Consider the following 113,346-nt stretch of genomic DNA (forward strand, 5'->3'; position numbering starts at 1 on the left):
TAAAATTCATGGTTATAAAACCAGCCATTGGTGTGAAGACTGGTTTAAGACTTAAAAAATTGATAAAATATTATATTACAAAATTAAGTAGTTCCTAGTGAGGTTTTTGTTCCATAATATGAAGAGGTCACAGTAGGTATTACTGGCACATATGGGCTATCTGGGAACTCTCCAGTTATTAGAAATCTAAATATGGCACAAATATATGCATTGTTTCCAGTGCTACTCCCTTCCTAGCTACTTTCTCAAAACCAACTCACTGGGGTTTGCTATAAACAGCTCATGTCTATGATGCAAAGTATTAATTGCTCCCTTTATAAAAAATCAATTTCTTAATAAGACTGGATAAAAAATGAAGTGATGTAGAAAACAAAGCATCATCAAATGTTTGTTTGAAATTAAAAAGATGTTTCCTATCTAGTCATTTCAAAAGCACTTTATAACTGTTTTCTTCAATTTATGTTCAAGTGATTTTACAGCAAAAAGCATACGTAACTTTTATTTTCATTAAACTTATCTACTAATAATCATCTTAAACAAAGAGGGACTGATGTTCTAACCACTATGCCGTACATCAGAAACTAATACAAAATAATACTGAATATAAATTGTACTTTTAAAAATTAAAAAAATAAAGGGGGGGCTGAGAAAGATAATGAAATATAAATAAAAGGCTTTAAAAGCAGATGTAATGAAGATGAAAGCTTGTACATCTATGTCTTATTTGTATTTGCTGACTCCTGTTGCTTAGTGGGAGAAGCCAGGCCTGCCACCCAGTGGCAACGTCTTTTAAAATGATTTTAAAATAATTTTAAGATTTAAAGAAAAAAAATTTTAATGAAACAAATTAAAAACACACACACACAAAAACAACTCAGCCCTAGCCAGTGTGGCTCAGTGGATAGAGTAACGGGTTTGATTCCAGTCAAGGGCACATGCCTGGGTTGCGGGCTTGATCCCTCGTAGGGGTTGTGTAGAAGACAGCTGGTTAATGTTTCTCTCTCTCCCTCTCCCTTCCTCTCTGAAATCAATAAAGATTATATATATATATATGTGTGTGTGTGTGTGTGTGTGTGTGTGTGTGTGTGTGTGTGTGTATATATATATCATACATTAGATGACTTCAATTTTAGCATCAGTAATTCTGATGTATTAAGTGTCCGCTTATAACATATTAACAATGGAAACTGGAGATACCTGACGTGACAAGTGTCTTAATTTGCTTAGGCTGCACTGGGAAATTTTTCAAAATATATGACTTCTGTTTACAAGTTTTATGATTTTAGTAAGAACTTTCAATTAAAATACTGAAGGTTGCTTTGCTTAAATTTCAATCTACAGAATAATGGAGGGACAAGCTGTGACCACAATATACAAATGGTTTTCTTCTGTGACCTATAGAATTAAATTTAATACTCTACAGTAGCCTCTCATCCATACACCCAAACTTCTGCTTGGTAAACAATAACATAATAGAAGCACTTGCAAAAATAAGATTTAAAAAATACTTTTCTCTAACTATGAGTTCATCCCAGATATAAATCAATTTTAGTGTCACAGTCAACAACTCAAGCTGAAAGGCAGAAATGGAAATAGTAGAAATATCATGCCTGATAATTATTGATGTTAAGGGATGGGGGTAGGAGGGAGACCAAGTATCTCATTGCCTCTTACTTCCCCCAAATTTGGCCATAGCTTTTTTTACACTGGCACAGATATATTCTAACACAAGATGCTTTGGGAAAAAATAACACTAGAGCCTCCATTTACAGTTTGAAAAACGGCTTTGTTCTCTTGAATAACCAGATGAGAAAGAAGCACCTAAAAAGTCTTAGAAATTTAGAGATTTTTGTTTCCAACAATTGTAAATTAAAATTGTACAAAATATGTTTTCTAACCTATGTCCCATTTACAGTGAAGACAATAAATGAATTTTTAAAAATAAAGGCAGACAAAACATACTTGATTGATATTTACAATGGCTTATGACAAATACAATACCTAAAAATAATTTCTAATTTCCCATTTATTATTGCTATTTAGTCACAGAAATGATTAACACTCTCCAAGAAATTTATTTTAGCATATGTCATATATTGATATAATTTTATATGAAGAGAAACCATTGAGAAAGTGACTAATATGGCGCCCTTACAAGGAAATAAAGGAGACAGTAAGGAAATTCTTCCATAGAAAGACTTTTGATTTGCATCATTTTTTCAAAATATAAAACCTTAATATTAGAAACGAAGAGAAAAACAGCAAAGGAAACAATAAAACAGAAGACCAAGGAAAAAGAATCGCTTATGCAGATGCTTTGCATACGTAGTATATATGTATGGGCTGAGTTATAATAAAAATACGTATGTATTATAGTCAATTCTCATATAGAGTTAGAAATAGCAATATCCAATCAAGTATGATTGGACTGACAGTTTCTCAGTCTTCAATTACATGACGAATTAGAGCTGTGCAGCAATTGTTTCTGGTCAGGAGTATCATGATAAATGCTTGATAAGATACAATTTTTCTCCTTGTTCACTTGTAAAAATTGGTGCCTTTTTGTAATGTTCTACAAGTTCTTCCATGGTGCTGAATTTACGCTGCCCAATGCAGTAGACAGTCTCTTTCAGTTGGACTTTAAAATGCTTGTTTTTCCCTTGTGCTTTTAGTGATACTGAGAAATCATTTGGCTAAAAGAGAAAAAACATGTAGGGTAAACATTTTGAAAGACATCTGTTAGCGTTCTTATATTAAACTAATAAAAATTAAAATGTGAACACTTACTAGGTGCTAGGCACTATGCTAAATTATTTATGCCTCAAAACAAACCCATTTTACTGATGAGAAAACTGAGGCTGAGAGAAGCTAAATAATCCCAAGATTATCCATCTAGTTAACAATAGTCAGGATTCAAACCCAAGCAGTAAGACTCCAAAGTCTCAACATGTTCTACCTAACACCACAAGCAAATCCTTTAAATATCTGAAGCACATCTAGAGCTATCTTCTCTCCAGTCAGACTACTAGAGAAACACATGAGAAAATCCAAGACATCTACATCTACCCCTTTTCAATTAGTAACTAATAGTAGCTGTCTTACAGAGTAGCTGATACAATATTCTGAATTCTCAAAGAAGAAGGAATAATGTAAACTTATGAGAGGTCATAAACTCAAATGCCTACAAGGGGGGAAAAAAGTAAGTAGTGACAGGGTGGATAGACAGAGGGAACTCCAGTGCTACCCTTCCCTATCAAGCACCTGCTCTTCCGGTTATGCACCGGCCCCAGTCTAAGGGAGATGGCCACTTAGCTGTGATTGTTGCCTTGTAGGAATATGGTCTTAATGATGACAGGCCTTCCAATTTTAAAAGGGAAGTCTGCTATCTGAATTTTTATAATTAATCTCCCAATATTTAAATGCTGACAATATATTCAAATATTTTTTAAAAAAACATTGTGCAGGTCAAACAAAATATGCCTAAGACCTCTACTTCAAAAACTCTACTGCTAAAAACAATGGTATATTTTGGTTAATATCTATGCTCAATTAGCCACAAGAAAATACACAGTATTCTGCAATTAAGCTACTTCCTTAACTTCCTTAATTAGACTTTTTAATTTAACCTAACACTCTTTAGAATAGTCTGTATTAACCCCAGAATCCTCTTTTTATCCAATTACTGCCAAAGCTTCAAACAGTGGGCTACTTGGAAACATCCCATACTTTACCACTCACTCCAAGGTCACTCCTTCCTAACCCACCCACTGCTTGTCCTGGAAAGCATGGCCAGCTTAGGCATCCAAACACTCTTTCCTATCGTCAATCACCTGCTCTTCCTGGGGGGTTGGTTATGCATGTTATAGGCCCCATTTCCTGAACTTTAGACTTTGGCAGTTCAATCATTATCTTTCCTCCCTCTATCTCTCCCTTCCTCTTGTGCATGTGCATACAAACACACAAACACACACACACACACACACACACAACTTGCCACCAGATAGCTTTTCTTCTGCCTTTCTTTCAACCTTTTGTACAATCACACATTCACTTTTGCACAACTACATACAAACAAAGCCAATACTAATCATGATTTGAAAAGTGGAAACACAGTGGTATCCTTTATCAAAGAAAAATAAAGGCCATTTTTAAGGGAAATGAGTATCACCAAATTTTAATATCCTAGACAATACCCAAGAGTCCACATAACTATTTTTTATGGTTTTATAGTTCTACTAGTATTACAATAAAATTTAACTTTTATCACAAGTGCATTTTAAATACCATAACCACTTTTAAAAAGTTTTTGAGGTACATAATAAAAGAAAAAACTTAAATATCAAATTTTTAAATTTAGGAATTCCCTTTATTACATGGACAACAGTGCATACAATATGCAATTTAAGAAATGTTTTCAAAAGAATTGTTTTCCCAGTTTAGTCTACTGCATCGTTCTACTCTCAATGAAGAAGCCAATGTTAAATTTTCTCCCTTTTTCAGTTTAATGCAACAGAAAATATTTCAGGAATGTAAAACCAACAGTACTAGACTAGGCCAAATAATCCAGTAGAGTATCACTACTAGGGCTATATTTTATTCAAAATAAAGTTGGAAAAAACGTTGACTTAAGCTTCAGAACATTTATAGGGAAGCCAATTATCCTCTCCAATTTTCTTTTTTTTAATACCCAGTGCTCTATTTCCATTTACCTTTGAAAACCAACTTACCGAAGACTCACTATCACGAATGAGGAAATCACCTTCATGCCCTCTTTCATTTAATGCCATTTCTGCTTGATGCCTGGTGACTTTCCCATAATACCAAGGATTGCCAGCAAACTTTCCAGTGAGTGAAGGCCTAATGTAATCACACTGTGGAGGCGATGGTTCCAAACCTGAGGTTAAAGGATTATTCTGCATAATGGTAACGTAGTTTTTAGGCACCAGACCAACCATTCCATTGATCTTCCTGCATTTCCACCACTCAGGGTCATTTTCAGGTTTTTCAAGAACATCCATTACATCTCCTTTCTCAAAATTAAGTTCTTCATCATTGGATGAGCTGAATGGGTAAAGAGCCTGTACCACATGCAACACTTGCCCAGTATTTAGGTTATTGACGACTGCTGCTAATTTCTCTGACAGAGAACCCACATGGTCACCCAAAGGACTGTCACCTTCCTCAGTTACATAGTTTGAAGGGAACCATCCAACTTGTCCATTGTAGCTACCTCGCCACCACCCATCACTGCACTTCTCCATGACGATCACCTTCGTCCCTTTTATCAATGATAATTCATCTTCTCTCTCTGCCATGTAGTTAAATTTCACATATGCAGGCATGTTGAGGTCATAGAGACGCTCCCCTGGGTCAACAAAGCTATCATCAGCAGGAGCTGCAGAATCTGGTACACTGGGTTTTCTTTTCACTTTTCCAATGCCTGTTTAAATTAGGAAAAAAAGGTAATGAGAATACGAAACAATGATAACCTAAAAAAACAATTTGCTCATTATTTTAAGAAATCTTTGACTAGTTTTGTAAGCCTTTAAACTTAAATAAATTCCTCTTTCTTTCTTTCCACCCACCCTCTCCTCCCTTCCTTCCATCCCCATGACTTATAACTAGAAATTTGTACTTTTTGACCACCTCCTTTACCAATTCTCTTTTCATAACCACTTAACTGTAGTTATATGACAATTTACCTTTTCATCTTTTTTCTTGTCAAAGACCCTAAAATAACTGCACAATTATAAAATTGTCCTAAATTAATGCATTTTCTCTGAAATGTAAATACAGATTATTTCTCTCATACCTACAATCTAAGTACATACGTAAAGGATCCACCAAACCCATCTTATTTTTAAAACCTAGATTTTTATAATTGAAATAAACAATAACTTAACTTACAACTTGATGTATACAATATAAAATAGTTATATCTGGGTAATACTCTCATTTGCTTTCTTAGTTCCAAGACCCAAGTTGCTCTTATTTGTTTCCTATGTTTATTTTAAAATAATATATTACTTGTTTGCCTCCTCTCAATCCATTCACATGTAAGCTTCACAAGGGCAGGGATTTTATTTACTTTGTTCATGGATATAATCCCAAGGATCTCACAAAAGGTGATTAATATAAACTTGTTGAAAGATATGAGAAAATCATCAAATGGTGCCATCATCACAAATGTATGCTACATCACCTCTGATCAGGCATTTTCACCACTGCTCATTTCTTATCACATGATTTTGTATTCTATTTTTAGCAAGAAAACGAAGGCATTCCTAGGTAAAATTTTTCAAATACATTCTCACTCTCTCAAAACTTTCTCATTACTCTTACTCCTTTTCTTCATCCAAGTTTCTAATTACTGATCCTTCTGGGTTCTTGCCATCTTTACTGCCTCTTTTATGACTCTTGACCATCCTTGTTTCCTTTCTACTCTATTGTCTAAAACCGTACTCAGATCACTTCTATTCTTAAATAATTTAACTTCAACTCTGCTACTCCCTTTAAACCATGCCATTATTTAAAAAGTTGTCTTCCCTTTTCCCTTCAATTTTTTCACCATTCACTCCTTATAATATTAAATTTTTTCTTCTAAACCTTGTTATAAAATTGCATTCTATTTGTTTAATAGTCTGTCTCCTTAATAAGAGAATGAGCTTCCCTAGGGAAGAAAACGATTTTATTACCTTCTATCTCCAGTGCTTAGCAGTACAGTACCTACACTAGTGGTAGAAACAAAGTGAATTTTTGTGGATGCATCCAAAGTGAATGATTCCTTAGTTGAAAGTGTTTCCTAAGATGTCATGCTTGGACTTCCCCTCTAACTTCAAGGAAATCATACATTTTCATTTTCTGTAACTTCTGTATAGAAGGTTCCAAGATCTCTTTGCAGCTCTAAGCTTTTTCTGGAATTCAAGCACTACAATTCCAATTGTCACTAGATATCTACAGATTGTACCACAGCACCTCAAATACAAACACCCATGTCCAAATAAAATATCCATAAATGAACTCCCTTCCTCCCAATTTTGTTACTTCTGATTAATGGTACCATCATCCTTTAAAATCCTCACATTAGAATTCCTATGGAGTAGAAAACTCTAGGCCTCCATCCATCCACCAAAAAGTAATTAATGAGACAAATACTGTCAGAATAAACTTTTGCAGAATTCTGGAATATAGTAAAAAACTTACAAAAACTAGGGCCATACTTAAGAAAGAAGCTGCTGCTTTGCAGCATAGAGAAAGCGGTGGCATTTTAAGTTGCTTGCCAACAATCACTTATATCCCCAATCAGTAGTGGCTGTGAGAACAGTAATCTGCACTCCTAATGCCAGAAGAAGCACCAAAGATCTTATTCTCAAAGAACTGTGGTTGTGGGTTTCACTCTACCTCAGCCACCTGAAGGACCAGGACTTGCCTTGGTTTCACCTGACCTAGAGCACTCATTAAGAATTCATTGCTATATCCGAGCTCATGAAAACTTTACCTTATGTTTTCTTCTGAAAGTTTTAAAGTTTTAACTATTACACTTGTGTCATTGATCCAAGCAGATTAGTGCTTGCTAGAGGCTGAAGGAAAGGGGTAACAGGGAGTGACTGCTTAACAGGGGTGGGTTTCCTTTTGGGATGATAAAAATGGTTTGCAATTAGATAGATGTGATGATTACACATCATTGTTCATGTACTAAACAGCACTGAATTGTACACCTTAAAAAGGTTAATTTTATGTTACATAAGTTTTACCTCATAAGTTTTTTTCTTAAAATATCCCCACATCAGAATCTAAAAAACAAAATAAACAAACAAGCAAAACAGAAATAGACTAATAGATACAGAGAACATTTTTTTTCTTCTTGATACTCCTCTCTCGGGGATATTTTTTCCACTGATTTTTTTAAAAAGAGAGTGGCCCCTTAAATCAATTCCCTGAATAGATATTTCCACCTTAATGATGAAGTTTACCTTGTTGGCTAGTTTCTTACCCAAATCTTATTAAAACTTCTACCTTTCAAAAATCTATTCAAGGACCATTTCAAATTAACAACTTTATTATTTTATTCATCTTTCCACTCCATGTTTCTCAACATCCTTTTTTCCCCACCTTCACTCTCCGTAGTATGTACCCTTTCCTTTTTTAATAACTCTAGCACCTTATATTTCTGGAGTCCTTGTGTGATAGCGTTTCCTGTGTCTGTCTTTTAGGCCTTTTTTTTTTTTTTAGCATAAGCTTCCGGAGAAGAGCATTCTGTCTCACTGATCTTTTTCTATCCCTATACTTTAGAACTGTGTTATAGCAAATGTTCAATAAATGTTTGTTACGTTGATTAAAATTGAATACTGATAAAAAGAAAATACAAAATTTTAAACCTGAAAATAAAGGCAAGTTACAAAGTGATTTTTTAAAAATTAAATGTATTGGGGTGACTTTTAATAAGATACAGGTTTCAAGCATACATTTATATAATACATGATCTGTATATTGTATTGTGTGCACATTTAAAAACGTCTCAATAAGATAACCTTTAAGACTAATTATAGAGTGTCAAAAAGAAAAAAAAAAAAAAAGAAAAAAGAATTTTTGGACAGACCCAAAAATGAAAGTCCCTAGGGGGAAAACACAAAAAAATAACCTATTTTAATCTTAGAGGCCAGAAATATTTTAGGGAAAGAACGTAAGTTTAGAATATTCATTTTTCTATGCAATACAAAGCCTTCTGTGGTCTCTCTTTTGACCATGTCTTTAACCTCATACCTGTTTAACTAATGCTATAGCCATACAAGCTCCTCAGTTACCAAAATACACATTCTATTTCAAGGATATGAGCCTTTGCACATGATGTTTTCCTGCCCTACAACATTCACCACCCTCAGTCTTCAAGACTAAGTCATGTATCTTCTCACTAAAGATTTCCCTATTTCTCCCCAAAACAGTTAATGTATTTCCTCTATGCCACTACTATTCTTTGTAAATATTTTTACTCTAATCCCCAATACTCTGTATACCAATATTTGCTTCCTTGAGATCAAACACCATGTTTTTAATCACCTATCTATTCCCAGTGCCTGATATTAAGTTCCATTACCATTTATCATGTGAATGACAGACAAATGTATGCATAATCAATAACTTACACTTTTTTACCCTGCTTCTAAATTCTTTGGGAAGGGCCTGTTTACTGCCCTTTGTTTCTATTGCTAAAAAAAGTCTTCCCAATCTTTCAGCAATGAGAGTAGATGTGAAACTACTTTATAAAATTATACAAATATAAAGCATTAATACCTCTTAATTTCTAAATTATGTTATAATCAGCAACAATTAGACTCACGCAGGTATTTTTTTCTTTTGTTAATCCTCACCTGAGGATATTTCTTCCACTGATTTTCAGAGAGAGTGGAAGGGATGGAGAAGGGGGGGAGAGAGAGAAAGAAATATGGATGTGAGAGGGACACATCAATTGGTTGCCTCCCAACTGCCCACTTGTAACACAGGTACATATCCTTGAGTTGGAATCAAACCATCAACCCTTTAGTGCAAGGGGGGTAGGGAGAGTAGGAGGGTGGGGAGTGCTTTAACTGCTGAGCCACACTGGCCAGGGCCCCCCTCAGGTATGTTTTTCCTAAATTCTTCCCAACTTCACAGTTAGTACAACTCCTAATCTCAATTGGTCCCTTTTGCATTAAACCTTTCTAATCCATTGCTTGACTCTAACCTTCTCTAATCTTTAGTCGATATGGGTGCAAAAAGAGACCCTAAGTATAAATTTCGTCCTGCTATTTACTAGTTAATTTGATCTTGGTCGAGTTATTTAATCTTCTTCAAACTCCTGTTGCCTTGCTTGTGAAATGATGGTGCGGTATTAAGTACCTACCTCATAACATTTTTGTAAAGAATTTTTAAAAGTTTATATGTTAAGCACTCAGCACAGTGCATAACACATAGCAAGCAATGGTAGTTACTACTTTTCAACCCCCTCATACTGGTATTTACTTTTTCAAAAATACTTAAACCTTTATTATAGCATTATATAGCTGGCCCTGGCCAGGACTGGGAGGGAAATGCTCAGGTCTAAACCCCGAGGATCTGCGTAACTCTGAGGCATTCATTTTTATTGTTAGCTTTGTTTTGGAAAAAAAAAAAAAAAGTGTTAGTATACCTTCCAATCCTTCCCTCACTTCTAACCACTGGTCTAACTTCTCTCTTCCTACAACACTGTTTCTTAACCAAAACAATATATTGTTAAGTCCTCAAAAGTTTTTAAGAACCTTGGTTAAGTATTGTGAACATTGCATCTTCACATTATAATGGTCCTCTTCCTAAGGTCATTCTTTGTACCCACAACTATTCTTTATGTAACCTGGCTTTCAAATCTTTAATATACTGGATGCAAGGATTTGGAAGCATCTGAATTTCTCAATACCACTGGTTAAAGTATTGTTGTAGTAATATATAGAAATGTTTAAAAATACTTTAAAAATGTCTAAAATGTTAAAAAGGCTTTAAAATGTTTAACTTTTCTTAAAACTTAAAATGTGATATTAAGGACACAGTCCCCACTGCCCTGTAGTGTGTGTACCCCATAGATAAGGATTTGAACTTCAGTTACTGACTCAGAATGACTTGCTAAAATAACCATTTGTGTGAATAATGTACTCTCCCTAGATAACCACATGTAGCCCCTCACCCTGTTTGAGATTAACATGTGTGCATTGATGTAATTCATTGATAGCCACCTGAACTGCTGCAGGTACGAAACAGGCTTTAAAAATGGGTCCTGGCCGGCCAACAATGCTCGCCTGTCGAGACAGCCACAAAGGCACGTCCTTTTGTCAGTCCTGCAAGCAACGCTGCTCCTTGCTCCTCTCTCTACCAGACCACAGAAGAACGGCTAACAGGGGTGGGCAAACTTTTTGACTCGAGGGCCACAATGGGTTCTTAAACTGGACCGGGGGGCTGGAACAAAAGCATGGATGGAGTGTTTGTGTGAACTAATATAAATTCAAAGTAAAGGAGAGGAGGGGAGAGCAAGAGAACCCTCCGCTCTTTCGGCTCCGTGGGCCGGATAGAACAGCTGAACGGCCGGATCCGGCCCGCGGGCCGTAGTTTGCCCACGGCTGGGCTAATACCTCCCAATCAAGACGTGACCGAGCTCTCAGGAGGAATGCCAGCCCCCTGCATCTGGACCAAACCAACCCAGCTGCCGAACCCCAGAGGATAGCACCACCGGGATCCCATCAAGCCTGTACCCGCAGCATCAGGAGCTTTTGTAAATAATAAAATACTATATGATTTGCAACTGCATATGTTTCATGTGGTGTAATTCCCCCGACAGTTAGTTAAATCATTTTGCGTACGCTTAAAATTGAAATTAAAGCTTCTGGTCTTTTCGGTCCTAAGCCTGCCCTTGGTCCTGCTTGCGTAGAGCAGCCTCTTCACTAGCAACTACTTGAATGTCCCAACACCTGCACGGTTAAAGTGAGTGAGTGAGTGAGTGAGTGAGTGAGTGTGTGTGTGTGTGTGTGTGTGTGTATATATATATATATATATATATATATATATAAGGAACGCCTTAAACAACCCAGATCCTTTCCTGGGATCTACTTGGGACAAGTATGCCTATCCAAAGTATATAAACTAAGCCATGCTTTATTTGGCCAACATACACAGAAAGAAGCTATAGCATCCCTTCACCAGAGCACCTCATAAATTTGAATCAATGCCATTATGAACTGTGTTGAGACCTTTTTTTAAAAAAAATATATTTTATTGATCTTTTACAGAGAGGAAGGGAGAGGGACAGAGAGCCAGAAACATTGATGAGAGAGAAACATCAATCAGTTGCCTCCTGCACACCCCCCACCGGGGATGTGCCTGCAACCAAGATACATGCCCTTGACCGGAATCAAACCTGGGACCCTTCAGTCTGCAGGCCGACGCTCTATCCACTGAGCCAAACCGGCCAGGGCTGTGTTGAGATCTTTTAGCATCTACATTATCACAGCAGCTCTTACTAAGTCTTTTATACTCATGCAAACTGCTGCCAGGCCAGATTCTCAACATTTTCAATTTCTTTTAAAAACTTAAATTTACGTTAATGTCTGTTCCTACTTATTTATTTCTGTTGCAGTTTTTAGCTTTCAAATATATTTCTGTACAGAATGTATTTGTCATTCTTCCAGCATTAGGTCTTTACATTAAGCATGTTATTTTCCCTCCATCTAAATCACTGAGTAAATAAATCTTCAATAGAATGAGGCCAAAGAAAGTATTCTTCTTTCTTTAGGGAACTATAATTCTGTTACGTTCATACTTCAAAACCAGTTTCTCCCTCCTGGATATCCCCCAGGTTTTTATGGCACATCTAAGATTGGTCAGCTGTTTACCAGGACTATAAGACTTCTAGAGTTCAAAGGGACTTTCCAGGGTCAGTCTTGCACAATTCTCTCATTTACAAATAAGGATAGGAAGTTTAGTTATATACCCTTGGCCACATGACTAATAACTCGTTTATCTGGAAGCAGAACTAAGGAATTCTAAATACAAAAATATAGTGTTCTTTCTATTACAGATTTTTATTTATTGTTTTTGTATTTTCTGTTCATTTTTATCTACATAAAATAGAGAAATTAGTGTTATTATTCTGTTTGATCTAAAATATTGTGCACTTTTTGTTTTCAAGGGTATTTTCGCTGCCATACAAGAAGCACACATACTATTTCCTCAAATTTTTAAGTCCATTCAGGGAATAGGTGGGTGAATAGCCTATATTTACTCTGATAAGCTGGAAAACAAAATAAATGTAAATTCTGACTTGCTGCTAGTGAGGAAAGGGGTATTTTGGTTACAAATTTCAAATCCTGACCCTGAACCTACAAATACATTTAGGATTAACTATCAACTTTCTAAGACTCAAGAGAGAGAATGATGATTTTATCATTGTATTGACAGTATATACCGAATCATTATATAAATGATACAATATATTCATTTTATACTATTTCTGTTTGATTTATAGTCAACATCAATTATGAACAGACTTAAGATACAAAATGCACTATATAATTAATAAATAACCACCACCATCTACCTCCCTACCAGAATGTAAATTCTGTGAGAGTATTAGTTTTATATTCTATGATTTTTGCCTTGCTTGAATAAAAATATGCAGATAAACAAATAAATGAGTAAGTTAAAGAATAAACTGTAAAAGGAACACTGACCAAAAAGCAGACCTAAAAATTTTTATAACTCCCCCAAAAACAAACAAAAGAGATATATCTCTTGGCCACTAATATTAACTAAATAATAAAAGGACTCTTAATATTACAATTACAACATTCTTTTCAACAAAGTGCTTGCTCCTTTTCCATTTTGCCCCTTACCTTGAAATTTCGACAGGTGACACTTTTCCTTACACTCCCTATATATGAGACTTCTACAACAATTCTCTGTTCATTTTTCTAGAAATATCAAGTAAATGTTCAGAGACCAAATCAACTTCATTGTCATAAGATTATAAAAAGGCCACCACTAGATAGATTAGGCTCTTGTGAGTATTAGTATTACTTTATGATCAGAACTCAAAAACAAGCCAAATAATTTACTATTTTCCTCACTGTTTATATTTTCTTTGCAAGCAGCTGCTCTCAGAACTCATTTCAAACTATAAAATTTCACATTTACTGAAACAGTAATTTCTAGCAATCCTACATGGATTAAAACAAAACATTTCATTTACTGGTGCTTTTATTAAATGTTCTCGTCTACACTGTTCCTCTAAAATCTAAGTATAAAAAGTACTAAAACAATACTGTGTTAATTCAAATGTTGAAAATCATGTTGACAATAAAGGAATTTGCTTACCTAATCCTTTTTCCTCATGTTTTTAATATCTTTACAATTTATTTAATTCACTTCAAATGTCTATGCTAAGTTCAAAGTTACTGAATTAGAACTGCATCAAACTCAAATTATTTATTTATATCTTTTTGCTATCTGTTAAACAGTGATACAATATTTTAAAACTACATTACTTATAAAGTCAAAACTAATATTATTTGATATCACCAATCATTTAGCGTATGTTTAATAAACCACATAAGCACCAGCCTATATAACCCCCTCCCATAGGTTCTCTCCATACAGTTTTCCTTTAAATTACAAAAGTGAAAAATCTAATTTGAAAACTACAAGAAAACTATGAATTTAATAAACAGATTAACTTACTGAAAAAATCTTTGAATGCGTTTAACCAATCCATTTAGAATAAAAATTCCGTGTTTCCTTTTGTCAGTTACAGCTCAGGATAATTCTGAGTGAGCTTCCTGGTCTGTTCTGTAACACTAAAACTTCCCACACCCAATCCACGTGACTTGGCCCACACCCAGGCAATAGAAAGTTTTTCTGAGGCTCCTCTCTTTCCAAACATTTCCCCCCCTGAATTATAACAGAACCTGTAAAGCAAGTATATCATGATGGCCACAAATGTGACCTTATTATTCAGAGTTATTTTAGAAGAAGCTTTAAGTTATATATATTTTCAACAGCTGAAAATATATTCACGTATTCATTTTTTTCCTGTGTTTTCTTAACTTTCAAACAATGTCTCTCCATCAGCACAATCATTGTGAAACAAATTAATTATATGGGACATTTAAGTTACCAAAAAGGAGTTCAGAAATTCTGTGGAGAGAAGGCTGTATGATACAAATGCTGAATTTACATCACTATACAAGGCTAACTACAGATCACTAACTTAAAATGAATAATTAAAAAATGTATCTAATTGGGCTTTAAAGTTTATATGCAGTAATATCTAAAATTTGGAAACTTATCCTCTTTGCTCTATGGTATTAGTTTTTCACTACCTTTTGTTAATTACCATCACATTTGCTCTAGTCGCAGGATACCAGCATTCTTTTAAAAAATATCTATTTAGATGTGGTTCTAGTCCTTTTCGTGCCTTCATCACTATAAGGCACACTTTCTTCACAGAAGTTACCTTAATTATCCCCAATATCTCTATAAATGTCCAGTATTCACAAAATAATAAACATTCCTGGTTCTAACTCTGGTCTCTTCTAGCTACTCAAGGAAAATCTCTTTCTGGTTTCTCTTTCAATAAAAAACTAACAATGGTCTTACACACAAAACCTTAAAATCTCAAAAAAGGTAACCTCACCATGGCAGTTCAATGTCATGGTGAAAATTCAGATTAATAACTTCATTTATTAAATTACACTTAGAATACTGGATTTTTAGTTTAGAAACCAATATTCTAATACTTTATATCTTACTTTGAATTGTAAAATAAATTTTTGCTACTTTATAATGGTTAAAAACAAAAAAATATTTGTCTTCTATTGCTGATTAATTTAGTCTAGAATAACAATATTAAATAAGAAATAAAAAATAATACAAAGTAGTTAATCAATAATATTTTATATGTCAGTCATGCATGCCACATTACTCCCAAACTGTCTTCACAAGGAGAAATTTTACTTTCTCTTCTAGATATATACAAAGAACCCTTAAGTAATAGAATGTTTGCATGCTTGCCTGAATACAAAAAATGAAATTCTGTCCCTCCCAATTCCTTCCTGTCAGCCAAGGAGACTTTAATTTTTTTTAAAAAAAAAAAAAAGAGGCCACTCCTCATCTGGGCATATTTCCTTCCTAACAGCTCAGCCAAGGCAAGTGTGAAGCAGGTTCCACTATCTCTGGCCCTAATGAGGGCCAGTAAAAACAAACAAACTTTACAGCTAGAGGAAGAAAGAATGGGGAAAAAAAGAGAAACAAAATAAAAAAGATCAGCCTTATAGAAGCTAACCTACAGTAATGAATCTAATTGACTTTTATACAGTAATGATTCACAATTTAAAATTCTTTTATCAACTATAAGAATAAAATAATGGTTTGTTTTTAAAAGTGAAGTTCAAAGTGTAAACCATTAGATGTTTAAAATATAGCAATGTGCCATGCAAAATAAATTACCTTAATTTCAAGGCGGCAATTCTGCATCTTACTCATTTATCCCTGTCTCATTTAGATGCAGAATTTGCCTAACTTCATCAGGTACTCAGAGTTCAAAAAGCACCTGCTATATCAGTCAGTTCTGCTCCTTAGCACCACCCTGGCTTGATTTTTTAATTCCGGCCAGACCCACCAGAGCTAGATTCATAGAAACTTCCCACAAACACTTATAACGTCCACTAGTCTCCTGATGTGAACACCTACTATGAGCCAAACTTACCTTGTTTAGCTGAAATTCCAGTCCAGGACTTTTCTAGTCAGATCTCCCCACTGCTGCCAAAATTATGTACAAAGAACCAAGCTCTAACATCTACTTAAAAGAAAGTGTTGTTGCTGTTTTAATACAAAAATAACTTACCTAATGTATCCTTTAAGTTTTTTACAATAGATGCTTTCCGAGCACTGTTTTTCCTTTCCACATAGTTAGAAGGCACAAAACCTGTTTTATTCATAGAATTTCGAACTCGCCACCAAGACTTAGAATCATCTAGAAGCCATAATCTCTCATTCTTCTTGATGTCCAGCTCTTGTTCTTGTTGGGCCACATAATCAAATTTGGCTACTACAACCACTTCTTCTGCCATCTTTCAGCAGCTTCAGCACTGTAACCACATAGAAAATATTTTTAAGGTGTAAATAATAGTAGTCTACATACTTTTCAAAAGAGATACACCTAAAAAACCTAAGAGCACTAAAAGGTTAAAAGTAAAAATATGAAAAAAAAAAAATACACCAAGCAAATACAAATCAAAACACAACTGGTGTAGCTATATTAATAACACACTAAAAGACTTTGAGGCAAAACCATTACTAATGATAAAGAAGTTTACTATACAGTGGTAAAAAGTCTGTAATATCTATGCTTATGTACTGATTAACAAAGCTCCAAAATAGATTATTAGAACCACAAAAAAAAAAATAGACATCTATGGTCACAGAGGACAATTTTTAACAACATATTTATCTCAGTAATAAATCAAGGAGACAAAAAAATTAGTGAAGCTAGAACAGAACTGACATCATAAACATGTAGTCTGAACTAATCCTATCTAATAAAAGAGTAATATGCAAATTAACCATCACTCCACTATACCACAAGCCACACCCACCAGCCAATCAGGAGCAAATATGCAAATAAACCCAACCAAGATGACTACGGCCACAGAGAGCAGGAGGGAGGCTTGGGTTTCCCCGGCAATGGAGGAAGCCAAGCTTTCTGCCTGCCCTTGCCGGCCTAGGCCTCCACTCAAGGCTACAAAGTTTCAATGATAGAAGATACATAAATCCAAACAGAAATGGCGGCAGCCACCAAGCTGGAAAGAGCAGGAGGCTAGGGTTGCCCCCGGCGATGGAGGAAGCCAAGCTTTCCACACACCCTGGCCGGCCCAGGCCTCGCTTAAGGCTACAAAGTTTCAATTACACAAGATACATAAATCCCAACAGAAATGGCTGCCACCACGAGCAAGCAGAAGGCTTGGCTCCGCTCCAGGCTACAAAGTTTCAATTGTAGAAGATAAATAAATCCCAGATACCAGGGCCTCCACTTGGGTCACCAGGGGGCGTGGCCAGCCTGCAAACCACCACAGGCCCCTCGCCCAGGCCACCCCACGCCCCAAGGGAACCCCCACCCTGATCTGGGACACACTTCAGGGCAAACCAGCTGGCCCCCACCCATGCACCAGGCCTCTATCCTATCTAATAAAAGAGTAATATGCAGATTGACTGTCACTCCAACACACAAGATGGCTGCCCCCATGTGGTCAGAGATCCTGCCCCCATGTGGACACAAGATGGCCACCACAAGATGGCCAGCAAGGGAGGGCAGTTGGGAGGGACCAGGCCTGCAAGGGAGGGCAGTTATGGGTGATCAGGCCAGCAGAAAAGGGCAGTTGGGAGGGACCAGGCCTGCAAGGGAGGGCAGTTGGGGGCGATCAAGCCTGCAGGGGAGGGCAGTTAGGGGTGACCAAGCCGGCAGGGGAGGGAAGTTGGGGGCAACCAGGCCTGCAGGGAAAGACAGTTGGGAGGGACCCAGGCCTGCAGGGAAGAGCAGTTGGGGGGGGGACCAGGCCTGCAGGGGATGGAAGTTAGGGGAAAACAGGCTGGCAGGGCAGCAGTTAGGCATCAATCAGGCTGGCAGGGGAGTGGTTAGGGGGTGATCAGGCTGGCAGGCAGAAGCGGTTAGGGGCAATCAGGAAGGCAGGCAGGCGAACAGTTGGGAGCCAGCAGTCCTGGATTGTGAGAGGGATATCTGACTGCCCGTTTAGGCCCGATCTCAGTGGGATCGGGCCTAAACGGGCAGTCGGACATCCCTTGAGGGGTCCCAGATTGGAGAGGGTGCAGGCTTGGCTGAGGGACACCCCTCCCCCCCCCCCGTGCACGAATTTCATGCACCGGGCCTCTGGTCTATAATAATAAAAGCATAATATGCATATTGACTGACAGCCGAACAGTGAGACAACCTTCCGGACAAAGCAGGGGCTGCGAGGGCCAAGGCAGCGAGGGGCTGCGAAGGCCTACTCTTCCACGAATTTCATGCATTGGGCCTCTAGTCCTATATAATAAAAGCGTAATATGCAAATCGACCGAACAGCCGAACAGCGGGATGACCTTCCGAACGAAGCTGGGGCTGCGAGGGCCGAGGCAGTGAGGGGCTGCGAAGGCCTACTCTTGCATGAGTTTCGTGCATTGGGCCTCTAGTTCTATATATCCTATATAATAAAAGTGTGATATGCAAATCGACCAAACAGCAGAACAACCGGTTGCTATGGCGCACTGACCACCAGGGGGCAGACACTCAACACAGGAGCTGCCCCATGGTGGTCAGTGTGCTCCCACATGGGGAGCGCCGCTCAACCAGAAGCCCAGCTGACGGCTGACGAGGACAGCGGCAATGGCGGAAGCCTCTCCCGCCTCCGCTGCAGGAGAGTGGTAAGGAGCGAGGGGTCCAGGACTTCAAGAACCCCACACTGCGAGAGGATGTCTGCCTGCCAATCCTGGAGGTATCGGGCCTAAGCTGGCAGGCAGACATCCCCTGAGGAATCCTGGACTTCGAGAGGGCACAGGCCAGGATGAGGACCCTTCCTCCCCCGCCAGTGCACAAATCTCATGTACCGGGCCTCTAGCAAACATATAAAAATACTAGAGGCCCGGTGCACGAATTTGTGCACGGGTGGGGTCCCTCAGCCCCTTCTCCAGACCTTGAACCGTAGCTGCAGATGGATGCGGCGTTCACAAGTATACATAATGTGTGTACATATTTAGTTGTGGGGGAGCATGAAAATTAGAATTTCCAATTTATCTTTATTCACAAAGAAACAATAGAAAGGTAAAACCAAAAAATGGTTATCCTGTGGGGAGAAAAGAGAGAGAACCTCAGTATGGAAGCAGACCTCTCTGGGTGTACTTTTAGAAGCACCTAAATGTTTTATGTAATTATAAAGTAAAATTAAATTTACAAAAAGGAAAAATAAGGTGATCTCCAAAATAAAAGAAACAAATGAACCTAGCTGTATATTCAGTTGATGTCATAACCACACAGAAACACATATTCTGCCTTTGAGACAAGCATTCTTCCTAGAACAAAGTAGATTTCATGACAAGGAAAATTACTAGATTCCTCAAGACGGCACAACAATCCTAAATGTATATGTACTTAACAACAGAGTTCTAAAATACATGAAGCAAAAAGTACTAGAACTGAAGTAAACAAATCCACAAATATTCTTGAAAAGTGAAACACTAATCTCGGTAATCCACAGAAGCAGATACAAAAGCAGCATAGATATACAAAATCTAAACAACACCATCAACTGAATGAATCTAATTGACTTTTATACAATGCTATATCCACCAGCAACACAGACATCTTTTCAAGTGTACATGGTATTAGTCACCAATACAGATCATATTCTGAATCATAAAAACAAACTTTAATAAATGTAAAAGGGTTGATATTACACAGCATGTGATCTCTGATCATGATGAAATTAAAGTCAGTAACAGAAAGATAACTGGAATATCTCTAAGTATTTGGAAGTTGAAAACATTTCTAAATAATATGTGTCAGTCTTCTAAGGGAAAACTAGAATATTTTGAACAACATGAAAATAGAAATACAACATATAAAAATTGGTTGAAATAAATTTCCTTCCAAGCAGCTAATGGAGTGCTTAGAAGGAAATTTATAGCATTAAAGTGCTAATAAAAATGCTAGGGAAAAAGGTCCCAAATCAATAATGTAAGCTTTCACACCTTTTGAAACTAAAAAAGAAGAGCACATTAAACCCAAAGGAAACAGAGGAAGGATATAAAGATTAAGACCAGAAATCAGGAGACAGAAAGAGAATACTTGAAAAATCACTGAAACTGAAAGGGTTGAGAACATGTCTCCCCGAGATGTACCACTTTGGCATGTTAATTATTTTGATCTGAAGGTAAATCAAGACCTGCAAGCTCATGAGAACTTTCACCTATCTCTTAAAGAATTTAAATTTGGAGCCTTTCCCACAATGAGAATCATTACCAGAAATAATTTTTTATGACCTATCTATAGGGCAGGGCAAACTTTTAATTACTGAACATCTGTTCTTCTTATGGTCCGGTGAAACCCCAACATATCTTCCCTCATCCTTAGCCCAGAATGCCATATATACCTCATTTTAACTTTCTGTATTGGAACCCCTCATGTATGTGCAGTCTCTGAAATGTAAGTGAGTTTCCTATACAGATAAATGTTGATTATTTCTCATTACTCTGTCTCATGGTGACTTAATTATTAGACTAGTGGAAAAACCTAGAAGGGTAGAGTAAAAATTTCTTCCTCCCCCACAAAACCAAAAGATGTTCCTTGAAAAGATTAAGGAAATTGATAAATCTCTAGCAAATATGATAAAGACAAAATTACCGATGTTTGAAATGAGAGAATATCATCAAAGACCCAAAGATATTAAAAACAGAAGAGAATACTATTGCTGGTCTGAATGTCTGTGTCCCTCCAAATTCATGTTGAAATCCTAACCCCCATAAGGATGGAGCTCTCATGAATGAGATCAGTGCTCTTACAAAAGAGATCCCAGTTGCTCTAGCTGGTTTGGCTCAGTGGATAGAGCGTCGGCCTGCGGACTGAAGGGTCCCAGGTTCGATTCCAGTCAAGGGCATGTACCTTGGTTGCGGGCACATCCCCAGTAGGGGGTGTGCAGGAGGCAGCTGATCAATGTTTCTCTCTCATCGATGTTTCTAACTTTCTATCCCTCTCCCTTCCTGTCTGTAATAATCAATAAAATATATTTAAAAAAAAAAAAAAAGAGATCCCAGAGCCCAGGCTGGGTGTCTCGGCTGGTTGGAGGGCCGTCCAGTACACCAAGAAGGTTTCAGGTTCGATTCCCAGTCAGGGGCATACAGGAGGAAACCGACTGATGTTTCTCTCTTTCTCTACCTTCCTCTCTCTATAAAATCAACAAACATTTCTTTGGGTGAGGACAAGAGAGAGAGAGAGAGAGAGACAGACAGAGAGAGAGACAGACAGAGAGAGTTTTCTAGCCCCTTCCACTATGTGAAGATACAACATAAAGGAGGGACCTCACCAGACCATAGTGGCAACCTGATCTCAGACTTCCAGTTTCCAGACCTGTGAGCAATCCATTTTTGCTGTTTTATAAGCCACCCAGTCTTGTTATTTTGTTATAGTAGGCCATACATACTTAGACAGATAACTGATACCAAGAAGTGGGGGTACCACTATAACAAATACTTAAAACTGTGGAAGCAGCATTTGAACTATATAATGATGGGCAGAGGCCAGAAGAGTCTGGATGTACAAACTAGAAAAAGTCTACACTGCCGTATAGGAGAGCAAAATTTGCCACCCCAAAATATTTCTGGCATAAGGATTATTTTAAGCTTGTTAATTTTTAAGAAACAGTAGTCAAAAAGAAAAAAAAAAAAGGCTCTGAAACCAGGTAGAAATTATCCTTTAAGGGAAATCTCCATTTGTAAGGGTGTCTTTCCTAGGTGTGCCAGAAAGAAAAGGCTATCTAAAACTCTAGAAACTGGTATTAATGGATAAGGCATGTACTTATATCTGCCTAACAATCTTACTCTTATTTACAGTGTTTTTCCTGGTAATCTCCCATAACTGATATTCCATCCCTAACATCTTTTGTCTTTAGCTGAAGATGGTATCTAAGATGATGGCTTCCAACATTTTGACGAGTTATTCAATTTTCTTGAGTCTCTCCAATGTATACAGGTATACATGTTATTAAACTTTAATTTTCTCCTGCTAATATGTCCCATGTCAATTTGATTATTAGAACGGCCAGAAAAACCTAGAAGGGTAGAGGAAAACTTTTCCTCTCTGAGAATGAATGGACTGTCAACATAAGAATGTCAAGCCCTAGTTAGTTTTGGCTCAGTGGGTAAAGTGTCAGCCTGAGGACTGAAGAGTCCCAAGTTCAAGTCTGGTTAAGGGCACATGCCTGGATTGCAAGCCCAATCCACAGTAGGGGGGATGCAGGAGGCAGCTGATCAATAATTCTCTCTCATCATTGATGTTTCTAACTCTCCCTCTCCCTTCCTCTCTGAAATCAATAAAATTAAAAAAAAAAAAAAAAAAAGGTTGTCAAAACCCACTCTAGCCTGTTTGCTCAGTGCTTAGAGCATCGGCCTGAGGACTGAAGGATCAACAGTTCAATTCCAGTCAAGGGCATGTACCTCGGTTGCAGGCTCGACCCCCATCCAGGCTGGGGTTGAGTGCGTGTGGGAAGCAACAAGTCAATGTGTCTCTCTCGCATTGATGTCTCTCCCCCTCCCTTCCATTCTCTTCCCCCCACCCCCACCAAAAAAAAAAAAAATCAATGGAAAAAATAATCCTCTGATGAGGATTAAAACAACAAAAAAGAATGTCAAAACCCGTGGAGCAGAAACCAAGATGGTGGCATAGGTAAACACCTAAACTGCTGCCTCGCACAACAATTTCAAAACTACAACTAAAAGACAAAACAGACATCATCTAGAACCACAGGAAGGCTGGCTGAGTGGAAATTCTACAACTAGAAGGAAAGAGAAAAGCACACTGAGACTCAGAGGAACTGCAGAAGGCAGAGGTACAGAGAAAGCGTGCACACGGAGAGGATTGGCAACTGAGTACGCAGCTGGCTTTCTCAAGCGGGAGGGAGACAAAAGCTCCCGAATGCTCTGAACTCCAGTTCCGGGTGAGACTCTGGGGACCCAGACTCATTCGGGGAGAAAGTGGACTGTCTGGCAGTGGGCGGAACTCGAGGACAGCTTTCTCTCAGAGGTGCTTGCAGTGATTACCTCGGGACACTGAGACACAGGGGCCTCTTAGGGCAGGGCAGATGGGAAGCCAATGCTGTCTGCTCCGCCCTGAGACTCCGCCCCATCCAAGCTGAGCACAGAGGCTTTTGCAAGTCTTATCTCATAAGGGTGTCTCCAGCACAGAAGTTCTCCCAGTGTAGACACAGCTGATCCTCACAGCCCATTGGCCTGGAGGTCAATTCCTCCCAGTGATACCAACAACAATCAAGGCTTAACTACAACAAGACTGTGCACACAGCCCACAAAGGGGTGCACCAAGAGTGTCCACCTCAGGTAACTGGGGAGGCTGAGCCACTGGGCCCTATAGGACACCTAGCACACAAAGCCACTCTACCAACTCAGGGAAGTAGCCAAAATGCGGAGACAAAGAAACAGGTCACAAATGAAAGAAATGGAGGAAAGCAAATGACTGGATATAGAGTTCAAAACCACAGTTATAAGGTTTTTCAAGAATTTCCTAAAAAAGGCCAATAATTTTAGCGAGGCTCTCAAGGATATGAAAAGGACCAACTAGAAATTAAGCATACACTGACTGAAATAAAAAATAATATACAGAGATCCAACAGCAGACAAGAGGATCCCAATAATCAAGTCAAAGATCTGAAATACAAAGAAGCAAAAAACACCCAACTGGAAAAGCAAAAAGAAAAAAAGAATCCAAAAATATGAAGATAGTGTAAGGAGCCTCTGGGACAACTTCAAGCGTACCAACATCAGAATTATGGGGGTGCCAGAAGAAGAGAGAGAGCAAGATACTGAAAACCTATTTGAAGAAATAATGATTGAAAACTTCCCCCACCTGGTGAAAGAAATAGACTTACAAGTCCAGGAAGCGCACGGAACCCCAAACAAAAGGAATCCAAAGAGGACCACACCAAGACACATCATAATTAAAATGCCAAGAGCAAAAGACAAAGAGAGAATATTAAAAGCAGCAAGAGAAAAACAGTTAGTTACCTACAAGGGAGCACCCATACGACTGTCAGCTGACTTCTCAACAGAAACTATGCAGGCCAGACAGGAGTGGCAAGAAATATTCAAAGTGATGAATAGCAAGAACCTACAACCAAGATTACTCTTCCCAGCAAAGCTATCATTCAGAATTGAAGGGCAGATAAAGAGCTTCACAGATAAGAAAAAGCTAAAGGAATTCATCACCACCAAACCAGTATTGTATGAAATGCTCAAAGCTATTCTTTAAGAGGAAGAAGAAGAAAAAGGTAAAGATAAAAATTATGAACAACAAATACATATCTATCAACAAGTGAATCCAAAAATCAAGTGAATAAAAAATCTGATGAACAGAATAAACTGATGAATAGAATCAGGGGCATAGAAAGGGAGTGGACTGACAATTCTCGGGGGGAAAGGGTGTGGGGGGTGCGGGAAGAGACTGGACAAAAATCGTACACCTATGGATGAGGACAGTGGGGGGGGGGTAAGGGCAGAGGGTGGGGTGGGAACCAGGTGGAGGGGAGCTATGGGGGAAAAAAGAGGAACAATTGTAATAATCTGAACAATAAAGATTTATTAAATTTTAAAAAAAAACGTGGAGAATTTTTACAAAAATTTAAGCCCATTAGAGGATCGCCTGGATGCAATATTGCAACAGAATGAGCAAAATGCTTCCTCAAAGGACAGTGCAGTTTCTTTTATGAATTTGGAATTAAGGAGGGAACAAGGAAGATTAAATAAAGGTGGGAGAAAGCAAGGTTGAGATTGGATTACAGGATAGTTAGCAAGGTTATGTGCTCTCTTGAGGATGGTTATCCCTTGAAGGGGTCAGAAAAAGAGGATTACTCTGACATTTTAAAGGTGTGCTAATTTAGATGCACAAGAAAAATGGACAGGGTTGCTTAAGGCAAAAATAAATCTTTTACTCAAGAAGTCATATGCCTGAGGTGGATTATCCACCATGACCCCCACCAGTTGGAAATTTATGATCCTTACCTGAGGTTACTTTCTTCATCCACAGGTCTGTTAAGGGCAATTTCTCCTGAGGGCTCAGAAGAAGAGGAGAGCTGTACAAAAAAGCCTCAATCTTCCTACAAAATACCTGAGTGGTCATGAACAGAATGTTGGTTGAAATATGAATGGTAAAAGCCATTCTGATAGTCTCAGAAATGAAAAACAGTTTATCAGAAACTGTAAGAAAAGGTCATCCTTTTATAAAAGGACAAAGAGCCTCAGCCGGTTTGGCTCAGTGGATAGAGCATTGGCCTGTGGACCAAAGTGTCCTGGGTTCGATTTCGGTCAAGGGCACATAACTTGGTTGCAGGCTCCTCCTCGGTGGGGGCTCAGGCCCTGGTTGGGGTGTGTGGGGGAGGCAACTAATCAATGTGTTTCTTTCACATCAATGTTTCTCTCTATCTTTCCCTCTCTTTCCCACTCGCCCTTAAAAAAAAAGCAATGGAAAAATATTCTCAGGAGAGGATTAACAAAAAATATAAATAAATAAATAAATAAATAAATAAATAAATAAATGACAAAGAGCTTGGCTAAATTGTGTTCATGTCTGAGGATTTTGTGGAAGGTAAAACTGTGAGGATGAAATTGGCTATTTGGCTGCAGCTATTACTAAGCAAAGTGTTGAAAGTGCAACTTTGCTTCTCTTGGATGCTTAGAGTAAAATTTGAGAAGAGAAACAACTTAAAGATGAATTGTTAATCAAAAGGGAAGCAGAAATTTAATTTAAATTTAAAAGTTGGAAAATTCTCAGACTATCCATATTGCAAAAAATGAGAAAATGTTATAAGCTCTAAGGGTACGGCCAAGGGATGGGACCCTTTGATTAGTTTGGGTATGAACACCAGACTCAATCAGCCATCATAATCATGGAGAAATTAAAAATTACATGCTAGTCTGAAACAAATGCTAATTAAGATGAAGGCCTTTATTTTAAACGATAGGTCAAATAAAATGCCACCCTATACTATTCACTTTTGGAAGTATCACTTTGGAAACGTCCACAATATGAAAAAGCACAAAATAATGGCAAAGGCAATCTGAACTAGCAGAAATCAGGAAGGAATAAAGGGAGATTGTTGGCCAGTCTTCCTAGATTTTACAAGATAAGACCACAGATATTCTTCAAGACAAGGAAAGAAGAACCACAAAGGCTGCCTCCTCCATTTCAAAAGGGGCCATTGCCTGGGTTTCAACCCAAAGATGTGGGGCCAGGCCAGGAGAGCCACTGGCATGTGATTGTAGCACAGCAAGAGCTGCCTTGAGCTGCACTCAGAAAAGCCATAGGGGAAAAACAGTTAAGTATTTAATATTTTTAAATAGAGAACATATTTGAACAGATATTTCACACACAAAAAAAGATATTTGAATGGCATATAAGCACATGAAAAGATTCTCAAATTCATTAGTCATTATAGGAATGAAAATTAAAACCACCAAGTGATATCACTACAAAGCTATTAAATGGCTTACGAAGAGAAGGGAGGTGGAGAAGAATAAAAGGGGGAAAGAAAGAGGGGAGAGGAAAGATAGAGACAGAGATAGAGATAAGAAAACAAAAAAGACGAAAAGGGCCACATGCTGACCTGACAAGCTCAGGGGAGGCCTGCATGGCAGTCTTGCAAACTCAAGAGATCTAAAGTAACCACAAAGGATGGTCTGAAATTAAACTTTTTTTAAAAAAATATTTTTATTGATTTATTACAGAGAGGAAGGGAGAGGGATAGAGAGTTAGAAACATCGATGAGAGAGAAACATCGATCAGCTGCATCCTGCATACCTCCTACTGGGGATGTGCCCGCAATCAAGGTACATGCCTTGACCGGAATCGAACCTGGGACCTTTCAGTCCGCAGGCCGACGCTCTATCCACTGAGCCAAACTGGTTTCAGCTGAAATTAAACTTTTAACAGAAAGAGGTTATGGTGAGCAGTTACATCCTAGGCCGGTATCTTCACTGACAAGGTCAACCTTTCCCTTAACTGAGCCATTCTGTCTTTTTGCATCTATGACATCATACCCTTGAAATGTCTGGGTAACTTGTAACTTCCCTTTTTCTGGAGCCCCTGGGGCACAACCAAATGTGGTGGGCGCCAGGACAGATACCACAAATTATCATGTTAATTGTTCCTGCACCCACCTAAGTGTGTCCATCATTTTACTTTTTATCCAATCCCAGGGGTTTTGTCCCGCCCTCCCCCCTGCTTTGCTTTATCCCACCTCCTTAATCTATCACCAATGAATTTCATGTAACCCACCTACATCCCTCCTTTGATTACAATGTATAAATACAAATGTAACCCGCCACTCTCTTGAGCATTATCTCAATTCGTTGAGGTTCTGATTCCCGGCATGTCGACAGTTTGGCTCAAATAAACTCACAAAATTTCTTTACAGGTTTCAATGGTTTTTTATGTTAACAGGAGGTGGAGAAGAATGAAAGGGGGAAAGAAAGAGGGGAGAGGAAAGACAGAGATAGAGATAAGGAAGGAAACAAACAAAAAAAAGTACCAAGTTGCCAATGAGGATGCTAATCAACTGGAAATAATGCATTGCTTGTGGGAATGCAAAAGTAGTACAGCCATTATGGGTAACAGTTTGACAGCTTCTTCAAGTTCAACATACACTTACCATATGACACAGCAATCTCACTGAGCTAGACTCAAAAGGCTAAGTATGACATTCTAGAAAAGGCAAAACTACAAGGATTAGTGGTTTTCATAGGTTAATGGTGGGGGTAAGAGTCTGACTATAAAGCATGAGAACATTTTATTTTCTTGAGAGGGGGGTGAAGAAACTAAACTGTTCTGCATTCAGGTTGTGGTAGTTATTAACTTAGATGCACAAGATGTGTTAACTAAGATACACAAGAACAATGGGCAGGGTTGCTTAAGGCAAAACCAAATTTTTACTAAAGAAGTCATTTGCCTCTTTATGTGTCTAATCTCCTTCACACTCAAAAACGTGTGAATCTTACTATATTTAAACTAAATCTATAGCAGAAAACATTCACTGCACTGTCTTATACTTTAAACGGACCTGTTTTGACTCATGTATGATTTTATATCATCATGCAATATACGTTCACTAAGTTTTGCAGATCTTCCAAATGTTGACATCTTATAAAATATCATTGCATTTCATGCAGTCTCTGGAAACTTGAGTGAAAATGAAAATTAACATCCCAGTATATGAAAATAGTTTTGGCCTTATAGACTTCCTAAAAAGGTCTACTTTAGGAACCCTGCTAATCTAAATATGGGAATAGCATCAGGACAAACATCTAAAAACATGTTCTTCCCTAACCTACTTTTACAAATTAATTAGGTATATCTACAGATTAATGGCACTAAGTTTGTCAAATCATTTTACCAATCATATTGTGTATAACATGTAAACTATGCGAAAGGGCACTGTTTGTTATGTGTGATAAACATCACCATTTTTGGCAAGCCAGTTGTTATATTCTGAGGAAAAAGGAACCAGCTAGTGATAGAAAAAATTCTAAAGGGAAACCTCTCAGGCAAGTACAAACACAATTTTAGAGTCTGATGTACTTTGACATATATCTTGACAATTTCCTGTTTCTGATAAAAATCAGCAGAGTGACAAAACCCAAGTGACTAACTCCGGAAGTTTGGTTGGGCTATAGATCTCTCAGTAAACAATTAAGAGGGAAAAATCCCCAAATAACTAACTTCAATATTCTATAAGTAACGCAAAAAGACAAGGCAATACATAAGATGATTTTATTCTATCCAATGTATTATACCTTACTATTTTGTCAAGTTATTTTAATTGTTAAACACTTTTATTAATGAAACAACACAGACAAGAATCCCATCATGGGGAAATTAAAAATTACATGCTAGTCTGAAACAAGGGCTACTTAAAATAAAGGCCTTTATTTTAAACGATGGGTCAAATAAAATGCCACCCTATATTACTCACTTTTGGAAATATCACTTTGGAAACATCCCCAATATGAAAAAGCATAAAATAATGACAAAGGCAAAAGTTATTAAATAGTTATTACTGATGAAGAACACACTGAGCTAAGGCCTGAGAATAACTATAGGCACATCAAGCAAAAATCCTGCTCTCAAAAAATATCAACTATAATTCTATTTCAACAACTTATTTCATGCCTTAGGTGTTACTCCCTATATGATTACTTGGTCAGGCATCACAAAATTTTACTTATTACCCTCTCTGAATTAAAACGTCACATAGTGCTAAGAGGTCTACAACAAAAGTAACAGTAAGTCTAGTACCCATCTGACTCCATATAGTTATTACAGTGTTATTGATTATATTCCCTTATATATAATTTTAAAATTGTGATAAAATACCTATTATATGCTGAATTCCACCCCCACACCCACCCCCAAAATTCAGATGCTGAAGTCCCATCCTCTAGTACCTCAGACTGTAACTACATTTGGAGTTAAGTTCTTTAAAGAAATAATTAAGATAAAATAGGTGGACCCTAATAAAGTATAACTAGTGTCATTATAAGAAGAGCTAATTTGGCTAAGCCAGAGTGGCTCAGTTGGTTGAACATAGCCCTATGCACCAAAAGGCTGCCACAGTTCAATTCCCTGTCAGGTTACATAGCTAGATTGTGGGTTCGATCCCAGTTGGGACTTGTATGGAAGGCAACCTATAAGTCTCTCAGTCTCTCCCCCCGCCCTGCCCCTTCCTCTAAGCATGTCCTCAGGTGAGGTTTAAAAATCATCTATATATGCTAAGTGTCCGACTGTCCAACTGGTTGCTATGACGCGCACTGACCACCAGGGGGCAGACACTCAAAGTAGGAGCTGCCATGACGTGCACTGGTCATTTACAGAGAAAGGGCACCGTGGACCTGGCACCCACAAAGCAACACTCGGCTTCCCCCAAGGGGGACACAGGCACCACCACCACCCTGGAGTGACAACCTACCAAATCGCAGCCAACGCTGCCAAGACCCCATGGCGCAAAATGTGGCCAACAGCCCAGCCCATTCAGTACAGCCCAGCCCAGAAACGGTTGCTGTGGGCGCCAGGTAATGACGTCACATAGCAAACGCCAGGCTTCATCTCCCTAGTGACTAGCCTCCTTGGACTTTCTTCAGCCCAGGAACCTGACTTGCTTTATAGCCAGGTGCAAACATTTTACACTTCAACCAAATGTCTGTGAAGCGTTTTCCTGTGCCTCAAGTCATTTGATCCTCATAGAAGTCCTGGAGTAGGTAGATAGAAGACTCAGTGGAATCCTACTTTCTTTATATTAGCCGGAAAACAAGGATTTAGAAAGCTTAGAAACGTGACCCAACTGAGAAGAAGTAAGAAACGGTGAAACTTTGAAAATTACTTCAGGTTTTCTCACTGCGCAGAATATAATCAAACACTGCTACAGTTGAATATTTTACCCTTTGTTTTCCCTGCATGATCTACAATAATAATCTGCTTCGTGTTGATATTTACTGCTGTGTCGCTGACAATTACCTGAAAGAGAAGTTGGGATGCTTCACTGGGCTGGAAAATGTTTAGCTAAATCAGAAAGCAGGTCTAATTAAGCAAGTTTCTTCTATATATATAAAAGGCTAAGTTGACTCGCACATGCGCAATGCATGTAAAGCTCTCACTGGTGCCAATCGCATGCGTGTGTTTCGATCTGTCATTGTCGATAGTGAATTTGGTTGACACTTGTATTATAGAGAAAGGGCGAATAGTGCCGGAAGCCAGTTCCAGCATGTCATAATTGCAAGAGTTTCATCAAAAGGTTGATGGAACTTGGGGACTCAACAAGAGCTGAGTCACATATGTTATTACCTGTTGGGAATGGCTGAGGGCATTTCCCCCAAACCTGAATAGGATGATTGTTTGCTGCCAGACAGCTCAGGGCATCTTAATCTACATGTTATTGCCTCCTGTTGGCCAAACACCTGAACAGCCATAGGCTATTCCCCAATCTGGCAATGCTTCTGTACGAAACCCTACCCTTTGAAGTGTGTATCTCTACCTTGCCTTAGGACAATTTGTGTTAATAAAAAGCAAGGGGTCCTGAGACAAGAACTTGGTTTTCTTCAGCCAGGCTCCTCTGACCCCCAATGCCTTTCAAAATTATCTTTTATCTTTGGACTCTTACTTAATCTACGCACAGCCTTCTTCAGGTTCCAGAACCTTTCTAGATGCTGGATCAAGACCCACCGGTGATAAATGACACCCCAACGTTCATCAGAATAGTGATACTAAATTATTTCTTCTAATTAATTTCCTTTCAATGTGCATGAATCCATGCACCGGGACACTAGTAATAAAATAATAAGAGCCAATTTTGACACAGACATGCTCCATTTGAAAACTATATGAAGACAACCATCTACAAGTCAAGGAGAGGCCTCCAAAGAAACAACTGTGATAATAACTTGATCTCTCACAGACTCTAGACTCCAGAATTTGGAGACAATAAATTTCTGTTATTTAAACCACCCAGTCTGTGATACTTTGCTATGGCAGCCTTAGCTAACTAATCCACATAAAAGGCATCATCTAAACCATTTTTAAGTGTACAGTTAAGTGGCATCAAATATATTTACAATGTTGATCAACAAGTATAGCCATCTATTGCCAGAGCAATTTTCATCTTGCAAAACTGAAACTCTATATCCAATAAAAAATTACACCTTCATATACAGCCAAACTGGTACTGTTAGCTAGATATTAATGAAGGAAAGGAAGCAAAAGAGAGTCAGAAATTGGTGAGCATATTAAGCTGGGAAACAGAGGCCTGTTGGCTTCACCAGGAAGCTATAGCTCAGGGAACCACCAGTCCATTCCCAGCAGACCACTGGGGGAAGGGATAGAATAAAAGGATAGATAAACACATATGCAGTAAAGTCAAAATGGTGCAGGGGGCATAGTTGACCCTGAAGACCTGTCAGTCTTACTGGGATCATTCATCAGTGGGGGGACCGTATCAGAAGCCCATGAACGTTTGAGAAGCTGACTGGCTATTTTGAATAAGCTCCTGGTTAAAACCCCGAGAGAACAAAGCTCTCTCTCTCTCTCTTGCTTGGGACTGTAACTGCACTCGCCCTCTGAGGTCTCTTCTTCCTGGGAGCATGCGACCCTGTGGGTCTAGTGGCCACCTGGAGCCTGAGAAAGGCCATGCAGGCCCCAAATGAAGCAGAACTCTGGACATTGGCCTTTGCCTTTGCCCTGATAAAGACTCAGTTGGACTTTTTCCATGGTGGGATGAAGGAAATGGGACATTGGAAAGCCAGAACTCTTTTGATATTGCATCACAAATAAACCACCTTGCCACATAACAATCAAATCGCTGATTTTTACCAAGCTTTTACTTAGAAACATGTTTACCAGGTTTTTTTGAGGTCCTACTATATGCCAGGCACAGTATGAGCTATCCAACTCATAAAGCTAAAGCTGTCATGGAAGAGCTTCCAGGCTAGTGGGGAAAGTTCTGTTTCTTTGCTAATATTTTACTAGAGGCCCAGTGCACGAAATTGGTGCATGGGGGGGGGGGTGTACCTCAGCCCAGCCAGCACCCTCTCCAATCTGGGACCCCTCCCCTATGTCAGTCGGACATCCCTCTCACAATCCGGGACTGCTGGCTCCTAACTGCTTGCCAGCCTGATTGCCCCTAACTGCTTCTGCCTGCTAACCTGATCACCCTCTAACCGCTCCCCTGCCTGGCCTGATTAACACCTAAATGCTCCCCTGCTGGTCTGATCGCCATCAACTGCCCTCCCCTGCTGGACTGATCTCCCCGCAACTGCCCTCCCCGGCAGGCCTGATCTCACCCCCAACTGCCCTCCTCTGCCGGCCAATTTGGTTCTGATTGGTCGGTTTCTATGCCAATCAGCGTCTATGGGCCTATCAATGGGGTCTGATCAGAAAGGTGGGGGTGATCAGCAGCCCCAGTAGAGGCCTGGAGAGAAATGGAGGTGCAGCTGCTGGCCAGGCCTGGAGAGAAAGAGGTAAGTGCTGGTCAACAGCTGCCACAGAGGCTACGGATAAGACCCTGCTTCTCTCTTCAGGCCTCTCTCCGGGCCTGATTCCCAGCCCCCTCAGCAGTCAGTGCTGGGTCACCGCACCTGCAGCTGTAGTAGTCAGTGCTGGGTCACCACAGCAACCTAGCACTGACTGCAGGACTGACTTCTGGTTGGTCGAGCCTTTGGTCACTGTGGATGTGACATACCCAGGGTTTTTATATATTAGGATCTTTAATGCTAACTTACTCTGCTCCCATTAACATCACAAACTATGCTAACTGCATCTATAAACTGAGTTAAATGTGCTGCTACTGTTTATATATTTAACTACCTCTGACTGGACTAATAAAACCACCTGTCTTTTCACTTTATAAAGTCTTACTTAGTCTTCAGCCCTAACTGGTTTGGCTCTGTGGATAGAGCATCAGCATGTGGACCGAAGGGTCCCAGGTTCAATTCCAGTCAAGGGCACATGCCCAGATTGCAGGCTGGATTCCCAGTAGGGGGTGTGCAGGTGGCAGTCATTGATTCTCTCCCATCACTGATATTTCTCTCTCTCTCTCCCACTCCCTTCCTCTCTCTGAAATCAATAAAAACATATTTTGTAAAAAAAAAAAAAAAAAAAAAAAAAGGAAAAAAGGAGAATGGGAGTCAGCCAGGCCTGAGTTATTATTCTTAGACTAGAGGCCTGGTGCACGAAATTCGTGCACGGGGGTGTGTGTCCCTCAGCCAAGCCTGCACCCTCTCCAATCTGGGACCCCTTGAGGGATGTCCAACTGCCCGTTTAGGCCCGATCCTGGTGGGATCAGACCTAAACGGGCAGTCAGACATCCCTCTCACAATCCAGGACTGCTGGCTCCCAACTGCTCGCCTGCCTGCCTTCCTGATTGCCCCTAACTGCTTCTGCCTGCCAGCCTGATCACCCGTAACCACTCCCCTGCCAGCCTGATTGATGCCTAACTGCTCCCCTGCCAGCCTGTTTGCCCCTAACTGCCTTCCCCTGCAGACCTGGTCACCCCTAACTGCCCTCCCCTGCAGGCTTGAGTCCCCCCCAACTGCCCTTCCCTGCAGACCCAGTCACCCCCAACTTCCCTCCTCTGCCGGCCGGGTCACCCCTAACTGCCCTCCCCTGCAGGCTTCATCGCCCACAACTGCACTCCCTTGCAGGCCTGGTCCCTCCCAACTGCCCTCCCCTGCTGGCCTGATCACCCCCAACTGCCCTCCCTTTCAGGCCTGGTCCCTCCCAACTGCCCTCCCTTGCTGGCCATCTTGTGGTGGCCATCTTGTGTCCACATGGGGGCAGGACCTTTGACCACATTTGGGCAGCCACCTTGTGTGTGGGAGTGATGGTCAATCTGCATATTACTCTTTTATTAGATAGGACAGAGGCCTGGTGCATGGGTGGGGGCCAGCTGGTTTCCCTGAAGCGTGTCCCAGATCAGGGTGGGGGTTCCCTTGGGGCGTGGGGTGGCCTGGGCGAGGGGCCTGTGGTGGTTTGCGGGCCGGCCACGCCCCCTGGTGACCCAAGCAGAGGCCCTGGTATCTGGGGTTTATTTATCTTCTACAATTGAAACTTCGTAGCCTGGAGCAGAGCCAAGCCTTCTGCTTGCTCGTGGTGGCAGCCATTTTTTGGGAGATTTATGTATCTTCTATAATTGGAAGTTTGTAGCCTTAATCTAGGCCTGGGCCGGCCAGGGTGTGCGGGAAGCTTGGCTTCCTCCATCACCGGGGGCAACCCTAGCCTCCTGCTCTTTCCAGCTCCATGGCTGCCGCCATTTCTGTTTGGGTTTATGTATCTTCTATCATTGAAACTTTGTAGCCTTGAGTGGAGGCCTAGGCCGGCAAGGGCAGGCGGAAAGCTTGGCTTCCTCCATTGCCGGGGAAACCCAAGCCTCCCTCCTGCTCTCTGTGGCCGTAGCCATCTTGGTTGGGTTTATTTGCATATTCACTCCTGATTGGCTGGTGGGCGTGGCTTGTGGGTGTAGTGGAGTGATGGTTAATTTGCATATTGCTCTTTTATTAGATAGGATAAAGTGAAGCTATGTTCCACAGGTTCTTGCAAACTTTGATTACTACACACAGAGGGCTAGGTTGTAAAGACTAATTCTCTTCTATCATCACCGTACCTAGCTTCCTCCAGTTATCCCTAATCTGGAGGGCTGAGAGGTGCCTCTTAGTACTATTTGATGTTTTAAGCCATGTTCATATATTACTTGCAAGAGTTTGCACCTAGGAGTGAATGCCTCCTTCAATTTTGTAACCTAAGCAACTTGTTGTCTCACCCTAGTCCAAGTCATGCTTTAAATGTCCCTATAAATAAAATATGCTTATGATACATTCAATTTACTTTCTTAACTTCATAATTCTGTACTAGACACTGTTCTGCCATTAGCTATGACTCTGGGAATGTCCTATCAACCTCCCGGAAACTCCATGTTCTTATCTGTAAAGCAAGGGAACTGAATCAGATACGATCAAAAAGTCTCTTTTGAGTGCCAAAACTATGATCTAAGTTCCTTCTTAAATTTTCTGGACTAAACAAAACCAGATTTGTATTGTGTTTTCTAAGTATTTTCATTACAAGAGGTGGCAGAAAGTAGGTTTACAGATATAATACAAATAAATAGTCTTCTTTATATATAAAAGGCTAATATGCAAAGTGTACCCTAGGGAGTTTGACTGGGAGACCAGGAGTTCTATCACTTGCTATAACGTGCGCTGATCACCAGGGAGCGGCACGGAACGAAGAAAGGCCCCAGCCAGGAGCCAGCAGCCAGGGAAGGGAGGCCCCAGCCGGCAGCTGGAAGGCCCCAATCAGCCTTGTCAGCCAGCCCTAGGGACCCTATTCATGCACAAATTTTGTGCACTGGGCCTCTAGTTAATAAATAACAATATAAGAATAAACTTGTATTTTGTGTACTCACAACTATAAGCCTACTTTTGCCAACCCTTGTATATTACCACTATTCCAATCATTTTTAAAATATATATTTTTATTGATTTCAGAGAGGAAGAGAGATAGAAACATTAATGATGAGAGAGAGTCAATGATAGGCTGCCTGCTGCACGCCTCCTACTAGGAATTGAGCCTACAATCCAGGCATGTGCCCTGACTGGAAATCAAACCATGACCGCCTGGTTCATAGGTCGAAGTTCAACCATTGAGCCACACCCACTGGGCAATCCTTATTCTTTTACATTCTACATAGTGTCCCGGTGTATGGATTCATGCACATTGAAATTAATTAGGAGAAATATTTCAATATCACTATTCGCCCTTTCTCTATAAGAGAAATGTCAACCAAATTCACTATCAACAATGACAGATCGAAACACATGCATGAGATTGGTGCCAGCGAGAGCTCTATATGTATTGCGCATGTGTGAGTCAACTTAGCCTTTTATGTATATAGAAGAAACTTGCTTAATTAGACCTGCTTTCTGATTTAGCTAAACTTTTTTCCAGCCCAGTGAAGCATCCCAACTTCTCTTTCAGGTAATTGTCAGCGACACAGCAGTAAATATCAACACGAAGCAGATTATTATTGTAGATCATGCAGGGAAAACAAAGGGTAAAATATTCAACTGTAGCAGTGTTTGATTATATTCTGCGCAGTGAGAAAACCTGAAGTCATTTTCAAGTTTCACCGTTTCTTACTTCTTTTCAGTTGGGTCACGTTTCTAAGCTTTCTAAATCCTTGTTTTCCGGCTAATATAAAGAAAATAGGATTCCACCGAGTCTCCTATCTACCTATTCCAGGACTTCTGTGAGGGTCAAATGAGATGAGGCACAGGAAAACGCTTCACAGACATTTGGGTAAAGTGTAAAATGTTTGCACCTGGCTATAAAGCAAGTCAGGTTCCTGGGCTGAAGAAAGTCCAAGGAGGCTAGTCACCAGGGAGATGAAGCCTGGCGTTTGCTATGTGACGTCATTACCTGGCGCCCACAGCAACCGTTTCTGGGCTGGGCTGGGCTGTGGGCTGCATTTTGCGCCATGGGGTCTTGGCAGTATTGGCTGTGATTTGGTGGGGTGTCACTCCAGGGTGGTGGCAGGGCCTGTGTCCCAATTAGGGGAAGCTGAGTGTTGGTTTGTTGGTGTCAGGTCCATGGTGCTGTTTATTTTTAAATGACCAGTGCGCGTCATGGCAGCTCCTGCATTGCGCGTCTGCCCCCTGGTGGTCAGTGCGTGCCATAGCTATTGGTGGGTCAGACAGACGGACACTTAGCTTTTTATATACATAGATTTCTATGTCTCTCAAAATTGTCACTCAAGTTGTACATATTCTCAAAAGAATACACACATCTCAGGAAACAATGGAACTATCATTTTCCCATTCTGTACAGTATAAGTAAGGTTAAGATTATGGCATCACTTTTAGCAACCATATTCTCCTGACACACCAAACTGTGGTCACCTGAAATCCCAGACATACTTAACACTAGAGGCCCGATGCATGAAATTCATGCAAGAGTCGGCCTTCCTTCCCCAGGCTGCCGGCACCAGCTTCCCTCTGGCTCCCGGGACCCAGGTTTCCCTCGCAGCCTTGGCTTCGTCTGGAAGGTCGTCTCAACAGACTTCTAGTCTAATTAGCATATTACACTTTTATTATTATAAATTATTTTAATCGTAACATTTGAATATTTTTCACATTAATTGCTGTCCTTAATTCTTTTTTTTTTTTATCCTTACCCGAGGATATTTTTTTCCATTGATTTTTTTAGAGTGTAAGAGAAAGGGAAAGACAGAGAGAAATACCAATGTGAGAGAAACACATCAATTTGTTTGCCTCCTGCACGAGCCCCAACCAGGGACAGGACCGGGAAAGAGCCTGCAAATGAGGTACATGCCCTTGACTGGAATCGAACCCGGAATCATTCGGTCCGCCGGCTGCCGCTCTAGCCACTGAGTCAAACCAGCTAGGACTGCCCTTAATTCTAATGCTTCTTCTCATGCCCTCCATGTGCTTATATAATTTTTATTCAAAAACAGTTTTAGGACATAACCACTTAACCCTATTAAAGTTTATTGTGCTTCCCATTATCCTTTTGGCATATGCATACAATAAGACCTATTGGAGTTATAGGAAACCAGTACACTAGTACTTAAAAACTCCTAAGTATAAAAATGTGTTCTAAATTGTAAAGCATTGTGCTTGTCTACTCCATAAGCACCTCACACACTTAACTAACTTTCCCTGCAGTTTCTGGCTCTGTGTTTTCTAATTCAGTAAATAGTACCACTATCAATCCAGTTATCTGAATTAATGAAACCTACTCAGTCAACCCCCACATCTCAAGTCATTTAGATGAAGCATAAGAAATTTCTGAGAAAATCTACCTCTTGCTGTTGGCCTCTCCTCTGATTCTAGATGTATTCATTTCCTACTGCTGTGTAACAAATTGCTACAAATTTAGTGGCTTAAAACACAAATTTAACTGTAATTGGAAAATAAATTAATTTTTAAAACCACAAATTTATTATCTTAAAGTACTAGCAATAAGAAGGTTGAAACAGGATTTACAGAGCTAAAATCAAAGTCTGTATTCCCTCAGGAGGCTCTAGGGGTAAACCCATTCTATGCTATTCCTTAGCTCCCAGCCATATCATCACAACCTCAGCTTCCATTGCCACTTCTCTTTCTTACACTCCTGCCTCCCTCTTATGAGATTCCTTGTGATTACACTGGGCCCAGGGATAGATAATCCAGGAAAATCCACAGAGTTTTTTGCCATACAAGGTTAACATATTCACAAGTTTATAAGACTAGACTGGAGACATCTTTGGGAGACCATCATTCTATCTGCCATGATAATCTTAAACTTAAGCTAATGGTTCCAGGTAGATTTGACTAAATTTCCCCATACTACTCACTGTGATTCTTTTGCTTTCTGCTCTGGGACTTCCTGAGGCAATGAAAGGAGATAGCACTGGGAACACAATTGGCAGGCTCTTATGTGCAGCTGAAAGAGGGGGAGGGAAGGAGAAAGAATTTATACCACACTGGGGAAACTGTCAACTGATGGGAGAACAAGAGCAGATGAGTAGAAAATGTGAGACTATCTAGAATTCTAGATCCTCAGAAGTTCCCACTGGAATTGAGCCCTAGTTGCAACAGCAGTGAGTAACTCAGTAACAGTCTTATATTGGCTTTTCTTCTTTTATTCACTCTGGTCCCTCACTCTTGTTCCCTAAAATCATCCACAAATAAATTACCTGCACACAACTCTGTCCTTGCTTTTAGATTGTACTTTAGGGGAGAGGATGAGGAGGATAACTGGTTAAGACAATCAGGTGAAGAGTTTTCACACAGAAAAAGGAAACACGATGACTTAACAAAATGAAAGCTATATACATAGTAGGGTATCTAGTCTTGATGCTATAACGTGCACCGCGCCTCTAGTAGATAATAATGGGAGTCAAGCTGTTCATTTTACAGTTGATAAAACTTAGAGAAGAGATTTGACCTGAAGTTATACATATAGCATCAAGACTAGATACCCTACTATGTATATAGCCCTCAGCCCAGCCTGCACCCTCTCCAATCTGGGACCCCTCAGCTTCCCACCCAGGACTGCTGGAACCCAACTGCTCGCCTGCCTGCCTGCCTTCCTGATTGCCCCTAACCGCTTCTGCCTGCCAGCCTGATCACCCCCTAACCACTCCCCTGCCAGCCTGATTGCCCCTAACTGCCCTCCCCTGCAGGCCTGGTCACCCCTAAGTGCCCTCCCCTGCAGGCCTGGTCCCTCCCAACTGCCCTCCCCTGCTGGCCATCTTGTGGTGGCCATCTTGTGTCCACATGGGGGCAGGATCTTTGACCACATGGGGGCAGCCATCTTGTGTGTTGGAGTGATGGTCAATCTGTATATTACTCTTTTTTTTAAAATATATTTTATTGATTTTTTTACAGAAAGGAAGGGAGAGGGATAGAGTTAGAAACATGGATGGGAGAGAAATATCGATCAGCTGCCTCCTGCACACCTCCTACTGGGGAAGTGCCTGCAACCCAGGCACATGCCCTTGACTAGAATCGAACCCGGGACCCTTCAATCCGCCGGCCGACGCTCTATCCACTGAGCCAAACCGGTCAGGGCTATTACTCTTTTATTAGATAGGATAGAGGGCTGGTGCATGGGTGGGGGCCAGCTGGTTTGCCCTGAAGGGTGTCCCAGATCAGGGTGGGGGTTCCCTTGGGGCATGAGGCGGCCTGGGTGAGGGGCCTGTGGTGGTTTGCAGGCTGGCCACGCCCCCTGGTGACCCAAGCGGAGGCCCTGGTATCTGGGGTTTATTTATCTTCTACAATTGAAACTTTGTATCCTGGAGCGGAGCCAAGCCTTCTGCTTGCTCGTGGTGGCAGCCATTTTTTGGGAGATTTATGTATCTTCTATAATTGAAAGTTTGTAGCCTTAATCTAGGCCTGGGCCGGCCAGGGTGTGCGAGAAGCTTGGCTTCCTCCATCACCGGGGGCAACCCTAGCCTCCTGCTCTTTTCAGCTCCATGGCTGCCGCCATTTCTGTTTGGGTTTATGTATCTTCTATCATTGAAACTTTGTAGCCTTGAGTGGAGGCCTAGGCCGGCAAGGGCAGGCGGAAAGCTTGGCTTCCTCCATTGCCGGGGAAACCCAAGCCTCCCTCCTGCTCTCTGTGGCCGTAGCCATCTTGGTTGGATTTGCATATTCGCTCCTGATTGGCTGGTGGGCGTGGCTTGTGGGTGTAGTGGAGTGATGGTTAATTTGCATATTGCTCTTTTATTAGATAGGATAGTTCCTTTCAGCTGTAAACCTTTATGACATATAAACATCATTATGGATTGATGAAAAGGGACAGCAGAAAGGCAGAGTAGTCAGATTATCACCAGCCAAGGAAATTGTTGAAATAAGCCAGTAAGAAAGTGATAAGATCTGGATTTGAAAAGCCATGGAAAAATTAAAATCTTCATACACTGCTGGAGGGAATGTAAAATGGTATAGCCACTTTGGAAAACAGTTCAGCAGTTCTTTCAAAGGTCAAACATAGTTACCATATAACCCAGGAATTCCATTCCTAGTAATATATATACCAAGAGAAATTAAAACATATCTACATATATAAAAGGCTTATATGCAAAATGTCCCCTCAGGAGTTCGGCCTGGAGTTCGATCGCTCGGTATGACATGCACTGACCACCAGGGGGCAGTGCGGAACAAAGGAAGGCCCCAGCCGGCAGCTGGAAGGCCCTGATCGGCCCTGATCACCGGCCAGGCCTAGGGACCCTACCTGTACAGAAATTTCATGCACCAGGCCTCTAGTACAGGCAGTCCTCGGGTTACATCAGTACCTCGTTTCGTAATTACGTCACCATCTCCCATTTATTTATATTAAAAAAAAAGTTCTGTCATTTCGATGTTATGTACATATGTGCTTTATGTTTTTTATTATTTATTTACCACAAGTAAAGGTCAGGAATTGTTATCTTTCTTTTACATTTTTTTTACCGTTTCACTTCATTACTGCAGTGTATGTGCTCCATGAGAGTGACGTAGGTGCTTATGTAGGTGGGTTCCGACTTATGGCGAAAATCGCGTTACGTCGCACCATAGAAATGGATCTCCGACGTAACTCAAGGACCTACTGTATTCACATAAAAACATAAAATGAAGTTGAACCTGTACACTACACTATATGTCCCCCCCCCAAAACAAAAAACCCTAAAATGAATCGAAGACCTAAAATAAGAGCCAAAACTATAAAACTCTTAGAAGAAAACAAGGCAAAAGCTTCCTGGCATTTCTTAAATCTGACACCAAAAGCACAGAGCATCAAAAGAAAAAACAGATAAACTGGACTTCATCAAAATTAAGCTCTTGTACACCAAAGAACACAATCAGGAAATGTGAGATAATAGTTGCATTATATCTAATAAAGAACTGATATCCAGAATATATAAAGAACCTTACAACAAAACAACAAAAAACAAACAACCCAATTAAACAATGTGCAAAAGATCTGAATAGACATTTCTCCAAATAAGATATACAAATGGCCAAGAAGCACAAGATGCTCAACATCACTGTTGTTAGAAAAAAGCAACTCAAACTATAGATACCACCTCACACTCAATTAGGATAGCTATTATTAAAAAACCCCAATAAACAGAAAATAACAAGTACTGAAGAAGACGTAGAGCAAGCAGAACCCTTGTGCAGTGCTGGTAAATGTAAAGTGGTGCAGCCAGCCACCTTGGAAAACAGGTAGTTCCTCAAAAATTTAAAAATAGAATTACGTACCACATGACTTAGCAATTCTACTTCTAGGTCCACACTCAAAAGAAATTAAAGCAGAATTTTGAGTGGACATTTGTACACCCAAATTCATAGTAGCAATATTCACAAAAGAAAAAAAATTAGAAGCTACCAAAGTATCCATCAAAAAATACATGGGTAGCTCGGTTGGTGTGGCTCAGTGGTTGAGCATCAAGCTACGAACCAGGAAGTCACAATTCGATTCCCAGTCAGGGCACATGCCGGGAATAAGGGCTCAATCCCCATTTGGAGGGGGGAGGGGTGTGTGCAGGAGGCAGCCAATCAATGATTCTCTCTCCTTGATGTTTCCCTCTCCCTTCCTCTCTGAAATCAGTTTAAAAAGATATTAACTGGGTTCGACCTGCTTTAAAATTAACCACTGCTGACTTAAGCCCTTTATTTCATATACTAAGGGGAGATTCATCTCCGTCATCCACACGCTGCTTGACAGAGGAAGCCAAGACAGCCGTACATAAAGTTGAGGATGCCTTAAGTTCAGCACAACTTACTAGAATTGATTACTCCCTTCCCTTACAGGTTTTAATTTTCCCTACGACACATACACCCACTGGGGTCATTCTACTGATCGCCTCCTTGCTGTAATGCAAGAGGCTACGCCATTTTCTCTTTCCCAGTCCTCCCATGCTTTGCATCATCAAAATGCTGCTGCCTTACGCAAACAATTCCGTCTTTCTTGGGAGCAGGCTCGTCAAATTGTTAAGCAGTGCTCTCAGTGTGTAATTCATTGCCCTGTACAATCGTTGGGGTCAATCCTAGGGGTCTTAAACCTAATCAAATCTGGCAAATGGATGTCACCCACATAACGGAATTTGGTAAGCACAGATGGGTACATGTTAATGTAGATACCTGCTCCCGCATTATCTTTGCGACTCCCCAAACGGGAGAGAGTGCCAAGCATGTAATTAATCATTGCCTAGCTGCCTTTGCAGTACTAGGTCCTCCCTTAGAGCTAAAGACAGACAATGGACCCGAATACGCTAGTTCTGCTTTTCAACATTTTTGTCAGCAATATCAAATTTGTCATAAAACTAGTATCCTTTACAACCCTCAAGGTCAAGCAATAGTGGAAAGAGCAAATCGTACTCTTAAAATGCAATTACTGAAACAGAAAGGGGGAGATGGATGTTATGTGTCACCTCAAAACAAACTCAGTCATGTTCTCTATACTTTAAATTTTTTGAATTGCGACGCAGAGGGTTGTACAGCGGCCGAAAGGCATCGAGCCTCCTGTACAATAGCCTCTGCGGGGTTAGCCCAGTGGCACAAACCAGACAAGAGTTTTACCAGATCTAATAATGATGTGGGGAAGAGGTTGTGTTTGTATCATTCCAGAAGGAGCAGCACAGCCAATTTGGGTGCCAGAGCGTTACGTGCGTCACCACAATGGACCCAGAGAAACTCCTTGTCCCATCATTCAAAAGACTGAGAGTTGCCCCGATGACAGCAAAGCAGAAAAGGAAGATGACGAAGGCCACGCAAGAGACCAAGGTGGCAACATGGGGTCAGCTGAAGAAGTTAACAAATGAGGCCCAGCAGATGGTAGAAAAGCAGGAAGTAGAAGCTACTCCCTCAATCATGTTTCTGGGTATGCTAGCATTGGTTAGCTGCCAGTATTCTGCAAACTCTTGCACAGCCAAGTCCAAGGACTCTGAGTAAATCAGCAAAAAAAACTTTCATTTAGTAGAAAAATGTTACTGTAGTTTGATTTCTCTATTATTGTAGTGTTGCCTTGGCATTGTTTTATTAATAGCCATGTCTGGGTTTTGCATTGGCATTGTTTTGCTATTGGGTTTTGCATTGGCATTGTTTTGTTAATGTTTAATAGTCAGTGCTTTGTCCTTAATGTTTAAGTTTTACTTCCATTATTAGTAACTTAAAAATAAAAGAAGGGTGAGATGTAGTGAGCAGTTATGGGTTAAGCCTTGGACTGACCTGCTGGCAAAGCCACAAACAAGTCCCAGCTTAGAGGGCACAGCCCTCTTAGCATAATTAAGCTTGATCAAGTGACTGCTCCCTAGATCTTTCCTGGGTCGCTAATGGGCTGTGGGAGGTGCAGCAAATACTGCCAAAACAAGTGAAACTTATAAGAACACTGTAAATTACCTTGCAGTCTGGATCTGTTCTGTGGTCTCAGCCAGGCACAGAAGATCCACCTAGACCCAGCTTATTCTCTTTGTCTTTTCTTCATCCTTCGCTGGCCCTCCCTCAGGATCGCCAAACCCTTGGCAGTGCTGGCACGGCACAGGTAAATAAAATGTGAAATATACAATCAATGGAATATTACCAGCCTTAAAAAGGAAATTCTTTTTTTGTTGTTAATCAAACACCCGAGGATATTTTTCCAGTGATTTTTAGAGAGTGGATGGGAGGAGGGGAGACAGAGAAAGAGTCACATTGACTGGCTGTCTCCTGCATTCGTCCCTGCAACTGAGGTACATGCCCTTGACTGGAATTGCATCTGAGACCCTTCAGTCCACTGGCCGGTGCTCTATCCACAGAACCAAACTGGCTAGGGCAGGAAATTCTGACAGATGTCACAAAAAAGATAAACCATATAATAAGCTAAGTGAAATAAGTCAATCACAAAAGGACAAATACTGTATGATTCCACATATATAAGGATCCTACCAGAGTAGTCAAATACATAGAGACTGAAAGTAGAATGGTGGTTGCCAGGGGCTAGGGGGATGGGAGAATGGGAAGTTAGTGTTTAATGAATACATTTAAGGAAAATGAAAATATTCTAGAAATAGATGGTGATGGTTGTTCAATAATGTGAATGTACTTAAAGCCATAGAACAATTCACTTAAAATGGTAAATTTTATGTTATATGTATCTTACCACAATAAAAAACTTGTACATGAGTGTTCAATGCAGTATTACTCATAATAGTCAAAAGGGAGAAACAATCCAAATGTCATCAACTGATGAATAATTGGTATATCCATATAATGGAATATTATTCAGCAATAAAAAGGGATGAGTACTGATACACGCTATAATATGAACCTTAAAAAAATTATGTCAAAGGAAAGAAGCCAGGCACAAAGGACCACATATTGTATGATTCCATTTATATGAAATGTTCAGAATGAGCAAATCTATAGTGACAAAAAAGCAGATTAATGGTTGACTAGGGTAGGGAATAGGGAATATTAAAGGGTGATGACTAACAGCAGTGGAATTTCTTTTTGGGGTGATGTAAATGTTCTAAATTGTGGTAATGGTTGCAACACTGTGAAAATACTAAAAGCCACTAAATTATATACTTTAAATGGCAAACGGACATAAACTTAGGTAACTCTTTTCACCAATTATCTCAACAACAGTTCCCCCTTCTTCCTTCATTTCCAAACACTTCTTTCCTAACCACCTGCCTTTTTACCTTTACTCAGGCTGTTATTAATAATGAGAAAAACAACAATAATTTACTTTTTTCCATTATAATACATGTTAGAATTTTTTAAATGACTTATGCCAGCTATGGGACAGCATCAAACTCTGTCCTGCTAACCCACCAAAGTTTCTTGAACAAAGTGAACAACCTTTAAAAGGTGAGAATGAGAAGGAATACAAGAAAGCTCTTGCTTTCTCTTGTGCGATAGCTGTCTTACTTATCTGGAAACAGAATCCTGTGGCATCTACAGAGAAGAAGTGGAACTTCTCCACATTATCTATAACCAAGTTCCACTACCAAAAAAGTCAGATGCTCTAATAATTTGGTATTAGTACAACTTGGCATACAAAACTATACATTTTAAATATACTCTTGTTTCATTTTAATGTTAAATAACAATTTACTCTCAAATTATTTTAAAGGACAATGTCTTTCAAAGGAGCACCTGCATCATAAATGCTTCCGGAATAAGATACAGTAAAAGGATGTGGTTAAGAAGCATAAACAGATGAATTGCCATTGTATTGTTATAATTCTGTATACTTTCAGACCAGAAAATTCCTACTAAAAACATTTCAAAGTAAATTCATAAACGTTCTATGTAGGCTTTCAGTACAATTATAACTTACTAGTGGCCCCGTGCATGAAATTCGTGCTTGGTGGGGAGGGGATTTCTTCAGCCCAGCCCACATCCTCTCCAATCGGGGACATTCCTCTTGCAATCTGGGACCGCTGGCTCCTAACCTGCCTGCCTGCCTCATCACCCCTAACTGCCTCTGCCTGCCTGCCTGATCGCCCCTAACTGCCTCTGCCTCGGCCCCCACCACCATGGCTTTGTCCGAGAGGAAATCGGATATCCGGAAGATGGCTGGTCAACCCAGTCTAATTAGCATATTACCCTTTTATTAGTATAGATTATATAGGATAAGATTGCTTAAATGGGGGGGGGGGGCTTTTTCAGCAGGAGGAGATGCTCTTGGCAGACAAAAATACATAATCCCTACATCTGGACTGATAGCCAGCCATATGCACTATACTGCCAAACCGGTCATTAAAAAATTGAACTGCTTTCTTACACCATACACCAAACAGCTGTTGCCCTTAAAACCCCTCCTTAGCCCCCACCTTAGGTTCTGCCTTTGCAGTTCACCCATATTAGGTTCTGATTGGTCGGTTTCTATGCCAGTCAGCGTCAGAAGCTCCGCCTCCTAGGCAGCCATTGGCTCCTCACAGTTCACCCAGATTTGGTTCTGATTGGTCAGTTTCTATGCCAGTCAGCGTCTCCGGGCCTATCTCCGGGCCTGATCAGAGAGGCAGGGCTGATCAACAGCCACCCCAGGCTGCTGGCGAGCGGCTGAACTGCTGATCTCTCAGAGAGAGAGGCTGCGGATCAGACCCTGCTTCTCTCTCTCTCCAGGCCTCACCAGCAGCTGCAGTAGCCGCTCATCAGCCCTGCCCCTCTTTCTCTCTCCCTGAGAAGTCAGCGGCTCAGCCCGCTCGCCAGTCCCCGCCTACTGGAGTCTGCTGCACATGCAGCCTGGCATTTGGTCGAGTCTTCGATCGTTTTGGACGTTATGGACCCTGGGTTTTTATATATTAGGATTGTAACATTAAAAAAGACTATCTCTAAAGAACAGTTGCTACAACAAGCTCAGAAGTCATTTCTCCCTCTACAAACTCTGTATTGCCTAACTTAATTTCTCCTTGATGCCTAACTACATTATCTCATTGTATTTCACTTCAGAAATGATTACTGGACACTTAGTACAGAGAGCAAGTATGCCAAGTACTTTTAGTACAATATGTTAATAATCCCCACAGCAACCTTATGAACAGGTATTAATATTACCATTTTATAACCTTCACAGAAGGTAACATTTCAGAACCTCCAATGTATATCACAAGGAATAGCTACAGTGGAAGCAGCCAAACTAATCTCCCTCTATTCTAAACTCTGATGGTTTCCTTAGCCCTATAGTAAATTGGTTCTCCTCCTCCCTTACCACCTACTCCTGGTTTCCATTTCTGGCTCCTCTTTTTTCTCCCCTTCAGCCATCTACTCTTCTCAATATATACCCTCTCTCTAAATAAATCATTCATTTTTATGGTTTCATCTTATCACATTTGGCCACTTGACTATCAAATCTGTAAGTCCAATTGTGTTCTCTAATAGAAGCTACCATTTCTCAACATTTCTACTTGAAAATCTTGCTATCACCTCAAACTCAACATGTATTATTCCCAATTCGTCATTATCTCCAAAACGCCAATTCTTCCATCCTCTTTACTAACTTCTGTTAATTACCAACCACTATCATCCCACTTATCCTGTCACCTCCAATAAGTCACACAGCAATTTGTGTAGATTTTGCCTTTGAAATGTATATGGTTCATCTTTTTCTGTTCCACTGACACTGCCACCACTAAACCCCAAGCCCTCAGCAATTCACCTAATTTATTTTTTTTAATATATTTTATTGATTTTTTACAGAGAGGAAGGGAGAGGGATAGAGAGTTAGAAACATCAATGAGTGAGAAACATCGATCAGCTGCCTCCTGCACACCCCCCACTGGGGATGTGCCCACAACCAAGGTACATGCCCTCGACCGGAATCGAACCTGGGACCCTTCAGTCCACAGGCCAACGCTCTATCCACTGAGCCAAACCGGTTTCGGCTCACCTAATTTATAAGAGCTCTTGGTTATAATTCATCCCAGTCTATCCACTTTAGTCTTTTCTGTATAATAGTTATTCATCCATACAATATATTCACTGAAAGATTAGTGTGTGCTAAATAAGCATTGGCTAGTTACTGCAGGGATAGAACAGTGAGAAGGATATCTCTTTCCAGCAGAGGATACAGGTAATGCAAAGAAAAGTTTTCTCAAATAAATAATTATAAACTGTGATAAATGCTGTGATAGATGTAAACACAGTGCTACAATAGATTTTAGTTAGAGATGGATTTTATGCTGACACTTTAAGAAGAAAAGGAGGCAGTCATGTAAATATTTAGAGTGCTCCAAGCAAAGGAAACTATAAAACACACAGTCAGTTCTAGGAGGGGGAAAGCTTGGCATGTTACGGGATATGACCGAGCCTCATGTGCCTTGAGAATAATAAGGTGGAAAGTGGTACAAGGTACGGTTGGAACAAACAGAGGCCAATTTTATTCTATGCACATAATTAAAGGATTTTTTTTAAAGCAGGGGAGTTCTAATTCAATATACACTGTGACAGAGACTATTCATTAATATCTGTGTTCTCCTCTCCTTCATTAGCACACTGTTTTACTACATTCCCAGGCACTCCTGTAATTAGGTGGGATCATGTGACTCATTCTGATCAATAGGATGTGGGTAAAAGTGATATGTGCTACTGTAGGGAGCAGCTATAGGGTTAAGCCTTGGACTGACCTGCTGGCAAAGCCACAAACAAGTCCCAGTTTAGAGGGCACAGCCCTCTTAGCATAATTAAGCTTGACGTTATGACACTCCCTAGATCATTCCTGGGTAGCTAATGGGCTGTGGGAGGTGCAGCAAGTACTGCCAAAACAAGTGAAACTCACAAGAACGTTGTAACTATGTTGACCACTACCTTGTTTACCTCTGACTAAGGCTCAGCTTGCCATCTGGATCTCTCTCTGTGGCCTCAGCCAGGCACAGGAGATCCACCTAGACCCAGCATATTCTCCAGTGCTGTCTTTTCTTCAATCCTTCACCACCCCCCCTCACTTTCACCGAACCCCCAGCTCGGCACATGCTACGTCCAGCCAGGGTCCTAAAATCTTCCTCTGTATTCTCTTCCTTTCTCAAGACAACCTCAAAAGATACATGGTGATGATAGTGATGACTTAAAAGGATAAAGGAACCCGTGTCCCTGAGTTACCGCATGGAGTAGAGGTGTTCCCCTACTCCTACTCCATCACACATATAAACTAGATTATGATGTTAAGAAAGTAATATAAACTTCGATTGTTTTAAGCCACTACGATTTGTTGCTTATTAGAGTTGTTAGCAATACTAACACAGAAATCTAAAAACGTTTCTCTGACTGCTCTATGAAGAATGAGTTAAAAGAGAAAAAAATAGTAAAATAAAAGACCACTTAAGACTCAACAACAAAAATTTAAAGCATAGGACTTATACAAGTGACAAGCATATGAAGGATGCTCAATATCACAATTTACTAGGAAAAAGCAAATCAAAACCACAAAGAGGTATCACTTCACCCCATTACAACAGCTTCTATTGTTACTGTTGTAATTAGCTAGTTTTTAGTATTAATAATAGGAAGAAAGCAAAAGGGAAGGGCAAACATTATAAGCATGGTCATCTGGGCAGCTTCACCAGGAAGTTGCAACTTAACACTCCCCAGGGAACTACTGGTCCATTCCCTACAAATCATTGGGAATAAGGGAGATGGACCCATGTGCAGTGAAGATGGGGTGAGTAGGAATGTGCTTGCCTGTCAGTCTAACCTGGGGAAAAGATCACTGGTTAGAGGGGATGGAGCCACTGCCAAGTATGCAAAATCCTGAAGGATTCATTGGATAAGCTCCCAGTTAAATCCCTAAAACAAAAAGCTCTCTGTCTCTTGTCCTCTTGCTTTGCTCCTGTTGCCTTGCACTCACTTGTTCTGCAACCCGCAGCGCTTGCCCATCATGTGGCTGTAGAAGCTGCATGGCCTATATGGTCATGGGGACCCCATAAGCAATGGACTGTAGCTGGGAATACAAGCTAAGCTAACCAGATGATGGAATGGACTGTGCCTCAACATGGAATGGAAACTCTGGCCAATGGCTATGATTCTAGCTATGAAGACAAAATGGAATTTTTTTCCATGGGAAGACGCAAGGAGACAGGACCTTGGAGGGAAACTCCCTTAATGTTACATCACCAAAAAAGTTTTCCACAATACCTCATCGTCCCATGGGGACCTCCAGAAATTCTTATTCCTGCGGCACCCCAAGAAGCCCACTTCCACCAGTAATAGGTGGGGACATGGGAGCAGTTAGGCATCAATCAAGCTGGCAGTGAAGTGGTTAGGGGGTGATCAGGGTGGCAGGAAGAAGCAATTAGGGGTCATTATACCACTACTACATGGTCATTATACCACTCAAGTCTAAGCTGCCATATCAAGTGGCAATATCAAGGAAACAGCTTGATATGTGGCATATTGCATTTTCAAAGATGGTTGAGATAGAAATCTCCCATCCTATTAGTTTTTCTTACTATGTGATTTTAACCACACCTCCAAATGGGAGGATAGCCACTGAATCTGGGTATGCTTATTACTATGCAGAATTAAAGCTACTCAACTTCTAAGGCTGTCATAAATGGTATTACAGCTTCTGCCAAACACCCTAGAGATGCTTGTTTATGGAACTATGATGAAGCCCAAGCAGCCTATATAGAGATCCACATGGAGAGGATTCAAGGCCCCTAACCCACAGCCAGCCAAGCAGGTCCCAGCCAACTGTTAACACCAACTTGTCAACAATCTAAATAAGCTATTTTAAAAATAAATCTTTCCAGCCAGCCTAAATGATACCACATGGAACTTAGAAACAAGCCATCTCCACCCAAACCTGTCCACATGCAAATCACAGAAACTTTGGGGGAAGGGGGAGGGTAAGGGAGGTTATTGTTTAAACCACTCAGTTTTGGAGTGATTTTTATACAGCAGTAGATAATGGATACAATATGACTCTGGAGTTCAGGGCAGAGATCTTCCCTAGAGACATAAATTTGTGAACCAGCCACATGAAAATACTATTTAAAATCATAGGACGGAATGAGATCATCTAAGGAAGAGTGATGATACTCTAAAACTTCAATATAAAAAGCTAAACAAGGACATCACTAATTCAACTTTAAACTCTTTGCCAACTGCCTAAATTATTGTCTAATACAGACATCAGGTATTCTATTAATTTTATTTTCAAAAAACTACCATCACCTTCTCACATGCTTAAATCTGGACTTACTGTTCTTTTATTGATAACTAGAGGCCCAGCCGAAACCGGTTTGGCTCAGTGGATAGAGCGTCAGCCTGCGGACTGAAAGGTCCCAGGTTCGATTCCGGTCAAGGGCACATCCCCAGTGGGAAGTGTGCAGGAGGCAGCTGATCGATGTTTCTCTCATTGGTGTTTCTAACTCTCTATCCCTCTCCCTTCCTCTCTGTAAAAAATCAATAAAATATATTAAAAAAAAAAAAAAAAAAGATAACTAGAGGCCCAGTGCACAACATTCATGCACTGGGGAGGGGAGGGGGGGCGTGGGGAGGTCTCTCAGCCCGGCCCAGGCAGGGAGCCCTCGGGGGATGTCCAACTTAGGCCTGCTCCCTGCGGGGATGGGGAGCAGGCCTAAGCTGGCAGTTGGCTCCCTGCGGGGAGGGGGAGCGGACCTAAGCCGGCAGTGGGGCATCCTTAGCACTGCCATAGAGGCAGGAGAGGCTCCCGCCGCCGCCACTGCGCTCACCAGCCATGAGCCCAGCTTCTGGCTGAGCGTCGCTACCCCTGTGGGAGCGCACTGACCACCAGGGGGCAGCTCCTGCATTGAGCATCTGCCCCCTGGCCGTCAGTACATGTCATAGCGATGGGTCATTTCACCGTTCAGTCTATTTGCATATTACCCTTTTATTATATAGGATCAGTTAGCATTCAGAGAATCCTCTTTACTATCACCTTAAGTATCCCATTTGTCTCTCTAGAATTTGATTTCCTGTATCATCGTCCTTTCATTAAGGTTTACTCCTTTTTGGTGGGTGGAGCAAATTAGACAATAGCTTTCTGAGAAAAGTGAGCAAGATAAATTTTTGGTTGTATGTCTTAAAATGTCTACACTATATTTATGCTCAATAATTTTGGTTGGATAAAGAATTCTAGCTTGGATATCATTTTGCCTCAGATTTTGAGGCAAAATCATTTTGCTCACAGTCTTCTAGCTTGTGAGGTTGCACTTGAGAATGCTGAATCTCTGAAATGTGACTCATTTGACCCTAAGAAAGTTTATAGGATCTGCTTTGTCCCAGATACTACAAAATTTCACAATGACACACCTCAGTGTCTGTGTATACGGATTTTTAAGCTAATAGGCTTCAAACCTACTCTATTCTATCGTGCTTTGTAATATGGGAGGGGGGCGGGAACCCTGCAAATCACACTTCTTTGCTAGCGTGATCAGATAGCCTGTAAGGGGCACCAGAAAGACACTAGAAGAATAAAGGAAGGAACGAAGAGATACCCCTTCAGATCAGCATCAACCAACAACCAATGAACTTCACTCTGGCAATAGCAGTGGACCCTATAGCAGCATTGATTCTAAGTTAGCAATTTTTTGCTTTTGTGTTTTACCTACCATTCCCAGACCAGTCTCATCAAGTCTCCTAAGATACCTACACTTCCTGAGCAGGCAGCTAGCTACTTCTCAGAAATCTGAGTTTCAACTCCTCAGGGCCACTCTTCAAGTTTCTAAATTCTAATAAACCCAATCTCTTTGTTCTTCCAGCCCTAGGGGCTAGTAATTATAGTAAATCCTCACTTAATCTAGTTGACTAGTTCTGTGATTATAAGTGAAACAATTTTATCATAGGCTAATTTACATAACAAGAGTTACATTCCTAAGGCATTTCATTGAATAAGGAAACATTGTTGAACAAAATGTCTTTATTCCACAACTTTAAGGATCTGCTATACTTACTCAAGTTACTGTCTCTGTGATATCTAAGTGTTTGCTTATTTCCTTTTCAGCTCCCTAATTATCTAGTGTATTGGTTTCTGAGGGCTGCTGTAACAAACACACAATGGGTTGGCTTAAAACAGAAATCCATACCACCTTTGTGGACACCAGAAGTCTGAAATCAAGGTATGGGTGGGCCATCCTCTCTCTGAAGGCACTAACTAGCCAGTTAACTGCCACGTGTCCAAACCAGAAACCATCCCCAAACCATCCCCACACGCCATGATATTTTGAATTTAATTGCGTCTACAGACGCTTATGGTGTACAAAGGGTTAAGGAAGGATCTGTTCTAGGCTCTTCTTCCAGTTTCAGATAGCCTCAGGCATTCCTTGGTTTGTAGGTGGCCATCTTCTCTCTGCGTGCATCTATGCCCAAATTTCCCAAGTTTTAAAATGCCAATCATATTGGATTAGAACACATTCTAATGATCTCACTGTAACGTGATTATCTCTATAAAGATTCTATTTCCAAATAAAATCATATTCCAAAGTATTAGGGTTTAGGGCTTCAATATATCTTTGGGGGGAAGGGGCACAATTCAACCTATATCATCTGGCTAAACAATTCTTTATATTAAATTCTGTTATAAGTGGCTGGTCTCCATTTTCCTGACTAGACCTGATTGAAAGTGTGTATCTATTTTCAACCACTGTCCTGAGCACCCAAAGGGTTCTCAATCTGCAAAATGATGTTTCTCAATTGTGAATTTTAAAAATATTTCACTGATATTTCTACTTTGTTCTTTTCTGTTCTCTCTCACGGGCACTTGTTATTTGAAAGTTGATCTCCTAAACTGACCTTTTAATTTTATCTTTTTCACCTATCTTCCATCTTTTCCTGTACTTTATGAGATTGTCTCTACTTCTATTGAATCTTTTCTTCTTATTCTCTAATTTTCAGGGGTTTTTTTTGTTTGTCTGTCCTGATTGGTCCAAATCCTTTTTTCTATTTGTTTTGGTCTCATATTAAAAGCTTTTCTCATATTTAAAAGTAGGCTTTAAAAGCTAATAATGAATAACATAGTTTTTCTTCTTGGGCTAGTATAATAGTAAGAGAGGCATCCTCTAAGTTCTGAATTGATTACCAGATTCTGGGAGCCAAATAGGAGAGGAGGCTTTAATAAGGATCCTAACACTAAGCATATTTCATTTAATCTAAGTGTTTTCAGTAGGACACCTGCCTTTCAATTATGGTATGTCTAGTGCCCAACCCTCTCTATTTGTCACCTACAAAGGATAACTTTTCAGTCTTCTGACAGGGCAGTCATTTAGCTATACAAATTGACAGAGACCTAGGTTGACGCTTTTTTTAACAGCTTACTGAGATATAACTCACATGCTATACAACTCACCCACTTAAAGTGTACATTTTCAATGGTTTTTAGTATATTGAGTTGTGCAACCATCACCAATTTTAGAACATTTAATCAGACCAAAAAAACCCTAGTACCCTTGATCAGGTATTTCCCTCGAATCTTCTCCTGCTCCAGCCCTAGGCAACCACTAATTTATTCTGTCTCTATAGATAATACATTTTCTGGATATTTCATACAAAGATAATCATACAACATGTGATCTTTTTGTGACTGGCTATTTCACTTACTATAATGTTTTCAAGGTTCATTCACGTTATAACATGTATCACCACTTCATTCCTTTTTATTGCCAAATAATATTCCATTGTGTGGATATGCAATTTATTTACCCACTAGAAGCCTGATGCATGAAATTCATGCCAGAGTAGGCCCTCACTGCCCGGCTTCATCCAGATGGTCATCTAGATGGTCGCTTCTGCTGTTCAGTCAATTTGCATATTATGCTTTATTATTATAGATGATTCAATTGGTAGACATTTGGGTTGTTTATTCTTTTTAGCTATTATGACTGACTGAGCTGGTTCATTTTTTGTCTTGTTAATCCTCACCTAAGGATATTTTTTCCCCACTGATTTTTAGAGAGCCCTGGTGGGTGTGGTTAGAATAGAAGGGAGGAATGGAAGGAGAAAGGGAGGGAGGGAGAGGGGAGAAAGAGAAAAACATGGATGTGAGAGAGAGAGACAGACATGGACTGGTTGCCTGGGGGGGGGGGGGCGGTAAGGGGGAGAGGGAGGCATGATTGACCCACACTAGCCAGGGCAGAGCTGCTTCTTAAACAGTTTCAAGCAATCATATTTTAGCACCATTCTCAGCCCTTCTTTGACAAAAATGCCTGGTACTACCTACCTATTCCTGAGCCTGAGGATTCTTTTCTATTAGGATTGAACACTTTTTTAAGTCTACTAAGAAGTTTCTATTAGTCTGTTTGCTTTCCAGCTTGCAAATTTTATTTCTTCTTGAATACTTTTTACCTGTGTAGTTCAAATCTTTAAAAAATATATCTTTTACTGTATCACCTTGGTGAGCTTTGTAGGGGAGTTAAAGCAAATGCGTCTTTCACTTATCCACTTTTACCCGAAAGTCCTCTTAATTATTTTTAGCCTTTATTCTTTCTACTATATGCATTTCGAGGCTATAAACTTTCCTTTAAGCATGGCTTACCTCTCGCTCTTTTTTTGTTGTTGTTAATCCTCACCCGAAGACATTTTTCTGATTGATTTTTAGACAGAGTGGAAGGGAGAGAGAAGACACAGAGAGGAACAGTGATGTGAGAAAGACACATCGATTGGTTACTTTCTGCACGCAACCGAGCCTGCAACCAAGGTACATGACTTTGAACAGAACTGAACCCAGGACCCTTTAGTCTGTAGGCTGGTGCTCTATCCCCTGAGCTAAACTGATTAATGCAGTATCTCGTTAAGTTATCTATAATAACAAAAGTGTAATATGCTAATTAGACCGGGTGGCTGAACAACGAAACGACCGTTAGACGACCTTCCAGACGAAGCTGGGGCTGCGAGGGCCTAGCACCTTGCACTCATTTCGTGCATTGGGCCTCCAGTATGTCATATTTTCATCACTCAGTTCAAAACAGTCTAATGTTATTTCTTCTTTACTCTCTGGGTTACCTAGGAATATATTGTTTAGTTTCCAAAACAGCTGACAATTTTTTAGTTATTTTTTGTAATCAACTTCTGGCTTAATTCCAATTTTATTTCAAAGCATACACTCTTAATTTTCATATTTTTTATGGTCCAGCATATGTCAATTTGGGTAAAATTTCCATAGGCAATTGAAAAAAAAAATCTATATTCTGCAGGTGCTGGGTGAAATGTTCTATGTATGTCATTTAGACTCATTTGTTAATTATGTTAAAAATCTTTTTTTTACTTACTGTTCTACTAAATCAGAGAGTTATGCTAAAATATACCATATTATACTTAGGAATTTGTCTAATGCTATTCTGTCAGTTTTTGCCTACTAGGTTACCAAAAATTAGAATAATGACATAGAGCTAAGGAACACTATTTGTTGGTAAGATGATTGTTTGTTCATATGTTTTTTATGAATAGCAGTTTGGCAACAGAAACATTTTAAACATCTGTATCTTTGGACCCAGTTAGTTCACATCTAGAAATTAATTCTAAAGCTTTTAATGTGCACCAAACACTGCTTAGTAGTTAAATGGATTAACAAATTCTCATTTAAACCTTAGAGTAATCTTTTGATTAGGTATCATCCCCATTTTACAGATTAGAAAAATGAGGCTTACAGTGGCCTAAGCCCAAACAGTTATGAAGCGTATATCAGAATTTAAGCTGACTCCAGAATATTTAAATATATATATACTGACATGGGAGAACATTTATTTATAAGGCCAAGTCAGAAAACAATAGATAGCATGTGATCCTATTTTTTTTAAAGTGAGTATGAATTTGTATATTCATAGAAACAAATCTGGAATATACATATTAAAAAATAACAGTGACAAGATACCATTTAGAAGAAAGAAAGAATTATATAAGAAAACTATAATAAGACTGCTCATACAATTAAGACTAAACATATTTGAGTTTGTCTGCAGTAAGGACTTTTTAAAGAAAAGATATTTCCTATAACAACATAATTCCTGTTTCTCCCACTCTGACATCTGACATGTGGCTCACATTAATACTCCCTCATTTCAGATAGGAAAATACAACCACAGATCCACACATATCTGTATAATAAAAACCCAGTGGTTGTGACACTGTAACAACAAAAGACTGGTCACCAGGAGGCTGCGTGCACGGCGAGGCATGCTTGGGTGGGCGGGGCCACGCAATTTCGCACACTGGGCTTCTAGTACACGTACACACACACACACACACACACACACACACACACACACACACACTAGAGGCCTGGTGCACAAATTCATGCACGGGTGGGGTCCCTAGGCCTGGCCGGCGATCAGGGCCAATCAGAGCCAGGCCAATCGGGAACTGCTGGCCAGGGGAGGGACAGGCTGTATCCACCGCCACCCACCCCTGGTTCCCTGTCCCACGGGTGGGGTCGGGAGAGGAGGTGACGTCACCAGCTGGGTGTATGCCGCTGGCCAGCCGCAGGAGGTTGGCTGTGGGAGCGCACTGACCACCAGGGGGCAGCTCCTGCATTGAGCGTCTGCCCCCTGGTGGTCAGTGCACCTCATAGTGACTAGTCATTCCACCATTGGGTCAATTTGCATATTAGTCTTTTATTATGTAGGATTATTATATAGGATATGTATTGTCCCTGCCTGGAACAGCTTCTTGCCCAGAGAAGATTTATTCTGCCATTATAGTTTTTCAACTACAGAGAAGGCTGATGAAAATGACTCATTTAAAATATGGGCTGTTCTCAATATTATAACTGCCCCTTTTCCCTATGTACATGCACCTATGTTTTGCACTTAGATGACAAGACAAAAAACAATGCATACATACATATATTATGTGTTCTGTGACTCATTTCATCAACATTTTGCTATTCTACTCTTTGATATTTTACATTTTTAAATATCTCACAGCTCTGATAATAGAGTATATCCTACCAATTCTTAGTCATAACTTCCATGACATGCACTAAACTAATTAAAACAAAAAGCTCCAGGAAGTTCCAAGATTGTAAAGCTTGAGTGCAAGTAAAAATAGTAGTAGGCTAGAAACAACTTTATTGAAGGAAATGAGAAACTTTATAACAAGGACAGGATGGGCAAATTTTTTCTGTGAAGAGCCACATAATAAATATTTCAGGCTTTTTGGGACACACACAGTTCTGTCATATATTCCTTTTTTAAATACATAAATCATTCTTAACTAAGGGCAGTACAAACAGCATTTTTGAGGAGTTGCAGGTTAAAACAGTGGAATTAATACAGAAAAGTTTTTTTAAAAAGAAATTTACATGGGGCAAACAGGAAAGCAAACAATAAGCAACAAAATATCGGAAGCAAAAAGGTAGATGAACAATGACAACTACTCAGTGAATTCTGGAAAAGTGAAGCTAACCCTAACTCCTAAAGAGGAGTTGAAAAATCCAATTTATACCTTGGAATCCTCAAAAGATTCAGGAACTGGTAGTACCTCATACTATTTAAATTGAGGCAAGAGTTAAATAAGGAAGACTGGGTAAAAGTTGAGAAGCAGTTAAATCCTTAGAAGTTTCCTCCCCAAATCTACCTGATGGTTGGCTACCCCACTCTGAATGAGGAGTAACCAGATGTAATTAAAGGTCTGCATACCCTACTGAACGTGGGGGAGTGAGAAATCCAGTCTCCCCACCCCCCCCACACACACACACAACCCTGTTGGACAAACTTTTAGCCCTCAAGCAGACTGAGCTTTCCACTCATGAACCTGACGCAAGAGGAAACACCTCTCATATATGGCAGTTTTCTCAAAAAATTGGCTCACTCAAACCACCATGTAATAAATCCAGTATTTAAGTCACCATCAATTCAGGTTTACTATCACAAGATAATAGCCAAAGGTTAATGACTTCAGAAATAAGCCTCCAACATAAAAGTTAGAGGCCAATATAGAAGAAATAGAGTCTGCAAAAAAGAAAAATAATTTTAAAGAAATAATAATTTGTAGCCTCAAAAATTAGAAAAGTACAACAATAAAACAAGCACAGGATGCTCTCTTTACAAAAAAATTTGAGAGAACAAAAAGAGCTCTTGGGAAATCAAAATCTTTTTTCCCCCAAGAGTTTATTGATTTTTAGAGAGGAAGGGAGAGGGGGAGAGAAACTTCGATGTGAGAATGTAACATCTATCCATTGGCTGCCTCCTGCATGCCCCCTACCAGGGATCGAGCCTGCAACCCGGCTGGGCATGTGCTCAGACCGCGATTCAACTAGCATCCTTTCAGTGCACAGGACAACGCCCAACCACCTGAGCCAAACGGGCCAGGACAGGAAATTAGTATCTTGACAGCAAAAATGAAATTTTCAACAGAAGGCTTAGAAAATAACATTAAAGAAGCCTTTCACATAAAATAGAGCAAAAAAGATTAAGAGATGGAAAAACAGCAGAAAAAAAGACTAGAGGACTAGCCTAAGAGATTCAAACAAATAAGAGAAGTTTCAGAGAGAAACAGAAGGAAAAAGAGGAAACCACTGTAATGGACTAAATTGTGTCACCCCAAAAACTCATGTTGAAACTCTAGATAAGGACTATAACAGACAACTGAGGGTAAATGAGGTCATAAGGGTGGAGCCGTAAATAATCCAAAAAGACCGATGCCCCTAAAGAAGGAGAGAGCAAAGGTTTTGTGAAAAAGGAGGCTGTCTATAAATCAGGAAGAAATCTCATCAGAAACCAACCCTGACGCCACCTTGATCTTGGACTTCCAGTCTCAAGAATCGTGAGAAAATAAATTTCTGTTATTTGTACCACCCAGACTGTGGTATTTTGTGATGGCAGCCCCAGAAAACTAATATAACCATCAATGAAACAATTAAAGATTTCCCAGAACTGATGAACATAATTTTGCAGATTTGGAGGACACGATATCCAGGAAAACACAAAAAAATAGATGCATGCCGCCCTAACCGGTTTGGCTCAGTGGATAGAGCGTCGGCCTGCCGACTCAAGGGTCCCAGGTTCGATTCCGGTCAAGGGCATGTACCTTGGTTGCGGGCACATACCCAGTAGGAAATGTGCAGGAGGCAGCTGATAGATGTTTCTCTCTCATCGATGTTTCTAACTCTCTATCCATCTCCCTTCCTCTCTGTAAAAATCAATAAAATATATTTTAAAAAATAATATATGCATGCTAAGTCACACACTCATGAAATTTCAATACAAGAAATACAAAATTCCAGAAAAGCAGAAAACATTAGGATTAGGAATCAGAATGTCTTTGGAATTTTCAAAAGCTAGAAAATAGAGAGATGCCTTCAGAATTTTGAAGAAAAATTATTTCCAATCTAGAATTCATTAGAGAACCAAATCAAGCAGGAAGATAAAAAAAAAATATATATATATATATATATTTATTAATGCAAGATTGCAACCTTTCACAGGAATCTATGATGGGATATACTCCATCAAAAGGAGGCATCAAGCCCAGCCAGCATGGCTCAGTGGTTGAGTGTCAACCTATGAAGCAGGAGGTCAAAGTTCGATTCCGGGTTGCAGGCTTGATCCCAGGTGGGGTGTGTGCAGAAGGGAGCCAATCAAAGATTCTCTCTCATCATTGATATTTCTATCTCTCCCTCTCCCTTCCTCTCTGAAATCAATAAAAATATTTTTTTTAAAAAAGGGATCAAATTAAAAGAACTGCATGATTCACAGGCAACAGATTTAACACAGAGGAAAAGCAGAGTCACCAGTTTTGTTGTAAAAGGAGAAAGCTGGATCAAGCCGGTTCAAAAACTGGTAGACAAGGATAGTGCAATTCTACTCCCAGGTATTCATACCAAAAAGAAATGAGTTAGCCCAGCTGGTGTGGCCCAGTGGTTGAGCATCAACCCATGAAAGCAGAAGATCACAGTTCGATTCCCAGTCGGGGTACATGCCTAGGTTTCGGGCTCAACCCCCAGTAGGGGGCATGCAGGAGGCAGCTGATCAATGATTCTCATCATTGATGTTTATCTCTCTCTCTCCCCCTTCTCCCTTCCTCTTAGAAATCAATAAAAACATTAAAAAATAAAAAATGTGTGCATGTCTACTAAAAGACTTCTAAATGTTTATAACAGCTTCATTTATAACTACCGTGTTTCCCCGAAAATAAGACATCCTCCTCCGAAAATAAGACCTACTTTCAGGTTTCCTTCTGAGTGAAATATAAGGCATCCCCCTGAAAATAAGGCCCCCAGGCTCTGTCTCAGAATGAAAATTAATTTACCGTAAACTGGTCGCTAGGGCCGCCCCGACTGGCATCTAGCAACCAGTGACGTTACGCGGAGTCCTGAAATCACTGCTGTGTGGAGGCGGAGCGGAGGTCGGAGTGAGCGGTGAGCGCGGGGCGGGAGAGAGGAGGAGACTTTCGCAGATGCGTGTCGAAGAACAGGAGGATTAGAGCGGACGGGACACAGCGAAGGTGGTGAGTGCTGGTCTGTCTCTGGTGACACTACCTGATGCTCACGGCCGCCTTCATGATGACTGAAGGTTCTCAGTCGGTGGCAGACCCTGCTCCAGCCCAGATCCAGGCCCCAGCAAGCCCAGTGACAGTCCCCAGGGGGTAAATGTCTGATAAGGGGTAGGGGGGATGTCTGGTGAAGGTGTTCAGTGGCACAGGGGTGGGGGGAGGGGGATCACTTAAAATGACACAGGAGGATCAGAGGGGGCAATCAAAATGACACAGGAGGATCAAAAGGGGTTACTAAAATGGTAATCCCCCCTCTGATTCTCCTGTGCCATTTTGATTCCCCCCTCTAATCCCCCGTGTCATTTTGAGTGATCCCCCTCCCCCTACCTTGATACCCCAATTCCTTTTTTTTACCCCTAGAAATGAGCGCAAAAAGAAAAAGCTACTCCGTGGAGTACAAGAAAGGAATCGTGGAAGACTCTTGGGGCCAAAATCTTACTGCTTTCTGCAAAGAGAAGATGTTGAGTATCCGATTGGTCCGAAAATGGCGAGCAGAGTATGGTAACCTCATTGAACAAGTGGACAAGGGAAATGCTAAAAAGCGCAAGTGTGGATCAGGTCGGCAACCATTATTTTCCGAGCTGGAAGACCTGATCTGTGAATGGGTTGTTGACAGGAGAGCAAAGGCTTTGGTTGTGAATAGGGCTCAGATTCAAGAATTTGCCCTTGCAATGGCACCACAGTTTGACATAGCCCCCGAAGACTTCAAAGCATCACAACACTGGCTGGATAATTTCCTTCAGCGAAGTGAACTGTCTTTAAGAAGATCTACAACATTGTTTAGGTTGGAAGATACTCAAGTTATTAAGCGAGCACTTGCATTCAAGTCCTTTATTGATGATGCTGACTTCTCTAAATACAATCTTTCCAACATGATTGCTATGGATGAAACTGCAGTGTTTATGGGCCAATCATCTCAAACAACAATTGAACAGCGGGGTGCCTCCTTAGCGTACATTCCCTCCACTGCTTACGAGAAAGTGCACGTGTTTCCTGTATTTTGGCAATTCGTCTGGATGGCACCAAAATCCCACCTTTAATCATTTCTAAGGGCAAGAAGGAAAAGATTGAATGTGTTTTGGGCGTTTTTATTCTTGAAACTGAAAAAGCCTGGGCCACACAAGCAGTTATAAAGAAGTGGGTCGTTTTAATGCTGCCGCTTGTTATGCGAGGGAGCCAAAGAGGTCTGCTAGTCTGGGATGCAGCCAGCACTCACCGCGCTAAAGACATGAAGACATTTCTTCACGAAAGAAAAATAGATCAGATAATGATTCCCGCAGGAATGACGGCCTATCTCCAGACTCTTGATATTGCAATAAACAAGCCATTCAAAGACAATTTGCGCATGGAAATTAATGACTACATTGAAAATAGAATGGAGAGAAATCAGCGTGGAAACTTTGTGAAACCTAAACTGCAAGAAGTTGTGACTTGGGTGAAGAATTCATGGGAGAAAATCACTGACAGTTGCATTGCAAATGCACTGCGAGCAGGCTACCTTGACAAGAAGTACTCATTTAAAGACAGTGCTATTGCTAAACATGAGAGATTTGGTCCACTGATTCTGAAAGAAATGGAGTCACAAGAAATTCACCAGGAAATTCAGGAATTGGATTGTTATGATGATGTTCCAGAAGATGATGACATGATTGTCATTGAATAAATGAGTAAATTCTTGATACTGTAGGATTCACAGTTTGTCTGGTTTGTGTTGAGAACTACCATACTACCGTACCGTATACAGGTAATAAATTTCCTTTATTTTCATTTAACAATAAATGTGTACCGTATTCTTCTTCATGGAAAAATAAGACATCCCCTGAAAATAAGACCTAGCGTGTCTTTGGGGGCAAAAATTAATATAAGACACTGTCTTACTTTCAGGGAAACACAGTAGTAGCCCTGCGCACAAATCTGTGCACCAATAGCTCAGCAGTAGCTCACTGCCGCCTTCCAGTAGCTCTCCACCCGCTGCCCCGCTCTCCTGTAGCTCCCTCTGCCCCCCTATAACTTGCTGTCCTGCTCCCTCCTGTAGCTCTCCGCCGCCCACTTGTAGCTCGAAGCCCCACCCTCCTGCTGATCCGGATCTGGTCGTTACACGGTCGGTCGTTACACTTCACGGTGTAACAACCATTTGCATATTACATCTTTATTTTATAGGATAGTTAAAAAAAACTGGGAAAAACAAAATATCTATTAATGGCTCATTTTTTAAAACTGTATATTATTTCAATGGAATACTATCATCAGTGGGGGAAAAAACACACACAAAAAAAACACACAACTATTGCTGTACCCAACATCATGGATAAATCTCACAAACACAATGCTAAGCAAAACAGCCATCCACAAAAGAGCACATGCTGTATGGTTCCATTTCTATTAAGTTCAAGAATGGGCAAAAATAATCTATGATTATATAAGTCAGAATAGTGATTACTTTTGAGGGTAGGAGATACTGATTGAGAAGAAGCATGACAGAGCATTCTGGAGCACTACAAATGTTCTCTATACCTTGATCTGGGTGATGGGTATATTTCCAATGCCTTAAACATTTTTGTAATATAGTTGGAATACTTAAAAAGTACAAAGCACATTAAATTCTTTGCTATAGCTATTATTTGAATTGATCTAGATGCAACATGATTTGGAAACATGTATTGAAGTTTTTGGAAGGCTGGTTCTTTAAAAACAAACAACAAAATCCTTTTCAGATGCATCTGTTTTTTAAAAGATTTCCCCAAGCCATATTCTTACTGCTTTAATCAATTGGTCTGTATGAACAAAAGTGGAAATTATTCATACCATGCTTATGTTCTTAAGTACAATTTCAGGAATAAAAAAAAGAAACGAGAATCAGTGTTTCAACTGTTTATTTTAGCAGATAATTTACTTAACCAAATAAAAACAAACCATTATAAACAACCAAAAATTAAAAGAATAATAACTTCTAACCTGTTTCAGACCAAAAGAGTAAAACATCCTCTCTAGAGATATTTCACCTGATAGTTTTCTGTGCTACCTACCTGTCTTACAACATTCAACTCTTGCTATATAAATAAATGTGAAAAAACACCACCACCAAGGCAGACCTAGCTGGTTTGGCTGGGTAGATGGGGTGTCAACCTGCAGAGTGAAGGGTCCCGGGTTCGATTCCAGTTAAGGGCACATGAATGGGTTGCGGGGCTCCATCCCCAGTGGGGGACATGAAGAAGGCAGCCAATCAATGATTCTCTCTCATCATTGATGTTTCTATCTCTCTCTCCCTCTCCCTTCCTCTCTGAATTATATATATATATATATATATATATATATATATATATATACACACACACACACACACACACACACACACATACATACATACATATACATATCAAGGCTGCTATTCAGAGAAACTTCAGAGAAACTTTAGAGTTAAAGGGGGAAAGGGAGGAATATGAAGAGCAAATACATGTATAAAAGATCTGACTTCCAAAATAGAACAAATGATTTTCAAAATGTTTTGCTCAATAAGTGGATTGCTCAATAATCTGGTTCTTCACAGATGAACAAAGTGACAAAGTAGCAAAATGTAAAAGTCTTACTGTTCTAATAATCAACAAGAGAACTTTTAGAAAAATCATTACATTTAATTAAGTGATAAATCCCCAGAAGTTTCCTCCAAACCATCACACTGTTCCCATCTACTTTCAAGGCCCCCAAATATTCAGTCTCTTTATCAAGAGATTCAAACAAACTCCAGCAGTAAAACTTCTAAAAGATTCATTCACTTTTTAGTGAGTCATAAGACACAACTGTAGAAATAACATTATTTTTGTTAGTGCTGTTGATACATCTAACAAGCATAGAAAAAGACTGTAAGTATACTTTTAAATCAGTTTCAATTGAGCATGAAGGTTCCCGTCACAAAAAAAAAGTTCTGAATTTATAGAAGGCATAAATACACAAAATGCAAAGTAATATGAAGTAAACAATAAAAAACATTACAAGAGATGAGCAGTATAGTTTCATAAAGAATATACAGAAAATTTGTAAAGACACACAGTACCTGAGTTAGGAAATCAAAGGTTAAGTCTCAGCTCTGACACCATCACTAGATGTATGCATTTTAATGCAGGTATTCTGTATGGATTGCATTTTCCTTATAAATGGAAGGTGGGATTCCAACTTTCCCACAATACTGTCCCGTGATATGACGATATAAGCCCACATCAGATTAAAAAACTAAAGGAATGATAAAACCATAAAGGCTATGGGTTCAAAAGAAAACAACACAGAGAATGAAAGATCTGGAAGGCTGCACTGATGGAACAAAAATTAAACTTAACAAAATTTGAGTTCCTTTGCTATTTGGGTACCTTAGGAGGGAAATTTTCTTTTAAAAGAATAGGCAGGCTATGCATAGACATTCAAAGTCTCAAAAGATATAAAGGTAGAAAAAAACAAAGTCTAAATGAGAAAAAGAGATTGGTTTGGTTAGGTGGGCAGTTCAGTTCCTATAGAGAAATTGTGCTATCATTAGGAAGAACAGGTTTTGAGCAGATTGTTAAAAGGCTAGTAATTTGAACTACAGTCTATGGGTAACAGGGAGCTATTGGTTTAACAATGAGAGATACGTTCAAAACATTATTTTAAGATAAGGCCTGGCCAGTGTGGCTCAGCAGTTGTCTTAACCCAGGAACCAAGAGGTCACTGGCTCAATCCCCATGGCAGCTGATTGATGTTTCTCTCTCATCTTAGGGATGTTTCTATCTCTCTATCCCTCTCCCTTCCTTTCTCTCTAAAAATCAATAAAATTTTTTTTAAAAAAAACAGATTAGGCAGAAGGCTGGATATACTGAGTAGGAAGAAAAGGCAGGCAGAAAACCTACTTAAACGCTAGATGAAATAAACAGGTATCTGAAAGAAATTTCGAAAAATTAGCCAATGATATGTGAATTGAGGAAGTCAAAGGTAAAACCAAGATTTGTGTCTGGGCAATTGAAACCATAATATCACCATAACATATGGAATCAATTTTGAAGGAAGGACTATAAATTCTATCTCTGAAACAGTCTAGTGAGGATCATCCAGACAAAATTGTTGCCTTCATCTTTAAATGTCATTTTTGGCCCTGTCAGTTGTCTTCCTAAAACAGCACAGCAGATTATGTATTAATGAAGAACTTTTAAGTGCTTAGTGACTTCCGGAGTTTCCTCTGATTTTATGTATCAACTAAATAATGATTTAATCTTCCGGTGTAGGTAGATAACATTTGGTATTTTTCTATATTATAAAGGTGAGTAAATTGTAAAAGTTATAAAACTATGATAGGAAAAAAGGATTACATCTGTACTTATCAAATAAAGTCTTCCTGACAAGTAATTTATAACAATAATCACATCAAATCTACCTTGAGCTTTGGCAGGTCCAAAAGGTCCATAAGAAAAATAAATCCAGGGCACAAAGTATCTCTCAATAAACTAAAAAAGCATTCTATGTATGCTTCAAGTGTTATTTACATGGACTAAAAGATAATGCTTAGAAAAATAAAGTACACGATTTAAAATTAAATAAGTGAACAAGCACAGTGAAGGAGTCTTGAACACTTTGCAACTAGTGTTTTGAGATCACAATTTTCTCAAAGAAAAAAAACTCAGTTTGTAATCAAGATGAAATGAAACTATTAATCAACCAATGCATATTTCTTGAGTTACTATCAAACTGTGAATGGGATTCCTATTTAAAAACTGAATATTATCGACAATTCTCAAACAAAACCTTCTTCTTGAACTATTTCCCACTTCACTTTGTGACCTCGCTGAAAACTGAGCCTTTAGGCACAGTGCTTTCCAGGTGCTTAATAAATTGTATGGTTGAGTTTTCATAAATCTACCAAAGACTTTAAAAAATGAGTAACTCCTGCAACACCCATTTTGACCGGACATTGAGCTTCTTTGCTCACCACCCAAGGTGGGATTTAAAAAATTCTCCTTTAACTTCATTCTTCCCTACCTTGTAAGCTTTCTTACAGAATCTAATGGGTAGAATTATTTTTAGCTGATCAGTTCATCAGTTCGAATTTAATTGAGCGTCTATAATGTCACCGTTCTCAGCCCTGAACAAAACCCAGCTTCCTGAGCTTCTAACGGCCAATTTAACTTTTATGGAAACACATAAGAAAGTATACAAAATCAGTCAACCGAGGTCGGTTTTTACCGGACCTATTACAAGGCAAGTCAAAAGCTCACAACCCAAGCAACTCACGTAGGAATCTACAACAGGTCCATACGATTAAAATACCCCCGATTTCACAAGTACCAACGAACCGGCTGGGGCTGGGGGAGGGGCAGAGGGAGCATCCCAGGATGTCCACCCGCCGCACAGGGCTCAGGCTAGAGGCGAACGTCCCCCTTCCCTCCTCTACCACGTCCCTACCTTCCTGGCTGCATTAGGTCACAACAGGCAACGGGATTTTGGGAGGAAAAGAAACAGAGAAGCATGCACGCCGCACACTGGACCTCCCAACCTCGCAGGGTTGGCCGCCCGGAGTGCTCACCCCGACCCGGCACTCCGGAGGCGGACAGGAAAGCCGCGGGGCCCCGCCTCCCTCCCCCGAGGTAGTGGCCGGAGGGTCGCGCGAAACCTCTGTGCAAACGCCCAGGCCGGGCCGCCGGGCCTCCCCGCCCCCTTCAGCTCAGCTCCGGGCCGGCAGACGGCGCCCAGGGCTAACTTCGCCTGGGAAGAGGAAGCGACGCAACGAATAGCAGGCTGTGTGAACGCAATGAACAAGGAAAGGCTGCCTGTGCATCTGCCTGCCGGCAAGGCCGTCTCTCCGTCCCTCTGCCGAGCCTCGGCGGCCCCAGCTCACCTGACGAGGGCACCAAGACGCCGCCGCGGCCGCCGCGATGGCCGTTACGGCACGAGGCCTTCGCTCAGCCGCCGCGTAGCTCTCGGAGAAAGGGGCGGGGCGCGCGCTGCGGGCGGGCGGAGGTGCAACGCCGACTGGCCGTGAGGCCGCGGGCGGGTCCGCGCGGGCAGGAAACCCTCTCTTGACCTAATCTGATAGGCTCGATTTCCCCGTCCCTTCCATCCGCCGCACCGGGATTGGGCGGGGCTGCCTGTCAGTCAAGTGCTGTGCTGGGCGTGGACAGAGCTGAGGCTGCGCGGCGGAGAGCGAGCTGGAGAGTGAGGAGCGCCGGCCTTCGCTCAGACTCCTGTCGCTTTTTCTCTCCAGCTGCCTACTTTGGGCCCTCCTCCTCAGCGCTGCGGAGAGACTCCACAGCAAAAAAAAAAATGACTGCTTCCCGAGGTCAGCCCCAACCGCTCTGGGATCTTCCTTCGGGTTTCTGCACCTGAAAAGAGTCTTGGCAGATGAAGATTCTTGGGGGCAGACAGCAAAAAAGAAAAACCAAAAGGCCTGAAAATGGGAACTTGGGAGAAAAATGTAAGACATATGCTTAATTTGAGCCACAAACCGAAATAGAGTCTGAGGACCTTGCTTGCAGTGGCCATGCTGTGAAGAGAAAGGACAGTGACTTTCGGTGACAGAGCTGCCCGCTCTTGGGGGCTCTGCCCCAGCTACCTGCCTGGCCATCCGTATCCAGACGCAAGCTGCAGCCCCACAGCACGCCCCATTCCTCCCTAAACAACCTTGTGGCTTCGGTTAGGCTTGCCTTCTCAGGGAAGCCTGCTCGGTTAGGTACCCTTCGTGGAGTATTGGTATTTTCCCCATCCAAGCTGTTGAAGTAGTTTGCCTGTATCCCTGTTTAGATTGTAAGCTCCATTTAAGGTAGGAACCCTATCAGTTTTCAGTTTTCCCCCAGTGCCTAGCACGTCAGTAAATATTGTTGAAGGCATTGATACCTCGCCCTTTCCCAACTTTAATCCTGGCCCTGACTTTACGTCCCAAGAGTTCACACCTTTCTGCATTTAACTTCAAAATTATTCATTTGAATACTGGTAATTGTATGTGGTTTGCTTGCCATATACAGGATCACAAGGTCAACCTCAAATCACCATTGGCCGCTTCCTGGCTTCAAGTAGGCTGACGCAAATATATCATGAACCTCTGAACAACAGCTACTCTCTCTGTTTACATCTTATTATTGGCATCTGCAGTGAATAATGTAAGTGAATTTTGAATTTACTGTTAGGATCTCAATGCCGTATTTTATCATGGCTGCCTCCCAAAATTTATATGTTGAACCCTAACCCCCAATCTGGCTGTATTTGGAGATAGGACCTTTAGACAGTAATTAAGTTGACTGAGGTGGTAAGAGTGGGGCCCTAATCTTATAGGATTACTGTCTTTATAAAAAGAGACACCAGAGAGCTTGCTTCACCATGAGAGGACACAGTGAGAAGGCAGCCATATAAAAGACAGAAAGAGAGGTCTCACCAGAAGCTGATCATGCTGGCACCCTGATGTGGAACTAAGCCTGCAGAAAACTGTGAGACATTTTTATTTCTTGAACCACCCACTCTGTGGTATTTTGTTATGGCAGCCTGAGCTAATACAACACTTTTATTGATACATCTTATAAAGTTTATGGACTGAGGTGTTACCCTCATTTTTGAAGCTGGAGAAACCATTTTCCAGAAGTTAAAACTATTTATCCAAAATCACAGTGTGAACTGTTAGGAAAACCTAGCTCAATTCAATACTAGTTACACATTTAACATGTGTTAGGGGCAGGGGGATGTGAATACAAATACAATAGGTAAAGTAATCCTTGCCATCAGGTAGCTTATGCCACCTACCTTAAGTGGGGAAAATAAACCCCCAAAAAATGTGCTTAAGTCATAAGTTTAGTTTTTATTTTGAAAAGGAATATGTAGTTTGAATTGGCTAATGATCAGAACAGACCCTTCATAAGACTTCGCAGATTTGACAACCGTGTGCCACCTGTTTAAGCAATAGAAGAATTAAGGGATTTTAAAGTGTTTTAGTTCCTTGTAAACATGTTTTTTTTTAAATATATATTTTTATTGATTTCAAAAATAAACTAATCTCACTTAAAGAAGTCTAAAAGAGCCCTGGTGGGTTTGGCTCAGTGGTTGGACCATCAGCCCGCAGACTGAGGGTCTCAGGTTCCATTGCCATCAAGGGCAGGTACCTGAGTTGCATGATTGATCTCCAGCACAGTCAGTATCAGTCGGGTGTGTGCAGGAGGCAACCAGTCAATGTGTCTCTCTCACATTGATGTTTCTCTTTCTGTCTCTCCCCTCCCTTACACTCACTCTAAAAAATTCAACAGAAAAATATCCTCCAGTGAGGATTAACAACAACAAAAAGTCTGAAAGACCAAATAGTTAATTTATTTAAGACTTGTTAAAAAGTTATACCTAAGCCCAGCCAACATAGCTTAGTGGTTGAGCATTGACCTATGAACCAGGAGATCACTGTTCGATTTACGGGCAGGGCACATGCTTGGGTTGTGGGCTCGATCACCAGTGTGGAGCATGCAGGAGGCAGCCAATCAATGATTATCTCTCATCATTGATGTTTCTATCTCTCTCTCCCTCTCCCTTCCTCTCTGAAATCAATAAAAATATTTTTAAATGAAAAAGAGAAATTAAAAGGAAAGAGCGATGAAAGAGAAATGGTAGATAGGCATAAAGTAATGTATCAAATTGTAGTATGATGTAGTTAACAGGAATAGAGTCCATGTTCTTATGGGGTAGGAGTTATTACAGAGGCTTCCTTTCACATGATGTCTCCCCAACTTCCAAACATAAACATGCATGTTACTTCTTTTAGCAGAACTCAAACCAAAAACAGTAATCACCCTTGCTAATTAGTGCTGAGTGGACCAGGGTCTAGGCAGAATAAAATGACAAAATTTAGGTCAGAACTTAAAGACCTAAAGACTGGAAATGGAGCTTTTGATGGGTAGCTAATCTGTCTAGGATAAAAACTTGCATTAATTCCAAAGGAAGGATATAGGAAGACAAGGAAGGGAAAAAAATGAGCTTCCACGTCTCAAGGCCTTTCCCAGGAAACTATTGATAGCTTATGGTTAGAATTGATTGGAGAGCATGATCTGTTTTAGCATCATCAGCCAGGGCTCTTTAGGACCAAAAAGACCCCTACCTACTAATCAAGAAGTAACTAATCACAGGCTCAACTGTGAGGTATAGAAATTAGTGGACCCTGGGAACTAAATTTCTGGATTGAGTATTGCTATGCTTTTATGGGAATTAATTCAACGAAAATGTTTTAAGAGTCCCCTCTGTAATAGGCACTACAATAAGTGCTGGATATCTAAAGATCAGTCTTAAAGGAGTTCAATCCAGTGTCAGAGAATGCAATTTAAACAGATACTTATTATTAATATAGTCAGTACAGCAATACTATGTACAGGGGGCCATTAAGCCACTGTGGAAGGGGAGTTGTGTGGTCAGGCTAGTCAGGCAATTAGTAGGCAAAAAGAAGGGCTTTTTACAGAGAGGAGTCTGCATAAAAATGCTATTACACAATAGTAGAATATTGCTGAAGCAGAAGATGACTGGAAATGTAAGCAATATTGGGTTGTTGAAGTTAAGGACTTTAAACTTTATCCTGTAGACAATGAGAAGCCATTAAAGGGTTTCTTTTAGCAGGTTAACATGTCATTCTGTTGTTTTCTGGCCTCATTGTTTCTGATAAGAAACCAGCTGTAATTCTTATCATTGTTTTCCTGAGTGTCTTTTTTTTTCTGGCTGCGTTTAAGATTTTGGTTTTTTAAATCTTTGTTTATCATCATTTACACTATGTTACTAGGTGTGGTTTTCTTTGTATTTATCCTACTTGGGTTCACTTATCCTTGTTTCTGTGAATTGCTGGTTGTTGTTGCTGTTTTCTCCTTTGTTAAATTTGGAAAACTTTTGGCCAAATATTGCTTAAAGTATTTTTTTTTCTGCCCCATTTCTCTCTGCTCTTCTGAGACTATACTTATGCTAAACTTCTTAGTCCTTAATACATGTGATTTCAGACTCTGTTCATTTTTTTCCAAGTCTTTTTCTTTCTATGTTTTGGTCTGGTAATTTTTTTTTTTTTTTTTTTTTTTTGAGAGCCAGTGTCTAGTAATTCTTGGAAAACCTGAATGTTAACATTTTCCCCAAAACACAGACACCCTACTAATGACTATGGGTTTATTTGGGGAAGGTTTGGAGACACATTAGTGAAGAAAATAGAAAATATAAATCACAAAATATTACCACAGAGAGAATTTAGCACTGGATGTTGGTGTGAGGCAGGATAGTAAAAAGTTAATAAAGTTCCTTGGCAAGTGCAATGGGAAAACAGATAGCTGAACAAACTGGCCCAACAATATATAGCCAGATAATAAATCACAAGGTCTTATCATAAACATTCTAGACCTTGTTGGGGCAGACCCAGACCCACCTTGGTCTCAGTCCCTTTTAGGTGACATTCTTTGAAGGTGAAATTGACCAGAGAATGACCTATATGCTCATTTTGATGCATCAGCATATTAAAAAACACACTTGGAAAACTGATGAATATATTCTATTGAGATCCTCCCAAGACCTCCCCTAAAATTCCAGCTTTTATAAAATAGACAAAACCCCTTAAGACAAGGGACCCAGTGTGTGAGCTCTCTTGCTAGAGCATGCCCATGCCTTCTTTCTTCAGGCATGTTATCTTTACTTTCTTTCTCCTAATCCCTTAAGGATCCTCACAAGACTTGCAACCAAGGGAGCAGTGACAGCAGCAGCCCATCCTGGGCCAACCCTCTGAACCTGTCTCCAAGGGCCCTTCTTTTGCCTCTGTAACTTGTTTCCTGAGTCCACGCAGCCCAGCTGGCTCATTTCTTCTGCCTCTGTGACTTTATTTCTAAAAAGCCAAGGCAGCTCTCTGAGCAGCCTGCTCAAATATTTTCTTTGACTATACTTTCACATTGCATGCTAAATAAACTTCCTCTTGTGCCAGAGTACTTGGCCCTGAATTCTTACTTTGCCAAACTCAAGAACCAAGAGCCAACTTCACTGGTAACGGATGTACTGAAAAAGCAAAAAGGGAACACTGAAGTAGCCCACAGGTGATAATTGTAGAGTATAGCTACCTCCCCTAAATCTAGTGAAAAAGAGGAATTGAGGTTGGACTATCAGGTCTCAGAATCTCAGAGGAATGATCCAGCTGAACTGTAGCTCTAATCCCTGAGAGAATGCTGTCCATCTGATCCTGCTACTACTGAGAAGGATATGATGAGGCTGGTTGGGGTTAGAGGTGTGCCAAAAGAAGCTGAAGACTAAAATCAGTTATTGATCAAGGGTTCATTGCTTACTGCTGAGGTAACAATGCCAGAAACTGCAAACAAATGGAAAGTAGGAAGTCCTTTTGTCCCTGCTGATTTCCAGTATCCCTCTAAAGGCCTTTATTGGTGGAACCTAGTGAGGCATCAGCTAACATAGGAAAAATGTAGTTTGTAGAGTCTGAGCCATAGATCACAGAGGAAAGTATAGAAAGGTGAATTTGGAGCTAAGATATCTCAATAACAATAGATTAATAACCAGTACCATATCAAGATTGGTTTATGCTAAATTTGTAAAAATTTCCCAAATTAATGCCACCTTATATGCTTTTACAGACTTTTAGGCCCTTTTAAAAAGAATCTGAAGACATCATGTTATATCAATTTTCTGCTATACTGTATTACTGCTAGTGCCTTTCAGTACTAAGGAGTACCTTTACTGAAGCTATTTAGTCCTCCCACCATCAGGCAAAAAAAAAAAAAAGGCTAGACGAAGTAGAACTGGCAAAACTCCAGTCTTCTCCCTCCATTTCCTATGCATTGTCTAATGGGGCCATTGCAAGAGGAAGACCAACTTCCTGTTCTAAGGTAGGCTAAGCACCATTGTCATGGAAAAATCAGCTCTTTTCTTTTGTTCCCTCTTCTTGCCTTAACTCAAGCTTCCTTGCCCAACCCAATCACCTCTAGTTTTCTAATGCAAGTAGATGACAAAACAGAGGTTGGTGTTCAGCATTTCACCTTATGGGGTACTTTTCACAAATGCCAATTTTTGAATATTGAAGGATTTTTGTTGAACATTTGTATAACATTGGGCATGAACATTTTTCTAATCTTTGAACTTTAGGACCACATAAGTTCCATCTGAAAGGGGTCATTTCTTCAAGTCTATGTTCTTTAGTAATGAAAGTTAACATTCTCCTTCTACCACAATTACCTTTTGTTAATAATAATAAAGACAAGCGTTCATGACATTGCATATATTTCATGTTTGTTTTTTAATATAATAGACTAGAATATATTTTCTATATCTGCATATGTTAATTAAATATTATATAGCACTGTCAGTTATACAACACAAAAAATAGCTGAATATTAAAATGGCAGTGTACGTATTAATAACAGATGGTCAAGAAGATAATAATCAGGTATTCATTTAATGGGAGAGTCTACTATTTCCTGGTAATCCTGCCTTCTTAAATTCCTCCAGTAAAGTTTATAGCCAGCAAGGACAAAAACACTAATCATAATGATTATCCCTCCAAAGACATCATAGACACTAGGAAATATGTGTAACACTAGAAGCTGCAAGACCATTGCTACCACAATCTCCAAATGTTGTACTGTGCTGACCAAAGCTGGATGGAATTTGTCCAAGGCATAATAAACTCCTAAGAATGCTGCAGTAGAACAGACGCAAATAGCAATGAGATAACTCCAGGTTTCTACATCTAATGGGATAATGGGTTCTTGAAGAACGAACATAGTAGATATTCCCCAGACTGTTCCAGTCCAACCAAAGGTAAACAATGCAGTCCACATGCTGATCTTCTCCTTAATGGATCTGTATACTATCATGGAAAGAGCAGTGGTCAGCCCAGCCATCACAGTCATAGTATATCCAAAGGCTTCTTTCCAAGCATTTAACAAGGAATTTTCTTCATTAACTATGTTGGGGATCATGACAAGACAAACACCTAAGATGCTACAAATAACTGTAGCCATGTCAATATAAGCCATTTTCTCATCTACAAGTAAAAAAGCCAAAATGGCACTGAAGACTGTGGTTGTGGCTCTCCACATAGTGGTCCCATTGCTGGGAGGAACTATAGAAAATGATGTATAAGCACAGGTGATAGAGATGACATTGCATATGCCATAAAAGAAGAGTCGTAATCTATATCCACTGGGTCCAAAGGGGGCCTCCTGGTAGTAACACACAACTAACACAGATAAGACCTGCAAGACAGAACGGATGAAAATCAGTTCTAGAGATGGAACTTTGGAACGATCAGAAACAAGCCTAGTGATAAGAGCTACACATCCATGAGCCAAAGCAGATCCAAACAGCACTATCCACATTTTTCTGGATTGAAAAATGTTTTTTTCTGCAAAGCTTTGGAATTGTCCAATCTCATTTGTCATGGGGTCTTCTGTTGGTGGAGGTCGGGTATCCATGGTTCCAAAAAAAGTTCTTCCTTTTCTTTTCATTTCACTCAACAGGCCTTTCTTTGGATTTTCTTCTATAAAATTTCCATAATCTTCATTAATTTCTTCATATCCATCATCTCCAGGCTGGGGATAATGAGAAGTGTATTTCACCGTCACTGTATTAGGATGTATTTTTACCCTTTTTTTAACTGGATATTTTTTGGAGGGAGTAGTATCCATTTCTTCAGGTAATTCTATTTAAGAAGAAAAAAAAAGACAAATGTACATATTCAATTGAAATTTAGTTTTAATTTCTATTATATATACCAATTCAATTATAGAGGTTGTAACAGTTTTTTTATTAACATGTATATTTTTTTTATTGTTGACAGTATTACAGATGTCTCCCAGGAGTTTTACTTTTTAAGTAACAGGAAGAGATAATTGGAATATACCTTATCAGATGTATTGAAATGACCTACCTTTTTCATTCTCATCTTAAGTCTGCCCCTGTTTCTCATTCTGCTTGTTCCTTGACTCATTCAGCTCTATTTCATATCTTTACATCACAGACAACTGATATTTTTCCATCTTTTCATTCCTACCTGTGTGTCTACCCATCCAATAGGAAAAACATAACCTAGATCAGAACTTTCCTTCTCATAATGTTCATGTGTCTATATTATAAATTGTGGGTGGATAAGTCTAAGTCTTTTGTAAAATCACTTTTGTATAATACCAGAATTAGCCTTATATTACAAATTACAGTGATTTTTTAACATTTATTCTAGGCTCTCCATACATTTTTCAGATATATGGATGCAAAGAAATTAAAAAATGAAACGGATTTAGTGACATTCATACATTGTTGGTATACAACCTTCCTGATGACCATTTGGACAATATGTTTCTTAACTGAGATTTTACTGGATTTACTTCATACAATGGAACACTATGCTATACATCCATTAAAAACAACAATGCAGATTTTTACTGACATGAAAAGATGTCCATGACACATTGTTGAGTGGGAAAAAAGTTAAGCTTCTTGTAAGGATTGTATGAGATTAATGCATATGAAAATTTTTCCACAGTATTGACATATTATAAACTCTCAATAAATGTTAACAATAAATTCAGTTATCTTTCTCATATAATTAACTCTTTTGAAACACTGGATATCTTATACAATGTTATTCTTTTCTTAAAAACTTGTGTTTGGCCTAGCCAGTGTGGGTCAGTGATTGAGCATCGACCTTTGAACCAGGAGGTCACAGTTTGATTCCTGGTCAAGGCATATAACTGGGTTGAGGGCTCAATCCCCAGTGTGGGTGTGCAGGAGTCAGCCGATCAGTGATTCTCTCTCATCATGGATGTTTCTCTCTCTCTGTCCCTCTCCCTTCCTCTCTGAAATAAATTAAATATGTATTTTTTTAAAATCTGTTTGTTCACTCAGCTCTCTTTCATTATCCATCCATCCAAGAACAATTTCTTTCCAAATGATTCCTCCTCTTCCCTCTAAAAAAAAATAAAAATAAATAAACCTCATTTTTTTTGTCCTCATGACATATTTCCTATTCCTTGCCCAAAACCCATCAGTTCCAGGATCTTAAACCATGGTCCAGATATCAAATTCTATTTTGTTCTTTGACACCATCTGGATAGCCAACTGCTCCATTCCTATTTACTCCTTTCTCTTCTGAAGGACATCACCTTCAGTTAGAAGAAGTTATTTAAAAAAACACCACATGTGCCTCCAGGTCTTTCAGTTTCTCAGCCTGTACCTTTCACTTGCAGTCCTTGGTGCATATTGCTATCAAGTTAATCTGATGCTTTTTTCCAACTTGTATCAGGACATTTCCACTTCAAATCATGACTTCAGCCCTAGCCTGTTTGGTTAAGTGGTTAGGGTGTCGGCCTGCAGACTGAAGGGTCATGGGTTCCATTCCAGTCAAGGGTACATACCTCGTTTGCAGGCTCGATCCGTGGCCCCAGTTGGGGTGCGTGAGGGAGGCAACCTGTCAATATGTCTCTATCATCAATGTTTCTATCTCTGTGTCTGTCCCCACCCCCCTTCTATTCTCTCTAAAAAAATCAATGGAAAAAAATATCCTTGGATGAGAATTAACAACAACATATCATGACTTCAATTTCAATAATCACAAATTGAATTAATAGTCATGGTCTCCTCATTCATGTTTGTAATACCACCATTTTTCCAGTTCCACAAGTTAGAAACCAAGGAATACTCTGAATTATCCTTTCTGGCACCACACTTCCAGTTAGTCATCACTCCTGTCTTTTTAAAAAATATATTTTTATTGATTTCAAAACTAAAGGGAGAGGGATAGAGATATAGAAACATCAATGATGAGAGAGAATCATTGATTAGCTGCCTCTTGCCCACTCCACACTGGAGATGGAGCCTGCAACCCGGACATGTGCCCTGACTGGGAATCGAACTGTAACCTCCTGGTTCAGAGGTCGACTCTTAACCACACTGGCTGGGCTATCTTTTGTCTTTCAAATATTTTCCTTTCTCCAATTCCATTTTACCTTTCTGTTTTGATTCTGTTTTTGTTATTGCTAATTCCTATCTAGAATATTGCAATAGCATCCTAACTAGCCCCCTTGAATCTCAATCCTTCTCCCCCAAAATACATCTGTATTATACCACTATTATATTAATCTGTCTTTTTTTTTTTAAGATTATATGAAAACTTTTATTTTCTTTTTTTTTTTATTAAGGTATTATATGTGTACATATCTTACCATTGCCCCCCCCACCCCACTCCCATACATGCCTCACCCCCCAATGTTTTGCATCCGTTGGTTACTCTTATATACATGCATATAAGTCCTTCAGTTGATCTCTTATTTCTCCCACCTCTCCCTAACCTTACTGCTGTAATTTGACAGTCTGTTTGATGCTTTACTGCCTCTGTATCTATCTTTTTGTTCATCAGTTTATAATGTTTTTCATTATCCCCAAATGAGTGAGATCATGTGGTATTTTTCTTTCATTGACTGGCTTATTTCACTTAGCATAATGTTCTCTAATTCCATCCAGGTGCCTACAAATGGTACTAATTCCTTCTTTTTTATGGCAGCATAGTATTCCATTGTGTAGATGTACCATAGTTTTCTGATCCAGTAATCTGCTGATGGGCACTTAGGCTGTTTCCAAATCTTAGCTATGGTAAATTGTGCTGCTATGAACATAGGGGTGCATATATCCTTTCTGATTGGTGTTTCTAGTTTCTTAGGATATATTCCCAGGAGTGGGATTACTGGGTCAAATGGGAGTTCCATTTTCAGTTTTTTGAGGAAACTCCATACTGTTCTCCACAGTGGCTGCACCAGTCTGCATTCCCACCAGCAGTGCACGAGGGTTCCTTTTTCTCCGCATCCTCGCCAACACTTGTCGTTTGTTGATTTGTTGATGATAGCCATTCTGAGAGGTGTTAATCTGTCTTTAAAAGACTCAAAACAAAAACTTCTCTTAAGCTTCCCCATTCTCTATTCCTCTGCCCGGTTCTCAAGTCCCTGTCTAGTGTAGCTCCTATCAATACTTAGCTTCTTAATACACATACTTTAATCCAGTGTTCTCCCTGTCTTCACTCCCCACATACGTATCATTTCTCTAAGTCTTTATTTTCAATAGTTTCCCCTCTGCTCCAACTTTCTAAATAATGTTCATCTTTTATGAAGGTCCAGTCCCAATCTGCCTTTTAGAAATAAGCCCTAACCACTCTAGCCACTTATTTTTTCTTCTTTGTTTAGTATCTGCGTTAGTTCTTCTAATTTTTATAATCTAATCATTTTGTTATTTAGTTGTCTCCGCTCAGTAGGGTTTTATCTCCAGTCATTGAACCCAAACTTGCTATATTAAATCTCCTTTCCTTGCTAGTCATCCAGTATCTTAATGGTATTTCAGATCATATAACTTCCCACTTGCTATCCATTGTTAAAATTATGACATATCCATTCAGAGCTTCCCTCTTCCCTACTGCATGCCAGATTTATAGCTCCAAGGCCATGAATAGGGAGAGGATGTGGTCTGTTATTTTATTCCTCCTATTCCCTCCCTTTGGAGAGTGTTGGGAGAGCAATATGGTCTGCCTCTGGGACACTTCCTCCATATCCCTCTTCTAGGCTCTAGCTCCCCTGGTTTATTGGCACATGGAGGAAGGAAAAGGAAAGGGACACATGTCTCATACCAGTATATTGGCTGATGTTGTGTGATGGCTTTTTGATATTTAAACTTGGCTAGGCTGAACTACATTCCCCAGTTATATCTTGCCCTTTGATTGACTTGATCCCTAAAAGTGGTAAAAAGTCTTAGGTATAAAGCTGGCTATTGAAACTTGATTATAATATAGTGGTTTAAATGTAGGCACTAATGTGATATTTGACACTAAAGAGCTGATAGGCTACTACCTTATACCTAAACAGCCCCAATGCACTTAAACATTCTTGCCATGAATGAATGTGAAAAGACTACAACCTAACTGGTCACCTAAAATGAAGGCCACAACAACCATCTTTTCCAGGCTTTCTTGAGACAACAGGACATACATAGGATCTGTGCTGTTAAATGTTTCTCCTGAGACCTGCTGAGAGAAGCCACTCCTTCCTCTGAACTGATGACAAGGGGCTCCTGTACTGAGGCCCCAAAGTCTGTCAGCATGATTCTACCCTTCTTATTCTGAACCCTGCCTGGAATGATGATAAGGCATAACCCTTAACTTCCCTCTTTGAATAGAGATTCTTTTTTCTCTTTCCCACTGCAACTCATGAGAATCAGGAGGACTAGAGGCAGCATTTAAGTGTATGTATATATATATATATTTTTTTTTGTTTTGTTTTGTTTTGTTTTGTTTTTATTGTTTCAGAGAGGAAGGGAGAGGGAGAGAGAAATATCCATGATGAGAGAGAATCATCGATTGGTTGCCTCCTGCACACCCTACAACTCAGCATGTGCCCTGACTAGGGAATCGAACTGTGATCTCCTGGTTTATAAGTCGATGCTCAACCACTGAGCCCCACCGGCCTGGTAGCATTTAAGTTTGTTTGTGCTTTATTAAAACTTTTCAAGTCTGTATCTTTGTGTTAAAGCCCACTGCTTTAGAGAAAAAAGAATCTGCTTCTAGGCTCTTTCAGAAAAGAAACTATTTTCATTTTCCTGAAATCATAGTTCTCTACAGGAAATAGTGGTGATGATGACAAAATACCTGTGTAGAATGTAGGAGAAAAGTCTCAGTCACGTGGTCATCCCTGCTACTGAGAATCCTACCCTAAAACCTGGCTTCCAAACTGAATTGCACACATTTTCTCTCCTCTGGGCCTTTTCCCTGTGCCTCCTTTTGTCATTTTACTCTCTTAGTGTATGACATAGATAAGTTTTAAAAAATAGTAGTTCCTCCAGTGTCTGTTTAGGGAGAGGAGAGGAAACAACCTAAGTGCTTAAACAGATAAATGAATAAACAAAATGTGGTATCCTATATAATAAAGAGGTGATATGCAAATTGACCATCACTCCAACACACAAGATGGCCGCCCCCATGTGGTCAAAGATGGCCACCACAAGATGGCCTGCAGGGGAGGGTAGTTGGGGGTGACCATGCCTGCAGGGGAGGGCAGTTGGGGGTGACCAGGCCGGCAGGGGAGGGCAGTTGGGGGTGACCAGGCCGGCAGGAGAGGGCAGTTGGGGGTGACCAGGCCTGCAGGGGAGGACAGTTAGGGGCAACCAGGCTGGCAGGGGAGCAGTTAGGTGTCGATCAGGCTGGCAGGGGAGTCGTTAGGGGGTGATCAGGCTGGCAGGCAGAAGCGGTTAGGGGCAATCAGGGGGTGATCAGGCTGGCAGGCGAGCAGTTGGGAGCCAACAGTCGTGGATTGTGAGAGGGATCCCACTGAAATCTGGCCTAAATGGGCAGTCAGACATCCCTTGAGGGGTCCCAGATTGAAGAGGGTACAGACTGGGCTGAGGGACACCCCCACCCCCGCTCCATGCACGAATTTCATGCACCGGGCCTCTAGTACTCATATAATCAAATATTATTCAGTCATAAAAAGGAATGAAGTTCCAAAATATACTATAATATGGATGAACCTTGAAGACATTGTGCTAACTGAAATAAGCCAGATACAAAAAAAAACAAACATTGTTTGATACCACTTGTAAGAGGTATTTAGAATAGGAAAATTCATAAAAACAAAATAGATTAGAGGTTACAAAGCCTGGGGGGAGGGAGGAAGAAACGGGTAATTATATTTAAAGGTTACAGTTTCTGGGGAAATGAAAAAGTTTTCAAAATAGTGGTGATTATTACACAATATTGTGAATGTAATTAATGCCATTGAATGTCATACTTAAAAGGTAAGATTGTGTTATGTATATTTTAATAAAACTTAAAATACAAGAAGAAAAAAGAAGGGCAGGAAAAAGTAGTGGTTCCTTCAGTGTGGTTTTTGGAGAGGAGGAGTAAATGCTAGGCATTGATATTTTTTAAAATCTCCTCGATAGTTCTAATGTATAATTTATTTGTGTGAGAACTACTTGACTAGATTATCCTAAGGGCCCTTCTGGCTTTAAGAATTTAATGAGCGTATGGGCTACTGCATACTGACTAAGGAAGACAGGGAGTGGCACAGGGCTGGAATTTTTTTTTTAAGTGGATACTGAAGCCAGGCTGCCTGGATTGGAATCCTAGCTACATGTGCTATTGTGATTTATAAGAAATATATTTTGGTCATCTGAGTGACCACATATATATTTCTTATATATATTTGGTTTTTATCCCAGTTCCTGGCTCAGTGGATAGAGCAAACACCCAAGGATGGGGGCTTGTTTCAAGGGAAGCCAACCAAGTGATTTGAGGATTCGAAATTTTAGTCCCATCCACGACCTCTGGTGAGAGGAGAGTGTCTGGAGGTTGAATCAATGGCCAATTGTGAATGATCTAATCAATCATGACTATGTAATGAAGCATCCATAAAAACCCAAGAGGACATGCCCTAACCGGTTTGGCTCAGTGGATAGAGCGTTGGCCTGCGGACTGAAAGATCCCAGGTTCGATTCCGGTCAAGGGCATGTACCTTGGTTGCGGGCACATCCCCAGTAGGAGGTGTGCAGGAGGCAGCTGATCGATGTTTCACTCTCATCGATGTTTCTAACTCTCTATCCCTCTCCCTTCATCTCTGTAAAAAACCAATAAAATCTATTTTAAAAAAACAACCCAAGAGGACAAAGTTTGGAGAACTTCTGGGTTGGTGAACACATGGACATTTGGGGAGAGTGGCATGCTCAGAAAGGCATGGAAGCTCTGTGACCTTTTTTTCTTAATTCTTTATTGTTTAAAGTATTACATATGTCTCCTTTTTCTCTCATTGATCTCTCCCTGGCCACTCCTAACCCCCAGCACATGCCCTCACCCGCCCCTAGTGTCTGTGTCCATTGGTTATGCTTATATGCATGCATACAAGTCCTTTGGTTGATCTCTTACTGCCCCCCTCCCTCGTGACCTTTTGACATACCTCACCCTAAGCATCTATTCCATTTGGCTGTTTCTGAGCTATATCCCTTCATAATAAACTGGTAAACTAGTAAGTAAAATGTTTCTCTGAGTTCTGTGAGCTTCTCTGGCAAACTAATTTAACCTAAGGAGGAGGTTGTGGGAAACTCTGATCTATAGATTGGCCAGAGGCTCAGATGACAATCAGGACTTTTTTAAAAAAAATTTTATTTAAAAAAAAATATTTTTATTGATTTCAGAGAGGAAGAGAGAGGGAGAGAGAGATAGAGACATCAATGATGAGGGAGAATCATTGATCGGCTGCCTCCTGCACGCCCCACACTGGGGATCGAGCCCACAACCAGGCATGTGCCCTTAACTGGAATTGAACCCGGGACCTTTCAGTCTGCAGGCTGATGCTCTATCCACTGAGCCAAACCAGCTAGGGCAACAATCTGGACTTTTGACTGGCATCCTCTACCCAGAGGTTGGGTAGAGGAAGGCAATTTTGTAAGACTGAGCTCTCAACCTTTTGGATCTTATACTATCTCCAAGTAGATAGTGTCAGAATTGAATTGTAGAACACCCAGCTACTGTCAGAACATTGTTTGTTGATGTGGGGAACCCCTCATCACAGTGGAATTGGGTGCAGAATCCTTACTATAGAACTTATTAAATATGTGACCCAGGGCAACTTAACCTCTTTGCCAATTTTCTCTTCTGTAAAATAGCAATTGTATTAGCTCATGAGGTAGAATAAAATATTAAGTCAGTTAATACATACAAAACACTTAGTATCTGGCACCTAGCAAGTGTTCAATAAATTTTAATTCTTTTTTCACATTATTCTGTCTGCCTGGAATAACTGTGTCCTCCTCATTTCTGCCCTTATCTACCTGTTGAGCTCCCATTTGTGCTTGATTGGTTTGCTCAAATGCTGTTTCCTCCTTTATAGTGTTCCCTAGCCCTTCTCACCTCTGTGTCCCTCTGTTCAAATATTCATGTGTTTATATGCTGTCTTTCCCACCAGACTTTACACTTCTTGATAGCAGACTTTCCCACCATTATATCCTCTGCCCTTAACACAGTGCCTGGAACATACTAGCACTCAAATGTTTGTTTGATGAAATAGAATGCATTTGAAATCCAAGAAGAGGGAAACATGAAAAAGAATGGGGAATGATATTAAAACTACTGATATTTTATTTGCAGATGACATGATGCTGTATATAGAGAACCCTAAAGGTTCTACCAAAAAACTACTAGAATTCAGTAAAGTAGCAGGATACAAAATAAAGGTATTGCATTATTGCATTTTTATACAGAACTATTAGAAAGGGAAACTAAGAAAAACAATCCCATTTACAATTGCATCAAAAAAATAAAGTACCTATGAATAAATTTAACCAAGGAGGTAAAAGAACTGTCTGTACTCAGAAAATTTCTGAAGACAGGAATTGAAGAAGATACATATAAATGGAAGTGCATTCCATGCTTATGAATAGGGAGAATTGACATTGTTAATTCAATCTATAGCCTCAATGTAATTCCTATCAACATACCAATGTGTATTTCACAGCACTAGAATAAATAATTCAAAAATTTATATGGAACCACAAAGACCCTGAATAGCCACAGCAATCTTGAGAAAGAAGAACAAAGTTGGAGGAATCCTGATTATACTACAAGGACATGGTAATCAAAACAGCATGGTATTGGCATAAAAACAGACATATAGATCAGTGGAACAGAATAGAGAATCCAGAAATAAACCCACACCTATATAGTCAATTCATATTTGACAAAGAGGCAAGAACATACAATGGTGTATAGACAGTCTATCAATAAATGGTGTTGGGGAAATTGGACAGATATTTACCAAAAAAATGAAACTAGACCACCTTCTTACACCATCCTGTCTAATAAAAGGGTAATATGCAAATTAACCATCACTCCATCACAAAGATAGTGGTGCCCATAGCCACAAGATGGCAGCACCCAGTTCCCTCAGCCTTACCAGAGTCCCCCAGTCCTGGGGGGCTGCTGCTGAGAGCAGACAGCGTGAGCGGCCTGGCGGAATGCTTGCTTCATCACCACAGCGATGTCCCAGCCGCGGAGGGCCTCTGGGGGACAAGGGGCAGGCCCACAGCCTCTGCAGCCAAGTGCAGGCCCAGAGAGGAGATGGCGGGCCCGCCTCCCACGGAAGCAGCGCAGCTCACTTCCGGGTCCCGTGGAAGCAGTGCGGCTCCCAGCGGCACACTGCGGTTCCCACCAGCTCCCGCGGAAGCGGCAGGTGGTCTACTGCGTGCAATATCGTGCAGTGGGCTACTAGTATACAATAATAAACTCAAAATGGATTAGACAAATCTAAGACTCGATAATATAAAAATCCTAGATGAAAATCTAGGCAGTAAAATCTTAGACATTTCCCTTAGTAATATTTTTCTGGTATATCTCCTTGGGCAAGGGAAACAAAAGAAAAATAAACAATCGGGACTACATCAAACTAAAAAGCTGCACAGTCAAGGAAACCATCAAAATGAAAAGACAACCCACTGAATAGAAGGACATATCTGCCAGTGGTACATCAGATAAGGGTAGTAAGAAAAATTTATGAAGAACTTATATAACTCAACACTCAAAAAAAAGGGGGGGGGAAAAAAGAAAATCCAATGAAGAAATGGACAGATGACCTAAATGGACACTTCTCCAAAGAGGACATTCAGATGGCCAATAGACATGAAAAGATGCTCAATGTCACTAATCATCAGAGAAATGCAAATTAAAACCACAATGAGATATCACTTCACACCTGTGAGAATGGCTATCATCAATACATCAAACAAGCCATGGTAAGGATGTTGAGAAAACAGAACTGTGCACTGTTGGTGGGAATGCAGATTGGTGCAGCCACTGTGGAAAACAGTATGGAGTTTCCTCAAATGGAACTACCTTATGACCAAGCAATTCCATTTCAGGGTGTATATCTGAAGAAACCCAAAACACTAATTCAAAGAATATATGCGCCCTTATGTTCAGTGCAGCATTATTTATGATAGTCATGGGAGCAACCCACATGCCCATCAATAGACAAGGAGAGCCGAAACCGGTTTGGCTCAGTGGATAGAGCGTCGGCCTGCGGACTCAAGGGTCCCGGGTTCGATTCCGGTCAAGGGCATGTACCTTGGTTGCAGGCACATCCCCAGTGGGGGGTGTGCAGGAGGCAGCTGATCGATGTTTCTCTGTCATCGATGTTTCTAGCTCTCTATCCCTCTCCCTTCCTCTCTGTAAAAAATCAATAAAATATATTAAAAAAAAAAATAGACAAGGAGATTAAAAAGCACACACACACACACACACACACACACACACACACAATGGAATATTACTTGGCCAAAAAAAAAGCGAAATCTTAACATTTGCTACAGCATGGATGGACCTAGAAAGTATTGTGTTAAATGAAATAAGGCAGTCAGAGAAAGACAGATATCATATGATTTCACTTACATGTGGAATCTAAAGAGCAATATAAATGAACAAACAAAACAGACTTGAGAATAGACTGATGGTTACCAGAGGGGAGAGGTTTTGAGAAATTGGATGAAAAAGGTAAAGGGATTGAGAAGTACAGATTAGTAGTTACAAAATAGGAAATATAGTCAACAATAATAACTATGTATGGTGCCAGTTGAGTATTGGAAATACCGGGGGGAACACTTGGAAGGTGTATGCTTGTCTAATCACTATGCTGTACACCTGAAACTAATACAAAATAGTATTGAGTGTAACCTATAATTAAAAAAAAAATTAAAACATTTTTTAAAAGACTACTGGTATTTCTATAGGATCTTATAGGCCCAGATAGCCACATCTGCTCTCTTGGTATCACTGCTCAATCAACAGTAACTTTAGAGAGAGAAACCAAGATGGCGGCATAGGTAAGCACCTAAACTGCTGCCTCACACAACAATTTCAAAACTACAACTAAAAGACAGAACGGACACCATCCAGAACCACAGGAAAGCTGGCTGAGTGAAAATTCTACAACTAGAAGGAAAGAGAAAAGTTCAGAGAATTGGAGGTACGGCAAAGGGTCTTTGTGCATGCAGAGGGAAGGGCGGCTGAGAGCCAGGCTGACTTTCTCTGGCGGAAGGGGAAGGAAGCCCCCGACCACACTGAACCCCAGTTCTGACTGCACTGAACACCAGTCCCGGGTGAAACCCCGTGGACCCAGGCTCATACAGGGGAGTCTGGACTGTCAGGTAGAGAGTAAGGCACCCGGAGACTCGGAGACCCGGGGGAGACCCGGGAGAGCCCTGGCAGGCAGGGTTCTGGAGGCACGCGCGCCAGTGCGCACAAAGGCTGCGGAGGTTGCCACAGGCTTTCCCTAGCAGAAGGGAGTCCGAAGCTCCTGACTGCACTGAGCCCCAGTTCTGACTGCACTGAACCCCAGTTCCAGGCGAGCCCCTGGGGACCCACGCCCTTGTGGGGGGAATCTGGACTCTCGGGCAGAGACTCGGGAGCTGGGGAAGGCAGTGGTCTGCAGGCGCGCGCATGCCAGTGCGCACAAAGGCTGCGGAGGTTGCCACAGGCTTTCCCTAGTGGAAGGGAGTCAGAAGCTCCTAACTGCACTGAGCCCCAGAACTGACTGCACTGAACCCCAGTTCCAGGCGAGCCCCTGGGGACCCACGCTCTTGTGGGGGGAATCTGGACTCTCGGGCGGAGACTCTGGAGCCGGGGAAGGCAAAGGTCTGCAGGCGCGCACGCGCACAAGGGCAAGGCTGTCTGGAAGCCAAGACTGTCTGCTCCGCCCTGACACTCCACCCCATCCAAGCTGAGCACAGAGGCTATTGCAATTTGGCAAGTCTAATCCTATAAGGCTGTCTCCAGCACCAAACTTCTCCCAGCATAGACACAGCTGATCCTTACAGCCAACTGGCCTGGAGGTCAATTCCTCCCAGTGATACCAACAACAATCAAGACTTAACTACAACAAGGCTGTACACAGTCCACAAAGGGGTGCACCAAGAGTGTCCACCTCAGGTTAACTGGGGAGGCCGACCCACTGGGCCATATAGGAAACCTAGCACACAAATTTACCCTACCAACTCAGGGAAGCAGTGAAAATGCAGCGTCAAAGAAACAGATAACAAACAAAAGAAATGGAGGAAAACAAACGACTGGATATAGAATTCAAAACCACGGTTATAAGGCTTTTCAAGAATATTCTAGAAAAGGCCGATAAATATAATGAGACCCTCGAAGATATGAAAAAGGACCAACTAGAAATTAAACATACACTGACTGAAATAAAAAATATTATACAGAGACCCAACAACAGACTAGAGGAACACAAGAATCAAGTCAAAGAATTGAAATACAAAGAAGCAAAAAACACTCAACCGAAAAAGCAAAAAGAAAAAAAAATCCAAAAAGTTGAAGATAGTATAAGAAGACTCTGGGACAACTTGAAGCGTACCAACATCAGAATTATGGGGGTGCCAGAAGAAGAGAGAGAGCAAGATACTGAAAACCTATTTGAAGAAATAATGACAGAAAACTTCCCCCACCTGGTGAAAGAAATAGACTTACAAGTCCAGGAAGCGCACAGAACCCCAAACAAAAGGAATCCAAAGAGGACCACACCAAGACACATCATAATTAAAATGCCAAGAGCAAAAGACAAAGAGAGAATATTAAAAGCAGCAAGAGAAAAACAGTTAGTTACCTACAAGGGAGTACCCATACGATTGTCAGCTGATTTCTCAACAGAAACTATGCAGGCCAGACGGGAGTGGCAAGAAATTTTCAAAGTGATGAATAGCAAGAACCTACAACCAAGATTACTCTACCCAGCAAAGCTATCATTCAGAATTGAAGGGCAGATAAAGAGCTTCACAGATAAGAAAAAGCTAAAGGAGTTCATCACCACCAAACCAGTATTATATGAAATGCTGAAAGGTATTCTTAAAGCAGAGGAAGAAGAAAAAAAGTAAAGATAAAAATTATGAACAACAAATACATATCTATCAACAAGTGAACCTAAAAATCAAGTGAATTAAAAACCTGAGGAACAGAATAATCTGGTGAATATAATAGAATCAGGGGCATAGAAAGGGAGTGGACTGATAATTCTCAGGGGGAAAGGGGTATGGGGGTGCTCAGGAAGAGACTGGACAAAAATCATACACCTATGGATGAGGACAGTGGGGGGGAGGTAAGGGCAGAAGGTGGGGTGGGAACCGGGTGGATGGGAGCTATGGGGGGAAAAAGGAGAAACAATTGTAATAATCTGAATAAAGATTTATTAAAAAAAAAAAAAAAAAAAAACAGTAACTTTAGATAACTGAAAACATAGTTTCCTTTGATAATCTAAACTATAGAAATGTTCAAGAAGTCTCCCTATCCTCTGCCTTTAGCCTCTGTATTAGTCAGGGTTATCCAGAGAAACAGAATCAATAGGAGACATATATGTAATTTTTTAAAGGAATTTACTCCTGCGATTATGGAGGCTAGAAAGTCCAAAATCTGCAGTGGGGAACAACAAGCTGGAGACCCAGAGAAGAGACAGTGCTGTAGTGCAAATGCAAAGGCTGTCTAGGGCAGAATTCCTCTCTTACTCAGAGTAGTCTTTTGCTCTATTCAGGCCTTCAACTGATTGGAAGAGGCCACCCACATTATGGAAGGCTTTACTCAAGTCCACCAATTTAAATGTAAATCTTATCTGAAAACATCCAAAGTAATCTTTGACCTACCTAGCTGACACATTAATTATCACAGCCTCATGCTCTGCTTGTCTTCCATATGCTCATAAGTTCTGGCTATTCCAAACTGTAGGAAATTCTTTGAATATGATCTGCTGTGGGTTTTTACATACTGTTCCTACTTTGTGGAATACTCCCTTTCTGCTTTTTCACCTGGTAAATTTCTACTCATTCTTTAAGGCCCAGATTAAATATCACTTTCTCTGGAAAAATTTCCTAGGCTACCTTCTACCCCAATCTGAGTTATATACCCACCCCAGGACTTTCATTATATCTTCAATCATATAATATATTGCATTGAATTACAACTGTGTTTTTGTCTTTCTCTTTCAATAGAATGTAAGAGTTTTAACCCCACAGGTATTAAAATTAGGTATCACTAATTATTATATTTGCAACACCTAGCACAGTTCTTGGCATGAGATAAGAGTTTACTAAGTGTTTGTTGTTGAATGAATTAATGGACTATTTTCTTAAATGAGGCAAATTTTCTTAACAAAATATAAATAATATAAATGGATTTACAAGTCTAATGACTCAAATAGGGAGCCTTATTCATTAAAACACTTTAAAGTCCTTAACAATATGCAAGAACAATAAAACATTAAGGTGTGCAGTTTGGCTAAAAGAGAATTTGTGTATTTGGCTTCTGTACTGCTAGCTCTATTTCTGCTGCTAGGTCTCCCATATTTCCTTTAACATTAAGTTCTTCAGGTATAACTGAATCTGTTCCTTAAGTAGTGTATATCTGCTTTTCTTAATTAAACCATTTTTAATCAATTAGGAAGGGTACTAGAGATATATGTCTTTGAGCATCACCAGAATGAATTTCTGTTGCTATTTCCCTGCTTCCCAGTGCACATCTCAAAGTTTGGTCCAGTCAAGTGAGTCCCACCACCAAGTATACAGTAGTTCCTCATCAGGCTTCCGGGCTTGATCAGGACAAGCTTCTCACTCAGGAGCTATTTACCACCATCAGATCTCTAAGTAAAAACCAACTTTTTATTTATCCCTATTACAAAAGCAACATATGTTTATTAGAAAATTCAGAAATGTGGTAAAGAAAATAAAAACCACTCAGAATTCTACCACCCAGAAATAACTATTGACCTTCTCCAGGCCTTTTTGTATTTGTGAACCTTTTCCCCCAAAAAATGGTATCAAACACTATATCTTATTTTATAACTTTTTCACTTTACTTACCAATATAATGTAAATATTTTTCTGTGTCATTAAATATTCTACAATATCACTTTTAATGGCTAGTTAATATGGGTCCAACAGTGGGCTTTGAACACAATAGGTTAATCATTAACTTCAGCTTTCTGAGAGCTTCAAGGCAAATGGGATGACCAACTGCCACTAATCCTTTATGCAAGAATAGATCCATAACCATTATGTGAAAAGCCACATATGTGAAAATGAACAAATAACAACTTTGAAGTCTTCCCACTGAATGTAAATGAAGAAATGGTTTTTGATGGCCAGAGGCAGATGGTGGAAAAACAAATAGGAGATAAATCAAGAGTATTCATGTTTGTCTTTGTTCTCCATTCAGATATGATCTATGGAGAGAACCTAGCTGAGATTAAAAGTGAAATAAAGTGTGTCTTTATTCATGTTTGTGTGTTTATTTAGGATCAACACACTGTTTGGTTTTGAAAGGATTTGAGGCAACCATTTAATTAGAGTTAAAAGAAAAATGAAACCATCAAGCACAGATGCTCCCAAGCACCTGGGATGTGCTCTTTTGAATTGTTTGGTCCTGAATATGGCTCTGGATTCTCTAATTATAATTATACTAGAGGCCCAGTGCACGGAATTCATGCACTGGGGGGGGGGGGGGGGTCCTCAGCCCAGCCTGCACACTCTCCAATCTGGGACCCCTCAGGGGATGTCCGACTGCCGGTTTAGGCTCGATCCCACTAATCTAAACCGGCAGTTGGACATTCCTCTCACAATCCAGGACTGCTGGCTCCCAACCACTCGCCTGCCTGCCTGATTGCCCCTAACCACTTCTGCCTGCTAGCCTGATCACCCCCTAACCACTCCACTGCCAGCCAGCCTGATCGATGCCTACCTGCTCCCCTGCTGGCCCGATTGCCCCCAACTGCCCTCCCCTGCCGGCCCGATCACCCCAACTGCCCTCCCCTGCCGGCCCAGTCATGCCCAACTGCCCTCCCCTGCTGGCCTGGTCACCCACAACTGCCCTCCCCTGCTGGCCTGGTCACCCACAACTGCCTTCCCCTGCCAGCCATCTTGTGTGAGGGTGTGATGGTCAATTTGCATATTACCTCTTTATTACATAGGATAATTATAATAATTATGTTTATTTAACCCTTCTCTGGGCCAGGCATATACTAGGAACTTGATTTTTCCATTTAAAGGTCAAAACAACTCTATAAAGTCGGTATTATAATCTCCATTTTAATGTGAGGAAATAGGTTCCGGGAGGTTAGGTCACTTGCAAGCCAGTGGGTGACATAACCATGTTAATGGCAGGGACAAGGTTCAGATCCAGATCTGCCTTCCCAAAACCTTTCTTCTATACTACACTGCAAAGTAACTATCCATGGTTGGCAGAATAATGATCCTCAACCCCTCACCCCCCACAGAGATGTCCACATTCTAATTCCCATAACCTGTGAATACATTATATGACAAAAGGGTAGTAAGGTTGCAGATGGAATTAAGGCTGCTAATCAGCTAACTTTAAAATAGGAAAACTACCCTGGATTATCTAGTTGAGTCCAATAAATCAGAAGGGCCCTTAAAAGTGGAAGACAGAAACAGGAAACTCAGAGGAGATGTGAAAACAGAAGCAAGGTCAGAATGATACAATGCAAGGACTCAGCTTGCTATTGCTGGCATTGAAGATAGAAGGGAGTCATGAGCCAAGGAATATGGGCACTCTCTAAAACTGGAAAAGGCAAGGAAATAGATCCTTCCCTTGAGCCTCTAGAAAGGAACACACCCAGCCAACACCTTGGTTTTAGTCCAGTGATGCACGTATTAGACCTCTTAACTTACAGAACTGCAAGATAATAAATTTGTGTTGTTTTAAGCCACTAGGTTTGTAGGTAATTTGTTACAACAGCTAACAGAAAACTAATACCATAATTCTGTGAACATCTAAAGATTAGATTTTTATTCTTAGAAAACTCACAAAAGGTATATATACAAAAGAACTCCCTGCATGTAATCTATGATATTCCCTAGAAAATAATTTTTTAAGATTTGGGAAATTGCCCTGGCCAGATCACTCAGTTGGTTGGAGCGTTGTCCCATGCACCAAAATGTTGCAGGTTCAATTGCCAGTCAGGGCACATATTCAGGTTGTGGGTTTGATCCCCAGTCAGGGAGCTTGCAGAAGCAACCAATTGTTTCTCTCTCTCTCTCCCCTCCGCCCTCCCTTCTACTCTCTCTAAAAATCAATGGAAAAAATACCCTCGGGTGAACATTAAAAACAAACAAAAAAAAGAATTGCTAAATTAGGGATTTTTAAAGTATAAAACCATGCATTCTAGGAAATATGCCTGGAGACCCCACTTGAAATCTGCTCCTCCAGCCCTTCCAGTGATTTTAAAAACTTCTGATTCCTTGTGTTATATATCTTTCTGATTCCTAGTATTATACCTTTTTCTCTTTGAAAGAGCTAGAGTGAGTTTTGTTATCTGCAACTAAACCCTGTCAGATATACAGACACCCTGGTAAACCATGTAATATTTACAATTGATTCCTGTTGTCAAGGAACCTTTCCTGCCTACTCTGCTTTTAATAATGTTATTTTAATACAAATGCCAGTAAAGCATTAATATTTTGAAATTTATGGAAGAGTATTCATTCACACATAATGACAGTCTAATGAATCAAAGACTGAAGATAATGCTGGTGATCCCTTCAATAGCCTTAAATTGCTATTAACTCTTTTCTTGATGAGATAGGATGGTGTATAATAGTAATTTATAATAGATAATTTGCCTACATTTTGTTCCTCATGTAGTTATTATTTGGAGAAAATAGCCTACAATTTGTCAAGAAAGCTAGAATAGATTTTTGAAAGAATCTCCCAGCATTGGTTGGTAGACTGAGATAATAATAACTTAAGATTTCTTTAATGATGGGTAGATAGCACTTTGAGCTCATACAGAAGAAATGCTTGCCAATAGTGGTAAATATGGATTTAGGACTGCTAATTGGGACAAAATCTGAATAATTCTTTCAAGCCATCTTTTACTATTTTATGTGATTACTCTGGACATGCAATTATCAAGGCAAATTTGTTTTCTTATAACTCCCTTGCATACTCTGTCCACTCTCCCAACCACTTCTACTCAAATCTTCATCTAGAGCCAACTAGCAAATTCCAGGCCAAGGGGCAAGCACTAATATTAACTCAGACCTCTGATTATTAATTATTATTATTTCTGAGAAGACTCAGAGCCACAGAGAAGTCAAGAGCCTTCATAATATCACTCTACCTCTTCCCACATCCATGCTGGGCAGGACTTGTGAGAACATCTAAAGTTTTCTGGGTTGTGTGCAGCCCATGGTGGCTCCTTTAATCTGCCATATCCACTCTTTCAAGAGATCTAGGCACCAAAGAGAGCATGCCTTTGTGGCCTGGTGATTTCCATGAAAGGAAAAGAGTTTTCATTCATATTGTGTTCCTGGCAAACAAATGCATTTAATATATGCTGATTGAACAAAAATACTCAGTCCTGAACTACATTCTACAACTGTTCCTTGAACTTCATCCCATCCTGCTATCAGCTATCACAGGCTCTACTATTTATTCTCCCATTTCTATCTTGATTTCACCTTTGGAATCATGCTCACACTGTTATCTTTGCCATTCAGCTGCAATTCTGACTCTGTACAGGGAAACTGGTTCCAGATCCCTGAAGAACCCCCATCTCTTGGTTTGGCCTACTCCTGGACTCTATGCTGGCCCAGGATTGTGAGAACAACCCAGCTAGAATTCACCTGGAGAGGGGTCAGAGTCTCTGCAAAGTCTTGGATTGAGATGCTTTCATTTGGGCTACATCATTAAAGAACTTCCAATCTGAAAATAGGAAGGTCCTGCCTGGAGAGTATTATGCTAAGAGAAATAAGCCAGAAAAAGAGAAGTATCACATGATCTCACTCATATGTGGAATCTAAAGAACAAAATAAACTGATGAACAAAATAGATCCAGAGTCATAGAAGCATGGAACAGACTGTTGAATCTCAGAGGGAAGGCAGGGGTGGGTGGGTGAGAAGCGATTAACCAAAGAACTTGTATGCACATATGTATAACCTATGGACACAGACAATAGTGTGGTAAAGGCCTCGGGCTGAGGGCAGGTGTGGGCTAAAAGGGGTCAAATGGGGGGAAAAGGAGATACCTATAATACTTTCAACAATAAATCTTTTAAAAATAATAATAAAAATAGAAAGCCCATTCATCATACATCCTTGTCATTTGAAGCAGATCCTGAGTCATCCACCCACCCAGGAAGAAATAAGGATAAAAACCTAAGTTACCACCCTTAGTCATGTCCACAAATGATAAGGAAAAAAAAACAGCCTATAGCCAATTTAAAGGGAGTAGTTGGGGATGAATTCTGATATTTATATCCACATTATTTTTTTAAAATATACTTTTATTGATTTCAGAGAGGAAGGTAGAGGAAGAGAGAGATAGAAACATCAATGATGAGAGAGAATCATTGATCAGCTGCCTCCTGCATACCCCACACTGGGGATCAAGCCCACAACCTGGGCATGTGCCCCAGCCGGGAATCAAACCATGACCTCCCGGGTTCATAGGTTGATGCTCAAGCATTGAACCACACCAGCTGAGCCACATTACTAATTAGTTATTGATCTTATTGTAAACTGTTATTGGGTTCGAAAAATTAGTAGAATATGAAATCCTTCATTTTCTCCATGAGTTTCTTATTCTTGAGAAAAATAATTTACTCTGAGGCTGAGGAATGACAAGCTTGTTGCATTTTGCAATCTGGTTTTGGTGCTCTGAGCTTGACAGTTCATTCTTTAGAAAGGGCTCAGTTCTTATAGGAATAGCTAACTTTTGTATCCACAGCCATTGACTGAGCCTCCTGTTCCTGTCAACCATCTCACCAATGCACCTTATTACTCAGAAGAATCAGGGGATAAATCAGTCCAAATCTATCATCATCACTGTACTTTGCTGGTAACAGGTCAATATGACATCTTCTGTGAGGATCACTCCCTGAACACCAGCAGATGCACAACAGCACCAAGACTGGATGACAGCTTACCTATTCTAGGCTAGAAGGGACTTGAGGCACATAAGACTGAAGGATAAGCTCCTCAGCATGTTAGCAAACATCAGCTTAAAAGAGGAATGCTTCTGGGGAAAAATTCTTATTTTGAGCGAAAAGCAAAAGCTGCCCAAGAGGGTGTGGGTCAAGGCTGCTTTCGTGAGGCTGAAGCTGGGGGTATGGCTGGTTGGGTTGGGGATGAAGGCTGCTTAGTTGAACCAGGAAAGGCAATGGATATTGGCTTCCAGAGTAGGCCAGGCTGGGAAGAGCAAAGTAGAATGTGGTCTAAAGGGGCTAAAAAGAGTTGGGTTAAACTGGGCTATGGGAGAATGGAAGAGGCCTGAGGATTTTGCTGATCTCTGTAAATCTGGATTATAGGAGAGGAGAAAATTATAGCTAAGAAACTTGGAGATGAAGTGAGGTAAGGAGAAATCTGATGGAATGGGTGTGAGGGTTAGGGGATTGATGGGAAAGGGAAGTAGAAAAGATGCCCCAAACAAGTGGCCTAGTCCAAGTTTGAGCTGGAGACTCAGCTGACAGATCTAGGGCAGAAAGTTAGGGAAGGTATAGTAAAGGGTTGCCAGCTGTGCAGGAGTTGCTAGGACTCAACACCTGGCTCTAGGAGGGGCAAAGACTGAGAGAAAGGAAAACTAAAGAGCAGAAGGTGGAAAATCAGTCTGATTAGAGCTGGGTTAAATATTCTCTTTTGCCATCAACTTGGAAGCACTGGGCCTGTTACTTCCTATGTAAGCAAAATTGAACCGAGAAGCCTGATTCCTTTATACTCAATGGTGGTTAATAACTTTAGTAGATTGTAATGAACCATGCATACCAGGAAAGGAAAAGGTTAACTGAGGTTGAAAAAAAGCCTATGTGGCAGTTTTCAAACAAGAAGGCTGATTTGGCTTGTGTGAAGGCAATGATGCCTGATTTGGAGCTGAGCAATTTATGTCGTACTGTGTTAAAATCCATTCTGGCACGCTGTGATGAATGTGTCGGCTGGCAGCTAAGAACTTGCTGGAATGCGAGAGCCTTTCACCATTTATAATCGACACTTCCCCTTCCAGGAAAGAGCCATTCTCATCTCTGAAGCAATGGACTTATCAATTTGCATAAAATATGCCATTTTCAATGAACACAGATTTATCATCTACCATTTTTCTACTGTCTTTTAAAAAAGCAAATCAGTTAAATGCAATGAGGCATCATCTTTATATTCAGCTATGCTTGGTAAATCTTTTTAAGAGTGGCAGGGAGTCTTTGCTAGAAGGGGAAGGGGCAGAAATAAAATGATCCTTTTCTATTTCCATGATCTGCGTATGTATCTAAGTGGTTAAATCACCAATTAGGTTAGTTGCTAATTAAATGTAAAATGGATTATAGGGCTATTCTGATATGCTTGTTAAAGTTGTACGTATTGGTTGCTTATCCTTTACCTAACTTTCATGAGAAAGAATGAAACAGCCTATCTGTATGCAAAGAAGCCTGCCAACCCCCCAGGACTTACATCAGTTCCCAAACAAAAATGGAATACCCAGGATCAACAGTCTATTCTCAAATACTGCATATACCACCTGCTCACATTTAACCTGTACCTGCTGCTGTTTATCCAAGAGAAAGCCAAGTCTGAAATCTCTCTTGAGGATAAGACTTATGGAAATGCCAAAGAATTAGTCCAAATTTTTAAAAATTTGGTTTCATTTAATCATAACATTCTTCACACTAGATACATCACACAATGAAATTGCAACTCAGTCACATCCCCCTTATACCACATTTTATCAAACTTAGATAAGATAAAGCAATTTTAAAATGGTGACCAGATGCCATCTTGTTTCAGACCATATCGTAAGTCAAATTTTATTTTATTTTTTTTTATTTTTAAATATATTTTATTGATTTTTTACAGAGAGAAAGGGAGAAGGATAGAGAGCTAAAAACATCGATGAGAGAGAAACATCCATCAGCTGCCTCCTGCACACTCCCCACTGGGGATGTGCCCGCAACCAAGGTACATGCCCTTAACCGGAATCGAACCTGGGACCCTTGGGTCCGCAGGCCGACGCTCTATCCACTGAGCCAAACCGGTCAGGGCCATAAGTAAAATTTTAAATGAAACTGGCAAAACCTGGTTGGCTAAGTGGCATAGCTAGATTTAGATTTATTAAAGTCACTATATATATCTATATCTAGATCTAGATAAAAATTTAAAAGGTGTGCACTCTTTGACCTAGCAATGCCATTTCCAGAAATATATCCTAAGGAGATCACTAGTAAAGTACATAAAGATGTCATCCAAAGATATGCATCATGGCTTTCTTTGCACAATGAAAAATTGAAAATAATAATTGTCCTCTAATGGGAAACTGATTAAATTAAAAACATCAATGCAGTATTATGCAGTCATCCCAAAACATGATGTATTATATATCTATTGACATAAAAAATCTTCATGTCACATTGCTAAGTAAAAAGAAATGTATAAAAGAGTATTCATGCCCTGACCGGTTTGGCTCAGTGGACAGAGCATCGACCTGCGGACTGAAGGGTCCTAGGTTCGATTCCGATCAAGGGCATGTACCTTGGTTGCGGGCACATCCCTGGTGGGGGGTGTGAAGGAGGCAGTTGATCGATGTTTCTCTCTCATCGATGTTTCTGACTCTCTACCACTCTCCCTTCCTCTCTGTAAAAAAAAAAAAAAAAAAAAAAAATCAATAAAATATATTTAAAAATAAATAAATAAAAAGAAAGTTAGAATTACTTCAAAAAAAGAGTATTCATGGTATGGTTCTATTTATATAAAACAATGTATATCTATATTTATGGTGAGATTTCAATTATTCAGAATTCCTTCCTTCCTTTTACTTTAAATTTGCTTCTACATAACCACATATTTAAAAATCAGGAGGGGGAAAAATCAAGCTATTTTCATCAGAAGAAAAAAACAAAATATTGCTCTGTATTTCAGTCAGACCAAAATAGTCACCCGGGAAGCCAAATGTAGCTGTTATATTTCTGTACCTTCTGTTGAAAGGAAAACTGTGGATAAACAGACCATGCTACCGAGAGAATTTGAATCAATGGTGTCTAGAACCCAAACCAAAACAGAGGTGAAATACTAAATAAACTAAAGAGGATGCCTTTATCATACATAGTGTTGAAAGAATTAAGTCATTGTGCATATGTGCCTATATTACTATATTTTGTGACTAACAAAAAAAAATAATGTGGATTCCAAATGGCAACAAAGAATATGATTACCATTGATTTTTCTTACATAAGTTACCACTCCATAAATTTTCGTGTTAATGGGGAAAAATCTGACCTGAACAGATGGACCTCATACTGTTTTCTAAAACATGAACAGATTTCTGATCTTCTGGACCAGGAAATGAAGTCAGCACTAAAACAATAGACATTATCATCCACCTCCTAGAATTTCAATTTAAGAGGCTGCTAATAAAAGCAACATTTCCCTCTGTAGAAATATAGCACAGTGATTATGTTTCTGTCTTAATGGAACGTGCTCTTCATACAATAACTAAACATAGTGGGATATTTGTAACACCAGAGGTACTGGTTGACTGATTCCCAAACTGCACCAATTTTGGAGAAATGTTCTTAGCAGGTGGCTGCCTCCACCCTTCATTCTCCAAGTTTCCAGGTTGGAAGGCACAACCCTGAGGGCTGCCACTCTGCCTGGTTAAATCTTCATCTCATTAGCTCAAGGGCCTCATTTCCTTGAGCATCTTCACAGGAGCAGTTTCGCAAGTAGATGCTCTTGGGCTTGAAGACCCAATAAAGGGTTCTCTGTCAAGTAATTAGCAGCTTTGAATTTGTTTCCCTGCTCCATCACTTTCTAGCTATGTAACTAACTTGAGGCTGTGAGGAGGCTGGTGAGGCCAAAGGACTGGGTATGAGGAGGAGTTGGGGCCAAGGAGGTGGCCCATGAGTTCAGGATATTGGTTATATAAAAGGAAAATGAGCAAGTGTTAAATATATTGATAATGGAAGTCATATTTCTCACCATTAGAGAAGGAAGTTACAAACAGAAAAAAGGTGAAGACTAGAATGAACCCTGTAGTATTAGAGTTGGAGATATTAAATTCATTAATTTCAAATAAAGAAATTAATTTAATATAAAGAGATTTCTATACTTATAGAAATAGAGGTGTATGTATATATGTGTTTGTCACTTTCCTGATTCTGTCTCATACAGTAGCCTAAAAATAAGGACACCCAATAGCAATACCCACACCTAGCACCCAGATTTTTACATTTTCTACTAAAAGGAATCAGGGCTGGTTGGAGAAATAGCTTTTGAAATGACTGAAATGGTTAGGGCAGGAAAAGTACAAGATGAGCCTAAAACATCTTACACTAAAAAATACTTCAATAAAAATATATCCGTGTCAAAGAACATGAAAACCAGCTTTGAATGGGATTCCAATGGCCAAATTTCAGCATCAAAATCAATAATAATGGGTTATAATCCATTGAGTAAAACAGAAATCCACAAGTCCATACTGATGTAAATAAATGAATCTTACCTAATAATAGAGAAACATGTAAATTGACCGTACCTCCGCCCCATGCCCACAGCCAATCAGAGTATGCAAATTAACCCAACAAAGATGGCGGTTAATATGCATACATACCTGGGTCCCAGGAACCTCCTCGGGAACCTCCTTGGCACCCAGGTCACTCCCAGCCAGCCATGGGAGGGGCCAAGCCTGCCATCCGAGGGGCGGGAGGAGGGGGGGGGGTGCGCTTCCCAAGCCTAAAGCCTGGGGCTTGGGAAAGGGCTGAGCCTGCGACCAAACACAGACCATCCGGAAGTCAGCGCTGGGTTGCCCAGCTGCAGCCTGGCGACCCAGCACTGACTGCCCAGGTGGCTGAGACCCAGAAAGTGAGTCAGGGTCTGATCTGCAGCCTCAGTGGAAGCTGTTGATCAGTGTACTTACCTCTCTCTTTCTCTCCCTCTTTTTTTCTGATCTTTGCCAGCAACCAGGCTTTTCTTTCTCTCCTGGCCTCCGGGGGGCTGCTGTTAAGCCCCGCCTCTTTGATCAGGCCCGGAGATAGGCCTGGAGATGCAGACCGGCATAGGAACCAACCAATCAGAACCAAAGGTGGGTGCTGTGGGGAACCAATGGCTGCCTAGGAGGCGGAGCTTCTGATGCTGACTAGCATAGGAACTGACCAATGAACTGACCAATGAGAACCAAAGGTGGGTGCTGTGGGGAGCCAATGGCTGCCTAGGAGGCGGAGCTTCTGACGCTGACTGGCATAGGAACCGATCAATGAGAACCAAATCTGGGTGCTGTGGGGAGCCAATGGCTGCCTAGGAGGTGGAGCTTTTGACACTGACTGGCATTGAAACTGACCAATGAGAACCAAATCTGGGTGCTGTGAGGAGCCAATGTCTGTATAGGAGGTGAAGCTTTTGACGCTGGCATAGGAACCAACCAATCAGAACCAAATTGGCCACCAGAGGAGGGCGGTTGGGGGCAACATCAGGCCTGTAGGAGAGGGCAGTTAGTGGTGATCAGGCTGGCAGGCAGAAGCAGTTAGGGGCAATCAGGCAGGCAGGCAGGTGAGCAGTTAGGAGCCAGTGGTCCCAGATTGTGAGAGGGATGTCTGACTGCCGGTTTAGGCCCGATCCCTGGGATCAGGCCTAAAATGGCAGTCGGACATCCCACAAGGGGTCCCCAATTGGAGAGGGTGCAGGCTGAGTTGAGGGAATCCCCCCTCCGTGCACGAATTTCATGCACCGGGCCTCTAGTAAATAAATAAGAGAAGAGAAAACTCTTTCTTGCAATAGAATACCAACTAGTAAACGTAAAATAAATGTTGAATTTAGAAAAATTGCCATTTGACAATCAGCACAATAATAATATATTCAAGCAAAAATCATCATAAAATAAGTGACTGAAAGTTTGTTGAAGAACAGGATGTTTACATAGTCTCAAAGTATCTCCCCACAAAATGCTTATTAATTACAAAAAAAAATATCTTTACAGTGGAGAAGTTATCACCTTAACCAAGTCATCCAAGTTAACATCAGTAGCTAAAAGGCAAATCAATAGTGTATCTCTTAATAAGATAAACTGAGAAGAACACAATATCACTTCTATCATATTCCTACCAAAAATGTATAATTTGCATCTAATCATGAAGAAACATCAGACAAACAAAATGAGGGACATTCTACAAAATTAATTGCCTGAACTTTAAAAATGTCGAGGTCACTAAAGAAAAGGAAGTAATGAAGAATGGTCACAGCCCTGACCTGTATGGTTCAGTTGGTTGAGCATTGTCCATACACAGAAAGGTTGCCAGTTGGATTCCTGGTTAGGGCAAATGCCAGGGTTGCGGATTCCATCCCCAGTAGGGAGTATGCAGGAGGCCCTGACCAGGAATCGAACCCAAAACCTTATGGTGTATGGGACAATGCTCCAACCGAGTCACTTGATCAGGACTGAAAAATAATTTTCACCCTTCATTAATTTAGGCAAAATTGTGATGAGACTATGTAAGTCATATATACAAATGTATATCTATATATTACACACATATGATATATACACTAGCATGTCTATATTTAATATAGGGTAAACCATATACAATACCTTAATAATATACACAGAATTAAGCACCATGAGAATTAAAAAAGATTTTGGGATTCATCTATTCCAATTCCTTTTTAAGTAACTATATCCTCTACAACATTCCCAACAATAGTACAGTTTCTGTTTCAATACCGACGAAAACAGGAAACACTCCTTCTCAAAGCAGCCACCTGGAAGTCATTCTGATTGTTAGAAAATTATTTTTTAACATTGAGTCAAAATTCTCCATATAATTTCCAGAGGCTGTTCTTATGTATTTCCTCTGGAGTCAATGTTTCACTTTCACATCATTATTTCTCTCTCCCTCTCCCTTCCTCTCTCTCTCTAAAAGTCAATTTTAAAAAATAAAAAAAGAACTGTCACAAATTAAAAATTAAAGAGACATGACAACTAAATGCAATTCATAATTCTGGATTTTATTCTAGATCAGAAACTTTAAAAAATATTTTCCAAAGAGTATATTATTGGGACAAAATGGCAAATTTTGAATTAGATCTGTGGATTAGATGGTAGAATTATGTTAGTGTTATATTAGTGTTATGTTACTCATTTTGGTGATAATACTGTAGTTATGCAGAAGAGTGTCTTATCTTCAAGAAAAACACTTAAGTATTTAGTAATAAGGCATCACATCTGCAACTTTCAGTTGATTTGGAAAAAAAAGAGAAAGAATATGAATGAATGACAAAGCAAGCATTATAAAATGTTTACAACCAGAGAACTTAGGGTAAAGGATATATAGGAATTATCCTTCACCCAGGAGATTAATTGGACTCTATGTTGAACTTTCTCATAAGTTTGAAATGGTTTCTAAATAAAATGTAGGTCCTGGCCAGGTAGCTCAGTTGGTTGGAGTATCATCTGATGTGCCAAGGTTTTGGGTTAGATCCCAGATCAGAGCACATACAAGAAGCAACAGATGAATGCATAAATAGGTGGAGCAACAAGTCAATGTCTCTCTCTCTCTCTCTCTCAAATCAATCAATCAATTAAATAAATAAATAAATAAATAAATACAATTTTAAGATGTGAAAAATATATTGGAGATAACAGTAATTACCTCATAGAATTGCTGGGAGACATACATGAGTTAATATGTGTGAGGTGGGGAAAACAAAGCTAGGTACATAGTAAATGCTAAGCAACTGTTAGTGATGATGGTGATGATAATGATGGTAGTGGTGATGAAGTACTGATCTTTAAATCACAGCTCATCTGAATCAGGACAAATGGACTCTGACTCACTTATTTTCTTCTTAGATTTAATTTTGAAATTGAAGTAATATTTATTTGCAGTTGAGTTGCTAATAACTTATTTATTGCAGTTTAAGCATACAGTGTTCATGTAGAATATTTTATAAACTGTTGTCTTCAAGCATAAACATGTTAGTAACATATTTTAAATCATTAAGATCAAGTTTTTGAAAGTAATGTTTTTAAATCCTCACCTGAGGATGTGTTTTTATTGATTTTAGAGAGAAAGGAAGGGAAAGACACAGAGAAACATCTATCGGTTGCCTTCCGTACTAGCCCCAACCGGGACTGAAACCAAAACCTGGGTATGTGCCCTGACTGGGAATCAAACCCAAAACCTTTTGGTTGGTGGGACGACGCTTCAACCAACTGAGCCACTTGCCCAGGACTGAAAAGTAATTTTCACCCTTCATTAATTTAGGCAAAATTGTGATAATGAGACTATATAAGTCATATATACAAATGTATATCTACCTTTATATATACACATCCTATATAATAAAAGCCTAGGTGGTGTCACACCCTCAGGTGACATCATCACAAGATGGCCACCCTCATGTCGTCACAAGATGGCCACCACAAGATGGCCGGCAGAGGAGGGCAGTTTGGGGCGATCAGGCCGGCAGGGGAGGGCAGGTAGGGGCAATTGGGCCAGCAAGGGAGGGCAGTTGGGGGCGATCAGGCCAGCAGGGGAGCAGTTAGGCATCAATCAGGCCAGCAGGGAAGCAGTTAGTCGTCAATCAGGATGGCAGGCAGAAGCTGTTAGGGGCAATCAGGTAGGCAGGCGAGCAGTTAGGAGCCAGCAGTCCCGGATTGTGAGAAGATGTCTGACTGCCAGTTTAGGCCTGATTGGGCCTAAACCAGCTGTCAGACATCCCCCGAGGGATCCAAGATTGGAGAGGGTGCAGGCTGGGCTGAGGGACACCCCCCCTCCCATGCATGAATTTTGTGCACCGGGCCTCTAGTATATGATATATACACTAGCATGTCTATATTTAATATAGGGTAAACCATATACAATACCTTAATAATATACACAGAATTAAGCACCATGAGAATTGAAAAAGATTTTGAGATTCATCTATTCCAATTCCTTTTTAAGTAACTACTAGTATATCCTCTACAACATTCCCAACAATAGTACAGTTTCTGTTTCAATACTGATGAAAACAGGAAACTCACTCCTAAAAGCAGCCACCTGGAAGTCATTCTGATTGTTAGAAAATTATTTTTTAACATTGAGTCAAAATTCTCCATATAATTTCCAGAGGCTGTTCTTATATATTTCCTCTGGAGTCAATAACTAATTCCCTCTTCCATATGACAACATTTTAATGTCAGGAACTACTATTTCCTACCCTCCTATCATGAGTTTTTCTTCTTCAGACTGAAAATCTCCTCTTTTTTCTCTTATTTCATGTATAACTATGGTTTTCAGTCTTCTCACCATCCTTTTTTTTTAATCCTCACCCAAGGATATTTTTCCATTGATTTTTAGAGAGAGTGGGAGAGGGAAAGACAGAGAGAAACATCAATGTGAGAAACACATCCATTAGTTGCCTCCTGCATGCGCCCTGAACCAGGGCCTGGGCCGGGGAGGAGCCTGCAACTGAGGTACGTGCCCTTGATGGGAAGCGAACCCAGGACCCTTTGGTTCACAGTCTGATGCTCTATCCACTGAGCCAAAATGGCTTGCGCTCTTCTCACCATTTTAACCACTCTTTTCTTTCTTTTTTTTTTTTTTTTTTCCCTCCTACAATGTCACTTTATTACTTGGGGAAAATTGGATAACCACTCTTTTCTATAATCTCTCCTATTGAGGAGATCGTATTTCTGAGGTCAGCCTGAGACTACAACAGCTGTTCTGGCAGTAATTTAATCAATATATATTGAATGTCTTTGATGCTAAGACATTATGAGAGATAAGATTAAGAAGACAAACTTTCTTGTGCTGGTTGGAGCATCCTCCTGTATACAAAAAGGTTGCAGGATCAATTCCCAGTCAGGGCACATACTTAGGTTGTGGGTTTGATCCCCAGTCGGGGCATGTATGGGAGGCAACTGATGGATATCTCTCTCTCTCTCTCTCTCTCTCTCTCTCTCTCTCCCTCCCCCTCTTTAAAAATCAATATCCTTGGGTGAAGATTAAAAAAGAGAGAAACTTAAAGAACTTACATGTTCATTTGAGAAAAAATATCTATAGTAACACATGCCACAAAATAGACACAAGTGCTATACACATTAAAGGAAGGAAATTATAAAATTAAATAGGTTATTTGCTTTAACATCAGAGTACTAAAGAACAAAGCAAAAGTAATGACAATTCCAGGCTAAACCTATTTTGCTTGGGAATAGCATGAGAATTGGTAAAAAATGGCAGACTGGGATTTAAGATACATTAAAAGAGAAACTTCCAGATTAGAATTATCACACAGTTTTAGAAGACACAAGAGTTTATATAGTCATTTTACCCTTGAGAGCTCTGACAATAGGAACAATAATCATTTGTCCAGAATGATTTACATGCAACTTTATAGGGAGGCAAAAAAAAAAAAAAAAAAAAAAAAAAAAGACTAGACTATAAACCAGGCTTATACTAACAAGTTCTCTAAATTTATTACCTTACTTAATCCCACAACAACCCCAACAAAGTAGAAACTAACATTACTCAAATAATAATAATAATAACAGTAAGTGAAGCTTACATCGGTGCTTATTACGGCAGCCAGGCTCCAAATGCAGGCTGTCATTTTCCAGCCCAATTTGAGGCCGTAACTACTTATTACCAAGCAAAACAATCTCAGGCAAACTACCACCCACATGCCCACAATCTTCCTGATGAACTATTGGAGAAGCCTCTCACTGAACAATCTGTTCCTCCTCTGAGTTCAAGAACACTTTCTTCAGGGCTCTATTATAGTACTTGCCATACAGCATCACTGTGAATTGTGTATGCAACACTAACCCCTGATAAAGTGTTACTGTTCCAAGAACAGAGATCGATCATGTCCTTATCTTCTTGGTATCCCCAGGTCCTAGGACAATGCCAGTCTCAACAAATGCTAGGAGAATGAATGAGTCCTGTAGCATAGCTGGCCTGCTTTGGATCAAGTCACTCTCTTAACAGGAAACCTCTAATTCTGTGATTCAGAGCTTTGGTTGCCACCATTCTGCAACCTAACTCTTATCTTCTATCTCCTAACTCAAAATTAAGGGAATTCAAAAAGTAATGTGAGTACCTGGCTTTAGTTCATTACCACCATCAGCAGCCTTATTCAACTTTGGGATCCTCACCCTATGTTGAACAATGGCTCATCCAGAGTTACACAGAGACCAGAGGCAAAATAAATGGGAAATTAGATTACCTAATATTTCTACTTTGCTTTCTCAAGCTCTTTTTAAAAATATGTGGTTTTTTTTATTTCAGAGAGCGGGAGAGAGAGATAGAAACATTAATGATGAGAGAGAATCACTGATCGGCTACCTCCTGCACACCCCTTACTGGAGATCAAGCCCGCAACCCAGACATGTGCCCTGACCAGGAATCGAACCCTGACTCTTGGTTCATGGGTCAATGCTCAACCACTGAACCACACCAGCCGGGCTCCTTTATCAAGTTCTTAAAATAAAAGTCAGAGTTCAGTAAAGCTGCTGGTACTTTGGAGTCTTAAATAAAAGGAAAGAGATACAAAGCAAGTGATTTTGATAAGTCAGGGAATGATTAAATAAACTTTAGTAAAGATGAACGGCATGTGGATTGAGTTCAAATATAATTAAAACTGTGAAATAGTGTTAAATGCACATAAACTACTATACAGGCCCATTGATCACATATAATTCTACTACAGCAATGACTATAGGAGAAACTAGAGCAAATAAATAGTTTAATGTGTATAATGCTATGTTAGTCCCAAATTTTGAAAATTATATATGTATATTAACATTTATAAGGCAAAATAATTTTTTTGTCCACAAAGGATAAAAAGCTCTGTGATCTTAGCTCATCTTTGACATTTCCCTAGCATGTAGAAGGGTATTTCCTATGTGCAAACTAGAAGGTAACTAGATGAAAAGTGAGAAAAGAGAAGGAGGTACTGGTGTGATTATCATTCTCCTTCCCATACCCATGCCAGTGGCCAGCAGACAGTTTCAGTTAATGTAACAATTTGGTTAGTTGGAGAATCTATTGCTAAGAGCAGAACCGCAGAAAGAAAAATATGTGTGGCAATGGAAAAGGGTACTTTGATTTTATAATCAAAATAATGCAGGAGAAACATGAGATAAGAATGGAAATATAGCAGTAGTCCATAACATCCTGGAATTGTGACTTATCAGAGTGTAAGAATACCATCCATGATGCAAGGTGGCCTCAGCAAGGAAGATGAAACGTGACTCATTACCAGTGAAATATTTAAAAGTGATCAGAAAAAAGGAAAAAGAAAAGTGGACCTGGTTAGAATATGATTAATACCATCACCTTTTTTCTCGCCATCAAATTCCGATCCCAAACTGAAAGAGTATATTTCTACTAGGGTCACCAGGAAGCAGACTTCTCAAACACCTAATAATTGAGGAGGGTTTAAACCTCTATAATAACTGCAAAGTGTCAGGTTGCTAGACAGACAAACAACTGCTGAGATCAGCTAGGAGATCTAAGTGTCATTTCATGCACCAAAGGGTTGTGGGTTCAATTTCTGGTCAGGGCACATATCTAGATTGTGTGTTTGATCCTGGATTGTTTCTGTCTATCTGTCTCTCTCAAAAAAAAAAAAAATAGAAAACAGAAACAAAAAACATCCTCAGGTGAAGATAAAATAATTAAAAAGAAATGAAGTGGGAGTAAAAACGTAGTTTAAAAAGTAATCTATAATAATAAAAGGGTAATATGCTAATTAGGCCGGATGTCCTTCCTGACAAAGCCAGGGCCAGAGGGAAGTCAGCCCGGGTCCTGGGTGCCTTCGGGCAGCCCGAGATGAGCTAAGATCTCGTTTTCTTTGGGTTTATGCACTTCTCTAGTATCTAAATTTCTTACAACGAACATATTTTGTGAGAGAAAAACCATAGATATCAATGTTTTGAAAGATACCTCTGTAACTTTTAAGATGTTCATAAATCACATAACACCAGTATATTTGAAATTGCCAGAATTATGATACATATCAATCACATTTTCTTCAGATAACTTCCATAAGATTATTATCTATTTTTCTGTATTAAAATTTTCATAATTCTTTTTGTTTAAACTTCCTTTAGGAATATCTACTTTGTAAATATGTCAATTTTATATATTTCTAGACTATCTTTGTTTTGGAATGAAAATACTGTATGTATGAATAATTGCTCTGCAAAATATCAAAAACTAATCCACAGGCTCTGTGACTTTGGAACAGATGATTATGAAAAGCAATGGTTTTGCAGAGTTCAGAAACAATAGAGGTGTCAAAAAATAACGATGGAGCCCTGGCCGGTGTGGCTCACTGGATAGAGTGCCGGCCTGTGGACTGAAGGGTCCCGGGTTCGATTCCAGTCAAGGGCATGTACCTTGGTTGCAGGCACATCCCCAGTAGGGGGCGTGCAGGAGGCAGCTGATGGATGTTTCTCTCTCATCGATGTTTCTAACTCTCTATCCCTCTCCCTTCCTCTCTATAAAAAAATCAATAAAATATATTTAAAAAAATAACACTGGATTACTAAAAAGCTCTGGAAAAGTGTGTGACTTGTAGTGTGTGATGGCGTTGAAAATGGATCAATGTATTTACATGTATGCTGTTTTTTTTTTATTGATTAAGGTATTACATATGTGTCCATATCCCCCATTGCCCTCCCCACCCCACTCCCGTACATGCCCTCACCCCCCTGCTGTCTCTGTCCATTGGTTATGCTTACATCATGTGTGCTGTTTTTGTGCATATGTACATACGTTTATCCTGCATATGTATATGAGATTCATGTTTATGCTCACTATGTGTCCTTGCATATAGGTAATAAAGCCTGTTCATATACGCTTTATTTATCTCACCCTAAGGCGACTCACGTTTGCCCTCAGGAAACTAGCATCAAAGGGTTGCGGTGTGGGCCAGTTCCATTCTGGCCATTGCCTTGGAGATGGGCTATTTCTGGCAAAGGTGCAGAGCGGAACTGCTAGGCAGACGAAGGAGCTTGAGGCACTTCAGCACCACGGACACGGTTAACGCCAATCAAAGTCTTTTCCTGCGGAATAGCCAGCAGAGACTGCCCTTCCCCGGCGCCCCCAACCCTCTCCTCCTAGTGCATCACTATCTCGTGGCTCTCAATCATCACTCAGAAGTGGGCTTTCCGTCCCGCTCCTGGGCAAGCCCCGCAAAAGCTTGGACGCAGATGCAGGTCCGTGCAGCGCCCCCACTCACCCCAACACGGAGTGTCCTTCCTGCTGGCCAGCGCAACCCTTCTATCCACATCTCCTCTCAAAAGGGGCCAAACCAGCGCACGTGGCGTAGAAATTCTACAGCGCCCAGAGGCGGGTCAGAGAGGGTTCGTGCTTTCCTCTCGGGGTGCGGCAGGCTGAGGGGACTTGTCCTGGGCCTCCACCCACCCGGCCACAGCCTGTCCCTTCCTCCACTGCCTGCTCTCGCCTTTCGTTGTTGAAAGATTTCTACACACCGTTTATTCTCCACGAAAATCTCAATCCATATGGACTGGCATTCAAGAATCATAGACATTGAGACAAGAGATTAACGGAAAATACCAATTTTGGCCATATTTCTAAAACCATCCAGGATTCTTTTAAAAAATTGTATTTGAAATCGAACCCGTGACTCCATAGAGATTCACCCTTGTTTGGATGGGCTTCTGGGCCAGAGGAAAGCAATAGCCCCTAGCCTTTATCATGGAGGCTGGGGAAGGACCATACACGCGACAGGAAACGGGGGCGGGGGAGGTGCAGGGGTCGTATTTGATGCTGACTCGACCGACCCGAGCCTGGGTTCTCCAAGAGCTGCGCAGGTTACTGGGGTCTCGCAGCTTTTCAGACTTCGAGCAGAGGGCGGGGCGCTTTGCCCCCGGCCGGCCCAACCCAAAACAGGGACTCTTTCCCTGAAAGTGCCATGGCTAAAAACGGGTTATGGGGTTCGCGGCACGCTCCCACTCTTTCAGGTGGGGCTGCCAGGCAGGCAGGGTCAGGGTCCCAGCCGCTGCCCTCCGGCTTTCGGGGCCCGATTACCTGCGTGTCGCGGCGAGGAAGGCGCGTTTGGTACTCCCGCCTGGACTGCCCGCTGCCCCACGCCTCAGCCCGCTGAGTCCACCGAGCACTGTGCCAAGAAAACCGCGGCCGGGGCAGCTGAGGCTGCCAGGCGGGGCGGGGAGAGGGGCGCCGCCGGTGCGGGCACTGCGCCTGCGCTCTCCGCTGCCCACCTCCCAACCCCCCGGTCGGTGCCCACGTGGAAGAAGCCGAGGGGTGCCCAGGATTTATGCCTGAACTGAGGGACTTCCCCTCCCAGCGCGGTGGGATAGTCCAAGGCCCCGGGAAACTGCCTGCCCAGGTCGCTTTAGCCTATGTCCTTGTAGAGAACAGGTTTGAAGCAATTGCGGATCAAACAGGGTGACCTGGTCTTCAGGAAGGAGGCAGGATGCCGCCTCAGTCCATTTCCACCTGTCTGTTTGCGTTTAAAAGTTGCAAGTCGATTCCTTGATATTTAAAAATATGTCTAGCATCAGTAAATCGTGGTCCAGTAAGGCCTTCCTTCGGGCATCCTCGAGTATATCTAGTATTTTACTAATGAGGTCTCTGAGGAAAGGGTCTTGACACTGCAGAACTGGGTCCTGGACTCGGGTATATACCCTATCTCATGCTGAATGAATATAGTCTCTTGGAAACAGATCTGGTTATCAAAGCAATGGACTAGATGAGTCAAGAGGACAGGCAGGAAAGCCATTGCCCTAAGCCAGGCAAGAAAGGGTGAGACCTGAACCAAAGTGCTAGCTGTGAGAAACGATAGGATATAAGTGCTCGTTTTTCTTCTGTCCCCCCAGATTCACTCTTTACCCTGCCCTGTGACTCAGCCCCTTTACTTTCAGCTTTCTCCACAGTCTGTTTAATAGCATTACTGAAATGTTAACCCTGGAAGATTAAAGTCACTATACAAGAGTCTGCCTCCTTACTCCCACTGTTTCTTCTCCTTTCTGGACTCAAGTAGAAAATTGAAGTTTGAGCCCAACCTGTGTGGCTCAGTGGTTGAGTGTTGACCTATGAACCAGGAGG

General features: G+C 40.5%; 2 protein-coding genes across 6 annotated transcripts; both read right to left on the reverse strand.

Moving 5' to 3' along the window:
- Window positions 1-1,527: 1,527 nt before the first annotated feature.
- On the reverse strand, window positions 1,528-69,222 carry NCK1 (NCK adaptor protein 1). 4 transcript variants are annotated; one of them, XM_080673141.1, is made up of 5 exons: window positions 69,125-69,220; window positions 39,213-39,301; window positions 16,400-16,643; window positions 4,728-5,440; window positions 1,528-2,693 (listed from the first exon to the last, which is right to left on the reverse strand). In XM_080673141.1, the coding sequence occupies exons 3-5, from the start codon at window positions 16,623-16,625 to the stop codon at window positions 2,499-2,501; spliced, it is 1,134 nt and encodes a 377-aa protein (XP_080529267.1). In that variant the 5' UTR covers window positions 16,626-16,643; window positions 39,213-39,301; window positions 69,125-69,220; the 3' UTR covers window positions 1,528-2,498. The 4 variants fall into 4 exon arrangements, with proteins under 4 accessions (XP_080529267.1, XP_080529268.1, XP_080529266.1 ...); XM_080673142.1 differs by lacking the exon at window positions 39,213-39,301 and adding an exon at window positions 44,743-44,870 and having other exon boundaries at window positions 69,125-69,219; XM_080673140.1 differs by lacking the exon at window positions 39,213-39,301 and having other exon boundaries at window positions 69,125-69,222.
- Window positions 69,223-72,907: 3,685 nt separating this feature from the next.
- On the reverse strand, window positions 72,908-112,642 carry SLC35G2 (solute carrier family 35 member G2). Of its 2 annotated transcripts, XM_080673145.1 has the most exons (3): window positions 112,309-112,448; window positions 87,356-87,457; window positions 72,908-76,912 (listed from the first exon to the last, which is right to left on the reverse strand). In XM_080673145.1, exon 3 carries the CDS (start codon window positions 76,896-76,898, stop codon window positions 75,660-75,662), a length of 1,239 nt encoding a protein of 412 aa, XP_080529271.1. In that variant the 5' UTR covers window positions 76,899-76,912; window positions 87,356-87,457; window positions 112,309-112,448; the 3' UTR covers window positions 72,908-75,659. The 2 variants fall into 2 exon arrangements, with proteins under 2 accessions (XP_080529271.1, XP_080529270.1); XM_080673144.1 differs by lacking the exon at window positions 87,356-87,457 and having other exon boundaries at window positions 112,309-112,642.
- Window positions 112,643-113,346: the final 704 nt, after the last annotated feature.

Source organism: Plecotus auritus (genome assembly GCF_963455305.1).
Source record: "Plecotus auritus genome assembly, chromosome: 6".
NCBI lineage: Eukaryota > Metazoa > Chordata > Mammalia > Chiroptera > Vespertilionidae > Plecotus > Plecotus auritus.

What these genes read in the sequence shown, in the direction of transcription:
- SLC35G2 (XM_080673144.1), bottom strand. Translation starts at nt 76,898, where the DNA reads ATGGATACTACTCCCTCCAAAAAATATCCAGTTAAAAAAAGGGTAAAA.
- NCK1 (XM_080673140.1), bottom strand. Translation starts at nt 16,625, where the DNA reads ATGGCAGAAGAAGTGGTTGTAGTAGCCAAATTTGATTATGTGGCCCAA. An exon ending in AAACTTAAAGGATACATTAG is followed by an intron (nt 5,441 to 16,399) that starts GTAAGTTATTTT and finishes TAATTTAAACAG; the next exon opens with GCATTGGAAAAGTGAAAAGA. An exon ending in TTCGTGATAGTGAGTCTTCG is followed by an intron (nt 2,694 to 4,727) that starts GTAAGTTGGTTT and finishes TTTCTCTTTTAG; the next exon opens with CCAAATGATTTCTCAGTATC.